Source organism: Pleurodeles waltl, chromosome 6, assembly GCF_031143425.1.
Source record: "Pleurodeles waltl isolate 20211129_DDA chromosome 6, aPleWal1.hap1.20221129, whole genome shotgun sequence".
Classification (NCBI taxonomy): Eukaryota; Metazoa; Chordata; class Amphibia; order Caudata; family Salamandridae; genus Pleurodeles; species Pleurodeles waltl.
The window spans coordinates 1,714,673,218-1,714,779,945 of NC_090445.1; the positions used below are offsets into that span (position 1 = coordinate 1,714,673,218).

Consider the following 106,728-nt stretch of genomic DNA (forward strand, 5'->3'; position numbering starts at 1 on the left):
CTAGCCAGGGCCCAGTGCTCATAGTGAAAACCCTATGTTTCCAGTATGTTTGTTATGTGTCACTGGGACCCTGCTAACCAGGACCCCAGTGCTCATAAGTTTGTGACCTATATCTATGTGTTCCCTGTATGATGCCTAACTGTCTCACTGAGGCTCTGCTAACCAGAACCTCAGTGGTTATACTTTCTCTTTACAAATTGTCACTAACAGGCTAGTGACCAATTTCACCAATTTATATTGGCATACCGGAACACCCTTATAATTCCCTAGTATATGGTACTGAGGTACCCAGGGTATTGGGGTTCCAGGAGATCCCTATGGGCTGCAGCATTTCTTTTGCCACCCATAGGGAGCTCTGACAATTCTTACACAGGCCTGCCCTTGCAGCCTGAGTGAAATAACGTCCACGTTATTTCACAGCCATTTACCACTGCACTTAAGTAACTTATAAGTCACCTATATATCTAACCTTTACCTGGTAAAGGTTGGCTGCTAAGTTACTTAGTGTGTGGGCCCCCTGGCACTAGCCAAGGTGCTCCCACATTGTTCAGGGCAAATTCTCCGAACTTTGTGAGTGCGGGGACACCATTACACGCATGCACTATACATATGTCACAACATATGTGTAGTGTCACAATGGTAACTCCGAACATGGCCATGTAACATGTCTAAGATCATGGAATTGTCACCCCAATGCCATTCTGGCATTGGGGAGACAATTCCATGATCCCCCGAGTCTCTAGCTCAGACCCGGGTACTGCCAAACTACCTTTCCCAGGGTTTCACTGCAGCTGCTGGTGCTGCTGCCAACCCCTCAGACAGGTTTCTGCCCTCCTGGGGTCCAGCCAGGCCTGGCCCAGGAAGGCAGAACAAAGGACTTTCTCAGAGAGAGGGTGTTACACTCTCTCCCTTTGGAAAAAGGTGTCAGGTCTGGGGAGGAGTAGCCTCCCCCAGCCTCTGGAAATGCTTTGGTGGGCACAGATGGTGCCCATCTCTGCATAAGCCAGTCTGCACCGGTTCAGGGATCCCTCAGCCCTGCTCTGGCGCGAAACTGGACAAAGGGAAGGGGAGTGACCACTCCCCTGACCTGCACCTCCCCTGGGAGGTGCCCAGAGCTCCTCCAGTGTGCCTCTGACCTCTGCCATCTTGGAAACAGAGGTGCTGCTGGCACACTGGACTGCTCTGAGTGGCCAGTGCCAGCAGCTGACGTCAGAGACTCCTTCTGATAGGCTCATCCACGTGTTGCTAGCCCATCCTCTCTCCTAAGTAGCCAAACCTCCTTTTCTGGCTATTTAGGGTCTCTGCTTTGGGGAATTCCTTAGATAACGAATGCAAGAGCTCATCCGAGTTCCTCTGCATCTCTCTCTTCACCTTCTGATAAGGAATCGACTGCCGACCGCGCTGGAAGCCTGCAAAACTGCAACAAAGAGGCTAAGACGACTACTGCAACTCTGTAACGCTGATCCTGCCGCCTTCTCGACTGTTTTCCTGTTTGTGCATGCTGTGGGGGTAGGCTGCCTCCTCTCTGCACCAGAAGCTCAGAAGAAATCTCCCGTGGGTCGACGGAATCTTCCCCCTGCAACCGCAGGCACCAAAAAGCTGCATTACCGGTCCCTTGGGTCTCCTCTCAGCACGACGAGCGAGGTCCCTTGAATCCAGCAACTCTGTCCAAGTAACTCCCACAGTCCAGTGACTCTTCAGTCCAAGTTTGGTGGAGGTAAGTCCTTGCCTCCCCACGCCAGACTGCATTGTTGGAAACCGCGCCTTTTGCAACTACTCCGGCCCCTGTGCACTTCCGGCGGAAATCCTTTGTGCACAGCCAAGCCTGGGTCCACGGCACTCTAACCTGCATTGCACGACTTTCTAAGTTGGTCTCCGGCGACGTGGGACTCCTTTGTGTAACTTCGGGTGAGCACCGTTTCACGCATCCTCGTAGTGCCTGTTTCTGGCCCTTCTCCGGGTGCTACCTGCTGCTGAGAGGGCTCCTTGTCTTGTTCGACGTCCCCTCTCTCTCCTGGTCCAATTTACGACCTCCTGGTCCCTCCTGGGCCGCAGCAGCGTCCAAAAACGCTAACCGCACGATTTGCAGCTAGCAAGGCTTGTTGGTGTTCTTTTGGCGGGAAAACACTTCTGCACGACTCTCCATGGCAAGAGGGATCCGTCCACCAAAGGGGAAGTCTCTAGCCCTTTTCGTTCCTGCAGAAACCTCAGCTTCTTCTGTCCAGTAGAAGCTTCTGTTTTCTAAGACTATACTGCATATTTTTGGTATTGTGTACATATAACTTGTGTATATTTGCTATCCTCTTGCTGAGGGTACACTCTAAGATACTTTGGCATATTGTCATAAAAATAAAGTCCCTTTATTTTTAGTATAACTGTGTATTGTGTTTTCTTATGATATTGTGCAAGTGACACTTGTGGTACTGTAGTAGCTTCACACGTCTCCTAGTTCAGCCTAAGCTGCTCTGCTAAGCTACCATTATCTATCAGCCTAAGCTGCTAGACACCCTATACACTAATAAGGGATAACTGGGCCTGGTGCAAGGTGCAAGTACCCCTTGGTACTCACTACAAGCCAGTCCAGCCTCCTACATTGGTTGTGCAGCGGTGGGATAAGTGCTTTGAGACTACTTACCACTCTTGTCATTGTACTTTTCATAAGAGAAAAATATACAAAACATGTTCAGTGTGTGTACACATTGCTAAAAAGTTTTGCATTTCCTCTTTTCACTCTTTTCTAAAGTGCTGAAAAGTACTTCTAAACTTTCAAAAAGTTCTTAAAAGTTTTAAAAGTTTTTTTCTGTCTTTCTAAAAAGTTCTGAAAACTTTTTTCTCTTTTTCTATCACTTTAACTCTCTCTAAAAATGTCTGGCACAGGCCAAAATGTTGATCTGTCCAAACTTGCATATGACCACCTTAGCTGGAAAGGAGCAAGGAGTCTCTGTGTAGAGAGAGGTTTGAGTGTAGGGAAGAATCCTTCCTTGGAATTATTGCTTAACATGCTTAGAGAACAAGATAAGGCCATAGGGGCCACATCTGTTGAAAAAGTAGCAAATGGTTCCCAATCTGATCCAGGGACTACCCCAGGAAAAGATGTAGGAAAGAAACTCCCTAGCCTGCCCATTACTAGACAGTCTAGCATAGTTGGTAATGATGGAGAGCCACACCATACAAATAGTGTTGTCTCACATCATAGCAAAAGCATTTATTCTCACCATACTGGTAGTGATGTTTCTGTTAGCCAAGCTGTTAGGGTGGCTTCTGTAAGGGACAGGTCTCCTTCTGTTCATTCTCATCACACCTCTGTGTCTAAGAATGTCCCTCCCACCAACCCTGATGACAGAATGTTAGAGAGGGAACTCAATAAGTTGAGAGTGGAACAAACCAGACTGAAGCTTAAGAAGCAACAGTTGGATTTGGATAGGCAGTCTTTAGAATTAGAGAAGGAAAGACAGAAGTTGGGTTTTGAAACCCATGGTGGCAGCAGCAGTATTCCCCATAGTCATCCTGTAAAAGAGCATGATTCCAGGAATCTGCACAAGATAGTTCCCCCTTATAAGGAGGGGGATAACATTAACAAGTGATTTGCTGCACTTGAGAGGGCCTGTGTTGTACAGGATGTCCCTCAAAGGCAGTGGGCTGCTATCCTATGGCTATCATTTAGTGGAAAAGGTAGGGATAGGCTCCTTACTGTGAAAGAAAGTGATGCCAATAATTTTACAGTTCTTAAGAATGCACTCCTGGATGGTTATGGCTTAACCACTGAACAATACAGGATAAAGTTCAGAGAGACCAAAAAGGAGTCTTCACAAGACTGGGTTGATTTAATTGACCATTCAGTGAAGGCCTTGGAGGGGTGGTTAAATGGCAGTAAGGTTACTGACTTTGAAAGCCTGTATAACTTGATCCTGAGAGAGCATTTTCTTAATAATTGTGTGTCTGATTTGTTGCACCAGTACTTGGTGGACTCTGATCTGACCTCTCCCCAAGAATTGGGAAAGAAGGCAGACAAATGGGTCAGAACAAGGGTAAACAGAAAAGTTCATACAGGGGGTCACAAAGATGGCAATAAGAAGAAAGATGGTGAAAAATCTCAAGATAAGCATGGGGATAAGGGTAAAACCAAAAATCCTTCTTCAAATCTTAAACACTCTTCAGAGGGTGGGGATAAAACAAATTCTTCCTCTTCTTCTCAACCCACACACATTAAAAAGCCTTGGTGCTTTGTGTGTAAAAACAAAGGCCATAGGCCAGGGGATAAGTCCTGTCCAGGTAAACCCCCTGAGCCTACCACCACTAATACATCAAGCTCTAGTGCCCCTAGCAGTAGTGGTACTAGTGGTGGGACTGCTGGCAACAGTCAAGTTAAGGGTGTAGTTGGGTTCACTTATGGGTCCATAGTAGAAACTGGGGTAGTCAGTCCCAAGACAGTTTCTGTCACACCTAGTGGCATTGGCCTTGCCACACTGGCTGCTTGTCCCCTTACAATGGATAAGTACAGGCAGACAGTTTCAATAAATGGTGTTGAGGCCTTGGCCTACAGGGACACATGTGCCAGTATCACTTTGGTGACTGAAAACCTAGTGCATCCTGAACAACACATAATTGGACAACAGTATAAGATTATTGATGTCCATAACTCCACTAAGTTTCTTCCCCTAGCTATAATTCAGTTTAGTTGGGGTGGAGTTACTGGCCCTAAGCAGGTGGTGGTATCACCTAGCTTACCTGTAGACTGTCTCTTAGGTAATGACCTAGAGGCCTCATGTTGGGCTGATGTAGAGTTTTATGCCCATGCAGCCATGCTGGGCATCCCTAAGGAATTGTTCCCTCTCATTTCTACTGAAATGAAAAAGCAAAGGAGAGAAGGCCTGAAAACTCAGGATCCCTCTCCATCAACAGGTAAAAAGGGTATCACAGTATCCCCTAACCACCCTACCATTCAGGATACCATTCCTGTGGTGGGAGAAACCTCTCCTGGGGTGGCACCTGTTCCAAGGGAAGCATCAGCTGGCAAAGCTGGACTCCCTGAGGTAGAAGTACCTCTCTGTGGGATAACTAACATTGGTGAGAAAAAGAGCACCATTTTAGTTAACATGGAGCATCCCTCCAACCCTCCCAGAGAAACTTTAGTGCAGAAACCCTGCACTACCTCACCACACTTAGGACAGCATCCCTGCCCTAGTGTGGAGCTCATAGGACAGCATCCCTGCCCTGCTCCAACTCAAGAGAAACAGCATCCCTGTTCTCTCTTCCAGCCATATGGACAAAGTTTTTGCCCAGCTATGGCTTTAATGAGACAGCATCCCTGTCTGGCATTTCCATCATTACAAATAGGTTCAGTGGATAATTCCCACTGCTCTAAACTAAAACTTACTGATAGAAACTCTGAAAATACATCTTCACATTGTTGGTTAGCTAAAAAACTTCAAACAGGGCGGTTTACATCCCCACAGGGAAGTAACCATATAGTGGATGATAAAGGGAGTAACCAGTCTATTGCAGAGCTACTCTCTACTTATCACCACTTAGACAATAAAGTCTCAACTGGCCAAGGTTAGCCTTATTGTCCTTTGTTTTGGGGGGGGGGGGGGGGGTTGTGTGAGAAAGTAGCCTCTTTCTAGCCTTGTTACCCCCACTTTTGGCCTGTTTGTGAGTGTATGTCAGGGTGTTTTCACTGTCTCACTGGGATCCTGCTAGCCAGGGCCCAGTGCTCATAGTGAAAACCCTATGTTTTCAGTATGTTTGTTATGTGTCACTGGGACCCTGCTAGTCAGGACCCCAGTGCTCATAAGTTTGTGGCCTATATGTATGTGTTCCCTGTGTGGTGCCTAACTGTCTCACTGAGGCTCTGCTAACCAGAACCTCAGTGGTTATGCTCTCTCTGTACAAATTGTCACTAACAGGCTAGTGACCAATTTACCAATTTACATTGGCTTACTGGAACACCCTTATAATTCCCTAGTATATGGTACTGAGGTACCCAGGGTATTGGGGTCCCAGGAGATCCCTATGGGCTGCAGCATTTCTTTTGCCACCCATAGGGAGCTCTGACAATTCTTACACAGGCCTGCCACTGCAGCCTGAGTGAAATAACGTCCACGTTATTTCACAGCCATTTTACACTGCACTTAAGTAACTTATAAGTCACCTATATGTCTAACCTTTACCTGGTAAAGGTTAGGTGCAAAGTTACTTAGTGTGAGGGCACCCTGGCACTAGCCAAGGTGCCCCCAAATTGTTCAGGGCCAATTCCCTGGACTTTGTGAGTGCGGGGACACCATTACACGCGTGCACTACATATAGGTCACTACCTATATGTAGCTTCACAATGGTAACTCCGAATATGGCCATGTAACATGTCTAAGATCATGGAATTGCCCCCTCTATGCCATCCTGGCATTGTTGGCACAATCCCATGATCCCAGTGGTCTGTAGCACAGACCCTGGTACTGCCAAACTGCCTTTTCAGGGGTTTCACTGCAGCTGCTGCTGCTGCCAACCCCTCAGACAGGTTTCTGCCCCCTGGGGTCAAGCCAAGCTTCTCCCAGGATGGCAGAACAAAGGACTTCCTCTGAGAGAGGGTGTTACACCCTCTCCCTTTGGAAAATGGTGTGAAGGCAGGGGAGGAGTAGCCTCCCCCAGCCTCTGGAAATGCTTTCATGGGCACAGATGTGCCCAATTCTGCATAAGACAGTCTACACCGGTTCAGGGGACCCCTTAGCCCTGCTCTGGCGCGAAACTGGACAAAGGAAAGGGGAGTGACCACTCCGCTGACCTGCACCTCCCCTGGGAGGTGTCCAGAGCTCCTCCAGTGTGCTCCAGACCTCTGCCATCTTGGAAACAGAGGTGCTTCTGGCACACTGGACTGCTCTGAGTGGCCAGTGCCACCAGGTGACATCAGAGACTCCTTCTGATAGGCTCCTTCAGGTGTTAGTAGCCTATCCTCTCTCCTAAGTAGCCAAACCCTCTTTTCTGGCTATTTAGGGTCTCTGTCTCTGGGGAAACTTTAGATAACGAATGCAAGAGCTCATCCGAGTTCCTCTGCATCTCTCTCTTCACCTTCTGATAAGGAATCGACTGCCGACCGCGCTGGAAGCCTGCAAAACTGCAACAAAGTAGCTAAGACGACTACTGCAACTCTGTAACGCTGATCCTGCCGCCTTCTCAACTGTTTTCCTGTTTGTGCATGCTGTGGGGGTAGTCTGCCTCCTCTCTGCACCAGAAGCTCCGAAGAAATCTCCTGTGGGTTGACGGAATCTTCCCCCTGCAACCGCAGGCACCAAAAAGCTGCATTACCGGTCCCTTGGGTCTCCTCTCAGCACGACGAGCGAGGTCCCTTGAATCCAGCAACTCTGTCCAAGTGACTCCCACAGTCCAGTGACTCTTCAGTCCAAGTTTGGTGGAGGTAAGTCCTTGCCTCCCCACGCCAGACTGCATTGTTGGAAACTGCGTCTTTTGCAACTACTCCGGCCCCTGTGCACTTCCGGCGGAAATCCTTTGTGCACAGCCAAGCCTGGGTCCACAGCACTCTAACCTGCATTGCACGACTTTCTAAGTTGGTCTCCGGCGACGTGGGACTCCTTTGTGTAACTTCGGGTGAGCACTGTTTCACGCATCCTCGTAGTGCCTGTTTCTGGCACTTTTCCGGGTGCTACCTGCTGCTGAGAGGGCTCCTTGTCTTGCTCGACGTCCCCTCTCTCTCCTGGTCCAATTTGCGACCTCCTGGTCCCTCCTGGGCCGCAGCAGCGTCCAAAAACGCTAACCACACTATTTGCAGCTAGCAAGGCTTGTTGGCGTTCTTTCGGCGGGAAAACACTTCTGCGCGACTCTCCACGGCGAGAGGGATCCGTCCATCAAAGGGGAAGTCTCTAGCCCTTTTTCGTTCCTGCAGAAACCTCAGCTTCTTCTGTCCAGTAGAAGCTTCTTTGCACCCACAGCTGGCATTTCCTGGGCATATGCCCATCTCCGACTTGCTTGTGACTTTTGGACTTGGTCCCCTTGTTCCACAGGTACCCTAGATTGGAAATCCACAGTTGTTGCATTGTTGGTTTGTGTCTTTCCTGCATTATTCCTCTATCACGACTTCTTTGTCTTTGGGGGAACTTTAGTGCACTTTGCACTCACTTTTCAGGGACTTGGGGAGGGCTAATTTTCTAACTCTCACTATTTTCTAATAGTCCCAGCGACCCTCTACAAGGTCACATAGGTTTGGGGTCCATTCGTGGTTCGCATTCCACTTTTGGAGTATATGGTTTGTGTTGCCCCTATCCCTATGTGTCCCCATTGCATCCTATTGTAACTATACATTGTTTGCACTGTTTTCTAAGACTATACTGCATATTTTTGGTATTGTGTACATATAACTTGTGTATATTTGCTATACTCTTGCTGAGGGTACACTCTAAGATACTTTGGCATATTGTCATAAAAATAAAGTCCCTTTATTTTTAGTATAACTGTGTATTGTGTTTTCTTATGATATTGTGCAAGTGACACTTGTGGTACTGTAGTAGCTTCACACGTCTCCTAGTTCAGCCTAAGCTGCTCTGCTAAGCTACCATTATCTATCAGCCTAAGCTGCTAGACACCCTATACACTAATAAGGGAAAACTGGGCCTGGCGCAAGGTGCAAGTACCCCTTGGTACTCACTACAAGCCAGTCCAGCCTCCTACAATATTGTCATAAAAATAAAGTACCTTTATTTTTAGTAACTCTGTGTATTGTGTTTTCTTATGATATTGTGCATATGACACCAGTGGTATAGTAGGAGCTTTACATGTCTCCTAGTTCATCCTAAGCTGCTTTGCCATAGCTACCTTCTATCAGCCTAAGCTGCTAGAAACACCTTTTCTACACTAATAAGGGATAACTGGACCTGGCACAATGTGTAAGTACCTCTGGTACCCACTACAAGCCAGGCCAGCCTCCTACATTGGTTGTGCAGCGGTGGGATAAGTACTTGTAACTGCTTACCACTTTCTCATTGTGTACTTTTCATAAGAGAATAATATACAAAACAGTTCAGTGTATGTACACCTAAACAGAAAGTTTTGCTTTTCTCCTCTTAAAATTTTTACAAAGTTCTGAAAAGATTTCTAAAAACTTCTAAAAGTTTTCTAAAGTTAGAAAAAGTTTTTTTCTCTGTTCTTTAAAAAGTTCTGAAACTTTTTCTTCCTTCTCACTATCTCTAAACCTCCTGTTATCATGTCTGTGGTAGATTCTCCACTTAAAATGGTCAATACAACTTATGACAATTTGAATTACAAGAGCCTAAGGAGTCTATGCTTAGGTAGAGGTTTAGTGATAGGAAAGAACCCTACAAAATAGTTTCTATTTAACATGCTTATTGTAAATGATGAGCTCCAAGCAGGCACATCAAATGAGAGGTTAATAGAAGGTTTCCATTCTGACTCAGGGGATCTCCTTGATGGAGGTGGGGAGGGTTCTGAACGGGATCTGCCCCCTAGCAGAACACCCACAAATGTTGGTAGTATTGGAGGTTCCCATCACAGTAGGGAAGTCTTTATTCCTAGAGGCCAAGTTGCTAGGGTTCAGTCAGTTAGGAACAGACCCCCCTCTGTTGTTTCCAATTTGTCTTTTGTGTCCAAGCATTCCCAACCCACCCACCCTGAGGATAACTTGTTAGAAAGGGAACTCAAAAAGTTGAGGGTTGAAGAGACCAGACTGAAGCTTAAACAGCTGGCCTTAGATAGGGAATACCTAGACCTGGAGAAGCAAAGACAGAGATTGTAGTTTGGACCCCATGGTGGCAGCAGCAGTATTCCTGATAGTAATCCTGTTAGAGAGAATGATTCCAGGAATCTGCACAAGATAGTCCCCCCTTACAAGGAGGGGGATGACATCAACAAGTGGTTTGCTGCACTTGACAGGGCCTGTATGGTACAGGGGGTCCCTGAAAGGCAGTGAGCTGCTATTTTGTGGCTATCTTTCACTGGAAAGGGTAGGGATAGGCTCCTTATTGTTAGAGAAAGTGAAGCTAACAATTTCACAGTATTGAAGGATGCACTCTTGGATGGATATGGCTTAACCATTGAACAATACAGGATTAAGTTCAGAGACACCAGAAAAGAGTCCTCACAACACTGGACAGATTTTTTAGACTGTTCAGTGAAGACCTTGGAGGGGTGGTTACATGGCAGTAAAGTATCTGACTATGAAAGCCTGTATAATCTTATTCTGAGGGAGCATATTCTGAATAACTGTGTGTCTGACTTGTAACACCAATATCTAGTGGACTCAGATCTGACGTCTCCGCAAGAATTGGGAAAGAAGGCAGACAAATGGGTCAGAACAAGAGTGAACAGAAAAGTTCATACAGGGGGTGACAAGGATGGCAAGAAGAAGGATGGTAAGCCTTCTGACAAGGGTGGGGACAAAAGTAAAAATGAGTCTTCATCAGGCCCACAAAAATCCTCTGGTGGGGGTGGTGGGTCCAAATCCTCTTCCAATAATCAACCTAAAAAGCCTTGGTGTTATTTGTGGAAAGTCATAGGCCATTGGACAACTGATGCCAGTTGTCCAAAGAGAAACACCAAACCTCCCACTACCACAACCCCTGCTGCAAATTCTAGTGCCCCTAGTAATAGCAGTGGTGGTGGTGGTAGAAAACCTACAAATAGCCACTCTAACGGAGTAGCTGGGCTCACTATTGGTAATGTAGTTGGGGCTGGTCTTGTTAGGGAGACCACAGAGGCTGTGTTAGTCTCTGAAGGTGCCATTGATTTGGCCACCTTGGGTTGCTTGTCCCCTTAATATGGATAAGTACAAGCACCTTCCCCTAATAAATGGTGTTGAGGTTCAGGTCTACAGGGACACAGGTGCCAGTGTTACCATGGTAATAGAGAGACTGGTCCACCCTGAACAACACCTACTTAGTCAGCAGTACCAAGTGACAGACGCACTCTTAGCCACTCCATGGCTGTTGTGAATCTCAATGGGGGGGTTACTAGTCCAAAGAAAGTTGTGGTTGCCTCAGATTTACCTGTAGACTATCTACTAGGGAACGATTTAGAGACATCAGCTTGGGCAGAAGTGGAGTTGGAGGCTCATGCAGCAATGCTGGGCATTCCTGGGCATATTTTTGCTTTGACAAGGGCTCAGGCCAAAAAGCAAAAAGGACATGGTAACTTGGATCCTGGAACAATGGACCAAGTGCTCCCTAAAGCTAGGTGTAGCAAAGGTAAATCCCTACCCACTATCCCTCCCTCTGCAGATGATTCTCCTTCTGAGGAAGACAAATTTCCTCCCTGTGCAGAACCTTCACCAGATGAGCTGGCAGCAGACACTGCTGAGCTTTTGGGTGGAGGGGGGCCTGCCAGGGAAGAGCTGAGTGTGGCACAGCAAACCTGTCCCACATTAGAGGGTCTCAGACAGCAAGCTGTCAAACAGCAAAATGGGGATGTCAGTGACTCACATAGAGTTTACTGGGAGGACAACCTTTTGTACACAGAGGCAAGGGACCCAAAACTTGGAGCAGCTAGGAGATTGGTCATTCCCCTGCAGTACAGAGAGTTCCTCCTAACTCTTGCACATGACATTCCTTTGGCTGGGCATTTGGGCCAGATCAAAACATAGGAAAGGCTTGTCCCCCTGTTTCACTGGCCTAGGATGCCAGAGGACACTAAAGATTTTTGCAAGTCTTGTGTGACCTGCCAAGCCAGTGGCAAGACTGGTGGAACTCCAAAGGCTCCCCTTATTCCACTACCTGTGGTTGGGGTTCCCTTTGAAAGGGTAGGGGTTGACATAGTTGGCCCCCTTGACCCCCTACTGCTTCAGGCAATAGGTTTATTTTGGTGGTTGTGGACCAAGCCACAAGATATCCTGAAGCAATTCCTCTAAGGACCACTACAGCTCCTGCAATGGCAAATGCCCTCCTGGGAATCTTTTCCAGGGTGGGTTTCCCTAAAGAGGTTGTATCAGACAGGGATAGCAACTTTATGTCTGCATACTTGAAAGCAATGTGGAAGGAATGTGGTGTAACCTACAAATTCACCACTCCTTATCATCCACAGACTAATGGACTGGTAGAGAGGTTTAATAAAACTCTCAAAAGTATGATAATGGGACTCCCTGAAAAATGCAGGAGGAGATGGGATGTCCTGTTACCTTGCCTCCTTTTTGCTTACAGGGAGGTACCTCAGAAAGGAGTGGGCTTCAGCCCCTTTGAACTCCTCTTTGGACACCCTGTAAGAGGTCCACTAACACTTGTGAAGGAGGGTTGGGAACAACCTTTAAAAGCTCCCAAACAGGACATAGTGGACTATGTACTTGGCCTAAGATCCAGAATGGCCGAGTACATGAAAGAGGCCAGTAAAAACCTTCAGACCAGCCAAGAGCTACAGAAGCAATGGCCTGACCAGAAGGCTGTTCTGATTCAGTATCAACCAGGACAGAAGGTGTGGGTATTGGAGCCTGTGGCCCCAAGAGCACTCCAGGACAAATGGAGTGGACCCCATCTCACTGTTGAAAAGAAGGGTGAGGTTACCTATCTGATAGACCTGGGCACTGCCAGGAGTCCCCTTAGGGTGATTCATGTCAACCGCCTAAAACCCTACTATGACAGGGCTGATCTCACCCTGGTCATGGCAACAGATGAGGGACAGGAAGAAGAGAGTGACCCTCTCCTTGATCTCTTTTCCACCACTGAACCTGATGCTTTAGTGGAGGGACTAGTTTTGGCAGACTGTCTTACTGCAGAACAGAAAGACAACTGTATGAATCTCCTTGGACAATTTGCTGACCTCTTTTCAATTGTGCCAGGTACCACATCCTGGTGTGAACACGCAATTGATACTGGAGACAGCTTGCCTGTCAAAAGTTAGATTTATAGGCAGCCTGACCATGTCAGGGACTGCATAAAACAAGAGGTGCAGAAAACGCTTGATCTAGGAGTGGTTGAACCTTCTGAAAGCCCATGGGCGAGTCCCGTGGTGCTTGTACCAAAGCTTCACTCAAAAGATGGAAAAAGGGAGATGAGGTTTTGTGTAGACTACAGAGGTCTCAATCAGGTAACAAAAACTGATGCTCACCCTATACTTAGGGCAGATGAGCTCATTGATACACTGGCATCAGCCAAGTATCTTAACACCTTTGATTTGACTGCAGGGTATTGGCAGATCAAACTGGCAGAGGATGCTAAACCTAAGACTGCATTTTCAACTATAGGAGGGCACTACCAATTTACAGTGATGTCCTTTGGTTTGAAAAATGCACCTGCTACTTTTCAGAGGTTGGTGAACACAGTCCTGCAAGGGTTGGAGGCTCTTAGTGCAGCATATCTAGATGATATAGCTGTCTTTAGCTCCATCTCGGATGAGCACCTGGTCCACCTTTGGAAAGTTTTGGAGGCCCTCCAAAAGGCAGGCCTCACTATCAAGGCCTCAAAGTGCCAGATAGGGCAGGGAAAAGTGGTTTATCTGGGACACCCGGTAGGGTAGGGTGCACCCCATTGCAGCACTTCAGGGGAAAATCCACATAATCATGGATTAGGTTCCTCCTACAACTCAGACCCAGGTGAGAGCCTTCTTAGGCCTCACAGGGTATTACAGGAGATTCATTAAAAACTATGGCTCTATAACAGCCCCTCTTAATGATCTCACAAGTAGGAAGATGCCTAAAAAGGTATTATGGACAGCTAGCTGTCAGAAAGCTTTTGAGGAGCTCAAACAGGCCATGTGCTCTGCACCTGTCTTAAAAAGCCCATATTACTCCAAGAAATTCCTTGTTCAAACTGATGCATCTGAATTAGGGGTAGGGGCAGTCTTATCACAACTGAATTCTGAGGGCCAGGATCAACCAGTTGCTTTTATCAGCAGAAGGCTGACCCCTAGAGAAAAGCGTTGGTCTGCCATAGAGAGGGAGGCCTTTGCTGTGGTCTGGGCACTGAAAAAGTTGAGGCCCTCAGTTTATTGTTCAGACAGACCACAAACCTCTGCTTTGGCTAAAACAAATGAAAGGTGAAAACCCTAAATTGTTGAGGTGGTCCATATTTCTACAGGGAATGGACTATACAGTGAACATAGACCTGGGAGTACCCACTGCAATGCAGATTGACTCTCCAGATATTTCCACTTAGACAATGAAGACTCATCAGGTCATGGCTAGTCTTATTGTCCTTTGTTTGGTGGGGGGTTGTGTAGGAAAGTACCATCTTGCCTGGCATGTTAACCCCATATTTCACTGTATATATGTTGTTTTAGTCTATGTGTCACTGGGACCCTGCCAGGCAGGGCCCCAGTGCTCATAAGTATGTGCCCTGTATGTGTTCCCTGTGTGATGCCTAACTGTCTCACTGAGGCTCTGCTAACCAGAACCTCAGTGGTTATGCTCTCTCTGCTTTCCAAATTTGTCACTAAAAGGCTAGTGACTATATTTACCAATTCACATACATCGTTCAGGGCAAAGTCCCCGGACTTTGTGAGTGCGGGGACATCATTACACGGGTGCACTATACATAGGTCACTACCTATGTATAGCGTCACCATGGTAACTCCGAACATGGCCATGTAACATGTCTAAGATCATGGAATTGTCACCCCAATGCCATTCTGGCATTGGGGTGACAATTCCATGATCCACGGGTCTCAAGCATAGTACCCGGGTACTGCCAAACTGCCTTTTCGGGGTCTCCACTGCAGCTGCTGCTGCTGCCAACCCCTCAGACAGGTTTCTGCCCCCCTGGGGTCCAGGCAGCCCTGGCCCAGGAAGGCAGAACAAAGGACTTCCACTGAGAGAGGGTGTAACACCCTCTCCCTTTGTAAATAGGTGTGAGGGCTGGGGAGGAGTAGCCTCCCCCAGCTTCTGGAAAAGCTTTGATGGGCACAGATGGTGCCCATCTCTGCATAAGCCAGTCTACACCAGTTCAGGGATCCCCCAGCCCTGCTCTGGAGTGAAACTGGACAAAGGAAAGGGGAGTGACCACTCCCCTGACCTGCACCTCCCATGGGAGGTGCCCGGAGCTCCTCCAGTGTGTCCCAGACCTCTGCCATCTTGGAAACAGAGGTGTTGCTGGCACACTGGACTGCTCTGAGTGGCCAGTGCCAGCAGGTGACGTCAGAGGCTCCTTCTGATAGGCTCTTACCTCTCTTGGTAGCCAATCCTCCTTCCTTGGTATCCAAACCTCCTTTTCTGGCTATTTAGGGTCTCTGCTTTGGGGAATTCTTCAAATAACGAATGCAAGAGCTCACCAGAGTTCCTCTGCATCTCCCTCTTCACCTTCTGCCAAAGGATCGACCGCTGACTGCTCAGGACGCCTGCAAAACCGCAACAAAGTAGCAAGACGACTACTAGCAACCTTGTATCGCTTCATCCTGCCGGCTTTCTCGACTGTTTCCAGGTGGTGCATGCTCTGGGGGTAACCTGCCTCCTCTCTGCACCAGGAGCTCTGAAGAAATCTCCCGTGGGTCGACGGAATCTTCCCCCTGCAACCGCAGGTACCAAAAGACTGCATCACTGGTCCTCTGGGTCCCCTCTCAGCACGACGAGCGTGGTCCCTGGAACTCAGCAACTCTGTCCAAGTGGCTCCCACAGTCCAATGACTCATCAGTCCAAGTTTGGTGGAGGTAAGTCCTTGCCTCCCCATGCTAGACTGCATTGCTGGGTACCGCATGATTTGCAGCTGCTCTGGCTCCTGTGCACTCTTCCAGGATTTCCTTTGTGCACAGCTAAGCCTGGTTCCCGACACTCTAACCTGCAGTGCACAACCTTCTGAGTTGTCCTCTGGCGTCGTGGGACTCCCTTTTGTGACTGGACTCCGATTCACTCTTCTTCCACATGCCTGTTCAGGTACTTCTGCGGGTGCTGCCTGCTTCTGTGAGGGCTCCCTGACTTTCTGGATGGTCCCTCTGTCTCCTCATCCAAGTGGCGACATCCTGGTCTCTCCTGGGCCACAGCAGTACCCAAAAACCTCAACCGCGACCCTTGCAGCTAGCAAGGCTTGTTTGCGGTCCTTCTGCGTGGGAAAACCTCTGCAATCTTCATCGCGACGTGCGACATCCATCATCTAAAGGAGGAGTTCCTAGTCCTCTTCGTTCTTGCAGAACTCCAAGCTTCTTCCAACTGGTGGCAGCTTCCTTGCACCCTCAGCTGGCATTTCCTGGGGTCCTGCCCACTCTCGACAACATTGTCGCGACTCTTGGACTTGGTCCCCTTGTTTCACAGGTACTCAGGTCTGGAAATCCACTGTTGTTGCATTGGATGTTATTTCACTCAGGCTGCAGTGGCAGGCCTGTGTAAGAATTGTCAGAGCTCCCTATGGGTGGCAAAAGAAATGCTGCAGCCCATAGGGATCTCCTGGAACCCCAATACCCTGGGTACCTCAGTACCATATACTAGGGAATTATAAGGGTGATCCAGTATGCCAATGTGAATTGGTGAAATTGGTCACTAGCCTGTTAGTGACAATTTGGAAAGAAATGAGAGAGCATAACCACTGAGGTTCTGGTTAGCAGAGCCTCAGTGAGACAGTTAGTCATATACACAGGTAACACATTCAGGCACACTTATGAGCACTGGGGCCCTGGTGAACAGGGTCCCAGTGACACATACAACTAAAACAACATATATACAGTGAAAAATGGGGGTGACATGCCAGGCAAGATGGTACTTTCCTACAGTGAGTCCCTCACAGGGAGGAGAGTACAGCACAGGCCTCACGGGTGGAGGATGAGTCCCTCACAGAGAGGGAGCACAGCCCTCACAGGCGGATGAATCTCTCACAGGGAGAGGATGCAGCACAGACCTCAGAGGTGGACGATGAATCCCTCAGGGGTGCAGCACTGCCCTCACAGGAGAAGGATGAGTCCCTCACAGGGAGAGGATGCAGCACAGCCCTCACACGGAGAAGATGATTCCCTCACAGGAAGAGGGCGCATCGGAGCCCTCACGGTTGGAGGATGAGTCCCTCACAGAGAGGGAGCACAGCCCTCACAGGCGGATGAATCTCTCACAGGGAGAGGATGCAGCACAGACCTCAGAGGTGGACGATGAATCCCTCACAGGGAGGGGGTGCAGCACTGCCCTCACAGGAGAAGGATGAGTCCCTCACAGGGAGAGGATGCAGCACAGCCCTCACAGGGAGAAGATGATTCCCTCACAGGGATAAGGCGCAGCGGAGCCCTCACAGGTGAAGGATGAGTCCCTCACAGGGAGAGGATGCAGCACAGCCCTCACAGGGAGAAGATGATTCCCTCACAGGGATAAGGCGCAGCGGAACCCTCACAGGTGAAGGATGAGTCCCTCACAGGGAGAGGATGCAGCACAGCCCTCACAGGGAGAAGATGATTCCCTCACAGGAAGAGGGCGCATCGGAGCCCTCACAGGTGGAGGATGAGACCCTCACAGAGAGGGAGCACAGCCCTCACAGGCGGATGAATCTCTCACAGGGAGAGGACGCAGCACAGACCTCAGATGTGGACCATGAGTCCCTCACAGGGAGGGGGTGCAGCACAGCCTCACAGGTGAAGGATGAGTCCCTCACAGGGAGAGGATGCAGCAGAGCCCTCACAGGGAGAAGATGATTCCCTCACAGGGAGAAGGCGCAGCGGAGCCCTCACAGGTGAAGGATGAGTCCCTCACAGGGAGAGGATGCAGCACAGCCCTCACAGGGAGAAGATGATTCCCTCACAGGGAGAGGCCGCAGCAGAGCCCTCACAGGTGGAAGATGAGTCCCTCACAGAGAGGGAGCACAGCCCTCACAGGCGGATGAATCTCTCACAGGGAGAGGACGCAGCACAGACCTCAGCGGTGGACGATGAGTCCCTCACAGGGAGAGGATGCAGCACAACCCTCACAGGGAGAAGATGATTCCCTCACAGGGATAAGGCGCAGCGGAGCCCTCACAGGTGAAGGATGAGTCCCTCACAGAGAGAGGATGCAGCACAGCCCTCACAGGGAGAAGATGATTCCCTCACAGGGAGAGGCCGCAGCAGAGCCCTCACAGGTGGAAGATGAGTCCCTCACAGAGAGGGAGCACAGCCCTCACAGGCGGATGAATCTCTCACAGGGAGAGGACGCAGCACAGACCTCAGCGGTGGACGATGAGTCCCTCACAGGGAGAGGATGCAGCACAACCCTCACAGGGAGAAGATGATTCCCTCACAGGGAGAGGCCGCAGCAGAGCCCTCACAGGTGGAAGATGAGTCCCTCACAGACAGGGAGCACAGCCCTCACAGGCGGATGAATCTCTCACAGGTAGAGGACGCAGCACAGACCTCAGATGTGGACGATGAGTCCCTCACAGGGAGGGGGTGCAGCACAGCCTCACAGGTGAAGGATGAGTCCCTCACAGGGAGAGGATTCAGCACAGCCCTCACAGGGAGAAGATGATTCCCTCAAAGGAAGAGGGCGCATCGGAGCCCTCACAGGTGGAGGATGAGACCCTCACAGAGAGGGAGCACAGCCCTCACAGGCGGATGAATCTCTCACAGGGAGAGGATGCAGCACAGACCTCAGAGGTGGACGATGAATCCCTCACGGGGAGGGGGTGCAGCACTGCCCTCACAGGAGAAGGATGAGTCCCTCACAGGGAGAGGATGCAGCACAGCCCTCACAGGGAGAAGATGATTCCCTCACAGGGATAAGGCGCAGCGGAGCCCTCACAGGTGAAGGATGAGTCCCTCACAGAGAGAGGATGCAGCACAGCCCTCACAGGGAGAAGATGATTCCCTCACAGGGAGAGGCCGCAGCAGAGCCCTCACAGGTGGAAGATGAGTCCCTCACAGAGAGGGAGCACAGCCCTCACAGGCGGATGAATCTCTCACAGGGAGAGGACGCAGCACAGACCTCAGCGGTGGACGATGAGTCCCTCACAGGGAGAGGATGCAGCACAACCCTCACAGGGAGAAGATGATTCCCTCACAGGGAGAGGCCGCAGCAGAGCCCTCACAGGTGGAAGATGAGTCCCTCACAGACAGGGAGCACAGCCCTCACAGGCGGATGAATCTCTCACAGGTAGAGGACGCAGCACAGACCTCAGATGTGGACGATGAGTCCCTCACAGGGAGGGGGTGCAGCACAGCCTCACAGGTGAAGGATGAGTCCCTCACAGGGAGAGGATTCAGCACAGCCCTCACAGGGAGAAGATGATTCCCTCACAGGAAGAGGGCGCATCGGAGCCCTCACAGGTGGAGGATGAGACCCTCACAGAGAGGGAGCACAGCCCTCACAGGCGGATGAATCTCTCACAGGGAGAGGATGCAGCATAGACCTCAGAGGTGGACGATGAATCCCTCACAGGGAGGGGGTGCAGCACTGCCCTCACAGGAGAAGGATGAGTCCCTCACAGGGAGAGGATGCAGCAGAGCCCTCACAGGGAGAAGATGATTCCCTCACAGGGATAAGGCGCAGCGGAGCCCTCACAGGTGAAGGATGAGTCCCTCACAGAGAGAGGATGCAGCACAGCCCTCACAGGGAGAAGATGATTCCCTCACAGGGAGAGGCCGCAGCAGAGCCCTCACAGGTGGAAGATGAGTCCCTCACAGAGAGGGAGCACAGCCCTCACAGGCGGATGAATCTCTCACAGGGAGAGGACGCAGCACAGACCTCAGCGGTGGACGATGAGTCCCTCACAGGGAGAGGATGCAGCACAGCCCTCACAGGGAGAAGATGATTCCCTCACAGGGAGAAGGCGCAGCGGAGCCCTCACAGGTGAAGGATGAGTCCCTCGCAGAGAGGGAGCACAGCCCTCACAGGCAGATGAATCTCTCACAGGGAGAGGACGCAGCACAGACCTCAGAGGTGGAGGGTGAGTCCCTCACAGGAAGGGAGTGCATCGCAGCCCTCACAGGGAGAGGATGAGTCCCTCACGGGAGGCGGGTGACAGGCGATACTTGATGTAACTTGTTCAGCAGCTTGAAGTACTCGAGGTGTCAGAGAACAGACTTACAACCCAAATTCAGCATCACGTAAACATTAACCCAGCAGCAAATTTCTGTGTGTGCGTTACCAGAGATATAATACTCCATGAAGTATGTATTATCCCCCTTGTTAAAGAAGTATATATCTAATGTCACCACTAATGTCACGTTTCATGCGTTATTTGGCCATGAATGGCTCTTCGAGTATAGATCAGCTATGGTACTGGGGAGCCGTCGGGTCAGCACCCTGTGATCCTGGGCAAATCAGGTAATCTGGTGACAAAACACGAGCAAGTCTTTGTATAAAGTAGCTGGTGCTCGTGTAAAGCGCCCTCCCTTCGGGTTGAGTTCGCTCTGTCTATGTAAACTCCCCCCACCCGCACACCCGCCCTCCCTGTTTTCAGTTTCCTCCTTCCACGTTGCGCTCCAGCGCCTTCACTTTCGCTTTCGGTTCTGCGGGAGGGTGAGGCTGGTGAGGCCGGGCACAGAGAGCACCCAGCCGGCTGCACAGACTCTCCATGGCGCTGCTAGACGTCCTCCAGGGGCCCCGGGACTGGACCCTGCCCCTGGACAGCACTGAGGGCGACGGGGGCCAGGGGCCCCGCGGGGAGCTGCTCGGGGGCCACATGGCGCTGCCCAGGGGGCTGGAGGTAAGGAGGGGCGGGGCAGGAGTGCCAGGGGGCACCGAGGGCACCGCCCGCAGGCCTGGCCGTGCCTCTCGGGCAGGATCACGTATGTACAATGTAGAAGTAAAGTCTGCGCCTCTGATGGACAGTGTACCACCGGCCCTGACTGCAGTCCCCCGGGACCCTTGTTACTCTCCAGACACTCTCCGCTCTCACAGGCGTGCCCGTGCCTCTGGAACTGCGTCATATATGTATTGTACATAGTAGAAATAACGTCTGCTACCGGCCCTGTCTGCTGTACCTCAGGCACCCTTGTTACTCTCCAGGCGGTCTTCCCTCCGCTCTCACAGGCCTGGCCGTGCCTCTGGGGCAGGATCATGTATGTACAATGTAGAAGTAAAGTCTGCGCCTCTGATGGACAATGTCCCACCGGCCCTGACTGCTGTCCGTCGGGGACCCTTGTTACTCTCCAGGCACTCTCCTCTCCGCTCTCACAGACCTGGCCGTGCCTCCGGGGCAGGATCACGTATGTACAATGTAGAAGTAAAGTCTGCGCCTCTGATGGACAGTGTACCACCGGCCCTGACTGCAGTCCCCCGGGACCCTTGTTACTCTCAGGCAGTCTTCTCTCCGCTCTCACAGGCGTGTCCCTGCCTCTGGAACTGCGTCATATATGTATTGTACATAGTAGAAATAACGTCTGCTACCGGCCCTGTCTGCTGTACCTCAGGCACCCTTGTTACTCTCCAGGCGGTCTTCCCTCCGCTCTCACAGGCCTGGCAGTGTCTCTGGGACAGGATCGTGTGTGTACAGTGTAGAAGTAACGTCTGTGCCCTCACAGGTGGAGGACGGACCCCTGAGGCATGGTCCACTCCCATTCGGATGGACAATGTATCAACGGCCCTGACTGCAGTCCCCCGGGACCCTTGTTACTCCCAGGCAGTCTTCTCTCCGCTCTCACAGGCGTGTCCCTGCCTCTGGAACTGCGTGATATATGTATAGTATATAGTAGAAATAACGCCTGCCACCGGCCCTGACTGCTGTCCTTCAGGCACCCTTGTTACTCTCCAGGCGGTCTTCTCTCCGCTCTCACAGGCCTGGCTGTGCCTCTGGGGCAGGATAATGTATGTACAGTGTAGAAGTAACGTCTGTGCCCTCACAGATGGAGGATGGACACCCGAGGCATGGTCTACTCTCCTTTTGATGGACAATGTACCACCACAATGTACCACCGGCCCTGACTGCTGACCGTCGGGAACCCTTGTTACTCTCCAGCTTTGTTTCTGCTCTCACAGGCGTGTCAGTGAGACGTGTTTAAATCCAGTAACTTAGCTTGTATCACCAACCCCTGCTGGACTATCAGGCCTCATTATTCATTTGAAACAATGCAGTATTTCCCCCCTTTGCGTAATACTTGTGTAGAAATACTTTGCACAGCTCTCGACAATTGTAGATGATTTCTTAATGTGTTTGCTGTTGTGGGGTTATAAATGGAATTCACTTCTTCCCCCAGTGTTTTTTATTGCCATGGATATAAAAATACAGGCCAGGCCGGTAAAATATTGGCCAGGATGGAGTCCTCCCTCCTGAGTTTAAAAGACTCACCCCTGGGGTAATAAGCGTCTCCTTACCCACAGTATTTAAAAGGCTCTGTGCTCCTAAAGCATGGGAATGTTTGTAGACCCCTCAAAGTGTACATGTCTCTCCACCCCCCTCCTGGGTGTCTCTCCTTAACAAATAATATAACCGTACAGCCCGCTGCCGAGGTCTATGCTGGTTGTTAAAGGCCCTTACCCCGAGTTATAGGCCCGAGCAGTAGCCGAGGGCCTATGACGAGAGAGAGGACCTTTAACATCTGGTACAGTTATAAGGCTATTAGAACATTCCACCCAATAAGGGTAGAATGTTCTAGATTAATAAAAGAGAAACAGAAAGATAAACATTGGAATGTTGGTGTCACGGTTTCGGCCGGGTCTAGTCAGGACTCTGTTAGGGGCACCCCTTGAGGTCACAGAATATCTCCCAAAGAGGTCGTGTACTGGGGCAGAAGAGCAGCTAAAGGCATGCACGGAAATGACAGCTATGGACAGGCACAGGAAACAGGAAAGTGAAGGCAGAGCAACCTTAGTGTGAACAGGAAAAGGATCAGTAATGGACAAACACGTTGGGGTTACCACTAAGGTTGTAAACAGGGTTGGGCTCAGAACCTCCCACAGCAACAGGGAATGTCAATGTGTGAGAAAGTAGCCTCTTTCTAGCCTTGTTACCCCCACTTTTGGCCTGTTTGTGAGTGTATGTCAGGGTGTTTTCACTGTCTCACTGAGATCCTGCTAGCCAGAGCCCAGTGCTCATAGTAAAAACCCTATGTTTCCAGTATGTTTGTTATGTGTCACTGGGACCCTGCTAGTCAGGACCCCAGTGCTCATAAGTTTGTGGCCTATATGTATGTGTTCCCTGTGTGGTGCCTAACTGTCTCACTGAGGCTCTGCTAACCAGAACCTCAGTGGTTATGCTCTCTCATTTCTTTCAAATTGTCACTAACAGGCTAGTGACCAATTTTACCAATTTACATTGGCTTACTGGAACACCCTTATAATTCCCTAGTATATGGTACTGAGGTACCCAGGGTATTGGGGTTCCAGGAGATCCCTATGGGCTGCAGCATTTCTTTTGGCACCCATAGGGAGCTCTGACAATTCTTACACAGGCCTGCCACTGCAGCCTGAGTGAAATAACGTCCACGTTATTTCACAGCCATTTACCACTGCACTTAAGTAACTTATAAGTCACCTATATGTCTAACCTTTACCTGGTAAAGGTTAGGTGCAAAGTTACTTAGTGTGAGGGCACCCTGGCACTAGCCAAGGTGCCCCTACATTGTTCAGGGCCAATTCCCCGGACTTTGTGAGTGCGGGGACACCATTACACGCGTGCACTACATATAGGTAACTACCTATATGTAGCTTCACAGTGGTAACTCCGAATATGGCCATGTAACATGTCTATGATCATGGAATTGCCCCCTCTATGTCATCCTGGCATAGTTGGCACAATCCCATTATCCCAGTGGTCTGTAGCACAGACCCTGGTACTGCCAAACTGCCTTTCCTGGGGTTTCACTGCAGCTGCTGCCAACCCCTCAGACAGGTTTCTGCCCTCCTGGGGTCAAGCCAGGCTTGTCCCAGGATGGCAGAACAAAGGACTTCCTCTGAGAGAGGGTGTTACACCCCCTCCCTTTGGAAAATGGTGTGAAGGCAGTGGAGGAGTAGCCTCCCCCAGCCTCTGGAAATGCTTTCATGGGCACATTTGGTGCCCATTTCTGCATAAGCCAGTCTACACCGGTTCAAGGACCCCTTAGCCCTGCTCTGGCGCGAAACTGGACAAAGGAAAGGGGAGTGACCACTCCCCTGACCTGCACCTCCCCTGGGAGGTGTCCAGAGCTCCTCCAGTGTGCTCCAGACCTCTGCCATCTTGGAAACAGAGGTGCTGCTGGCACACTGGACTGCTCTGAGTGGCCAGTGCCACCAGGTGACGTCAGAGACTCCTTCTGATAGGCTCCTTCAGGTGTCGCTAGCCTATCCTCTCTCCTAGGTAGCCAAACCCTCTTTTCTAGCTATTTAGGGTCTCTGTCTCTGGGGAAACTTTAGATAACGAATGCAAGAGCTCATCAGAGTTCCTCTGCATCTCTCTCTTCACCTTCTGCCAAGGAATTGACTGCTGACCGCGCTGGAAGCCTGCAAAACTGCAACATAGTACCAAAGACGACTACTGCAACTCTGTAACGCTGATCCTGCCGCCTTCTCGACTGTTTTCCTGGTGGTGCATGCTGTGGGGGTAGTCTGCCTCCTCTCTGCACTAGAAGCCCTGAAGAAATCTCCAGTGGGTCGACGGAATCTTCCCCCTGCAACCGCAGGCACCAAAGAACTGCATTACCGGTCCCTTGGGTCTCCTCTCAGCACGACGAGCGAGGTCCCTTGAATCCAGCAACTCTGTCCAAGTGACTCCCACAGTCCAGTGACTCTTCAGTCCAAGTTTGGTGGAGGTAAGTCCTTGCCTCCCCACGCCAGACTGCATTGCTGGTAACCGCGACTTTTGCAGCTACTCCGGCCCCTGTGCACTTCCGGTGGAAATCCTTTCTGCACAGCCAAGCCTGGGTCCACGGCACTCTAACCTGCATTGCACGACTTTCTAAGTTGGTCTCTGGCGACGTGGGACTCCTTTGTGTAACTTCGGGTGAGCACCGTTTCACACATCCTCGTAGTGCCTGTTTCTGGCACTTCTCCGGGTGCTACCTGCTGCTGAGAGGGCTCCTTGTCTTGCTCGACGTCCCCTCTGTCTCCTGGCGCAATTGGCGACATCCTGGTCCCTCCTGGGCCACAGCAGCATCCAAAAACGCTAACCGCACGATTTGCAGCTAGCAAGGCTTGTTGGCGTTCTTTCGGCAGGAAAACACTTCTGCACGACTCTCCACCGCGTGAGGGATCCGTCCTCCAAAGGGGAAGTCTCTAGCCCTTGTCGTTCCTGCAGAAACCTAAGCTTCTTCAGTCCAGTAGAAGCTTCTTTGCACCCACAGCTGGCATTTCCTGGGCATCTGCCCATCTCCGACTTGCTTGTGACTTTTGGACTTGGTCCCCTTGTTCCACAGGTACCCTCGACTGGAAATCCACCGTTGTTGCATTGCTGGTTTGTGTCTTTCCTGCAGAATTCCCCTATCACGACTTCTTTGTCCTTTGGGGAACTTTAGTGCACTTTGCACTCACTTTTCAGGGTCTTGGGGTGGGCTATTTTTCTAACCCTCACTATTTTCTAATAGTCCCAGCGACCCTCTACAAGGTCACATAGGTTTGGGGTCCATTCGTGGTTCGCATTCCACTTTTGGAGTATATGGTTTGTGTTGCCCCTATCCCTATGTGTTCCCATTGCATCCTATTGTAACTATACATTGTTTGCACTGTTTTCTAAGACTATACTGCATATTTTTGCTATTGTGTACATATAACTTGTGTATATTTCCTATCCTCTCACTGAGGGTACACTCTGAGATACTTTGGCATATTGTCATAAAAATAAAGTACCTTTATTTTTAGTATAACTGTGTATTGTGTTTTCTTATGATATTGTGCAAGTGACACTTGTGGTACTGTAGTAGCTTCACACGTCTCCTAGTTCAGCCTAAGCTGCTCTGCTAAGCTACCATTATCTATCAGCCTATGCTGCTAGACACCCTATACACTAATAAGGGATAACTGGGCCTGGTGCAAGGTGTAAGTACCCCTTGGTACTCACTACAAGCCAGTCCAGCCTCCTACACAATGCCTCTGTGCAGTTTGCACTTACAGATAGTCACCCCACAAACCCCATAGAAAGGAGGCAGCAGAAGTGATTCTGTCTCTGGATCCTAGAGCACAAACAAGGATAGTACTTACATACACAAGACAAGCTCTTGTGGGTCCAGCTGGAAACACAGTGGCGATTCCTGGAAAAACAGCAATAGCACACTGTCACTGTTAGGCACAAAAGACAATGTATAACTCTAGACAAAGGATGGGGGCTGGAATTGCCTCCTGGAAACCAGGAGCCAACCCCAGTATAAAGGAGAACACTTATACACTGGGGAAGACTGATAGTACACTTACCAGAAACAAATACCCAAGAGGAAATGGAAACAGAAGGAACAAACTAGGAGGCAGAGGCAGGAACAGAGAACAGGCTCAGGCTGCAGCAAAGGCAGCAACAGGACTGGGAAACAGAGAGCAAGCTCTGGCTGGAACAAGCAGGAACAAGACTGGGAAACAGAGAGCAGGCTCTGGCTGGAACAAGCAGGAACAGGTCTGGAATACAAGGAGCTGAAACAAGCAGGAACAGGGCTGAGAAACAGCAGGTTCAGGCTGGAACAAGCAGGAATAAGACTGGGAAACAGAGAGCAAGCTCTGGCTGGAACAAGCAGGAACAGGACTGGGAAACAGAGAGCAGGCTCTGGCTGGAACAAGTAAGAATAGGACTAGAACACAAGGAGCTGGAACAAGCAGGAACAGGGCTGGGAAACAGAGAGCAGCCTCTGGCTGGAACAAGCAGGAACAAGACTGGGAAACAGAGGGAAGGCTCTGGCTGGAACAAGCAGGAACAGGACTGGGAAACATAGAGCAAGGTCTGGCTGGAACAAGCATGAACAGGACTGGCAAACAGAGGGAAGGCTCTGGCTGGAACAAGCAAGAACAGGTCTGGAATACAAGGAGCTGAAACAAGCAGGAACAGGGCTGAGAAACAGAGAGCAGGTTCAGGCTGGAACAAACAGGACTGGGAAACAGAGAGCAGGCTCTGGCTGGAACAAGCAGGAACAGGACTGGGAAACAGAGAACAGGCTCTGGCGGGAACAAGCAAGAACAGGACAGGAACACAGGGAGCTGGAACAAGCAGCAACAGGACTGGGAAACAGAGAGCAGGCTCTGGCTGAAACAATGAGAAACAGGGCTAAGAAACAGGGAGCAGACTCTGGCTGGAAAAAGCAGGAACAAAACTGGGAAAACAGAGAGCAGGTTCAGGCTGAAGCAGAACTGGAACACAATCCAGCAAGGGGTCTGGAACACAAAGGAATCGAACTCCAATGCATGACGAGGAGCTTCAGGAAATGGCAGCTTATATGACGTTCCAGGCAGCAGCAAGCCCAGGGCAGAGTCACATGGCTGTGCTGCACAAGAGAGGTCACAGGTGTATGCAGTTTTAGTCTTTCACAAGTCCTGGAGGAGAGAATCCAGTATAAGGGAACAACCGGACTTTTCCCATAGGAAGCAATGGACAGAAGATTAAAGGTCTACCGGCTACCAGGCAGTGCATTATGGGACCTGAAGTCCATGGGAGCAAATGTAGTTCTTCCATAGCATACCATATCGAAAAGGGAAGCAAACAGAAGTTAAAAAGGGACTCTGGGTAAGTGTTAATGATGATTCCCATGCTACAGACAGTCCGTTTACAGCACCCCCTAGAGATGTGACGGCAGGGTCGAAACAGCTGGAGTTTATAGCAGCCATTATAAGCTGGGAACTACTCCACTGTCTTCAGTGGAGCTCTCAACATTCCAGTGTTCTAATCCCCACTAATGGAACAGAGAGAGGCGGTCTTCAGTACCATCACACCGCTGTCTTCAATGAAGCTCTCAACATTCCAGCATTTTAATCCCCCCTAATGGAACAGAGAGAGGCGGTCTTCAGTACCGTCACACCGCTGTCTTCAATGGAACTCTCAACATTTCAGCATTCTAGTACCCCTAATGGAACAGAGAGAGGATGTCTTCAGTACCGTCACACCGCTGTCTTCAATGGAACTCTCAACATTTCAGCATTCTAATACCCTCTAATGGAACAGAGAGAGGTTGTCTTCAGTACCGTCACACAGCTGTTTTAAATGGAGTTCTCAACATTCCAGCATTCTAATACCCCTAATGGGACAGAGAGAGGCTGTCTTCAGTACCGTCACACCGCTGTCTTCAATGAAGCTCTCAACATTCCAGCGTTCTAATCCCCCCTAATGGGACAGAGAGAGGCTGTCTTCAGTACCGTCACACCACTGTCTTCAATGGAGCTCTCAACATTCCAGCGTTCTAATCCTTCCTAATGGAACAGAGAGAGGGTGTCTTCAGTACTGTCTCACTGCTGTCTTCAATGGAGCTCTCAACATTCCAGCATTCTAATACCCCTAATGGAACAGAGAGAGGGTATCTTCTGCACCGTCACACCGCTGTCTTCAATGGAGCTTTCAACATTCCAGCATTCTAATCCCCCCTAATGGACTAGAGAGAGGCTGTCTTCAGTACCGTCACACCGCTGTCTTCAATGGAGCTCTCAACATTCCAGCATTCTAATACCCCTAATGGAACGGAGAGAGGGTGTCTTCAGTACCGTCACATTGCTGTCTTCAATGGAACTCTCAACATTCCAGCATTCTAATACCCCTAATGGAACAGAGAGAGGGTGTCTTCAGTGCCGTCACATCGCTGTCCTCAATGGAGCTCTCAACATTCCAGCATTCTAATACCCCTCATGGAACAGAGAGAGGGTGTCTTCAGTACCGTCACACCGCTCTCTTCAGTGAAGCTCTCAACGTTCCAGCATTCTAATACCCCTAATGGAATGGAGAGAGGGTGTCTTCAGTACCGTCACACCGCTGTCTTAAATGGAGCTCTCTACATTCCAGCATTCTAATACCCCTAGTGGAACAGAGAGAGAGGCTTTCTTCAGTACCATCACACCGCTGTCTTAAATGGAGCTCTCAACATTCCAGCATTCTAATACCCTCTAATGGAACAGAGAGAGGTTGTCTTCAGTACCGTCACACCGCTGTCTTAAATGAACTTCTCAACATTCCAGCGTTCTAATACTCCCTAATGGAACAGAGAGAGGCGGTCTTCAGTACCATCACACCGCTGTCTTCAATGAAGCTCTCAACATTCCAGCATTTTAATCCCCCCTAATGGAACAGAGAGAGGCGGTCTTCAGTACCGTCACACCGCTGTCTTCAATGGAACTCTCAACATTTCAGCATTCTAGTACCCCTAATGGAACAGAGAGAGGATGTCTTCAGTACCGTCACACCGCTGTCTTCAATGGAACTCTCAACATTTCAGCATTCTAATACCCTCTAATGGAACAGAGAGAGGTTGTGTTCAGGACCGTCACACAGCTGTTTTAAATGGAGTTCTCAACATTCCAGCATTCTAATACCCCTAATGGGACAGAGAGAGGCTGTCTTCAGTACCGTCACACCGCTGTCTTCAATGAAGCTCTCAACATTCCAGCGTTCTAATCCCCCCTAATGGGACAGAGAGAGGCTGTCTTCAGTACCGTCACACCACTGTCTTCAATGGAGCTCTCAACATTCCAGCGTTCTAATCCTTCCTAATGGAACAGAGAGAGGGTGTCTTCAGTACTGTCTCACTGCTGTCTTCAATGGAGCTCTCAACATTCCAGCATTCTAATACCCCTAATGGAACAGAGAGAGGGTATCTTCTGCACCGTCACACCGCTGTCTTCAATGGAGCTTTCAACATTCCAGCATTCTAATCCCCCCTAATGGACTAGAGAGAGGCTGTCTTCAGTACCGTCACACCGCTGTCTTCAATGGAGCTCTCAACATTCCAGCATTCTAATACCCCTAATGGAACGGAGAGAGGGTGTCTTCAGTACCGTCACATTGCTGTCTTCAATGGAACTCTCAACATTCCAGCATTCTAATACCCCTAATGGAACAGAGAGAGGGTGTCTTCAGTGCCGTCACATCGCTGTCCTCAATGGAGCTCTCAACATTCCAGCATTCTAATACCCCTCATGGAACAGAGAGAGGGTGTCTTCAGTACCGTCACACCGCTCTCTTCAGTGAAGCTCTCAACGTTCCAGCATTCTAATACCCCTAATGGAATGGAGAGAGGGTGTCTTCAGTACCGTCACACCGCTGTCTTAAATGGAGCTCTCTACATTCCAGCATTCTAATACCCCTAGTGGAACAGAGAGAGAGGCTTTCTTCAGTACCATCACACCGCTGTCTTAAATGGAGCTCTCAACATTCCAGCATTCTAATACCCTCTAATGGAACAGAGAGAGGTTGTCTTCAGTACCGTCACACCGCTGTCTTAAATGAACTTCTCAACATTCCAGCGTTCTAATACTCCCTAATGGAACAGAGAGAGGGTGTCTTCAGTACCGTAACAGCGGTGTCTTCAATGGTGCTCTCAACATTCCAGCATTCTAATACCCCTAATTGAACAGAGAGAGGGTGTCTTCAGTACCGTCACACCGCTGTCTTAAATGGAGCTCTCAACATTCCAGCATTCTAATACCCCTAGTGGAAGAGAGAGAGGCTTTCTTCAGTACCGTCAAACCCGTCTTCAATGGAGCTCTCAACATTCCAGCATTCTAATACCCTCTAATGGAACAGAGAGAGGTTGTCTTCAGTACCGTCACACCGCTGTCTTAAATGGACTTCTCAACATTCCAGAGTTCTAATACCCCCTAATGGAACAGAGAGAGGGTGTCTTCAGTACCGTCACACCGCTGTCTTCAATGGAGCTCTCAACATTCCAGCGTTCTAATCCCCCCTAATAGAACCGACAGAGGCTGTCTTCAGTACCGTCACACCACTGTCTTAAATGGAGCTCTCAACATTCCAGCGTTCTAATCCCCCCTAATGGGACAGAGAGAGGCTGTCTTCAGTACCGTCACACCGCTGTCTTCAATGGAGCTCTCAACATTCCACCATTCTAATACCCCTAATGGAACGGAGAGAGGGCGTCTTCAGTACCGTCACATCGCTGTCTTCAATGGAACTCTCAACATTCCAGCATTCTAATCCCCCCTAATGGAACAGAGAGAGGCTGTCTTCAGTACCCTCACATCGCTGTCTTCAATGGAGCTCTCAACATTCCAGCATTCTAATACCCCTAGTGGAACAGAGAGAGTATTTCTTCAGTACCGTCACACCGCTGTCTTCTATGGAGCTCTCAACATTCCAGCATTCTAATCCCCTCTAATGGAACAGAGAGAGGCGGTCTTCAGTACCGTCACACCGCTGTCTTTAATGGAGCTCTCAACATTCCAGCATTCTAGTACCCCTAATGGAACAGAGAGAGGGTGTCTTCAGTACTGTCACACCGCTGTCTTCAATGGAGCTCTCAACATTCCAGCATTCTAATACCCCTAATGGAACAGAGAGAGGGTGTATTCAGTACCGTCACACCGCTGTCTTCAATGGACTTCTCAACATTCCAGCATTCTAATACCCCTAATGGAACAGAGAGAAGCGTTCTTCAGTACCGTCACACCACTGTCTTCAATGGAGCTCTCAACATTCCAGCATTCTAATACCCCTAATGCAACAGAGAGAGGGTGTCTTCAGTACCGTCACACTGCTGTCTTCGATGGAGCTCTCAACATTCCAGCATTCTAATACCCCTAATGCAACAGAGAGAGGATGTCCTCAGTACCGTCACACCGCTGTCTTCAATGGAGCTCTCAATATTCCAGCGTTCTAATACCCCTACTGGAACAGAGAGAGGGTGTCTTCAGTACCGTCACACCGCTGTCTTCAATGGAGCTCTCAACATTCCTGCATTCTAATACCCTCTAATGGAACAGAGAGAGGGTGTCTTCAGTACCGTCACACCGCTGTCTTCAATGGAGCTCTCCACATTCCAGCATTCTAATACCACCTAATGGAACAGAGAAAGGGTGTTTTCAGTACAGTCACACCGCTGTCTTCAATGGAGCTCTCAGCATTCCGGCATTCTAATCCCCCCTAGTGGACTAAAGAGAGGCGGGCTTCAGTGCCGTCACACCGCTGTCTTCGATGGAGCTCTCAACATTCCAGTATTCTAATCCTGCCTAATGGAACAGCGATAGGGTGTCTTCAGTACCGTCACACCGCTGTCTTCAATGGAGCTCTCAACATTCCAGCATTCTAATACCCCTAGTGGAACAGAGAGAGGGTGTCTTCAATACCGTCACACCGCTGTCTTCAATGGAGCTCTCAACATTCCACCATTCTAATACCCTCTAATGGAACAGAGAGAGGATGTCTTCAGTACCGTCACACCGCTGTCTTCAATGGAGCTCTCAACATTCCAGCATTCTAATACCCCTAATGGAACAGAGAGAGGCTGTCTTCAGTACCGTCACACCGCTGTCTTCAATGGAGCTCTCAACATTCCATCATTCTAATACCCCTAATGAGACAGACAGAGGGTGTCTTCAGTACAGTCACACCTCTGTCTTCAATGGAGCACTCAACATTCCAGATTTCTAATCCCCCCTAATGGAACAGAGAGAGGGTGTCTTCAGTACTGTCACACCGCTGTCTTCAATGAAGCTCTCAACATTCCAGCATTCTAATCCACCCTAATGGAACAGAGAGAGGCGGTCTTCAGTACCGTCACACCGCTGTCTTCAATGGAGCTCTCAACATTCCAGCATTTTAATACCCCTAATGGAACAGAGAGAGGCTGTCTTCAGTACCGACACACCGCTGTCTTCAATGGAGCTCTCAACATTCCAGCATTCTAATACCCCTAATGGAACAGAAAGAGGCTGTCTTCAGTACCGTCACACCGCTGTCTTTAATGGGGCTCTCAACATTCCAGCATTCTAAAACCCCTAATGGAACAGAAAGAGGGGGTCTTCAGTACCGTCACACCGCTGTCTTCAATTGAGCTCTCAACATTCCAGCATTCTAAACCCCCCTAATGGAACAGAGAGAGGGTGTCTTCAGTACCGTCACATCGCTGTCTTCAATGGATTTCTCAACATTCCAGCATTCTAATACCCCCTAATGGAACAGAGAGAGGGTGTCTTCAGTACCGTCACACCGCTGTCTTCTATGAAGCTCTCAGCATTCCAGCATTCTAATACCCCTAATGGAACAGAGAGAGGCTGTCTTCAGTACCATCACACTGCTGTCTTCTATGGAGGTCTCAACATTCCAGCATTCTAATACCCCTAATGGAACGGAGAGAGGGTGTCTTCAGTACCGTCACATTGCTGTCTTCAATGGAACTCTCAACATTCCAGCATTCTAATACCCCTAATGGAACAGAGAGAGGGTGTCTTCAGTGCCGTCACATCGCTGTCCTCAATGGAGCTCTCAACATTCCAGCATTCTAATACCCCTCATGGAACAGAGAGAGGGTGTCTTCAGTACCGTCACACCGCTCTCTTCAGTGAAGCTCTCAACGTTCCAGCATTCTAATACCCCTAATGGAACGGAGAGAGGGCGTCTTCAGTACCGTCACACCGCTGTCTTCAATGGAACTCTCAACATTCCAGCATTCTAATCCCCCCTAATGGAACAGAGAGAGGCTGTCTTCAGTACCGTCACATCGCTGTCTTCAATGGAGCTCTCAACATTCCAGCATTCTAATACCCCTAGTGGAACAGAGAGAGTATTTCTTCAGTACCGTCACACCACTGTCTTCTATGGAGCTCTCAACATTCCAGCATTCTAATCCCCTCTAATGGAACAGAGAGAGGCGGTCTTCAGTACCGTCACACCGCTGTCTTTAATGGAGCTCTCAACATTCCAGCATTCTAGTACCCCTAATGGAACAGAGAGAGGGTGTCTTCAGTACTGTCACACCGCTGTCTTCAATGGAGCTCTCAACATTCCAGCATTCTAATACCCCTAATGGAACAGAGAGAGGGTGTATTCAGTACCGTCACACCGCTGTCTTCAATGGACTTCTGAACATTCCAGCATTCTAATACCCCTAATGGAACAGAGAGAGGCGTTCTTCAGTACCGTCACACCACTGTCTTCAGTGGAGCTCTCAACATTCCAGCATTCTAATACCCCTAATGCAACAGAGAGAGGGTGTCTTCAGTACCGTCACACTGCTGTCTTCGATGGAGCTCTCAACATTCCAGCATTCTAATACCCCTAATGCAACAGAGAGAGGATGTCCTCAGTACCGTCACACCGCTGTCTTCAATGGAGCTCTCAATATTCCAGCGTTCTAATACCCCTACTGGAACAGAGAGAGGGTGTCTTTAGTACTGTCACACCGCTGTCTTCAATGGAGCTCTCAACATTCCTGCATTCTAATACCCTCTAATGGAACAGAGAGAGGGTGTCTTCAGTACCGTCACACCGCTGTCTTCAATGGAGCGCTCCACATTCCAGCATTCTAATACCACCTAATGGAACAGAGAAAGGGTGTTTTCAGTACAGTCACACCGCTGTCTTCAATGGAGCTCTCAGCATTCCGGCATTCTAATCCCCCCTAATGGACTAAAGAGAGGCGGTCTTCAGTACCGTCACACCGCTGTCTTCAATGGAGCTCTCAACATTCCAGTTTTTTAATCCTGCCTAATGGAACAGCGATAGGGTGTCTTCAGTACCGTCATACCGCTGTCTTCAATGGAGCTCTCAACATTCCAGCATTCTAATACTCTAGTGGAACAGAGAGAGGGTGTCTTCAATACCGTCACACCGCTGTCTTCAATGGAGCTCTCAACATTCCACCATTCTAATACCCTCTAATGGAACAGAGAGAGGATGTCTTCAGTACCGTCACACCGCTGTCTTCAATGGAGCTCTCAACATTCCAGCATTCTAATACCCCTAATGGAACAGAGAGAGGCTGTCTTCAGTACCGTCACACCGCTGTCTTCAATGGAGCTCTCAACATTCCATCATTCTAATACCCCTAATGAGACAGACAGAGGGTGTCTTCAGTACAGTCACACCTCTGTCTTCAATGGAGCACTCAACATTCCAGATTTCTAATCCCCCCTAATGGAACAGAGAGAGGGTGTCTTCAGTACTGTCACACCGCTGTCTTCAATGAAGCTCTCAACATTCCAGCATTCTAATCCCCCCTAATGGAACAGAGAGAGGCGGTCTTCAGTACCGTCACACCGCTGTCTTTAATGGGGCTCTCAACATTCCAGCATTCTAATACCCCTAATGGAACAGAGAGAGGGTGTCTTCAGTACCGTCACACCGCTGTCTTCAATGGAGCTCTCAACATTCCAGCATTCTAATACCCCTAATGGAACAGAGAGAGGGTGTCATCAGTACCGTCACACCGCTGTCTTCAATGGAGCTCTCAACATTCCAGCATTTTAATACCCCTAATGGAACAGAGAGAGGCTGTCTTCAGTACCGACACACCGCTGTCTTCAATGGAGCTCTCAACATTCCAGCATTCTAATACCCCTAATGGAACAGAAAGAGGCTGTCTTCAGTACCGTCACACCGCTGTCTTTAATGGGGCTCTCAACATTCCAGCATTCTAAAACCCCTAATGGAACAGAAAGAGGGGTCTTCAGTACCGTCACACCGCTGTCTTCAATTGAGCTCTCAACATTCCAGCATTCTAATCCCCCCTAATGGAACAGAGAGAGGGTGTCTTCAGTACCGTCACATCGCTGTCTTCAATGGATTTCTCAACATTCCAGCATTCTAATACCCCATAATGGAACAGAGAGAGGGTGTCTTCAGTACCGGCACACCGCTGTCTTATATGAAGCTCTCAGCATTCCAGCATTCTAATACCCCTAATGGAACAGAGAGAGGCTGTCTTCAGTACCATCACACTGCTGTCTTCTATGGAGGTCTCAACATTCCAGCATTCTAATACCCCTAATGGAACAGAGAGAGGGTGTTGTCAGTACCGTCACACTACGGAGGTCCTATTTGTATTTCCTCAAGTTTAGACCATCACCTTGTTTAATCACTCAGTCAGCCATGCCTAGATTCTAGAGAATACTTAAGTTTAAATCTAACCTCATGTGTTTTTAACAACAGTATACCACAGATACCAATAATGTGATTCTTTTGTTATCTTTTATCCTAAAACATAAAGTATTTTAATGAAATAATGTAAAAGGTTTTACACTAAATAACACAATAATTAAACACAATATTGTAAATCACCATAAGGTTGATCCCTTTTGAGAATGAATTGCCACCTAATTTGAGGTGTAGGTACAATTTCAGTTTCAAGACTAGATTTCGGTTGCACAACTTTGATACATAATATACTGCTTTGGTATTGGAGGGGACGATTTGACCACAACCCTTCCAGATACTGAATCTGTCAGAAATGATGTTATTAGTTGAGAGGTGTGGGAAGCCAACTCAAATGTTAACCACAATCCTTGTCGGGGTGAACCACAAAACGCACTAAATAGTTCTGGGCTCAACCCCCTGGTACCTTTGGCACAGGGCAGACAGGCTTAACTTAGACGCAATGTGTAAAGAGTTTATTCTGTACTAAATTCAAAATGCAAAACAATAAACATCCTAAAATGAATTATTAAAAAAAGACTTACATTTAATAAAATAAGCAAAATGACAAAAAAATGATAACGGGAACTGAAGATATGAATTTTTAAAGTTTTGAGTATAAATAGCCCCATGAAGCACAATGTGCCGGTGATGGTCAGTGATCGCAGTAGAACAGGACGTAGACACAATCTGACGCTGACTGTGATGGAGTGCTTGTAGGAGACCCGAATCAGGTTTGTCCTGATCAATGATTTTACCTTCTGACTGTAGTCCTTTAAGCTCCAATCCACCACAGGAGTACAATTCTCCAGCCCCCCATGAGTTCAGGGGAGGCACGTAGAGGCTCAGAGGGTGGCAGGCTGAGGCCAAGAAGAGGGTCCAGGCCCAGCTGCCACTAGTCAGCCGAGCAGTTGCAGGAAAGGCCTCTTGTAGCTTAATGTGTCCTTATAGCTTGAAATTGATGTCAGCCCTATGACCCTTGGTTAAGCAGGATTAGTCCTCTTCTGATCGGAAATAGGTGCCTGGACATGCCCCATTTATGCCTGGCACAAGCTAGTGGGTGGTATTGACCCCTGAGGATGCCCTGACCAATGGGGTAATGGTTCCCCAGGGTAACCCCACCCACGTTGGGCATGTTCAAGATGCCGGAAGTCTTTGGCCACACTAATCTTGCGTTCTGAGGGCTAGCACTAAAATCCAGCTTTAGGCAGTCCCATATACAGGAGACTCCAATCAGGAATGTATACATTTTACCAAGTTGAACGGAGGAGCACAGGCATTTTACCCCTGGTTTACAGGGGTTAAGTGCACAGAGTTCTATAACTAGAAAAAATAGGGTTCAGCAAAAAGGCAAATAAATTGCTGCAGGAAGGGCAAATTTCCAAAAGTACCCATTTGGAATCCCATTTTAGGAGTCACGAAAATGTTTAAACTCCAAACATGAAACTAGTACATTTAGTCCAATGTACCTTTGGACCTGAGCACATTGCTGCTGAGAGGGCCCTCCTAGCAGGGCAGAAAATTCACAATTTGGCTCCAGATCTAGAGTAATACTTCTGCGATGGCATTCAGAGCTGGGCAGAATCTTCTGGATGTTGCCCCCAGATCGGAACCAATACATCTGAAGTAGCTTTTGGACCCGGGTGCAATACTCCTAAGGTACCCTTCAGACTTAGACATAATGAGCTGAAGGTGGCCTTCAAAATCTGAAACTGCTCTAAATATGACTTCCAGATCTGGGCCAGTACTGAAATGAGCTGGTAAAATTAGTCTAGATGTGGCTCCTAGAGCTGAACAATACTTCTAAGGTGTCCTCCAGACCTTGGCACAGTACTCCTAAGGCAGCCTTCAAATCTGGTCGCAATACTCCCGAGGTGTCTTTCAGACCTTGGGACAAGACTCCAGATGTCAACTTCAGACAGATACACTGTGCTATATACGTGGCCTTAAGAGAAACTGACTTGGTCTATAGATCTGGGCACAATAATCCTGAAATGACCTTTAGTCCTGGGCACAGTATTCCTGGTGTGGCCTCAATCAGGAGGTATCCTCCTGACCTCGTCACAATAGTCCTGAAGTAGCCTTCAGACCTGAGCACAATACTTCTGCGGGTCCTCCAGACCTGTGCACAATACTCCTGAGGTGGTCTTCAGACCATGGCATAACACTAATGAAGTGACCTTCAAAATGGGATAACGCGCCTCAGATGTGACTGCCAGATCTGGACTAACACTCCTGAGGTGGGCTTCAGACCTGGGCACAATATTCATGGGGTGGGCTTCAGAGCTGGGCACAATACACATGACATCCTTCAGACCTGAGTGTAGAACTTCTGGGGTGACCCACAGAATGGCACACTGTGTTCTAGATATAATCTACAACTCTGAACCAATACTTCAGCTGTGATCTCCAGACCTGGACACAGTACTACAGATGAGGTCCCCAGATCTGGACCATTAGTCCTGAGGTGTACTATAGATGTGGCCACAATACTCTGGAGGTGGCCTACAGACCAGGGAGCGCTACTCCAGATTTCTTCTTCAGAATGGTACACAGTGCTTTAGATGTAACCCCCAGATCTGAATCAGTACTTCTAAAGGCTGTCTCCAGATCTGGACCGGTACTTCTAAAGGCTGTCTCTAGATCTGGATCAGTACTCCTAAAGGCTGTCTCTAGATCTGGACCAGTACTTCTAAAGGCTGTCTCTAGATCTGGACCGGTACTCCTAAAGGCTGTCTTTAGATCTGGACCGGTACTTCTAAAGGCTGTCTCTATATCTGGACCGGTACTTCTAAAGGTTGTCTCTAGATCTGGACCGGTACTTCTAAAGGCTGTCTCTAGATCTGGACCGGTACTCCTAAAGGTTGTCTCTAGATCTGGACCGGTACTTCTAAAGGCTGTCTCTAGATCTGCACCGGTACTTCTAAAGGCTGTCTCTAGATCTGGACCGGTACTTCTAAAGGCTGTCTCTAGATCTGGACCGGTACTTCTAAAGGCTGTCTCTAGATCTGGACCGGTACTTCTAAAGGTTGTCTCTAGATCTGGACCGGTACTTCTAAAGGCTGTCTCTAGATCTGGACCGGTACTTCTAAAGGTTGTCTCTAGATCTGGACCGTTACTTCTAAAGGTTGTCTCTAGATCTGAATCAGTGCTTCTAAAGGCTGTCTCTAGATCTGGATCAGTACTTCTAAAGGCTGTCTCTAGATCTGGACCAGTACTTCTAAAGGCTGTCTCTAGATCTGTACCGGTACTTCTAAAGGCTGTCTCCAGATCTGGATCGGTACTTCTAAAGGCTGTCTCTAGATCTGGACCAGTACTTCTAAAGGCTGTCTCTAGAGCTGGACCAGTACTCCTAAAGGCTGTCTCTAGATCTGGACCAGTACTCCTAAAGGCTTTCTCCAGATCTGGACCAGTACCTCTAAAGGCTGTCTCTAGATCTGGACCGGTACTTCTAAAGGCTGTCTCCAGATCTGGATCAGTACTTCTAAAGGCTGTCTCTAGATCTGGACCAGTACTTCTAAAGGCTTTCTCCAGAGCTGGACCGGTACTCCTAAAGGCTGTCTCTAGATCTGGACCAGTACTTCTAAAGGCTGTCTCTAGATCTGGACCGGTACTCCTAAAGGCTGTCTCCAGATCTGGACCGGTACTTCTAAAGGCTGTCTCTAGATCTAGACCAGTACTTCTAAAGGCTGTCTCTAGATCTGGATCAGTACTTCTAAAGGCTGTCTCTAGATCTGGACCAGTACTTCTAAAGGCTGTCTCTAGAGCTGGACCGGTACTCCTAAAGGTTGTTTCTATACCTGGGCACAGTACTCCTGAGGTGACCTTCAGGATAGTATTTCAGATGTGGTCTGCAGAACAAAACACTGTGATTTAGATCTGACTCACACCGCCTCTATAGTTGAAACAATACTCTTGAGGTGACCTACTGACCTGGACACAATACTCCTGATGTAGCTTTCCGACTTGAACACAATGCGCCCGTCACCACAGAATTGTAGATCGAGGCACAATACTAATGAGGTGGCATTCTGAACAAAATACTCCAAGCTGTAGATGCAGCCTTCAGATTTGGACCAAAACGAATGAGCTGGCCCCCAGACATGAGTGCAGTACTCCTGAAGTGACCTGTTGACCTCAGCTCAATACTCCAAACGTGGTCCCCAAATCTGGACCAATAGTCGTGAGGTTTCCTCCAGACATCGGTACAATACTCCCGAGGCGTCCTTTAGGCTTCAGGTTTCCAGGGATGAAGTAATATACTTGAGGTGATCTTCAGACCTGGACACAATACGTCTGCAGGTCGTCCAGACCTGTGCACAATACTCTTGAGGTGGCCTACAGACCAGGACACAAGTTTCTAGCTGTAGATTTCAGAGTGGAAAACCTTGCTGTAGGTGTGATCTCCAGACCTGGACGAGTACTCCTGAGGTTTTCTCCACATCTGGGTACAATATTCCTGAGGCGTCCTTTAGACTTCAGGTTTTGAGACCTCAGCTCATACCCTTGAGGTGACCTTCAGGCCTGGACACAGTACTCCTGCTGTATGTTTCAAACGAGAGCCCAGTGGTCCTGTGGTGAATTTTAGACCTCAGCATAATACCCCAGATGTGGCTTTCCGAGTGAAACATTATGCTTTATGTGTGGCCTCTAGATCAGGATCAGTCCTCCTGCGGTATCTTCCAGATATGGACACAATGCTCCGGAGGTAGTACTTGGGTTGAAACTCCAGATGTGGCTTCAGAAAGACACACTATGCTCAAGATGTAGCGTCCACGTTTGGACCAACGCTTGTGAGATAACGCCCAGACCTTAGCACTTTACGCCTGAGGTAGTCATCAGAACTGGGCAAACTACTCCAGACCACTACTACCTCCAGCCCCATGGAGGCATTAAGAGAAAGATGGAAGTGAGAAATACGCCCCTGGAAGATGAGGATTGGGCGAAGGCAAAGAGGGCCCTTAGAGTGTTCGCGGTCTCTATGAAATTGAGGTTCATCCATCCTAAATACCTTCATGTGGTCTGCTACAGCCCCACCACAGTCAGCAGAATGAAACACAGCCTCGATCCCCCTGCGTGAGACGCGGAGTGGAGTTGGGAACATCCCTTTGCACAGTATTAGCAGCATATTTATGATGTTGTGACTTCAGTGGTAGGTCAGCCGGTTCTGCCACAGCCAAAAATGGTAATGCTGGGCTTGATGGATGAATGGTGTTTAGACAGAATATCAGAAAGACAAGGACAAAATATTGTGAAGGTAAATGTCTATGGGAAACTAAGTTTTTTATATATAACTTCACATATAGGCACCTTGACGATATGTATAACTTCAAGGTACGTAGACATAGAGTGAGCGAGAGTAAATCTACACGTATTTGCTCTCGGTGGTTTAATCCTCATTTTATTGACACAATATTCTGTCCACACAATATTTTTGTTTCCGATATTCTGTCAGTGATCCGCGTGAATAGGGGCAGCGAAGCTTTCGGCTGGCGGTGAACACTGCACATCACTGGAGGGCGCAAATAACTCCCTCTGTGCCAGAATGGACCCGCGGAGTGCAGTACTGAGCTAGAGAAGAGCAGTTTGTATATATGTCGGTGGGATACCCCGAAAAACATTGCAAAATATGGGACAAGTGGGGCCCAGACTCCTCTCATACCGATATACGACACTTTAAAAGGACACTGTATACTCTACGCACTGGAGAAGGCGTGGATACTTCAATTGCTTATATTCTCACGTTTGTTTGTGCTCATACATTTTAATAAAGACAGACATGTTTTATTAAAGAGTATTCACTGCCTGGTGCTCTTTCACTGCCTGCCTCTCCCTGTCTGCCTCTCCTTCACTGCCTGCTTCTCCTTCACTGCCTGCCTCTCCTTCTGCCTGCCTCTCCTTCACTGCCTGCCTCTCCTTCTGCCTGCCTCTCCTTCACTACCTGCCTCTCCTTCACTTCCTGCCTCTCCTTCACCGCCTGCCTCTCCTTCACCGCCTGCCTCTCCTTCACTGCCTGCCTCTCCTTCACTTCCTGCCTCTCCTTCACCGCCTGCCTCTCCTTCACCTCCTGCCTCTCCTTCACTGCCTGCCTCTCCTTCACCTCCTGCCTCTCCTTCACCGCCTGCTTCTCCTTCACTGCCTGCCTCTCCTTCTGCCTGCCTCTCCTTCACTGCCTGCCTCTCTTTTACCTCCTGCCTCTCCTTCACCGCCTGCTTCTCCTTCACTGCCTGCCTCTCCTTCACTGCCTGCCTCTCTTTTACCGTCTGCCTCTCCTTCACTGCCTGCCTCTCCTTCACCGCCTGCTTCTCCTTCACTGCCTGCCTCTCCTTCTGCCTGCCTCTCCTTCACTGCCTGCCTCTCTTTTACCGTCTGCCTCTCCTTCACTGCCTGCCTCTCCTTCACTTCCTGCCTCTCCTTCACCGCCTGCCTCTCCTTCACCGCCTGCCTCTCCTTCACTGCCTGCCTCTCCTTTACCGCCTGCCTCTCCTTCACCGCCTGCCTCTCCTTCACTTCCTGCCTCTCTTTCACTGTCTGCCTCTCCTTCACTGCCTGCTTCTCCTTCACTGGCTGCCTCTCCTTCACTGCCTGCCTCTCCTTCAACTGCCTGCTTCTCCTTCACTGCCTGCCTCTCTTTCACCGTCTGCCTCTACTTCACCGTCTGCCTCTCCTTCACTGCCTGCCTCTCCTTCACTGCCTGCCTCTCTTTCACCGTCTTCTTCTCCGTCACTGCCTGCCTCTCCTGCCTGCCTCACTGCCTGTCACTCCTTCACTGCCTGTCAGTCCTCCCCCTTCATCGTGACTCACTCCTTGACCCAGTACTGATAGTGTGCATCTCTCCCTGCAGCCTGCCCGCTTCCTTCAGTCGTGCACTGAGGGCCACAATGGTGCCAAGATCGAGCTCTGGCATGGGACGACCACCCTGGCCTTCAAGTTCCAGCATGGAGTGATCGTAGCTGTGGACTCACGCGCCTCCGCCGGGAGTTACATAAGTGAGTGATATCCTATTCACAAGAACAAGGTCACCACTCTCACCGACAGATCACAGGTTCAGGCCTTGGACAGCAGAGCTACCCCCCAGATCACAATGAGATGACGTGCAGACCTTGGACAGCAGAGCTACCCCCAGATTACACAGCTCTCTCAGATTCAGGCCTCAGGCAGCAGAGGTATACCTCAGGTCACAGATCCCAGCCTCGGCCATCAGACAGCAGAGCTACACCTCAGGTCACACAGGTCGCAGGTTCAGGCTTCAGACAGCAGAGCTGCACCTCAGGTCACACACCTCAGGTCACACAGATCACAGGCTCAGCCCTCAGACAGCAGAGCTACACCTCAGGTCACACAGATCACAGGCTCGACCCTCAGACAGCAGAGCTACACCTCAGGTCACACAGATCACAGGCTCGACCCTCAGACAGCAGAGCTGCACCTCAGGTCACACAGATCACAGGCTCAGCCCTCAGACAGCAGAGCTGCACCTCAGGTCACACAGATCACAGGCTCGACCCTCAGACAGCAGAGCTGCACCTCAGGTCACACAGATCACAACCTCAGCCCTCAGACAGCAGAGCTACACCTCAGGTCACACAGATCACAGGCTCGACCCTCAGACAGCAGAGCTGCACCTCAGGCCACAGATCCCAGCCTCGGCCATCAGACAGCAGAGCTACACCTCAGGTCACACAGATCACAGGCTCGACCCTCAGACAGCAGAGCTGCACCTCAGGTCACACAGATAACAGGCTCAGCCCTCAGACAGCAGAGCTACACCTCAGGTCACACAGATCACAGGCTCGACCCTCAGACAGCAGAGCTGCACCGCAGGCCACAGATCCCAGCCTCGGCCATCAGACAGCAGAGCTACACCTCAGGTCACACAGATCACAGGCTCAGCCCTCAGACAGCAGAGCTACACCTCAGGTCACACAGATCACAGGCTCGACCCTCAGACAGCAGAGCTGCACCTCAGCTCACACAGATCACAGGCTCAGCCCTCAGACAGCAGAGCTGCACCTCAGGTCACACAGATCACAGGCTCGACCCTCAGACAGCAGAGCTGCACCTCAGCTCACACAGATCACAGGCTCGACCCTCAGACAGCAGAGCTGCACCTCAGGTCACACAGATCACAGGCTCGACCCTCAGACAGCAGAGCTGCACCTCAGCTCACACAGATCACAGGCTCGACCCTCAGACAGCAGAGCTGCACCTCAGCTCACACAGATCACAGGCTCAGCCCTCAGACAGCAGAGCTGCACCTCAGCTCACACAGGTTCAGGCCTCAGACAGCAGAGCTACACCTCAGATCACACAGCTCTCTCAGATTCAGGCGTGAAGGAAAGAGCCCCTATTCTGTGATTCAGGAAGGTTTTGGGAGAACGAGAAAAAGGTGTCAGGCATAACCATAAAGATTTCCACAGTAGAGAGATTATAGCATACAGCTTCAGAGTCAAATGTCAGTGATCAATCAAAGCAGAACCCACAATAAAGAGATGTTCAGGAACCTCGGTAGTCTCAGAGCAGCACAGATCCGGGCAAAGTCTGTGCGTAAAGGAATGAGGCAACCTACCCGAGCATCACACATCTTCATTACCATAGCAACGCTTTTGCAACATGTTTCTTCATGCTTCAGTCAGTCAATCACCTTTCAGTGTCTTCATGGGAAGCAGAAACATGTCCTCGTCTTCTCAGTGAGAAACAAAAGTCCCTGAGAGTTCTCAAAATTTTACTCCCCTTAAGAAAACTGCAGTTTCATGGTTTCTACATCATTTTAGTAAAACACAACCTACCTACTGAGTGTCTGTGCTTAGGGCCTGATTGACATCTTCACGGACAAGTTACTCCGTTGCAACGATGACGGACGTCCCGTCCTCCGAAATCTAAATCTCATTATATGCAATACTCTCTAGCCCTCCCACCCTCTCTGCAACATTTATTCTCTTCCCTCCCACTCGCCTTGTTACTCCTGTTTCATCTACGTCTTCCCTTATCGTTCTTTTCTCTTATTGTTTCTTTCCTTTTTCCTTACCCTTGTCTTTGCTATGCTCATACTCTGCTCTAGTCACTTTCCATCTCTTATCTCTGAACCCCACCATCTTTATCCTTGCCAAGGTGTACAGTGTTTAATCATGCTTGTTACCCTTGGGAGCCACTTTTGTGAGTACCGTGGCCCTGAGATGTTTTCAGGACATCTGATGAAAGGACACCCCAGCAGCTGTGAGCTGACCTATAACTAATATCGTGGTGTGGACTCTATCTCTCAGTGCCTCAAACATCACATTTATTTGAGTCGCAAATCTGTGCATTGTTAACACCTAGCATCCTAAAATATGTCTGTTCGTGGCAGTCCCACTCTTGTATCAGAAGCAAGAAGGCTGAGAAGCAAGATTTGAGCTTGTGATGGCACAGATGGCAGAAGCATGCTGCGCGTTAGCTGAATGTCTATCTTCTTGGGGCATTAATAGAACATTTGCTGGGATGGAATAAAGGCGCAGTCACCGATGCTCCAAAGTCAGGCTTCTGTACCTTGAGAACCTTTTGGAAATATTAGCAGGCTCGGCCTGAGGAAGCTGGGGCTGGGCAGGACAGCGGCATAAGGTGTTGCCATTGGTGTCACAGGAGAAAGTGCCACCGCAATTCTTGGTAAAATGGGACTTTGCATCACTCCTGCAGACACTTGCTTGTGTAGCTTTTTTTCCAGTTTTTCCCCAAACGCCCCAAAATGTATTTAGCTGTATTTTGCCTATTTGTTTGGTCTCTTCCAAGGGAATCCACAAATACCGAGTACCCATGCATTCCCTATGATTTTGGGAAAAGGGACACATGTTTGGCAGGGATATGCAAAATAATATATGGAAGCATAAGCGCGAAGTACCCCAAATAGCCAAAAAACTGCTCCGCGCTGGGATGGAGAAGCCTCAGCATTTAAGGAGTTAAAAAGCTGTCAGTGACAACAGACACATTGGGCCCGCCCATACAAGTGGGGTAGCATTTTTATTGGACAAATGGGGGAAAGCTGGGTGGTAGCAATTTTGTAGATCCCTGCTGATTCTGGGCGTTTAGGTCACAGAAATGGGAGGAAAACGTATGATGTCTGACAATGTTGGAGATTTGCAGGGCATTTTGGGTAAGAAAACATGATGGGATCCACACAAGGAGCACCACCCTGGACTCCAACGGGGGTCTAGTGTTCAGAAATGTCTGGGTTTGGTAGGTTTCCTTGGGTGGCCGTCAAGCCCGGCCCAAATACCGAAGCTACCCGTTTAGCTGATTTCTCCACATTGCATTTGGGGCCTTTTGTGTTGCGTGTGGTCGGCGCTCCCACACAGGTGGGGTTGCATTTTCATTGGGCTAAGGGAGGGGGCGCACTGGGTGGTAGGAATTTGGTAGATCCCTGTGCATTCCATAAGTTCACAGAAATACAAGGAAAATGCTCAATTTTAGACAAAGTTTGAGTTTGAAGGGGGTTGTGGATATGAAAACATTAAGGGATCCACACAAGAAACACCACACTGAGCACCCGTTGGCGTCTAGTTTTATAAATGTCTGGATTCACTAGATTTCCCCGGGTGCGTCCAACCCGAGCCCGAAAAGTGCAGCCAACGCACCAGCCCATTGCTGGGGGGGAGGGCTGCCTTTTTTTTGGCACATATGTTTTGTAGGTGTCTAGTGGACTTACTCCCTTAGGGCATATTGGGAGTTAACCCCCATATTGATCCTCAGGGGAGCAGAAAGACTATTTTGGTCTTTTTTGAGGCAGGGTCTTAGCTTGATGTGCGGACCGGCCTCACCTCCTTTCATAATAAAATCACCCTGCTGTCTAGTGAGGGTCACTTTGGCTTCCTGCTTCCATCCGGGGGCTTGGAGGGGTAGAAAGCCTTGGGGAGAGGAGAAGCACTAGCCCATTGCCAGACGGCCCGCTTCCCCTCCAAAAAGTGAGGCCTGATGCTTAGTGGACTTTCTGTCCTGAGGGAGGGCAGATTGGAGGTGAAGACCCCCTGCTGCCGAACAAGAGGGTGGGGCAGAAAGAGGTTTATTGCCTAGGGAAGGGGGAAGTACTATCCCAGTGCCAGGAGGTCACCTCTCCTCAAAAAGTAAGGGCTGGCAATTAATAGTCTTTTTAACCTCCTCTGGGGACAGATTGAATGTAAAATCTACCTGCTGTCTTGTCAGGGTCAGAAAGGCTTTTGTTCGTAGGGGAGACCGGCGAGGGGGGGGGGGGAGGGGGGTCACAGCAATCATAAAAAGTAAAGCCTGATGTCTAGTTGGATTTCTGTCCCTCCACCCCAGGGGCAGATTGGAGGTAAACGTCTCCTAGCTGCCCCCCAGGGAGAAACGTGGATGGTGGAGACTTTTGTGGCTAGTAGGGGAAGCAATAGCTCATTTCCAGGAGGACGCCCTCCTTCTATTGGGCTTTCTGCCCCCCCCGCACCCATGGGTGCAGATTTGAGATCAATACTCCCATCTGCCCCCTACGGGTGGCAGAAAGACTTTTTTATTGGCTGGGGTGTGGAATATTATTAGGTTATTGCCAAGGAGGCGGCTTCCCCCTTAAACCTACTGCTTTCTTGGTTACTTGCTGGTGTCTAGCAGGTGGATCCCTGCTTGGAGATTGCCCTGCTGCAGGGAGCCACTAGGAAGAGATACCATTAGAAAGGGGGGGTTCTCCCCATTCCAACTGCACCTCCCCATGAAAATTAGTGCTCAGGGGCTGAGATATGCCCCCAGCACCGATAAAGTGAGAGTTAAATGAGCTGGGCTGACTTTACTTTCACCTTCAGTGAAATGACGTCAGCACGCCATGCGCTTTGATCGTTTTATCAAAAGAATGTAAAAAATCGCAGCCGAACCAGGAAATGAAAAAAAGGAATCACAGTTCCTTTACAGCGCTCCCCACCGTCGACCTATGACCGAGGGATGCACTGGGACGGGACTTCCGGTGTCGGCCACACCTGCCCTTAAGTGGTAATTAGCATCACAGCAGGAATTAATCAAAACAAACCCCGACTGAGACACATTTTCTATTACTTTTCTTGAGATCACAAAATCCACGACACTGCTTCTGCCTGTGACTGTGTGATGGGAGCCGCAGCCTCTTTTGTTATATTGGGAGCGTCTCTGGTACCCTTGCTGTTAAAATGTGCTTCATAAAATACCCCATCTGCAGAGACTTCCCACCCGGTGCCAGGCACTTCAAGGAGCCCAAGGCGTTGGTTTTACGAAAGTTAAACAATTGGCCTGAGGTCCTGGGCTGCAGGACGAGTTAATCCTTAGGAAAAAATGAAAAGATGATTTTCTATTTGTCAACGGACATGGGGTGGCCCCTAGAACATTCCCCTCCCCACACCTGCAGAACGAGGCCCACGTCGAGCCACATTGATCATAGACCGAGCCTCAAACAGTAGAGCTACACCTCAGAGAGACCACAGGCTCACCCCTCAAACAGCAGAGCTACACCTTCAGTTCGGAGAGATCACAGGCTCACCCCTGAAACAGCAGAGCCATACCTCAGAGAGACACACAGGCTCACCCCTGAAATAGCAGAGCCACACCTCAGTGGTCTCACCCCTGAAACAACAGAGTCACACCTCACTTCAGAGAGACCGCAGGCTCACCCCTGAAACAGCAGAGCCACACCTCAGAGAGACACACAGGCTCACCCCTGAAATAGCAGAGCCACACCTCAGAGAGACCACAGGCTCACCCCTGAAACAGCAGAGCCACACCTCATTGGTCTCACCCCTGAAACAACAGAGTCACACCTCAGTTCAGAGAGACCGCAGGCTCACCCCTGAAACAGCAGAGCCACACCTCAGTGGTCTCACCCCTGAAACAGCAGAGCCACACCTCAGTGGTCTCACCCCTGAAACAGCAGAGCCACACCTCAGTTCAGAGAGACCACAGGCTCGCCCCTGAAACAGCAGAGCTACACCTCAGCTAAGAGAGACTACAGGCTCACCCCTGAAACAGCAGAGCCACACCTCAGAGACCACAGGCTCACCCCTGAAACAGCAGAGCCACACCTCAGAGAGACCACAGGCTCACCCCTGAAACAGCAGAGCCACACCTCAGTGGTCTCACCCCTGAAACAACAGAGTCACACCTCAGTTCAGAGAGACCGCAGGCTCACCCCTGAAACAGCAGAGCCACACCTCAGTTCAGAGAGATCACAGGCTCACCCCTGAAACAGCAGAGCTACACCTCAGCTAAGAGAGACCACAGGCTCACCCCTGAAACAGCAGAGCCACACCTCAGTGGTCTCACCCCTGAAACAACAGAGCCACACCTCAGCTCAGAGAGACCACAGGCTCACCCTGAGGAGAGACCACAGGCTCACCCCTGAGACAGCAGAGCCACACCTCAGGTTACACATCACAGGCTCGGTCCTCAGCAGAGCCCCACCTCAGGTCACACAGATCGCATGCCCGGCCCTGAGACACCAGTGCCACACCTCAGGCCTCACAGCCCTCGGAAGGCAGAGTGGCACCCCCAGGAATCAGAGGCGCAGCCCTCCGACAGCGGCGCTACACTTCAGGTCACACAGATCACAGGCTGGGCTCTCAGAAAGCAGGGCTACACCTCAGGTTGCACACCAGAGAGCGCACTCTGGGGTTGCTGCTCCTGTCTCTGACATCTGTTTCTGGCTTTTCTTTCTTAGATTAACTTACTCAGCACAAACAAAAGTGCGCTCCCTAAACTAAAACAGTTCTCTGTATCTTCAGTGTTCTGTCTGTGCTCTCCCCATGCCCTCTGTCTACTCCCCATGCCCTCTGTGCTCTCCCCATGCCCTCTGTCTACTCCCCATGCCCTCTGTCCACTCACCATGCCCTCTGTGCTCTCCCGGAGCCCTCTGTCCACTCACCATGCCCTTAGTGGTCTCTCCATGCCCTCTGTCCACTCACCATGCCCTCTGTGCGCTCCCCATGCCCTCTGTACACTCGCCATGCCCTTAGTGGTCTCTCCATGCCCTCTGTCCACTCACCATGTCCTCTGTGCTCTCCCTGTGCCCTCTGTGCTCTCCCCATGCCCTCTGTCCACTCACCATGCCATCTGTGCTCTCCCCATGCCCTCTGTCAACTCACCATGTCCTCTGTGCGCTCCCCATCCCTCTCTCCACTCACCATGCCCTCTGTATACTCACCATGCCCTCTGTGCTCCCGCCATGCCCTCTGTGCGCTCCCCATGCCCTTAGTGGGCTCTCCATGCCCTCTGTCCACTCCCTATGCCCTATATGCTCTCCCCATCCCCTCTGTGCTCTCACCATGCCCTCTGTCCACTCACCATGCCCTCTGTGCTCTCACCATGCCCTCTGTCAGCTCACCATGCCCTTAGTGGTCTCTCCATGCCCTCTGTCCACTCACCATGCCCTCTGTCCACTCCCTATGCCCTATATGCTCTCCCCATGCCCTCTGTCTACTCACCATGCCCTCTGTCCGCTCCCCATGCCCTCTGTGCGCTCCCCATGCCCTCTGTCCACTCACCATGCCCTCTGTGCTCTCCCCGTGCCCTCTGTCCACTCACCATGCCCTCTGGGCGCTCCCCATGCCCTCTGTCCACTCACCATGCCCTCTGTCCACTCACCATGCCCTTAGTGGTCTCTCCATGCCCTCTGTCCACTCACCATGTCCTCTGTGCGCTCCCCATGCCCTCTGTGCGCTCCCCATGCCCTCTGTCCACTCACCATGCCCTCTGTCCACTCACCATGCCCTTAGTGGTCTCTCCATGCCCTCTGTCCACTCACCATGCCCTTAGTGGTCTCTCCATGCCCTCTGTCCACTCACCATGTCCTCTGTGCGCTCCCCATGCCCTCTGTCAGCTCACCATGCCCTCTGTGCTCCCCCATGCCCTCTGTCCACTCACCATGCCCTCTGTGCGCTCTCCATGCCCTCTGTCCACTCACCAGGCCCTCTGTCCACTCACCATGCCCTCTGTCAGCTCACCATGCCCTCTGTGCTCCCCCATGCCCTCTGTCCACTCACCATGCCCTCTGTGCGCTCTCCATGCCCTCTGTCCACTCACCAGGCCCTCTGTTCACTCACCATGCCCTCTGTCCGCTCACCATGCCCTCTGTGCTCTCCCCGTGCCCTCTGTCCACTCACCATGCCCTCTGTGCGCTCCCCATGCCCTCTGTCCACTCACCATGCCCTCTGTCCACTCACCATGCCCTTAGTGGTCTCTCCATGCCCTCTGTCCACTCACCATGTCCTCTGTGCGCTCCCCATGCCCTCTGTCAGCTCACCATGCCCTCTGTGCTCCCCCATGCCCTCTGTCCACTCACCATGCCCTCTGTGCGCTCTCCATGCCCTCTGTCCACTCACCATGCCCTCTGTCCACTCACCATGCCCTCTGTCCGCTCTCCATGCCCTCTGTGCGCTCCCCATGCCCTCTGTCCACTCACCATGCCCTCTGTCCACTCACCATGCCCTTAGTGGTCTCTCCATGCCCTCTGTCCACTCACCATGTCCTCTGTGCGCTCCCCATGCCCTCTGTCAGCTCACCATGCCCTCTGTGCTCCCCCATGCCCTCTGTCCACTCACCATGCCCTCTGTGCGCTCTCCATGCCCTCTGTCCACTCACCAGGCCCTCTGTCCACTCACCATGCCCTCTGTCCGCTCTCCATGCCCTCTGTGCGCTCCCCATGCCCTCTGTCCACTCACCATGCCCTCTGTCCACTCACCATGCCCTTAGTGGTCTCTCCATGCCCTCTGTCCACTCACCATGTCCTCTGTGCGCTCCCCATGCCCTCTGTCAGCTCACCATGCCCTCTGTGCTCCCCCATGCCCTCTGTCCACTCACCATGCCCTCTGTGCGCTCTCCATGCCCTCTGTCCACTCACCAGGCCCTCTGTCCACTCACCATGCCCTCTGTCCGCTCACCATGCCCTCTGTGCTCTCCCCATGCCCTCTGTCCACTCACCATGCCCTCTGTCCGCTCACCATGCCCTCTGTCCGCTCACCATGCCCTCTGTGCTCTCCCCATGCCCTCTGTCCACTCACCATGCCCTCTGTCCGCTCACCATGCCCTCTGTCCGCTCACCATGCCCTCTGTGCTCTCCCCATGCCCTCTGTCCACTCCCCATGCCCTCTGTCCACTCACCATGCCCTCTGTGCTCCCCCATGCCCTCTGTCAGCTCACCATGCCCTCTGTGCTCCCCCATGCCCTCTGTCCACTCACCAGGCCCTCTGTCCGCTCACCATGCCCTCTGTGCTCTCCCCATGCTGTCTGTCCACTCACCATGCCCTTAGTGGTCTCTACATTGCTACAATCTGTTCTCCGTTCCCTCAACGTGCTCTTTACGTCTTTGTTCTTCCTCGAGACCCTCTTTGCACTGTTCATACTTTAAGAGCATTCTCTGCAGCTGCGTGTGCTTCCTGTGCTCTCAGTGCACTTTACATTTGTAAGGAAACAGGCTCTTTTGCAGGTTTCACCCCAGGTTCGCCCCCATTGTAAGTACTACTGGTGTAATGGCCTTGAATTACCCTGAGCCCTGCTAAACAGTGCGTGCGCTCTGACCCTTATAATGTTGCATGTTCAATTGGCTTGTCCCCAATTGGCATAACTTAACTTACCTGTAAGTCCCTAGTATATGGTACGAGTGGTCGTCAGAGCTTGTAAGTTAAAGTGTCTCCCATGGAGTGCAGAAGTGGTTTTGCCACAACAGGTTCGATAAGGTAAAACATGTCTCTTAGACTACAACTGCAGACTGGCAGAACAGGTTTAAACTGCTAACTCGACTCTGCCATTTAAGGAAATAGCAAAACCCAAACCTCCCTTCTTAATGTATGTAAGTCACCCGTAAGGTAGAGTGCTGTATATTAAAAAGTGCAACATGTAACTTTACATGTTTCTGCAGTAAAAACTCTAAATTGTTGTTTTTACTGTGAAAAGGCTAGTAGCCCTCTTGGCAAGTACGAAGTTACAGGCTGCCACCCCAGTCCTGCCAACATCTGAATGGGACTACTAAGGTCGGTACTGTTTGATATCAAAAGATTCAGTGCATTAAATCCGCTTTTATGGTGAAGTCGAATTTAATGTCACTGGTGGGTAAAGTGCAACTTTAGAAGTTGCCACTTTAGTTGCCCAAGGTTTTCTATGCCCGTTCACTGATGTACTTGAGGGCTTGTCCTCCAGGTGGCATTGTGCTCTCCTGGAGAGACGTGCTAACAACTCCCAGGAAAGGACAAAATAGAAGCCTGGACAGAAGAGAGGTGTTACCTCCCTCCTGCCGGGAGCCACGTGGGTCGAGCTTCAAAGGAGAAGCTTTCTTTGATGGGCAAATGGGGATCACTTGGGAGAGGGGCTGCTCTATTGTTTAGGTAGACAGGCTGTCACTGGGGACAGGTGAGGAGAAACAAGTTGCCAAACCGTTTTTTGAGGGGCGTGTAACCCCCTTGGTAGCCACACCTCCGGGTTGGTCTTGGGAGCTCTTGACACCAAGAGAGGGGTTCTGCCATGTTGGAAGTGGGCAGAATGGTGCATTCTGGGATAGCTAGATGCCACACTTCACAGGAAGTGGTCATCAGAAAGGAGAGAACCTTGTAGCCCATAGGCTACCAACCGCATCCTACCCTCAGGGCACTGCCAGAGCATAAAAGGGCACCCCAAACTCAGATTTCAACTGGGCTTGAAGAAGGTTCAAAGAAGGCTGCCATGCTGCACCATGTTCTCGGTGAAGAGAGTCTACACCAACACGGACTGCACCTGCTGCACCTGGTGGCTAGCCAAGGAAAAGGGACTGAGCCTGCTGTGTCCTGTTCATGGATAAGTTGTTTCCTGTACCCAGCCAAAGCAAGAGACTCCAAGGGTCAGTTAGTTGACATCTTGTTCGCAGCACAGGACCACAACAGCTGAAGAAGTCTGCCAAGGGTGAGTGGTAGCCCAGATCAGATCACGAGATCGTCATTCCTTACTGCCAAGCAGCACCAGGGAACAAAACTTGATGCTCAGAAGTTGCAACCATTCTGCTGGACCTGGAAGTTATTGGAGTGCAGCTTGGTTGACCAGAAGGCAACATACTGGCCAAAGAAGGATTTTGCAGCGACTGCAACACCAGACGACTGGTAGCCCAGGGGGACTGGACTTCTGCCAGACTCGTGAGAACATCAAGGGACGTTGATCCCTGGCCATGAAGACCCCCTTTAACTGCGTCATATCCACAGCATCTTTGAGATACCTCAGCATGTTGTATCCCCTTCATCAGGGTCACGTCCATAGGAGTCTGCGGCAAAGATACAAAGTGCCTGGACTGTCTGGTCCCCCTGATTGGCTCCCTGCCGTAGTTGGTAACTCTAACCGACCACAATACAACTAGCCCACGCATGTTCATGATTGAGTAAAAAGCTGAAATTTACTGTGCCTTTTAAATCCTGTATCTTGGGAGCTCTCCGGTGAATCGTTTTTGTTTTGGTGTAAAAACATATAAAAAATTCTGCTTTATTTTTTATAAATTGGTGTCGGGTTTCTTAAGTGTCTCAATTATTTCCTCTTCAATTATTTTGGCGCTCTTTAAATGCTTTACATTTGCTCGTGTGTGTAAGCCTTGCTGCTCAGAGCCACAGCTATCCAGGGTTGAGCTCTAGGATTAATAAATGTAACCCACTGAACCTAAAGAGGCTTGCTAGTATATCACACGTGAAGTTCCACAACCACATCATGTCCTCGGTGCACTCTCCATAGCCTGTCCATACTTTCCGTGCAGCATGCCTCCCATGCCGAAGGGAGTACCCCTCACCGGAGCGCACTTTCAAGTCATCCATGCGCTCCCTTTACCTCAGTGCATTCTCTGTATTTTAGTGCACTTTCCCTGCCCTTAGAGTTAACTCAGTAACTTAAGTGCGTTGTGTATATCTTCAGTGCTTTCTCATGCCCCCAGCGTGCTCCCTGTGCCCTTCATGAATTCCCCATGCACGCTGCACTTCAGTGCGCACTTTATACCCTAGTGCATTTCCCATGCCCACTGTGCTCTGTGTGCAATCCGTGCGCTCTCTGTATCTTGGTGAACTTTTTATATCCTAGTGCATGCTTCATGCCCCCTGCAGTCCTAGTGTCCGCTGGGCACTCTCTGCACCTCAGTGTGCTCTTTATATCCTAGTGCGCGTTCCATGCCCTCTGCCCTCTCCTGCACTCTCTGCACCATAGTGCACAATCCATGCCCTCTGCGCTCTCTGTGCGCTCTCTGCACCACAGTGTGCTCTTTATATCCTAGTGTGCGTTCCATGCCCACTTTGCTCTCTGTGCGGTCTCTGCACCACGGTGTGCTCTTTATATCCTAGTGCATGTTCCATGCTCTCTGCACTCTCCTGCACTCTCTGCACCGTAGTGCACAATCCATGCCCTCTGCGCTCTCTGTGCGCTCTCTGCACCACAGTGTGCTCTTTATATCCTAGTGCGCGTTCCATGCCCTCTGCCCTCTCTGCACCATAGTGCACAATCCATGCCCTCTGCGCTCTCTGTGCGCTCTCTGCACCACAGTGTGCTCTTTATATCCCAGTGCGCGTTCCATGCCCTCTGCCCTCTCCTGCACTCTCTGCACCATAGTGCACAATCCATGCCCTCTGCGCTCTCTGTGCACCACAGTGTGCTCTTTATATCCTAGTGCGCGTTCCATGCCCTCTGCCCTCTCTGCACCATAGTGCACAATCCATGCCCTCTGCACTCTCTGTGCGCTCTCTGCACCACAGTGTGCTCTTTATATCCTAGTGCGCGTTCCATGCCCTCTGCCCTCTCCTGCACTCTCTGCACCATAGTGCACAATCCATGCCCTCTGCACTCTCTGTGCGCTCTCTGCACCACAATGTGCTCTTTATATCCTAGTGCGCGTTCCATGCCCACTGTGCTCTCTGTGCGCTCTCTGCACCACAGTGTGCTCTTTATATCCTAGTGCATGTTCCATGCTCTCTGCACTCTCCTGCACTCCCTGCACCGTAGTGCACAATCCATGCCCTCTGCGCTCTCTGTGCGCTCTCTGCACCACAGTGTGCTCTTTATATCCTAGTGCGCGTTCCATGCCCTCTGCCCTCTCTGCACCATTGTGCACAATCCATGCCCTCTGCGCTGTCTGTGCGCTCTCTGTACCCCAATGTGCTCTTTATATCCTAGTGCGCGTTCCATGCCCTCTGCCCTCTCCTGCACTCTCTGCACCATAGTGCACACTCCATGCCCTCTGCGCTCTCTGCACCACAGTGTGCTCTTTATATCCTAGTGCGCGTTCCATGCCCTCTGCCCTCTCTGCACCATAGTGCACAATCCATGCCCTCTGCGCTCTGTGTGCGCTCTCTGCACCACAGTGTGCTCTTTATATCCTAGTGCGCGTTCCATGCCCTCTGCCCTCTCTGCACCATAGTGCACAATCCATGCCCTCTGCGCTCTCTGTGCGCTCTCTGCACCTCAGTGTGCTCTTTATATCCTAGTGCGCGTTCCATGCCCTCTGCCCTCTCCTGCACTCTCTGCACCATAGTGCACAATCCATGCCCTCTGCACTCTCTGTGCGCTCTCTGCACCTCAGTGTGCTCTTTATATCCTAGTGCGCGTTCCATGCCCTCTGCCCTCTCCTGCACTCTCTGCACCATAGTGCACAATCCATGCCCTCTGCGCTCTGTGTGCGCTCTCTGCACCACAGTGTGTTCTTTATATCCTAGTGCGTGTTCCATGCCCTCTGCCCTCTCCTGCACTCTCTGCACCATAGTGCACAGTCCATGCCCTCTGCGCTCTCCGTGCACCACAGTGTGCTCTTTATATCCTAGTGCGCGTTCCATGCCCTCTGCCCTCTCCTGCACTCTCTGCACCATAGTGCACAATCCATGCCCTCTGCACTCTCTGTGCGCTCTCTGCACCTCAGTGTGCTCTTTATATCCTAGTGCGCGTTCCATGCCCTCTGCCCTCTCCTGCACTCTCTGCACCATAGTGCACAATCCATGCCCTCTGCACTCTCTGTGCGCTCTCTGCACCACAATGTGCTCTTTATATCCTAGTGCGCGTTCCATGCCCACTGTGCTCTCTGTGCGCTCTCTGCACCACAGTGTGCTCTTTATATCCTAGTGCATGTTCCATGCTCTCTGCACTCTCCTGCACTCTCTGCACCGTAGTGCACAATCCATGCCCTCTGCGCTCTCTGTGCGCTCTCTGCACCACAGTGTGCTCTTTATATCCTAGTGCGCGTTCCATGCCCTCTGCCCTCTCTGCACCATTGTGCACAATCCATGCCCTCTGCGCTCTCCGTGCACCACAGTGTGCTCTTTATATCCTAGTGCGCGTTCCATGCCCTCTGCCCTCTCCTGCACTCTCTGCACCATAGTGCACACTCCATGCCCTCTGCGCTCTCTGCACCACAGTGTGCTCTTTATATCCTAGTGCGCGTTCCATGCCCTCTGCCCTCTCCTGCACTCTCTGCACCATAGTGCACAGTCCATGCCCTCTGCGCTCTCTGTGCGCTCTGTGCACCACAGTGTGCTCTTTATATCCTAGTGCGCGTTCCATGCCCTCTGCCCTCTCTGTACCATAGTGCACAATCCATGCCCTCTGCGCGCGCTCTCTGCACCACAGTGTGCTCTTTATATCCTAGTGCGCATTCCATGCCCTCTGCCCTCTCTGCACCATAGTGCACAATCCATGCCCTCTGCGCTGTCTGCGCTCTCTGTACCCCAGTGTGCTCTTTATATCCTAGTGCGCGTTCCATGCCCTCTGCCCTCTCCTGCACTCTCTGCACCATAGTGCACACTCCATGCCCTCTGCGCTCTGTGCACCACAGTGTGCTCTTTATATCCTAGTGCGCGTTCCATGCCCTCTACCCTCTCTGCACCATAGTGCACAATCCATGCCCTCTGCGCTGTCTGTGCGCTCTCTGTACCCCAGTGTGCTCTTTATATCCTAGTGCGCGTTCCATGCCCTCTGCCCTCTCCTGCACTCTCTGCACCATAGTGCACACTCCATGCCCTCTGCGCTCTCTGCACCACAGTGTGCTCTTTATATCCTAGTGCGCGTTCCATGCCCTCTGCCCTCTTCTGCACTCTCTGCACCATAGTGCACAGTCCATGCCCTCTGCGCTCTCTGTGCGCTCTGTGCACCACAGTGTGCTCTTTATATCCTAGTGCGCGTTCCATGCCCTCTGCCCTCTCTGCACCATAGTGCACAATCCATGCCCTCTGCGCTCTGTGTGCGCTCTCTGCACCACAGTGTGCTCTTTATATCCTAGTGCGCGTTCCATGCCCTCTGCCCTCTCTGCACCATAGTGCACAATCCATGCCCTCTGCGCTCTCCGTGCACCACAGTGTGCTCTTTATATCCTAGTGCGCGTTCCATGCCCTCTGCCCTCTCCTGCACTCTCTGCACCATAGTGCACAATCCATGCCCTCTGCACTCTCTGTGCGCTCTCTGCACCTCAGTGTGCTCTTTATATCCTAGTGCGCGTTCCATGCCCTCTGCCCTCTCCTGCACTCTCTGCACCATAGTGCACAATCCATGCCCTCTGCGCTCTGTGTGCGCTCTCTGCACCACAGTGTGTTCTTTATATCCTAGTGCGTGTTCCATGCCCTCTGCCCTCTCCTGCACTCTCTGCACCATAGTGCACAGTCCATGCCCTCTGCGCTCTCCGTGCACCACAGTGTGCTCTTTATATCCTAGTGCGCGTTCCATGCCCTCTGCCCTCTCCTGCACTCTCTGCACCATAGTGCACAATCCATGCCCTCTGCACTCTCTGTGCGCTCTCTGCACCTCAGTGTGCTCTTTATATCCTAGTGCGCGTTCCATGCCCTCTGCCCTCTCCTGCACTCTCTGCACCATAGTGCACAATCCATGCCCTCTGCACTCTCTGTGCGCTCTCTGCACCACAATGTGCTCTTTATATCCTAGTGCGCGTTCCATGCCCACTGTGCTCTCTGTGCGCTCTCTGCACCACAGTGTGCTCTTTATATCCTAGTGCATGTTCCATGCTCTCTGCACTCTCCTGCACTCTCTGCACCGTAGTGCACAATCCATGCCCTCTGCGCTCTCTGTGCGCTCTCTGCACCACAGTGTGCTCTTTATATCCTAGTGCGTGTTCCATGCCCTCTGCCCTCTCTGCACCATAGTGCACAATCCATGCCCTCTGCGCTGTCTGTGCGCTCTCTGTACCCCAGTGTGCTCTTTATATCCTAGTGCGCGTTCCATGCCCTCTGCCCTCTCCTGCACTCTCTGCACCATAGTGCACACTCCATGCCCTCTGCGCTCTCTGCACCACAGTGTGCTCTTTATATCCTAGTGCGCGTTCCATGCCCTCTGCCCTCTCCTGCACTCTCTGCACCATAGTGCACAGTCCATGCCCTCTGCGCTCTCTGTGCGCTCTGTGCACCACAGTGTGCTCTTTATATCCTAGTGCGCGTTCCATGCCCTCTGCCCTCTCTGTACCATAGTGCACAATCCATGCCCTCTGCGCGCGCTCTCTGCACCACAGTGTGCTCTTTATATCCTAGTGCGCATTCCATGCCCTCTGCCCTCTCTGCACCATAGTGCACAATCCATGCCCTCTGCGCTGTCTGTGCGCTCTCTGTACCCCAGTGTGCTCTTTATATCCTAGTGCGCGTTCCATGCCCTCTGCCCTCTCCTGCACTCTCTGCACCATAGTGCACACTCCATGCCCTCTGCGCTCTCTGCACCACAGTGTGCTCTTTATATCCTAGTGCGCGTTCCATGCCCTCTGCCCTCTTCTGCACTCTCTGCACCATAGTGCACCGTCCATGCCCTCTGTGCTCTCTGTGCGCTCTGTGCACCACAGTGTGCTCTTTATATCCTAGTGCGCGTTCCATGCCCTCTGCCCTCTCTGCACCATAGTGCACAATCCATGCCCTCTGCGCTCTCTGTGCGCTCTCTGCACCTCAGTGTGCTCTTTATATCCTAGTGCGCGTTCCATGCCCTCTGCCCTCTCCTGCACTCTCTGCACCATAGTGCACAATCCATGCCCTCTGCACTCTCTGTGCGCTCTCTGCACCTCAGTGTGCTCTTTATATCCTAGTGCGCGTTCCATGCCCTCTGCCCTCTCCTGCACTTTCTGCACCATAGTGCACAATCCATGCCCTCTGCGCTCTGTGTGCGCTCTCTGCACCACAGTGTGTTCTTTATATCCTAGAGCGTGTTCCATGCCCTCTGCCCTCTCCTGCACTCTCTGCACCATAGTGCACAGTCCATGCCCTCTGCGCTCTCCGTGCACCACAGTGTGCTCTTTATATCCTAGTGCGCGTTCCATGCCCTCTGCCCTCTCCTGCACTCTCTGCACCATAGTGCACAATCCATGCCCTCTGCACTCTCTGTGCGCTCTCTGCACCTCAGTGTGCTCTTTATATCCTAGTGCGCGTTCCATGCCCTCTGCCCTCTCCTGCACTCTCTGCACCATAGTGCACAATCCATGCCCTCTGCACTCTCTGTGCGCTCTCTGCACCACAATGTGCTCTTTATATCCTAGTGCGCGTTCCATGCCCACTGTGCTCTCTGTGCGCTCTCTGCACCACAGTGTGCTCTTTATATCCTAGTGCATGTTCCATGCTCTCTGCACTCTCCTGCACTCTCTGCACCGTAGTGCACAATCCATGCCCTCTGCGCTCTCTGTGCGCTCTCTGCACCACAGTGTGCTCTTTATATCCTAGTGCGCGTTCCATGCCCTCTGCCCTCTCTGCACCATAGTGCACAATCCATGCCCTCTGCGCTGTCTGTGCGCTCTCTGTACCCCAGTGTGCTCTTTATATCCTAGTGCGCGTTCCATGCCCTCTGCCCTCTCCTGCACTCTCTGCACCATAGTGCACACTCCATGCCCTCTGCGCTCTCTGCACCACAGTGTGCTCTTTATATCCTAGTGCGCGTTCCATGCCCTCTGCCCTCTCCTGCACTCTCTGCACCATAGTGCACAGTCCATGCCCTCTGCGCTCTCTGTGCGCTCTGTGCACCACAGTGTGCTCTTTATATCCTAGTGCGCGTTCAATGCCCTCTGCCCTCTCTGTACCATAGTGCACAATCCATGCCCTCTGCGCGCGCTCTCTGCACCACAGTGTGCTCTTTATATCCTAGTGCGCATTCCATGCCCTCTGCCCTCTCTGCACCATAGTGCACAATCCATGCCCTCTGCGCTGTCTGTGCGCTCTCTGTACCCCAGTGTGCTCTTTATATCCTAGTGCGCGTTCCATGCCCTCTGCCCTCTCCTGCACTCTCTGCACCATAGTGCACACTCCATGCCCTCTGCGCTCTGTGCACCACAGTGTGCTCTTTATATCCTAGTGCGCGTTCCATGCCCTCTGCCCTCTCTGCACCATAGTGCACAATCCATGCCCTCTGCGCTGTCTGTGCGCTCTCTGTACCCCAGTGTGCTCTTTATATCCTAGTGCGCGTTCCATGCCCTCTGCCCTCTCCTGCACTCTCTGCACCATAGTGCACACTCCATGCCCTCTGCGCTCTCTGCACCACAGTGTGCTCTTTATATCCTAGTGCGCGTTCCATGCCCTCTGCCTTCTTCTGCACTCTCTGCACCATAGTGCACAGTCCATGCCCTCTGCGCTCTCTGTGCGCTCTGTGCACCACAGTGTGCTCTTTATATCCTAGTGCGCGTTCCATGCCCTCTGCCCTCTCTGCACCATAGTGCACAATCCATGCCCTCTGCGCTCTGTGTGCGCTCTCTGCACCACAGTGTGCTCTTTATATCCTAGTGCGCGTTCCATGCCCTCTGCCCTCTCTGCACCATAGTGCACAATCCATGCCCTCTGCGCTCTCCGTGCACCACAGTGTGCTCTTTATATCCTAGTGCGCGTTCCATGCCCTCTGCCCTCTCCTGCACTCTCTGCACCATAGTGCACAATCCATGCCCTCTGCACTCTCTGTGCGCTCTCTGCACCTCAGTGTGCTCTTTATATCCTAGTGCGCGTTCCATGCCCTCTGCCCTCTCCTGCACTCTCTGCACCATAGTGCACAATCCATGCCCTCTGCGCTCTGTGTGCGCTCTCTGCACCACAGTGTGTTCTTTATATCCTAGTGCGTGTTCCATGCCCTCTGCCCTCTCCTGCACTCTCTGCACCATAGTGCACAGTCCATGCCCTCTGCGCTCTCCGTGCACCACAGTGTGCTCTTTATATCCTAGTGCGCGTTCCATGCCCTCTGCCCTCTCCTGCACTCTCTGCACCATAGTGCACAATCCATGCCCTCTGCACTCTCTGTGCGCTCTCTGCACCTCAGTGTGCTCTTTATATCCTAGTGCGCGTTCCATGCCCTCTGCCCTCTCCTGCACTCTCTGCACCATAGTGCACAATCCATGCCCTCTGCACTCTCTGTGCGCTCTCTGCACCACAATGTGCTCTTTATATCCTAGTGCGCGTTCCATGCCCACTGTGCTCTCTGTGCGCTCTCTGCACCACAGTGTGCTCTTTATATCCTAGTGCATGTTCCATGCTCTCTGCACTCTCCTGCACTCTCTGCACCGTAGTGCACAATCCATGCCCTCTGCGCTCTCTGTGCGCTCTCTGCACCACAGTGTGCTCTTTATATCCTAGTGCGTGTTCCATGCCCTCTGCCCTCTCTGCACCATAGTGCACAATCCATGCCCTCTGCGCTGTCTGTGCGCTCTCTGTACCCCAGTGTGCTCTTTATATCCTAGTGCGCGTTCCATGCCCTCTGCCCTCTCCTGCACTCTCTGCACCATAGTGCACACTCCATGCCCTCTGCGCTCTCTGCACCACAGTGTGCTCTTTATATCCTAGTGCGCGTTCCATGCCCTCTGCCCTCTCCTGCACTCTCTGCACCATAGTGCACAGTCCATGCCCTCTGCGCTCTCTGTGCGCTCTGTGCACCACAGTGTGCTCTTTATATCCTAGTGCGCGTTCCATGCCCTCTGCCCTCTCTGTACCATAGTGCACAATCCATGCCCTCTGCGCGCGCTCTCTGCACCACAGTGTGCTCTTTATATCCTAGTGCGCATTCCATGCCCTCTGCCCTCTCTGCACCATAGTGCACAATCCATGCCCTCTGCGCTGTCTGTGCGCTCTCTGTACCCCAGTGTGCTCTTTATATCCTAGTGCGCGTTCCATGCCCTCTGCCCTCTCCTGCACTCTCTGCACCATAGTGCACACTCCATGCCCTCTGCGCTCTCTGCACCACAGTGTGCTCTTTATATCCTAGTGCGCGTTCCATGCCCTCTGCCCTCTCTGCACCATAGTGCACAATCCATGCCCTCTGCGCTGTCTGTGCGCTCTCTGTACCCCAGTGTGCTCTTTATATCCTAGTGCGCGTTCCATGCCCTCTGCCCTCTCCTGCACTCTCTGCACCATAGTGCACACTCCATGCCCTCTGCGCTCTCTGCACCACAGTGTGCTCTTTATATCCTAGTGCGCGTTCCATGCCCTCTGCCCTCTTCTGCACTCTCTGCACCATAGTGCACCGTCCATGCCCTCTGCGCTCTCTGTGCGCTCTGTGCACCACAGTGTGCTCTTTATATCCTAGTGCGCGTTCCATGCCCTCTGCCCTCTCTGCACCATAGTGCACAATCCATGCCCTCTGCGCTCTGTGTGCGCTCTCTGCACCACAGTGTGCTCTTTATATCCTAGTGCGCGTTCCATGCCCTCTGCCCTCTCTGCACCATAGTGCACAATCCATGCCCTCTGCGCTCTCTGTGCGCTCTCTGCACCTCAGTGTGCTCTTTATATCCTAGTGCGCGTTCCATGCCCTCTGCCCTCTCCTGCACTCTCTGCACCATAGTGCACAATCCATGCCCTCTGCACTCTCTGTGCGCTCTCTGCACCTCAGTGTGCTCTTTATATCCTAGTGCGTGTTCCATGCCCTCTGCCCTCTCCTGCACTCTCTGCACCATAGTGCACAGTCCATGCCCTCTGCGCTCTCCGTGCACCACAGTGTGCTCTTTATATCCTAGTGCGCGTTCCATGCCCTCTGCCCTCTCCTGCACTCTCTGCACCATAGTGCACAATCCATGCCCTCTGCACTCTCTGTGCGCTCTCTGCACCTCAGTGTGCTCTTTATATCCTAGTGCGCGTTCCATGCCCTCTGCCCTCTCCTGCACTCTCTGCACCATAGTGCACAATCCATGCCCTCTGCACTCTCTGTGCACTCTCTGCACCACAATGTGCTCTTTATATCCTAGTGCGCGTTCCATGCCCACTGTGCTCTCTGTGCGCTCTCTGCACCACAGTGTGCTCTTTATATCCTAGTGCATGTTCCATGCTCTCTGCACTCTCCTGCACTCTCTGCACCGTAGTGCACAATCCATGCCCTCTGCGCTCTCTGTGCGCTCTCTGCACCACAGTGTGCTCTTTATATCCTAGTGCGCGTTCCATGCCCTCTGCCCTCTCTGCACCATAGTGCACAATCCATGCCCTCTGTGCTCTCTGTGCGCTCTCTGCACCACAGTGTGCTCTTTATATCCTAGTGCATGTTCCATGCTCTCTGCACTCTCCTGCACTCTCTGCACCATAGTGCACAATCCATGCCCTCTGCGCTCTCTGTGCACCACAGTGTGCTCTTTATATCCTAGTGCACGTTCCATGCCCTCTGCCCTCTCTGTACCATAGTGCACAATCCATGCCCTCTGCGCTCTGTGTGCGCTCTCTGCACCTCAGTGTGCTCTTTATATCCCAGTGCGCGTTCCATGCCCTCTGCCCTCTCCTGCACTCTCTGCACCATAGTGCACAATCCATGCCCTCTGCGCTCTCTGTGCGCTCTCTGCACCACAGTGTGCTCTTTATATCCTAGTGCGCGTTCCATGCTCTCTGCCCTCTCCTGCACTCTCTGCACCATAGTGCACAATCCATGCCCTCTGCGCTCTCTGTGCGCTCTCTGCACCACAGTGTGCTCTTTATATCCTAGTGCGCGTTCCATGCTCTCTGCCCTCTCTGCACTCTCTGCACCATAGTGCACAATCCATGCCCTCTGCGCTCTGTGTGCGCTCTCCGTGCACCACAGTGTGCTCTTTATATCCTAGTGCGCGTTCCATGCCCTCTGCCCTCTCTGCACCATTGTGCACAATCCATGCCCTCTGCGCTGTCTGTGCGCTCTCTGTACCCCAGTGTGCTCTTTATATCCTAGTGCGCGTTCCATGCCCTCTGCCCTCTCCTGCACTCTCTGCACCATAGTGCACACTCCATGCCCTCTGCGCTCTCTGCACCACAGTGTGCTCTTTATATCCTAGTGCGCGTTCCATGCCCTCTGCCCTCTCTGCACCATTGTGCACAATCCATGCCCTCTGCGCTGTCTGTGCGCTCTCTGTACCCCAGTGTGCTCTTTATATCCTAGTGCGCGTTCCATGCCCTCTGCCCTCTCCTGCACTCTCTGCACCATAGTGCACACTCCATGCCCTCTGCGCTCTCTGCACCACAGTGTGCTCTTTATATCCTAGTGCGCGTTCCATGCCCTCTGCCCTCTCTGCACCATAGTGCACAATCCATGCCCTCTGCGCTCTGTGTGCGCTCTCTGCACCACAGTGTGCTCTTTATATCCTAGTGCGCGTTCCATGCCCTCTGCCCTCTCTGCACCATAGTGCACAATCCATGCCCTCTGCGCTCTCTGTGCGCTCTCTGCACCTCAGTGTGCTCTTTATATCCTAGTGCGCGTTCCATGCCCTCTGCCCTCTCCTGCACTCTCTGCACCATAGTGCACAATCCATGCCCTCTGCACTCTCTGTGCGCTCTCTGCACCTCAGTGTGCTCTTTATATCCTAGTGCGCGTTCCATGCCCTCTGCCCTCTCCTGCACTCTCTGCACCATAGTGCACAATCCATGCCCTCTGCGCTCTGTGTGCGCTCTCTGCACCACAGTGTGTTCTTTATATCCTAGTGCGTGTTCCATGCCCTCTGCCCTCTCCTGCACTCTCTGCACCATAGTGCACAGTCCATGCCCTCTGCGCTCTCCGTGCACCACAGTGTGCTCTTTATATCCTAGTGCGCGTTCCATGCCCTCTGCCCTCTCCTGCACTCTCTGCACCATAGTGCACAATCCATGCCCTCTGCACTCTCTGTGCGCTCTCTGCACCTCAGTGTGCTCTTTATATCCTAGTGCGCGTTCCATGCCCTCTGCCCTCTCCTGCACTCTCTGCACCATAGTGCACAATCCATGCCCTCTGCACTCTCTGTGCGCTCTCTGCACCACAATGTGCTCTTTATATCCTAGTGCGCGTTCCATGCCCACTGTGCTCTCTGTGCGCTCTCTGCACCACAGTGTGCTCTTTATATCCTAGTGCATGTTCCATGCTCTATGCACTCTCCTGCACTCTCTGCACCGTAGTGCACAATCCATGCCCTCTGCGCTCTCTGTGCGCTCTCTGCACCACAGTGTGCTCTTTATATCCTAGTGCGCGTTCCATGCCCTCTGCCCTCTCTGCACCATAGTGCACAATCCATGCCCTCTGCGCTGTCTGTGCGCTCTCTGTACCCCAGTGTGCTCTTTATATCCTAGTGCGCGTTCCATGCCCTCTGCCCTCTCCTGCACTCTCTGCACCATAGTGCACACTCCATGCCCTCTGCGCTCTCTGCACCACAGTGTGCTCTTTATATCCTAGTGCGCGTTCCATGCCCTCTGCCCTCTCCTGCACTCTCTGCACCATAGTGCACAGTCCATGCCCTCTGCGCTCTCTGTGCGCTCTGTGCACCACAGTGTGCTCTTTATATCCTAGTGCGCGTTCCATGCCCTCTGCCCTCTCTGTACCATAGTGCACAATCCATGCCCTCTGCGCGCGCTCTCTGCACCACAGTGTGCTCTTTATATCCTAGTGCGCATTCCATGCCCTCTGCCCTCTCTGCACCATAGTGCACAATCCATGCCCTCTGCGCTGTCTGTGCGCTCTCTGTACCCCAGTGTGCTCTTTATATCCTAGTGCGCGTTCCATGCCCTCTGCCCTCTCCTGCACTCTCTGCACCATAGTGCACACTCCATGCCCTCTGCGCTCTGTGCACCACAGTGTGCTCTTTATATCCTAGTGCGCGTTCCATGCCCTCTGCCCTCTCTGCACCATAGTGCACAATCCATGCCCTCTGCGCTGTCTGTGCGCTCTCTGTACCCCAGTGTGCTCTTTATATCCTAGTGCGCGTTCCATGCCCTCTGCCCTCTCCTGCACTCTCTGCACCATAGTGCACACTCCATGCCCTCTGCGCTCTCTGCACCACAGTGTGCTCTTTATATCCTAGTGCGCGTTCCATGCCCTCTGCCCTCTTCTGCACTCTCTGCACCATAGTGCACAGTCCATGCCCTCTGCGCTCTCTGTGCGCTCTGTGCACCACAGTGTGCTCTTTATATCCTAGTGCGCGTTCCATGCCCTCTGCCCTCTCTGCACCATAGTGCACAAACCATGCCCTCTGCGCTCTGTGTGCGCTCTCTGCACCACAGTGTGCTCTTTATATCCTAGTGCGCGTTCCATGCCCTCTGCCCTCTCTGCACCATAGTGCACAATCCATGCCCTCTGCGCTCTCCGTGCACCACAGTGTGCTCTTTATATCCTAGTGCGCGTTCCATGCCCTCTGCCCTCTCCTGCACTCTCTGCACCATAGTGCACAATCCATGCCCTCTGCACTCTCTGTGCGCTCTCTGCACCTCAGTGTGCTCTTTATATCCTAGTGCGCATTCCATGCCCTCTGCCCTCTCCTGCACTCTCTGCACCATAGTGCACAATCCATGCCCTCTGCGCTCTGTGTGCGCTCTCTGCACCACAGTGTGTTCTTTATATCCTAGTGCGTGTTCCATGCCCTCTGCCCTCTCCTGCACTCTCTGCACCATAGTGCACAGTCCATGCCCTCTGCGCTCTCCGTGCACCACAGTGTGCTCTTTATATCCTAGTGCGCGTTCCATGCCCTCTGCCCTCTCCTGCACTCTCTGCACCATAGTGCACAATCCATGCCCTCTGCACTCTCTGTGCGCTCTCTGCACCTCAGTGTGCTCTTTATATCCTAGTGCGCGTTCCATGCCCTCTGCCCTCTCCTGCACTCTCTGCACCATAGTGCACAATCCATGCCCTCTGCACTCTCTGTGCGCTCTCTGCACCACAATGTGCTCTTTATATCCTAGTGCGCGTTCCATGCCCACTGTGCTCTCTGTGCGCTCTCTGCACCACAGTGTGCTCTTTATATCCTAGTGCATGTTCCATGCTCTCTGCACTCTCCTGCACTCTCTGCACCGTAGTGCACAATCCATGCCCTCTGCGCTCTCTGTGCGCTCTCTGCACCACAGTGTGCTCTTTATATCCTAGTGCGTGTTCCATGCCCTCTGCCCTCTCTGCACCATAGTGCACAATCCATGCCCTCTGCGCTGTCTGTGCGCTCTCTGTACCCCAGTGTGCTCTTTATATCCTAGTGCGCGTTCCATGCCCTCTGCCCTCTCCTGCACTCTCTGCACCATAGTGCACACTCCATGCCCTCTGCGCTCTCTGCACCACAGTGTGCTCTTTATATCCTAGTGCGTGTTCCATGCCCTCTGCCCTCTCCTGCACTCTCTGCACCATAGTGCACAGTCCATGCCCTCTGCGCTCTCTGTGCGCTCTGTGCACCACAGTGTGCTCTTTATATCCTAGTGCGCGTTCCATGCCCTCTGCCCTCTCTGTACCATAGTGCACAATCCATGCCCTCTGCGCGCGCTCTCTGCACCACAGTGTGCTCTTTATATCCTAGTGCGCATTCCATGCCCTCTGCCCTCTCTGCACCATAGTGCACAATCCATGCCCTCTGCGCTGTCTGTGCGCTCTCTGTACCCCAGTGTGCTCTTTATATCCTAGTGCGCGTTCCATGCCCTCTGCCCTCTCCTGCACTCTCTGCACCATAGTGCACACTCCATGCCCTCTGCGCTCTCTGCACCACAGTGTGCTCTTTATATCCTAGTGCGCGTTCCATGCCCTCTGCCCTCTCTGCACCATAGTGCACAATCCATGCCCTCTGCGCTGTCTGTGCGCTCTCTGTACCCCAGTGTGCTCTTTATATCCTAGTGCGCGTTCCATGCCCTCTGCCCTCTCCTGCACTCTCTGCACCATAGTGCACACTCCATGCCCTCTGCGCTCTCTGCACCACAGTGTGCTCTTTATATCCTAGTGCGCGTTCCATGCCCTCTGCCCTCTTCTGCACTCTCTGCACCATAGTGCACCGTCCATGCCCTCTGCGCTCTCTGTGCGCTCTGTGCACCACAGTGTGCTCTTTATATCCTAGTGCGCGTTCCATGCCCTCTGCCCTCTCTGCACCATAGTGCACAATCCATGCCCTCTGCGCTCTGTGTGCGCTCTCTGCACCACAGTGTGCTCTTTATATCCTAGTGCGCGTTCCATGCCCTCTGCCCTCTCTGCACCATAGTGCACAATCCATGCCCTCTGCGCTCTCTGTGCGCTCTCTGCACCTCAGTGTGCTCTTTATATCCTAGTGCGCGTTCCATGCCCTCTGCCCTCTCCTGCACTCTCTGCACCATAGTGCACAATCCATGCCCTCTGCACTCTCTGTGCGCTCTCTGCACCTCAGTGTGCTCTTTATATCCTAGTGCGTGTTCCATGCCCTCTGCCCTCTCCTGCACTCTCTGCACCATAGTGCACAGTCCATGCCCTCTGCGCTCTCCGTGCACCACAGTGTGCTCTTTATATCCTAGTGCGCGTTCCATGCCCTCTGCCCTCTCCTGCACTCTCTGCACCATAGTGCACAATCCATGCCCTCTGCACTCTCTGTGCGCTCTCTGCACCTCAGTGTGCTCTTTATATCCTAGTGCGCGTTCCATGCCCTCTGCCCTCTCCTGCACTCTCTGCACCATAGTGCACAATCCATGCCCTCTGCACTCTCTGTGCACTCTCTGCACCACAATGTGCTCTTTATATCCTAGTGCGCGTTCCATGCCCACTGTGCTCTCTGTGCGCTCTCTGCACCACAGTGTGCTCTTTATATCCTAGTGCATGTTCCATGCTCTCTGCACTCTCCTGCACTCTCTGCACCGTAGTGCACAATCCATGCCCTCTGCACTCTCTGTGCGCTCTCTGCACCACAATGTGCTCTTTATATCCTAGTGCGCGTTCCATGCCCACTGTGCTCTCTGTGCGCTCTCTGCACCACAGTGTGCTCTTTATATCCTAGTGCATGTTCCATGCTCTCTGCACTCTCCTGCACTCTCTGCACCGTAGTGCACAATCCATGCCCTCTGCGCTCTCTGTGCGCTCTCTGCACCACAGTGTGCTCTTTATATCCTAGTGCGTGTTCCATGCCCTCTGCCCTCTCTGCACCATAGTGCACAATCCATGCCCTCTGCGCTGTCTGTGCGCTCTCTGTACCCCAGTGTGCTCTTTATATCCTAGTGCGCGTTCCATGCCCTCTGCCCTCTCCTGCACTCTCTGCACCATAGTGCACACTCCATGCCCTCTGCGCTCTCTGCACCACAGTGTGCTCTTTATATCCTAGTGCGCGTTCCATGCCCTCTGCCCTCTCCTGCACTCTCTGCACCATAGTGCACAGTCCATGCCCTCTGCGCTCTCTGTGCGCTCTGTGCACCACAGTGTGCTCTTTATATCCTAGTGCGCGTTCCATGCCCTCTGCCCTCTCTGTACCATAGTGCACAATCCATGCCCTCTGCGCGCGCTCTCTGCACCACAGTGTGCTCTTTATATCCTAGTGCGCATTCCATGCCCTCTGCCCTCTCTGCACCATAGTGCACAATCCATGCCCTCTGCGCTGTCTGTGCGCTCTCTGTACCCCAGTGTGCTCTTTATATCCTAGTGCGCGTTCCATGCCCTCTGCCCTCTCCTGCACTCTCTGCACCATAGTGCACACTCCATGCCCTCTGCGCTCTCTGCACCACAGTGTGCTCTTTATATCCTAGTGCGCGTTCCATGCCCTCTGCCCTCTCTGCACCATAGTGCACAATCCATGCCCTCTGCGCTGTCTGTGCGCTCTCTGTACCCCAGTGTGCTCTTTATATCCTAGTGCGCGTTCCATGCCCTCTGCCCTCTCCTGCACTCTCTGCACCATAGTGCACACTCCATGCCCTCTGCGCTCTCTGCACCACAGTGTGCTCTTTATATCCTAGTGCGCGTTCCATGCCCTCTGCCCTCTTCTGCACTCTCTGCACCATAGTGCACCGTCCATGCCCTCTGCGCTCTCTGTGCGCTCTGTGCACCACAGTGTGCTCTTTATATCCTAGTGCGCGTTCCATGCCCTCTGCCCTCTCTGCACCATAGTGCACAATCCATGCCCTCTGCGCTCTGTGTGCGCTCTCTGCACCACAGTGTGCTCTTTATATCCTAGTGCGCGTTCCATGCCCTCTGCCCTCTCTGCACCATAGTGCACAATCCATGCCCTCTGCGCTCTCTGTGCGCTCTCTGCACCTCAGTGTGCTCTTTATATCCTAGTGCGCGTTCCATGCCCTCTGCCCTCTCCTGCACTCTCTGCACCATAGTGCACAATCCATGCCCTCTGCACTCTCTGTGCGCTCTCTGCACCTCAGTGTGCTCTTTATATCCTAGTGCGTGTTCCATGCCCTCTGCCCTCTCCTGCACTCTCTGCACCATAGTGCACAGTCCATGCCCTCTGCGCTCTCCGTGCACCACAGTGTGCTCTTTATATCCTAGTGCGCGTTCCATGCCCTCTGCCCTCTCCTGCACTCTCTGCACCATAGTGCACAATCCATGCCCTCTGCACTCTCTGTGCGCTCTCTGCACCTCAGTGTGCTCTTTATATCCTAGTGCGCGTTCCATGCCCTCTGCCCTCTCCTGCACTCTCTGCACCATAGTGCACAATCCATGCCCTCTGCACTCTCTGTGCACTCTCTGCACCACAATGTGCTCTTTATATCCTAGTGCGCGTTCCATGCCCACTGTGCTCTCTGTGCGCTCTCTGCACCACAGTGTGCTCTTTATATCCTAGTGCATGTTCCATGCTCTCTGCACTCTCCTGCACTCTCTGCACCGTAGTGCACAATCCATGCCCTCTGCGCTCTCTGTGCGCTCTCTGCACCACAGTGTGCTCTTTATATCCTAGTGCGCGTTCCATGCCCTCTGCCCTCTCTGCACCATAGTGCACAATCCATGCCCTCTGTGCTCTCTGTGCGCTCTCTGCACCACAGTGTGCTCTTTATATCCTAGTGCATGTTCCATGCTCTCTGCACTCTCCTGCACTCTCTGCACCATAGTGCACAATCCATGCCCTCTGCGCTCTCTGTGCACCACAGTGTGCTCTTTATATCCTAGTGCACGTTCCATGCCCTCTGCCCTCTCTGTACCATAGTGCACAATCCATGCCCTCTGCGCTCTGTGTGCGCTCTCTGCACCTCAGTGTGCTCTTTATATCCCAGTGCGCGTTCCATGCCCTCTGCCCTCTCCTGCACTCTCTGCACCATAGTGCACAATCCATGCCCTCTGCGCTCTCTGTGCGCTCTCTGCACCACAGTGTGCTCTTTATATCCTAGTGCGCGTTCCATGCTCTCTGCCCTCTCTGCACTCTCTGCACCATAGTGCACAATCCATGCCCTCTGCGCTCTGTGTGCGCTCTCCGTGCACCACAGTGTGCTCTTTATATCCTAGTGCGCGTTCCATGCCCTCTGCCCTCTCTGCACCATAGTGCACAATCCATGCCCTCTGCGCTCTCTGTGCGCTCTCTGCACCACAGTGTGCTCTTTATATCCTAGTGCGCGTTCCATGCCCTCTGCACTCTCTGCACCATAGTGCACAATCCATGCCCTCTGCGCTCTCTGTGCGCTCTCTGCACCACAGTGTGCTCTTTATATCCTAGTGCATGTTCCATGCTCTCTGCACTCTCCTGCACTCCCTGCACCGTAGTGCACAATCCATGCCCTCTGCGCTCTCTGTGCGCTCTCTGCACCACAGTGTGCTCTTTATATCCTAGTGCGCGTTCCATGCCCTCTGCCCTCTTCTGCACTCTCTGCACCATAGTGCACAGTCCATGCCCTCTGTGCGCTCTGTGCACCACAGTGTGCTCTTTATATCCTAGTGCGCGTTCCATGCCCTCTGCCCTCTCTGCACCATAGTGCACAATCCATGCCCTCTGCGCTCTGTGTGCGCTCTCTGCACCACAGTGTGCTCTTTATATCCTAGTGCGCGTTCCATGCCCTCTGCCCTCTCTGCACCATAGTGCACAATCCATGCCCTCTGCGCTGTCTGTGCGCTCTCTGTACCCCAGTGTGCTCTTTATATCCTAGTGCGCGTTCCATGCCCTCTGCCCTCTCCTGCACTCTCTGCACCATAGTGCACACTCCATGCCCTCTGCGCTCTGTGCACCACAGTGTGCTCTTTATATCCTAGTGCGCGTTCCATGCCCTCTGCCCTCTTCTGCCCTCTCTGCACCATAGTGCACAGTCCATGCCCTCTGCGCTCTCTGTGCACCACAGTGTGCTCTTTATATCCTAGTGCGCGTTCCATGCCCTCTGCCCTCTCCTGCACTCTCTGCACCATAGTGCACACTCCATGCCCTCTGCGCTCTCTGCACCACAGTGTGCTCTTTATATCCTAGTGCGCGTTCCATGCCCTCTGCCCTCTCTGCACCATAGTGCACAATCCATGCCCTCTGCGCTGTCTGTGCGCTCTCTGTACCCCAGTGTGCTCTTTATATCCTAGTGCGCGTTCCATGCCCTCTGCCCTCTCCTGCACTCTCTGCACCATAGTGCACACTCCATGCCCTCTGCGCTCTGTGCACCACAGTGTGCTCTTTAAATCCTAGTGCGCGTTCCATGCCCTCTGCCCTCTTCTGCCCTCTCTGCATCATAGTGCACAATCCATGCCCTCTGCGCTGTCTGTGCGCTCTCTGCACCACAGTGTGCTCTTTATATCCTAGTGCGCGTTCCATGCTCTCTGCCCTCTCCTGCACTCTCTGCACCATAGTGCACAGTCCATGCCCTCTGCGCTCTCTGTGCGCTCTGTGCACCACAGTGTGCTCTTTATATCCTAGTGCGCGTTCCATGCCCTCTGCCCTCTCTGTACCATAGTGCACAATCCATGCCCTCTGCGCTCTGTGTGCGCTCTCTGCACCACAGTGTGCTCTTTATATCCTAGTGCGCATTCCATGCCCTCTGCCCTCTCTGCACCATAGTGCACAATCCATGCCCTCTGCGCTGTCTGTGCGCTCTCTGTACCCCAGTGTGCTCTTTATATCCTAGTGCGCGTTCCATGCCCTCTGCCCTCTCCTGCACTCTCTGCACCATAGTGCACACTCCATGCCCTCTGCGCTCTCTGCACCACAGTGTGCTCTTTATATCCTAGTGCGCGTTCCATGCCCTCTGCCCTCTCTGCACCATAGTGCACAATCCATGCCCTCTGCGCTGTCTGTGCGCTCTCTGTACCCCAGTGTGCTCTTTATATCCTAGTGAGCGTTCCATGCCCTCTGCCCTCTCCTGCACTCTCTGCACCATAGTGCACACTCCATGCCCTCTGCGCTCTCTGCACCACAGTGTGCTCTTTATATCCTAGTGCGCGTTCCATGCCCTCTGCCCTCTCCTGCACTCTCTGCACCATAGTGCACAATCCATGCCCTCTGCACTCTCTGTGCGCTCTCTGCACCTCAGTGTGCTCTTTATATCCTAGTGCGCGTTCCATGCCCTCTGCCCTCTTCTGCACTCTCTGCACCATAGTGCAGAGTCCATGCCCTCTGCGCTCTCTGTGCGCTCTGTGCACCACAGTGTGCTCTTTATATCCTAGTGCGCGTTCCATGCCCTCTGCCCTCTCTGCACCATAGTGCACAATCCATGCCCTCTGCGCTCTGTGTGCGCTCTCTGCACCACAGTGTGCTCTTTATATCCTAGTGCGCGTTCCATGCCCTCTGCCCTCTCTGCACCATAGTGCACAATCCATGCCCTCTGCGCTCTCTGTGCGCTCTCTGCACCTCAGTGTGCTCTTTATATCCTAGTGCGTGTTCCATGCCCTCTGCCCTCTCCTGCACTCTCTGCACCATAGTGCACAATCCATGCCCTCTGCACTCTCTGTGCGCTCTCTGCACCTCAGTGTGCTCTTTATATCCTAGTGCGCGTTCCATGCCCTCTGCCCTCTCCTGCACTCTCTGCACCATAGTGCACAATCCATGCCCTCTGCGCTCTGTGTGCGCTCTCTGCACCACAGTGTGTTCTTTATATCCTAGTGCGTGTTCCATGCCCTCTGCCCTCTCCTGCACTCTCTGCACCATAGTGCACAGTCCATGCCCTCTGCGCTCTCCGTGCACCACAGTGTGCTCTTTATATCCTAGTGCGCGTTCCATGCCCTCTGCCCTCTCCTGCACTCTCTGCACCATAGTGCACAATCCATGCCCTCTGCACTCTCTGTGCGCTCTCTGCACCTCAGTGTGCTCTTTATATCCTAGTGCGCGTTCCATGCCCTCTGCCCTCTCCTGCACTCTCTGCACCATAGTGCACAATCCATGCCCTCTGCACTCTCTGTGCGCTCTCTGCACCACAATGTGCTCTTTATATCCTAGTGCGCGTTCCATGCCCACTGTGCTCTCTGTGCGCTCTCTGCACCACAGTGTGCTCTTTATATCCTAGTGCATGTTCCATGCTCTCTGCACTCTCCTGCACTCTCTGCACCGTAGTGCACAATCCATGCCCTCTGCGCTTTCTGTGCGCTCTCTGCACCACAGTGTGCTCTTTATATCCTAGTGCGCGTTCCATGCCCTCTGCCCTCTCTGCACCATAGTGCACAATCCATGCCCTCTGCGCTGTCTGTGCGCTCTCTGTACCCCAGTGTGCTCTTTATATCCTAGTGCGCGTTCCATGCCCTCTGCCCTCTCCTGCACTCTCTGCACCATAGTGCACACTCCATGCCCTCTGCGCTCTCTGCACCACAGTGTGCTCTTTATATCCTAGTGCGCGTTCCATGCCCTCTGCCCTCTTCTGCACTCTCTGCACCATAGTGCACAGTCCATGCCCTCTGCGCTCTCTGTGCACCACAGTGTGCTCTTTATATCCTAGTGCGCGTTCCATGCCCTCTGCCCTCTCTGCACCATAGTGCACAATCCATGCCCTCTGCGCTCTCTGTGCGCTCTCTGCACCACAGTGTGCTCTTTATATCCTAGTGCGCGTTCCATGCCCTCTGCCCTCTCCTGCACTCTCTGCACCATAGTGCACAGTCCATGCCCTCTGCGCTCTCTGTGCGCTCTCCGTGCACCACAGTGTGCTCTTTATATCCTAGTGCGCGTTCCATGCCCACTGTGCTCTCTGTGCGCTCTCTGCACCACAGTGTGCTCTTTATATCCTAGTGCATGTTCCATGCTCTCTGCACTCTCCTGCACTCTCTGCACCGTAGTGCACAATCCATGCCCTCTGCGCTCTCTGTGCGCTCTCTGCACCACAGTGTGCTCTTTATATCCTAGTGCGCGTTCCATGCCCTCTGCCCTCTCTGCACCATAGTAAATACAATATACTTATATTCTATGTATCCTGATACACAATATACCAGTGTTCAGGCACACAATATACCTATATCCTGATCCTGGCACACAATATGCTTATATCACATACCCAAACACATAGTACACCTATATCCTGAGAAACAGCATACCTATATACTCATATCCTGACACACAGAATACTGCTATACTCATGTGCCATAACTTCACACAGACCATACCTATGTGCTGTACTTTGATACACAATATACATATATTTCATACTCAGACACACAATATATCTGTATAACCATATGCGTATATATAAAATACTTATGTACTAATATCCCACACCCTCGTACGCAGTATGGCTATGTCCAATACCCTGATACACAATATATCTTGTACCTTTTCACATAATATGACTATATACCTGCATCCAATATCCAGACACACTATATACCTTTATATCTGTGTCCTATACCCTGATAAACACTATACCTGTAACCTTCATCCAGACACACTATATACCTATATCCTTTACCATAACACACAATATATATCCTGTACCCTGACACAATATGTACCAGTATTGCATACCTTGACACGCACTATAGATATATCCTATAGCCTGACACCTGCATTTTGCATACCCTGATAATGCTGCTCTTTACTCTCCTGCCTATACTCTTTTCTCCCACGTCTGCTCCCTTGTTTCTCCTGCCTTCTTTTCTTTCTCTACCATCTGCCACCTTGTCTCGGTCACCTTAGCGTTTGCTGGCTGTGCTCCTCACTCCCTCATCTGCTCCCTTGTTTCTCTTGCTTGTTTTCTTGTCTCTTCTGCCTAATCTCTTGTTTTTCATGACTTTATTCTTGTATCTCCCACCTGTTCTCTTGCTTACTCTGCCTACTGTCTTGTCTCACATGCCTACCCCCCTCTGCGCCTGTCTCTTTTATATACCCCTTTGTTTCTCCCACATGCTCTCTTTTCTTCCACCTGCTTGTCTGCTTCTGCTCTCTGCTGCCTTATTTCTCCCACATGCTCTTTTGCTTCTGTCTCTTGCTTGTCTGTTTCTGCTGTCTGCCGCCTTGTTTCTCCCACCTGCGCTCATGTTTCTTCCACCTGCTTGTCTGGTTCTGCTGTCTTGTTTCTCCTACATGCTGTCCTGTTTCTTCCACCTGCTTGTCTGTTTCTGCTGTCTGCTGCCTTGTTTCTCCCACATGCTCTCTTGTTTCTTCCATCTGCTTGTCTGTTTCTGCTGCTTTGTTTCTCCCATGTGTTCTTTTGTTTCTGCCATCTGCTTGCCTGTTTCTGCTGCCTTGTTTCTCCCGCATGCTCTCTTGTTTCTTCAAACTGCTTGTCTGTTTCTGTCGCCTTGTTTCTCCCACATGTTCTTTTGTGTCTGCCACCTGCTTGTCTGTTTCTGCTGTCTTGTTTCTCCCACATGCTCCTTTTCTTCCACCTGCTTGTCTGTTTCTGCTGTCTGCTGCCTTGTTTCTCCCACATGCTCTTTTGTTTCTGCTACCTGCTTGTCTCTTTCTGTCGTCTATTGTCTTGTTTCTCCCACACGCTCTGTTTCTTCCACCTGCTTGTCTGTTTCTGCTCTCTGCTGCCTTGTTTCTCCCAGATGCTCTTTTGTTTCTTCCACCTGCTTGGCTGTTTCTGCTGTCTGTTGCCTTGTTTCTCTCACTTGCTCTCCTGTTTCTCCCACCTGCTTGCCTGTTTCTGCTGCCTTGTTTCTCCCACGTGCTCTCTTGTTTCTGCCACTTGCTTGTCGGTTTTTGCTCTCTGATGCCTTGTTTCTCTCATATGCACACGGGTCTCTCTCATCTGCTCCATGGCCCTCTTGTTTCTCTCTTCTGCAGGCACCATACACTTTAATAAGGTTATCGAGATTAACCCCTACCTTCTGGGCACCATGTCTGGGAGCGCCGCCGACTGCCAGTTCTGGGAGCGCGTACTGGCCAAGGAATGCAGGTAAGATTTGGAGCTAGTCTGGGCCATGGTCGCCTCTGACCGCAATAAAGTCTGCTAATTTATCCTTTCACGTGTGACTTCTAGAACTATTTCAGTCTGTGATCTTTTTGATCCCTCAAGTGCCCGTTACTGCTTCTAGCCTAAAGCTTCTATATGCATAAACCTGTCCCAAGCATTGTTTGTAATAAAGACCCTTGTACAATTGTAGAATACAAAAATGGAGAGCTACAAATGTCCCAGCAGAAGTGATATGATTTCCATTTAGATCAATTAGAAGTATTCAAATGTAGTGGTTAAAAAAGTCTAAAGTTACCTCTGACTGCAATTGACTACAATTTATCCCTTACACTGACCCCCTAACTTTATAGTCAATCACAGCCCAAACCTCAGAATTTACCCTAACCCTTACATAATTTATTAATCTAACCTTAATCCATTCCTTATCCTAAGCCTCAGGCTAACCCTGTTCGCACCGTAATTCTGAATCCTAGCCCTTCTCCAATCTTAACTCCATCACTGACTTTATCTCTAACCGTTATAATTAATACATAACTTAAAGCTCGCCCCTCACTCTGACACTTATATAAACCCTTATACAGTAATACCAGTGTATTCAAATATTTAAAGTTTTCATTTTTTCAAAATGTTCAAAAACTAGCAAAAAACATAAACATGCCATTAACAATTGTTTAAAAAAATCAAATTACCATTTTATAATTGTAAATATTAGTGTCCTACATGTATGCCTCAGTTTTTCTATAATGCTATTTTTATCACTATGTTTTTACTTCAAACCTTCAACATCTTTTCACCCTGGCCATTCACCCGTTTTTACACCTCCTGCCCGTGTCCTTTGACACCATAGAACTGCCCGATACTCCTGTAGCCCATGATCTCTGACCTTATTCAGTTTTCTAATATAACTTGTAGCCTATGAATTATTACTATACAATACCTGTTTTATCCCATGATCCCTGCCCCACCACCTGGTCTGATATCCCTTAAAGCAGAGCCGCTGACCACTGTGAGCTATCGAGTACCATCTCTAGCTCATGTCTTTAAGTTCTACAGAGCTATATAATGTTTTCAAGTCCTACAGAACTATCCAATGTCTTCAAATCCTACAGAACTAGCTGACGTCTTCAAGTCCTACAGAACTGTCTGAAGTCTTCAAGTTCTACAGAACTATCTAACGTATTCAAGTCCTACAGAACTGTCTGACGTCTTCAAGTCCTACAGAACTCTCTGACGTCTTCAAGTCCTACAGAACTGTCTTACGTCTTCAAGTTCTACAGAACTATCTGATATTTTCAAGTCTTACAGAACAATCTGACATCTCCAAGTCCTACAGAACTATCTGACGTCTTCAAGTCCTACAGACTTATCTGACATCTTTAAGCCCTACAGAATTATCTGATGTCTTCAAGACCTACAGAACTATCTGATATCTTCAAGTTCTACAGAACTAGCGGACGTCTTCAAGTCCTATATATCCTACAGAACTATGTAACGTCTTCAAGTCCTGCAGTACTATCTGACATCTTATAGTCCGACAGAACTCTCTAGCGTCTTCAAGTCCTACAGAACTATCTAACGTCTTCAAATCCTACAGAGCTATCTAACTTCTTTAAGTCCCCCAAAGCTATCTAACTCTTCAAGTCCTACAGAAATATCTGACATCTTCAAGTCACTGTCTGATATCTTCAAGTCCCTCAGAACTATCTGACATCTTTAAGTCTACAGAACTACCTGACGTCTTCAAGTCCTACAGAACTATCTGTGTCTTCAAGTCCTACAGAACTATCTGATGTGTTCAAGTCCTACATAACTATCTAACGTCTTCAAGTCCTACTGAACTATCTTTTGTCTTCAAGTCCTACAGGACTATCTGATGTGTTCAAATCCTACAGCACTATCTAACTTCTTCAAGTCCTACAGAAGTATCTAATGATTTCAAGTCCTACAGAACTATCTAACGTATTCAAGTCCTACATAAGTATCTAATGTCTTCAAGTCCTACAGAAGTATCTAATGTCTTCAAGTCCTACAGAACTATCTAACGTCTTCAAGTTCTACAGAAGTATATAAAGTCTTCAAGTCCTACAGAAGTATCTAATGTCATCAAGAACTATCTGATGTCTTCAAGTTCTACAGAACTATCTAATGTCTTTAAGTCCTACAGAACTATATAATGTCTTCAAGTCCTACAGAACTATCTAGCGTCTTCAAATCCTACAGAACTCTCTGACATCTTCAAGTCCTACAGAACTGTCTGACGTCTTCAAGTCCTACCGAACTATCTGATGTTTTCAAATCCTACAGAAATTTCTGACATCTTCAAGTCCTACAGACTTATCTGACATCTTTAAGTCCTAAAGAATTATCTGATATCTTCAATCCTACAGAACTAGCGGAAGTCTTCAACTCCTACAGAACTAGCGTACATCTTCAAGTCCTATAAGTCCTACAGAACTATGTAACGTCTTCATGTCCTGCAGCACTATCTGACATCTTAAAGTCCTACAGAACTATCTAACGTCTTCAAATCCTACAGAGCTATCTAACTTCTTCAAGTCCCCCAAAGCTATCTAACTCTTCAAGTCCTACAGAAATATCTGACATCTTCAAGTCCTACAGAACTATCTGACATCTTCAAGTCACTGTCTGATGCCTTCCAGTCCCTCAAAACTATCGGACATCTTTAAGTCTACAGAACTGTCTGACATCTTCAAGTCCTACATAATTATCTGTGTCTTCAAGTCCTACAGAACTATCCGATGTGTTCAAGTCCTACATAACTATCTAACGTCTTCAAGTCCTACGGAACTATCTTATGTCTTCAAGTCCTACAGGACTATCTGGTGTGTTTAAATCCTTCAGAACTATCTAACGTCTTCAAGTCCTACAGAAGTATCTAAGGTTTTCAAGTCCTACAGAGCTATCTAATGTATTCAAGTCCTACAGAAGTATCTAATGTCTTTAAGTCCTACAGAACTATCTAAAATCTTCAAGTCCTACAGAAGTATATAATGTCGTCAAGAACTCTCCGATGTCTTTAAGTTCTACAGAACTATCCAATGTCTTTAAGTGTTACAGAACTATTTAATGTCTTCAAGTCCTATAGAACTATCTGATGTGTTCAAGTCCTACAGATCCATCTGACGTCTTCAAGTACTACAGATCTATCTACTGTCTTCAAGCCTTACAGAACTATCTAAGACCTCATCCCCAAGACTTCGGAGCCCACTGAGTTGACCAGTATAATTTGTAACCCAATCATCTATGTCCTCACACATCTATCCACCATCTGTTACTACTCATGACCTCTGATCCCACAGAGCAGTCCAGTATATAGTCCAGCCCATGACCTCTGCCCCTAGAGAGTTCTTGATTACTCCCTTATACCCATATGTTATTTAACTATGACCCCATTTATTTGTCAATTACCTCTTCCAGTCCATGACCTCGGACCCCACTGAGATGTCAAATATTGTGTTTAGCCAATAAACCCTTGTTATAGAGAACTGCAAGAGCCTTCTATTGACCACAACTCCTGGCTGAGAGTACTGTCCAGTACCTCTTTGACCACAGATCTCTAGGCCTCTAGATAGGTTCAGTACTCCTCATCATATTACCTCTGACCTCCACAGAGATACCCAATAATGTTTGTACTCTGCACATTCTTGAGACCAAAAGAACTCACTCTTTGCCATCATTATCCTTACCCCACAGAACGGTGAGATATCTCCCATGAACTGCAGCCAATGATCTTTGAGTGCACTGAACTGATTACTTTAACATTCTGTTACCTCAGGTGCCACTGGCCAGCGCAGAGTGTCTTCACACTCATGACCTCCAATTCATTGAGTTGGCCAATACGTATGTTAGACCATAAACAAATCTGTCCAATACTGCTCCAGCCCATGCCCTCTGACCCCCTGGAACCTTCCACTGCCTGTTCCCGAACATGACCTCTGACCTTGGAGATCACTCCAGGAGCACCTGCAGCCTGTGACCTCAGACCCCATCGGGCGGTCCAGTGCGCCTTGTAACCCATATGATGTGAGCCCATGGAACCCTAACAGCTCTTCACTCCCAGGGTCTTTGACCCACAACCTCGTTGAGTGCCTCGTTCATTCTTTGGTAGAACAAATACATCTGTAGTCAGTTCAGTTACTCTCATAGGGGTACCGTAGTATAACATCCAGCGTACCACTGGGTCCAGCGCCATTAGAGATGGTGTGTGTTATTCAAACATCATAATACAGCATATGTTGTCCAGTACAGACTGTGCAAGGTGCAGAAGGATCTCAGTGCAGCCTGAAAGCATCGTACTTGTGACTCGAGGGTAAATGACAGTGCTGAGGGTATACCGACGTTTCGACCATAGTGGAATTCAGCCACGGATCTCTTCAGGACAACACTGTCAGTCTATTAACCTCGGTCAAGGACAATGTTCTTCGATCTTGAGTAACAAAATAGCCAACCCCGTCTACAAACATGGGCCCCTGGCACTGTAGATACATTGTATCCGAAATTGCTCCACCATGGTTTGCGCACACAAACGTCAACTTACTCTTAGGCTATCATTTACACTCACATCAAAACTATGAAGTTTTCAAATTTACTTTGAATAAACATTGGTGTAGAGCAGTGGTTCTTAAACTTTTGATTGCTGTGAACCCCCACTCAATCATTACAGGAACCTCGGGACCACCACTGGGTAATCACTAGAAGATGGGGACCCCAGCCTAAGCAGTTTTGATAATTTGAACCGAAGAACAATACAGAAACAAGCATTCATCAAAGAAATATACAAATGTTGAAATATTTTATTTATATCACAAACCAATATAAACAAATCAAAATTTTAATGGAAAGGTTGAACTTTTCTAAATTCAATCGAGGCTACTCATCGACCGTACAATATTCTGTTTGATGAGCTTTCATATCTCCCATAAATCAGTCTGAAGACACTAACTTAATTTTTACCCCTCAGGTTCGAATTCCTTCACATTTAAAGAATGTTTACAAATTTTGAAGCAAACATTTTGCTTTTTTATTTATGTACGGTTTATTCATCTCTTAATATCATTTTAATATTCTAAGCAGTTGCGGACCCCCTGACTAGGCTTCGCACACCCCAGGGGTCCCCGAACCACAGGTTAATAACTAATGGTGTAGAGCATCCCGAGACGCTGAGTTGGCATATATGTATGTATATAAAGATATATCAGGCACTGAGGACCGTATGTACCTCGCTTCATCTGCAGTAGGCTGTAACATCTGCCTTGTTACTGGCTGTTTCTGCCACTCCACCCTGACCGGTTGTTTCTTCTCTCCTGTCTCAGGCTGTACCGACTGCGGAACAAGGAGAGGATCTCGGTCTCCGCCGCCTCCAAGCTGCTGTCCAACATGATGTGTGAATACCGGGGCATGGGGCTGTCCATGGGCAGCATGGTCTGCGGCTGGGACAAAAAGGTGGGTGGTGGATCAGCCCCACTGTCCATCAATCAGTCGATCAATCAGTAGATTTGTAGAGCGCTTCTTGTCACCCGTGAGGGTATCCAGGCACTGGACAAACACAGGGATACTCCAGGCAGAGACCCCATGAAGAGCGTAACTGCAGGCTTGTGAGGAAAGTTTAAATAACACCCAGCCCAGTTTTATTTATGCTGAATGTCTTGGAATCTGGCTTTACACACAGCACCTAAATGAAAATGAAGTATGAGTTTCTTGGGACTGCATTATTTAGTTTGTAATCAGTCTATTTTTTTATTTTTTCACCAACACCTCAGTGCACTCTGGGTAATTTTCCATAAGGAAGATGGCTGACAGTAGTGGGAGACCTTTGCTTTGAGTTCGGGGGCAGTGCGTGGGTACTGGACGGTGTCTGTGGGGGTACTGCTGTTTACCGCCGGTGTCCTTGGGCCTCAGGTGGACTTACCCTCCTTTTGGAAAACCAAGTTACTGCCTTTTTGAACCACATGCTCCAAAGTCCCCAGAGGTGCGCACACTAGGCTTACTCTAGGGGGTAGTAGTGGGGTTAATACAGGCGTACTCTGTAACACCAGTGATTACAAAATACACTCAGAGCTCAGTAGGAACTATTTATTTGCTAAAGAACAGGCATTGTATTTACCTCTAGGAAAGTGGAGCAGGTAATATTTGTGATAGCACGGAACGTCAGAATCTTCTTACACCCTTCTGAGAAACACAAGTTCTTTCGTGTTAAGGTTCTGTTTTAATATAAACAAGAGTTGTCCCTGTGGCCAGTGCTCTCCTCTGAAGAAAGGTTTGAGAGAGTCTTGGCTCGGACCAGGAATGGGAACAGAGACTGATCACAGATATTCAGGAAGTTTTGAGTTCCCCTCTTAGCAGTGGCACACAAGAAGCTCCTACCATGCTCGGCCCACCGCCTTCTTATGACGGGTCCGCCAGCTGGGTGTCGACCACTCATATGGCCCGAGGACCTGAGGTCTGTTCCAGTGCCGGGCGAAATCCCTCTGCCCCCTTTATTCGTTAAGAGATTGGAGATATGGTTCTTTCTAACCTCGTGGATGATACTCCTGAACTACTAATGGAAGTTTCTCCAACCTTTGGTGGAAGATGAAAGAGGAATGAGGTGGAATCAAGACTGCTCGGCCTTGGGATCCAGCAACCACAGCATCAGTATTGAAAACACAGCAGCGGACCTTTGTGTGGCAAACGTCCATGGTACACTGACGTACAGGAAGGCAGGCCCATAGAATATGTAGGGCGCACTCAGTGCCACTTCTGCAGCTCAGTGACGAAGGAGTCAGGCGTGAAGTTCCAAGCTGCCGTGGTCTTCACGGACACTCCTTTTGAGGGGAGCGGTCTGCATGTTGGGCATGTTACAAACAAAGCGGCTTATTTATGAGAGGCTTGCGCCAGAGGAGCAGCACTTTTCTTGACGCTTCGGCAGCGCAAGCCTCCCACCCATATCTTTGAGGCGACGCACAGCCACTTTGCTTGGGTTTTATGGCCTCCTACATATGGAGTGAAGCAAGGCAGCACCAGTTGCCGTGTTGCCTTACTGTGCGTTAGGGAAGCACTCCATGGGCGTTGCAGTGGGTTTTCCCACGCAACACCCATGGTTTTTTACGCTGTCCCAGATTTACAAGACCTTGTAAACCTGGGGATGCGCCAAAACCTTACGCCTCCCAGAGCATGCTTAACAAGGAGAAATAATTGTATTTCTCCTTATTTTTCGTCTTTCCATGTGTACTGCATTTTGCAGCACACATAGAAAGAGGGAAACGCCTCTCTGAATTGTTTTTGTGCAGGAAGGTGCCCCTTCCTGCACAAAAACAATCCTGCATGCACCCTGGTGCAAGGGTGCCTGCGTTGGCGCTAAGCTGGCGAAATGGAGCCAGCAGAGGGGGAAAGGACAGGAATACACTGTATCTCATAAATACGGTTCACTCCTGCCTTTCACATTGGCATAGGGCAGAACAGCAAGAAGACTTGGGCACTGCCCTACGCCAATTCCCCATCAGTATAGGTCATAGTGCCTCAAGAATGGTTTGTGAGAGATCTACATGGGCGTCCGGCCAAACCTGAATAATACCAGTGGGTGGCACTCACCTGTACATATGCCTCTCGGGGTACTCCTGAGGTCATCTCATCTTGGCATGTGCCATCCCCTGAAGAAGTTATCACAGCTGCTGCCACTGGTAGCTTTCCAGTGGTACTGAATAATAAAAATGTGTCTTTAGCTAAAGCAAATTCCATGACCATTAATCGTCTCAGACCCACAGGCCTCCTGCATGTCTCATTGCCCTGCCCTGGGGAGCGAATTCGTTCAGGGGACCATTGGTGGTCCCATAACCTGTTCATCTCATTCACCTTGTGCCTGGGGCTCCACCCTCCCACTGACACCCACCTCTCTCCTTTCACCACTGGGCTGGCACTGACATATGTCTCTCTTCCTTCCTAGGGCCCCTGGGCTCCTACGCTCAGGTTGTATCCTGGCACTGACACACGTCACTCTTCCTTCCTGGGCCCCGAGCCCCACACTCAGGTTCTATCCTGGCACTGACACGCGTCTCTCTTCCTTCCTAGGGCCCCAGGCCCCCATGCTCAGGTTTTATCCTCACACTGACACGTGTCCCTATTCCTTCTTAGGGCCCCAGGCCCCCATGCTCAGGTTCTATCCTGGCACCGACACACGTCACTCTTCCTTCCTGGGCCCCGGGCCCCACACTCAGGTTCTATCCTGGCACTGACACACGTCTCTCTTCCTTCCTAGGGCCCCAGGCCCCCACGCTCAGGTTTTATCCTGACACTGACACGTGTCTCTCTTCCTTCTTAGGGCCCGGGCCCCCACGCTCAGGTTCTATCCTGGCACTGACACGCGTCTCTTTTCCTTCCTAGGGCCCGGGCCCCTATTCTGGCACTGACACACATCTCTCTTCCTTCCTAGGGCCCCAGGCCCCAAGCTCAGGTTCTATCCTGGCACTGACACACGTCTCTCTTCCTTCCTAGGGCCCCGGGCCCCCAAGCTCAGGTTCTGTCCTGGCACTGACACACGTCTCTCTTCCTTCCTAGGGTCCCGGGCCCCCACGCTCAGGTTCTGTCCTGGCACTGACACACATCTCTCTTCCTTCCTAGGGCCCCAGGCCCCCACGCTCAGGTTCTATCCTGGAACTGACACATGTCTCTCTTCCTTCCTAGGGCCCCTGGCCACCATGCTATGGTTCTATCCTGGCACTGAAAAACATCTCTCTTCCTTCCTAGGGCCCCGGGCCCCCACGCTCAGGTTCTATCCTGGTACTGACACACGTCTCTCTTCCTTCCTAGGCCCCGGGCCCCCACACTCAGGTTCTATCCTGGCACTGACATCTGTCTCCTTCCTTCCTAGGGCCCCGGGACCCCACGCTCAGGTTCTATCCTGGCACTGACACACATCTCTCTTCCTTCCTAGGGCCCGGGCTCCCACGCTATGGTTCTATCCTGGAACTGACACACGTCTCTCTTCCTTCCTAGGGCCCGGGCCCCTATTCTGGCACTGACACACGTCTTGCTTCCTTCTTAGGACCCCGGGCCCCCACGCTCAGGTTCTGTCCTGGCACTGACACCCCTCTCTCTTCCTTCTTAGGGGCCTGGGCCCCCACGATCAGGTTCTATCCTGGCACTGACACACATCTCTCTTCCTTCCTAGGGCCCTGGGCCCCCACGCTCAGGTTCTATCCTGGAACTGACACATGTCTCTCTTCCTTCCTAGGGCCCTGGGCCCCCACGCTCAGGTTCTATCCTGGCACTGACACACGTCTCTCTTCCTTCCTAGGGCCCCTGGCCACCATGCTATGGTTCTATCCTGGCACTGACACACATCTCTCTTCCTTCCTAGGGCCCCGGGCCACCATGCTATGGTTCTATCCTGGCACTGAAAAACATCTCTCTTCCTTCCTAGGGCCCCGGGCCCCCACGCTCAGGTTCTATCCTGGTACTGACACATGTCTCTCTTCCTTCCTAGGCCCCGGGCCCCCACACTCAGGTTCTATCCTGGCACTGACACACGTCTCTCTTCCTTCCTAGTGCCCCAGGCCCCCATGCTCAGCTTCTATCCTGACACTGACACGCGTCTCTCTTCCTTCTTAGGGCCCCAGGCCCCACGCTCAGGTTCTATCCTGGTACAGACACGTGTCTCTCTTCCTTCCTAGGCCCCGGGCCCCCACACTCAGGTTCTATCCTGGCACTGACACACGTCTCTCTTCCTTCCTAGTGCCCCAGGCCCCCATGCTCAGCTTCTATCCTGACACTGACACGCGTCTCTCTTCCTTCTTAGGGCCCCAGGCCCCACGCTCAGGTTCTATCCTGGTACAGAAACGTGTCTCTCTTCCTTCCTAGGCCCCGGGCCCCCACACTCAGGTTCTATCCTGGCACTGACACACGTCTCTCTTCCTTCCTAGTGCCCCAGGCCCCCATGCTCAGCTTCTATCCTGACACTGACACGCGTCTCTCTTCCTTCTTAGGGCCCCAGGCCCCACGCTCAGGTTCTATCCTGGTACAGACACGTCTCTCTTCCTTCCTAGGCCCTGGGCCCCCACGATCAGGTTCTAACCTGGCACTGACACGCCTCTTTCTTCCTTCTTAGGGGCCTGGGCCCCCACGATCAGGTTGTATCCTGGCACTGACACGTGTCTCTCTTCCTTCTTAGGGACCTGGGCCCCCCACGATCAGGTTCTATCCTGGCACTGACACGTGTCTCTCTTCCTTCCTAGGGCCCCGGGCTTTACTACGTGGATGACAATGGGACGCGTCTTGCTGGACCGCTGTTCTCCACTGGCTCTGGGAATAGCTACGCCTACGGGGTTCTGGACAGCGGCTACCGATATGACCTTACAGTGGAGGAGGCTTACGACCTGGGCCAGCGAGCCATCTGCCATGCCACGCACCGTGACGCCTACTCCGGCGGCTACGTTAACAGTGAGTTACATAGAACGGCTGCCACTGACGCTGTGTGACCTTGGGTCCCTGTGTGCTGGGAGGGTGTTCGACCAGAATATTGACTCAAGAATATGGTTGGTCGTTAATACTGTTGCCAAAATATTGTGAGAACTAGAATATCATAGGACATACCATCACGGGTTATAGTATTTTTTATCATTTGTGCGGGGAATAAGGTTTTTTGGGCTGTAGGGATAGGTAGTGATATGAGGTAAAAGATTTTTAGGGTTATTTTTGGGTCAGGAATTTTTTAAGTCTCCGATGTAGATATTGAATTTTGATTGCTAAGGTAATTTTTAGGATTCAGTGAAGATGTTAATATGGTAAGTGACTGTTAAGGTTCAGAGATGGTAGTGATTTTGGGGTGTTAGGTAAATATTTATATTTCAGAACTGGGCAGTAGTAGGGTGCAAGGGATTTTTTAGGGTTCAAGAGTGGGTCGTAATTCGGGTGCTAAGAGTTCTTTTAGGGTTAAGGTATGGGGTATGTGCTCATAGTTAAGGGGAATTTACAAGGGTTTTGGCTTGACAAATGAACACAATGAAACATTTACAAAATAATTGAATAACAAAAATAAAAAATTTAAAAGTTTATAAAAGAGGGTTGTAAATAGTTTTAAATTGTATTTAAATAACTACTTAAAAAAATAAGTTCAATAGAATGTAATATTAATATATATGAAATTCATACTGTAAATATAATGTAAAAATAGTGTATTTTTCAAAAAAAAGTTACTCAATTTTTTTAAAGTTATTATAAATGTAAATATTTTTTACTATATATTCTAATCAATGTGATATTTTGTCCAAGATATGTTTATAGTAGATATTTTAGTCCTTCAGTATGTAGAGTCAATGTAATTTGTTTTCGTCCTTGATATTTTTTTCCACAATATTTTTATTGTTGATATTATGTCATACAGTCAGTGGGAAGTGTGAGGGTTACAAACCCTTTTCTAACCCACACACGGTGGCACCCTCCATCACATGAGCATGCCTCACAAGTTACTTGGAATCTATTGGAAAGTCTCTTTTATAACATGCACCAATTTCTTAGCCATGGCCTATGAAGGGGCTCATCTCCAACACAGGATAACACTTTCTGGTCGGACTCCAGTCTCTCCTTCATGTCCTGAAAAGGGCTCATCTAAGACATGCCGTATCTCCCTCTGATGGAAGACCGCAGCTCTCCCAAGAGGTGTAGATGAGGAGAGCTCACATAAATCGAACACATGGGGCCTGATTTCGATCTTGGCGGATGGATTACTCTGTCGCAAACGTGATGGTTATTCCATCCTCATATGAGAACCTTATTGGTTATGATAGAATCGTAATATGGTGGACAAGATATTTGTCATGTTTGTGACACAGTAACCGAGTCTGCCAAGATCAAAATCAGCCGCCGGTAGTTTCTCTGCTCAGATGTCTGTCTCGGCACCAAGGTCTAGTGGGGTCCTATATTACACGTGTACAAGGCCCATCTGATCTTAGAACGCGCTGTCACCGTGTGTCCTTGTATGGCTCCTCATTTCCCTTGGATAAGTTCCCTATAATCTCCTGATGGCTCCTCTGTTACTGATATCTAAGCTGTCTCTTGTAACAAAGCCCACTTTTGCCTCTTGGTGTCTGACAGATCCTGTATACTCAATGCCCCTGTGATCGCAGAGTCCACTCTTTCCTCGTGTCCTGGAAGATGACATAGGAGGGTTCATCTGTAATCCAGGGCAAGCCCCCCTCTGATCTCTGAGCCTGCTCCTACCTTGGAGAACTCCCTTTGTACCCGGGTACAAGGTCCCCCCTGATCGTAGCCCACTCTCCTGGACTTGACAGGCTCCTCTGTTACCGTGCTTAACCTCTCTTGCGTCTTTCCGTTCGCAGTGTACCACATGAAGGAAGACGGCTGGATTAAAGTCTGCAGGGAAGACGTCAGTGAACTTATGCACCACTACCAATCGGAGAAACAATAGATGGGAAGGAGTCGCCAGCTTCATCCCTCTTCAAAGCCCGGATCCAGGGGAACGAGGGATATGTCCATCGGATATGTCCAGCCGCCTTTCCCTCCGTTCTCCGAATGCTGATCCATAAAGCAAATGAAATGCTTCCTAGTTTTACTTACTGCAAAATATCAATAAAGTTTATTCAAACCTCCCCATCTGTCACTGGTGATGACTATCTGTTTGCAATGTTTTGCATGAATTTTACGGTGCGCTACAATGCTTAGTCTTGGGAGTTGATTGAGAAGCATTGGCACAACCCAAGTGAATACCAACGTTGGCAGAGCCGGTGTATTATCTAAAGCCCCCTACAGTTCCTTAACCACCTCTTCTCACTCAGGAAGACCTGATCAGTTTCTTCTCAGCAGTATCTGGAGGACTTGTAAATGGGCTTTTACCATGTGGTCAAGGTTTGGTCATCACTGGAAGATGATGTAACACTGTGGGATCATCAGGTGATAATGTGAACCCTTCCTTTGGTGGGCACCCTTGGCATTCATTGGAGCGTGGGTACTGCTGCCTATTCTTAGCACTGTTGGGTCATCCTGGCATTGGTGGGTATCGATGGATACTTAGGACATTGAAGGTCATGCTCTCGAGAGTACCCTTGTCTTTAAAGGTCATCAAGGTATAAGTGGGTTCCCACTGCCTTTCTAAGGAAGAACCACGTCGGTTAAGACTCATTATTTGTTCTTAGAGTGGTGATTGGTACTAGAGGGATTTGTTGAGTATTCATAGCATTGGCAGATGATCATGGCATAGGCAGTGACTCATGACAGTGGTAGATGCTCTAACAGTGGTGGGTATGATTGACATTAATTAGTATTTTTTAAATTTATCTATAAAAAGGCATTTATAAAGTGCGCTGTCATCTTAATCCTGGCGCTCTACATTATTGCCTAATGATTTCTTTCTTCAGTCATACTTTGCTGTATTGACTGATTGTAAAAGTATTTACCTGCAAAAAGTAAACAGATTAGTTTTGAAAAGCTTTCTGAATTTTTGATGACTTGGTTCACCTGAAGATTAAGAGGAAGCCTTTGCTAGAGCAACAGAAAAGGCTTTATCGTCTAGCCAGACTGATATGGTCTTTGGAATACCAGGGCTGGATCTTATCTTACGAGTCGGGAGTACTATCTGAACTTGTCAGCTAGAAATTCTGGGCTACCTTCATACAATGCAGACAATTTTTTAAAAAATAAAGCAATCACCGCAGTGGAAACACCAGCACCAAGAGCGTGTTGGTTTGTCCCACAGTGAAATGTCTGCAAACCTTATTTAAAGCCAGATTGTTAGTCGTGCAGGGGAGAATTTGCACTGATGTGATCTTGGAAATGAGTGTATATTGCTGTTTCTATGATATTGTCTATGAAGGGTAGTTGACGTGATGGCCAGTTGTTGGCAAGCTCATCATGGTCTAGTGTAGACTTCTTTAGGAGTAGAGGATTTGGCCTCCATTGAGATCTTCTGGGAAATTATTTGATGTAGCGTGGTGCTGGCCATGGTGAGTACGGTTGTGGAGCCTCCCCAGAGAGAGCTTTGATGAAGGATAATCGTAAGACATCAACTACACAAAAAGTTTGAGGGAGTTGAGTATGTTGACGCGATCAGCAAGAGATGGGGCTTTGAAGAATGACCATTGCAGGATTCTGTGAGAAGGGTTGGGTGCAAGAGGAGAAGCTGGCTGTGTTTTGTCAATGTCAGGCACGGCCCGTCCTTTAGGGCGGAGGGGCCACGCCCCACCACCTTTTGTCGCTCATGAAGAGTGCCTGTGAGGCTGAGCAAAGGTCAGTCTGACAGACACTCTTCATGTTCAGCTCGGCAGCCTGGAGTGAGACATGCATGATTTGCACAGACTCCGGGCTGCCTGAGCTGAACTTTCCTTGGCTGAGGAGGTCACAGCTCCTATGGGCGTGACCTCCTCGGCTCAGCAAAGGTGCCTCGAGGCCCTCCCTTGGGTGACGATAAAAGCATCACCCATTGACTCCGACCTGGGCTCTTCAGGTTTAAGCCCTGAAGCGCCCTGGGCCAGTGTCAATCAGTGACACCTCGTGACAGAATGGGGAGGGTTCAGCAGTATCACTGACGAAGTTGGGACTGCTGCCTTCCCTCACTGGCTGACCTAAGGTACCAACCCTCCTGGGACCTCTGAGCTGAAGGTAAGTGTGTGTTTTTAAATGAATGTTTGGTGTGTGCGTGTATGTTTGAATGAGTGTGAGTTTGCTTCCCGCCCCCCCCCTCCTAATACTGCCGGCCATCTCTGGTCAATGTGCTGTCAGAACTGTATTTCAACACTAAAGAAGAGATTGATGGTATTGCACTTGACTATATTGGGTTGATACAATGCTTAATTGTCTTGAAAAGCCTTCTGCTTCTGTTGGTGGCTTCGTTGATGTTGATGGTGTAGTGCGTTGCTTTGGCTGATGTGATTATCTGTCTGTGTGATGCTTGGAGAGACTTAACTATCATGAGGTCAGCATTTCTGTTTCTCTTACATTTTGTTTCCTCCCAGTGGATGTAGTGTTTATTATCAGCAAAGGGTTTGGCGTCAACATTTGGCTCGCACTTGCGTGTTTCAGTTGGAGCATGGATGTTCACATGGTTTCCCAAAAAATTGTTGTTTAAAGTCATTTAAAAGGGTGTTGGTGTCAGATTGGCAGCTGATAGAGCAAATGATGAGTTCAATCATTAGGTTGTTACTAGAAAACTCTTTGAAGAATATGAAGGTTTTGGTCTTCACTTTTGGGTTTGCCTTAGTTTGTCAGTAGGACACTTAGCAGGGATATAGAGCCCGCTAAGTGGTTGTACGGGTTCAGGGTGCATGGATGGTTTGCATTGGATAGTTGGTGATGTTGAGAAAACAAAGTCAAAAATGTGGACTTTGGAGTGTGTTCGCTGTGTGACTGAAGTCACCCAAGAGTGTTAGCTGTGTGACTGAAGTCACCAAGAAGGAAGGGACGGCTGTCGGATGGACTTTGGAGTGTGTTAGCTGTGTGACTGAAGTCACCAAGAAGATATGAGGGTTGTCGGATGGACTTTGGAGTGTGTTAGCTGTGTGACTGAAGTCACCAAGAAGGTTTGAGGGTTGTCGGTTGGACTTTGGAGTGTGTTAGCTGTGTGACTGAAGTCACCAAGAAGATATGAGGGTTGTCGGATGGACTTTGGAGTGTGTTAGCTGTGTGACTGAAGTCACCAAGAAGGTTTGAGGGTTGTCGGTTGGACTTTGGAGTGTGTTAGCTGTGTGACTGAAGTCACCAAGCTGGTAGTGAGGGTTGTCGGATGGACTTTGGAGTGTGTTAGCTGTGTGACAGAAGTCACCAAGAAGGTATGAGGGTTGTCGGATGGACTTTGGGGTGTGTTAGCTGTGTGATTGAAGTCACCAAGAAGGTATGAGGGTTGTCGGATGGACTTTGGGGTGTGTTAGCTGAGTGACTGAAGTCACCAATAAGGTAGTGAGGGTTGTCGGATGGACTTTGGAGTGTTAGCTGTGTGACAGAAGTCACCAAGAAGGTAGTGAGGGCTGTCGGATGGACTTTGGAGTGTGTTAGCTGTGTGACTGAAGTCACCAAGAAGGTAGTGAGGGCTATCGGGAGAACTTTGGAGTCTCCGAGTCCATTTGACAGAATGCACGAGTGAGCCTGTTTCAGCCTCTCTTTGCATGTGGCATCTTGGACCGATATTTCATTCACTTCCCCAGCTGTACAGCACTGGTTTGCAGTGGGTGAGGGCGTCCGTGCCTGAGTGTTTCCTTCAAAGGGACTGACTCCCAGTGAACATCTGCAGCTGGGTGAGCGGTCCTGCTGACCATGGCGTTGCCATGCACTGATCATGCAGTAGCCACGCTGTATCTGATTGGAAGGGTCCCACAATTTTTTAACTCTGCCGCATGGCTGACTGATATGTCCTGAAGATTAGTATTAGCAAGTTGTACCTTGTCACTTTATTTTTTTACTGAGAAATAGCATATGCTTATTTTTAACACTTCTAATTGCATCCCTTCAAAGCTGAAGTTTCTTTCAGTGAAACAATGAATTGCAGCGTTACTGTGAAGAGCAACACTCCAAATGTTTTTCTCATGTAGGTAAAATAAAATTCTCTTTAATACTCATCAACACATCTCAAGTTACACACATTTTGGGAGGGAACACAGAACAAGTGTGCATTGTGGTTAACCGTGTATCTTTTACCGCTTAAGCACTGAGCCTTTTAGCCCTATTCCTTAACGCCTCCCCTAAAATATTAACCTAGTAGCCGAAACCCCTAGGGGCTCATTTACAAGCCCCCCAGCCCCACCGGAGCGCCACTTGTTATGACGCTCCAGAGGCGCGGTGCACTGAGCCGTATTTACAAGGCGGCGTTAAGCCAGTTTTTGTGGCGTTACGCTACCTAGTAAATACGCCCCGAGGCAGGTTTCTGCATCAGAGGGGCGTCCAATGGGTGTAGCTGTGGGCGTTCCACGCAACACCCATTGCTTTTGATGCTGACCCAGATTTACAAGGAATCGTAAATCTGTGGCAGCGCCAAAAACTAACGCCACCGCAGGGGTGGTGTCAGCATGGCCCAACGAGGAGGAATACTTTTATTTCTCCTCGTTTTTGCTTTTTCTATGTGTGCGGCAGAATGAAGGAGAAGCAACATGCCATTAACGATTGCCTATGTGCAGGAAGATGTCCCAATCATTAAATAATGACGATTTGCTACTTCTGTGTGTGTTGCATTCTGCAGCACACATAGAAGTGCCAAATCGCCATTATTGAATGTTTATATGCTGGAAGGGACACCTTGCACAGAAGCAATCATTCACTGTGACGCAGGCACCCTTGGTGTAAGGAAATGCCTCCTTGGCATGGTTACCCCCTGACCTTTTGCCTTTGCTGATGCCAAGTTATGATTTGAAAGTGTGCTGAGGCCTGCTAACCAGGCCCCAGCACTAGTGTTATTTCCCTAACCTGTACCTTTGTTTCCACAATTGGCACACCCTGGCATCCAGGTAAGTCCCTTGTAACTGGTACCCCTGGTACCAAGGGCCCTGATGCCAGGGAAGGTCTCTAAGGGCTGCAGCTTATCTTATGCCACCCTGGGGACCCCTCACTCAGCACAGACACACTGCTTGCCAGCTTGTGTGTGCTAGTGGGGATAAAAAGACTAAGTCGACATGGCACTCCCCTCAGAGTGCCATGCCAACCTCACACTGCCTGTGGCATAGGCAAGTCACCCCTCTAGCATGCCTTACATCCCTAAGGCAGGGTGCACTATACCATAGGTGAGGGCATAAGTGCATGAGCACTATGCCCCTACAGTGTCTATGCAAAACCTTAGACATTGTAAGTGCAGGGTAGCCATAAAAGTATATGGTCTGGGAGTCTGTCATACACAAACTCCACAGCACCATAATGGCTACACTGAAAACTGTGAAGTTTGGTATCAAACTTCTCAGCACAATAAATGCACACTGATGCCAGTGTACATTTTATTGTAAAATACACCCCAGAGGGCATCTTAGAGATGCCCCCTGAAACCATACCTACTACGAGTGTAGGCTGACTAGTTTTAGCAGCCTGCCACACACCAGACATGTTGCTGGCCACATGGGGAGAGTGCCTTTGTCACTCTGTGGCTGTACTGGGTGGAGGTGCTTCTCACCTCCCCCTGCAGGAACTGTAACACCTGGCGGTGAGCCTCAAAGGCTCACCCCCTTTGTTACAGCACCCCAGGGCACTCCAGCTAGTGGAGTTGCCAGCCCCCTCCGGACACAGCCCCACTTTTGGCGGCAAGGCCGGAGGAGATAACGAGAAAAACAAGGAGGAGTCACTGGCCAGTCAGGACAGCCCCTATGGTGTCCTGAGCTGAGGTGCCTCTGACTTTTAGAAATCCTCCATCTTCCAGATGGAGGATTCCCCCAATAGGGATAGGAATGTGCCCCCCTCTCCTCAGGGAGGAGGCACAAAGAGGGTGTAGCCTCCCTCAGGGCTAGTAGCCATTGGCTACTAACCCCCCAGACCTAAACACACCCCTAAATTGAGTATTTAGGGGCTCCCAGAACACAGCAAGATAGATTCCTGCAACCTAAGATGAAGAAGGACTGCTGAGCTGAAAACCTGCAGAGAATACGGAGACACCAACTGCTTTGGCCCCAGCTCTACCGGCCTGTCTCCCCACTTCTAAAGACACTGCTCCAGCGACGCGTTCCATAGGGTCCAGCGACCTCTGAAGCCTCAGAGGACTACCCTGCATCTAGAAGGACCAAGAACTCCCGAGGACAGCGGCTCTGTTCCACAAAGACTGCAACTTTGCAACAAAGAAGCAACTTTGAAACAACACACGTTTCCCGCCGGAAGCGTGAGACTTTGCACTCTGCACCCGACGCCCCCGGCTATACTTGTGGAGAACAAACACTACAGGGAGGACTACCCGGCGACTGCAAGACCGTGAGTAGCCAGAGTTGACACCCCTGAGCCCCCACAGCGACGCCTGCAGAGGGAATCCTGTGGCACCCCTGACCGCGACTGCCTGCTTCAAAGACCCGACGCCTGGTAAAGACACTGCACCCGCAGCCCCCAGGACCTGAAGGATCTGACCTCCAGTGCAGGAGCGACCCCCAGGTGGCCCTCTCCCTTGCCCAGGTGGTGGCTACCCTGAGGAGCCCCCCCCTTGCCTGCCTGCATCGCTGAAGAGACCCCTTGGTCTCCCATTGAAACCTATTGCAAACCTGACGCCTGTTTGCCCACTGCACCCGGCCGCCCCCGTGCCGCTGAGGGTGTACTTTTTGTGCTGACTGGTGTCCCCCCGGTGCCCTACAAAACCCCCCTGGTCTGCCCTCCGAAGACGCGGGTACTTACCTGCTGGCAGACTGGAACCGGGGCACCCCCTTCTCCATTGAAGCCTATGCGTTTTGGGCACCACTTTGACCTCTGCACCTGACCGGCCCTGAGCTGCTGGTGTGGTAACTTTGGGGTTGATCTGAACCCCCAACGGTGGGCTACCTTGAACCCAACTTTGAACCCTGTAGGTGGTTTACTTACCTGCAAAACTAACAAACACTTACCTCCCCCAGGAACTGTTGAAAATTGCACTGTGTCTAGTTTTAAAATAGCTTATTGCCAGTTGTGTGAAAACTGTGTATGCTATTTGCTAATTCAAAGTTCCTAAAGTTCCTAAGTGAAATACCTTTCATTTAAAGTATTGTTTGTAAATCTTGAACCTGTGGTTCTTAAAATAAACTAAGAAAATATATTTTTCATTTAAAAACCTATTAGCCTGGAATTGTCTTTGAGTGTGTGTTCCTCATTTATCGCCTGTGTGTATGTACAACAAATGCTTAACACTACCCTCTGATAAGCGTACTGCTCGACCACACTACCACAAAATAGAGCATTAGAATTATCTCTTTTTGCCACTATCTTACCTCTAAGGGGAACCCTTGGACTCTGTGCATGGTATTTCTTACTTTGAAATAGTGCATACAGAGCCAACTTCCTACACTTGCACTATAGGGCAAAGTTGCCTACATTGCCGCTAGGCCACTAAATGTAGCTGCAGCACTAGGGGAAACACAGGGGTGCGCTGTATTTTTGTAAATACAGGGCATCACTGCATTTCTGAAGTGACGCAGCGCTGCGCTGTACCACTCTGTTGTAAATATGCCCCTTAATTCTGTACCTTTAACCCTGTGACTTTAACTCTATACAGTATTTCCTTAAACTCCTAACCCAAAAATCTTATCCTGTATATCCCTTACCTCTAAACTTATGAATCTTAACTCTGCAGCTAACCCTTAATTCTATATCATTGATCTTTAAACCTTAAGCATATGTACTTAGCACTATACACTCATGCAGCCAAAACCTTAACCCAGTACCCTAAACCCTTAACAGTAGTGCTTAATTTGAGCCAGTGCTTTCCAGTGTGGGCACCTGCACTTATTTTTTAGGGCCTGAACTTATTTTTCTGACTCATGTATTTACTGTGAGCAAACGCCTCAGATGGGAAAGACGAGGAGGAGAAAAACAAAAAAGCGTCACAAAGTGAGAAAGCAGAAAGCTGTAAAAATAAACTGAAAGAGCAGGGAGTGGCTGTAAATGGATTAATGAGGCCCAAGATGGCTTCAGGATTACGCTGCCTCAGTGTTCTGCGCTCACACATTTAATTGCAGCAGCCGCGTGTTTCAAACGAGAGCTTTGGGCACCAACATGTTTTTATTTACAAATTAAGCACTGCTTAACAGTATTTTCTTTACCCATACCCCAAAACCTTAATCCTTTATCCCAAACCGTTAACTCCAACCTGTAATTACATACCCTTAAGCCCTTTCCCCTGTATCCTGGACCTGTAACCCTATAGCCAGAACCCCCATGCCCCAAAACATTAACCCTTAAACCATACACCCAAAACCCTATACCACCTCAAGACCCCCTTCAGTTTCATTTCTTAGCCTGGAAAAATTAGAAAGCTAATTAGGCGAGGCTGCGCTGAAGGTTGAGCAACAGCACACATATAGGTGAGGCTGTGCTGAAGGTTGAGCCACAGCACACATATGGGCGAGGCTGTGCTGAAGGTTGAGCCACAGCACACATCTAGGCCAGGCTGTGCTGGAGGTTCAGCCACAGCACACATCTAGGCGATGCTGCGCTGAAGATTGAGCCAAAGCACACATCTAGGCGAGGCTGCGCTGAAGGTTCAGCCACAGCACACATCTAGGAGAGGCTACGCTGAAGGTTGAGCCACAGCACACATCTAGGTGAGGCTGCGCTGAAGGTTGACCCACAGCACACATCTAGGTGAGGCTGCGCTGATGGTTCAGCCACAGCACACATCTAGTCGAGGCTGCGCTGACGGTTCAGTCACAGCACACATCTAGGCAAGGCTGTGCTGAAGGCTGAGCCACAGCACACATCTAGGCAAGGCTGCGCTGAAGGTTGAGCCACAGCACACATCTAGGCGAGGCCCTTCACACATCTAGGCGAGGCTGTGCTGAAGGTTGAGCCACAGCACACATCTAGGCGAGTCTGCGCTGAAGGCTGAGCAACAGCACACATCTAGGCGAGGCTGTGTTGAAGGTTAAGCCACAGCACACATCTAGGCGAGGCTGCGCTGACGGTCCAGCCACAGCACACATCTAGGTGAGGCTGCGCTGAAGGCTGAGCCACAGCACACATCTAGGCGAGCCTGCACCGAACGGTGACCCACAGCATACATCTAGACGAGGCTACGCTGACGGTTGAGCCACAGCACACATCTAGGCGAGGCTGCGCTGAAGGTTGAGCCACAGCACACATCTAGGCGAGACTGCGCTGAAGGTTGAGCCACAGCACACATCTTGGCCAGGCTGCACTGAAGGTTGAGCCACAGCACACATGTAGGCGAGGCTGCACTGAAGTTTGAGCAACAGCACACATCTACGCCAGGCTGTGCTGAAGGGTGAGCCACAGCACACATCTAGGCCAGGCTGCGCTGACGGTTGAGCCACAGCACACATCTAGACGAGGCTGGCTGAAGGTTGAGCCACAGCAAACATCTAGGCGAGGCTGTGCTGAAGGTTGAGCCACAGCACACATCTAGATGAGGCTGTGCTGAAGGTTGAGCCACAGCACACATCTAGGCGAGGCTGCACTGAAGATTGAGCCACAGCACACATCAAGGGTAGGCTGCGCTGACGGTTCAGCCACAGCACACATCTAGGCCAGGCTGCTCTGAAGGTTGAGCCCCTGCACACATCTAGGCGAGGCTGCGCTGACGGTTCAGCCACAGCACACATCTAGGCCAGGCTGTGCTGGAGGTTCAGCCACAGCACACATCTAGGTGTGGCTGCGCAGAAGGTAGAGCCACAGCACACATCTAGGCCAGGCTGCGCTGAAGGTTGAGCCACAGCACACATCTAGGCCAGGCTGTGCTGAAGGTTGAGCCACAGCACACATCTAGGCGAGGATGGCTGAAGGTTGAGCCACAGCACACATCTAGGTGAGGCTGTGCTGAAGGTTGAGCCACACCACACATCTAGGTGAGGCTGTGCTGAAGGTTGAGCCACAGACCACATCTAGGTGAGGCTGCGCTGAAGCCACAGCACACATCTAGGCGAGGTTGGCTGAAGGTTGAGCCACAGCACACATCTAGGCAAGGCTGCGCTGAAGGTTGAGCCACAGCACACATCTAGGCCAGGCTGCGCTGATGGTTGAGCCACAGCACACATCTAGGCCAGGCTGCGCTGAAGGTTGAGCCACAGCACACATCTAGGTGAGGCTGTGCTGAAGGTTGAGCCACAGCACACATCTAGGCGAGGCTGCGCTGAAGTTGAACCACAGCACACATCTAGGTGAGGCTGCGCTGAAGGTTGAGCCACAGCACACATCTAGGTGAGGCTGTGCTGAATGTTGAGCCACAGCACACATCTAGGTGAGGTTGCGCTGAAGCCACAGCACACATTTAGGTGAGTCTGCCTGAAGGTTGAGCCACAGCACACATCTAGGCCAGACTGCGCTGAAATTTGAGCCACAGCACACATCTAGGAGAGGCTGGCTGAAGGTTGAGCCACAGCACACATCTAGGCCAGGCTGCACTGAAGGTTGAGCCACAGCACACATCTAGGCCAGGCTGCGCTGAAGTTGAGCCACAGCACACATCTAGGCGAGGCTGTGCTGAAGGTTGAGTCACAGCACACATCTAGGTGAGGCTGTGCTGAAGGTTGAGCCACAGCACACATCTAAGTGAGACTGCGCTGAAGCCACAGCACACATCTAGGCGAGGCTGGCTGAAGGTTGAGCCACAGCACACATCTAGGCCAGGCTGCGCTGAAGGTTGAGCCACAGCACACATCTAGGTGAGGCTATGCTGAAGGTTGAGCCACAGCACACATCTAGACGAGGCTGCGCTGAAGCCACAGCACACATCTAGGAGAGGCTGGCTGAAGGTTGAGCCACAGCACACATCTAGGCCAGGCTGCACTGAAGGTTGAGCCACAGCACACATCTAGGCCAGGCTGGCTGAAGGTTGAGCCACAGCACACATCTAGGTGAGACTGCGCTGAAGCCACAGCACACATCTAGGCGAGGCTGGCTGAAGGTTGAGCCACAGCACACATCTAGGCCAGGCTGCACTGAAGGTTGAGCCACAGCACACATCTAGGTGAGGCTGTGCTGAAGGTTGAGCTACATACCACATCTAGGCGAGGCTGCGCTGAAACCACAGCACACATCTAGGCGAGGCTGGCTGAAGGTTGAGCCACAGCACACATCTAGGCGAGGCTGCGCTGAAGGTTGAGCCACAGCACACATCTAGGCCAGGCTGCGCTGAAGGTTGAGCCACAGCACACATCTAGGCCAGGCTGTGCTGAAGGTTGAGCCACAGCACACATCTAGGCGAGGCTGCGCTGAAATTGAGCCTCAGCACACATCTAGGTGAGGCTGCGCTGAAGGTTGAGCCACAGCACACATCTAGGTGATGCTGTGCTGAAGGTTGAGCTACAGCACACATCTAGGTGAGGCTGCGCTGAAGCCACAGCACACATCTAGGTGAGGCTGCCTGAAGGTTGAGCCACAGCACACATCTAGGCCAGACTGAGCTGAAGGTTGAGCCACAGCACACATCTAGGCCAGGCTGCGCTGAAGGTTGAGCCACAGCACACATCTAGGCAGGCTGTGCTGAAGGTTGAGTCACAGCACACATCTAGGCCAGGCTGCGCTGAAGGTTGAGCCACAGCACACATCTAGGCAGGCTGCGCTGAAGGTTGAGCCACAGCACACATCTAGGCGAGGCTGGCTGAAGGTTGAGACACAGCACACATCTAGGCCAGGCTGCACTGAAGGTTGAGCCACAGCACACATCTAGGCGAGGCTGCGCAGAAGTTGAGCCACAGCACACATCTAGGCGAGGCTATGCTTAATGTTGAGCCACAGCACACATCTAGGTGAGGCTGTGCTGAAGGTTGAGCCACAGCACACATCTAGGTGAGACTGCGCTGAAGCCACAGCACACATCTAGGCGAGGCTGGCTGAAGGTTGAGCCACAGCACACATCTAGGCCAGGCTGCGCTGAAGGTTGAGCCACAGCACACATCTAGGTGAGGCTATGCTGAAGGTTGAGCCACAGCACACATCTAGACAAGGCTGCGCTGAAGCCACAGCACACATCTAGGCGAGGCTGGCTGAAGGTTGAGCCACAGCACACATCTAGGTGAGACTGCGCTGAAGCCACAGCACACATCTAGGCGAGGCTGGCTGAAGGTTGAGCCACAGCACACATCTAGGCCAGGCTGCACTGAAGGTTGAGACACAGCACACATCTAGGTGAGGCTGTGCTGAAGGTTGAGCTACAGACCACATCTAGGAGAGGCTGCGCTGAAACCACAGCACACATCTAGGCGAGGCTGGCTGAAGGTTGAGCCACAGCACACATCTAGGCGAGGCTGCGCTGAAGGTTGAGCCACAGCACACATCTAGGCCAGGCTGCGCTGAAGGTTGAGCTATAGCACACATCTAGGCCAGGCTGTGCTGAAGGTTGAGCCACAGCACACATCTAGGCGAGGCTGCGCTGAAGTTGAGCCTCAGCACACATCTAGGTGAGGCTGCGCTGAAGGTTGAGCCACAGCACACATCTAGGTGACGCTGTGCGGAAGGTTGAGCTACAGCACACATCTAGGTGAGGCTGCGCTGAAGCCACAGCACACATCTAGGTGAGGCTGCCTGAAGGTTGAGCCACAGCACACATCTAGGCAGACTGAGCTGAAGGTTGAGCCACAGCACACATCTAGGCCAGGCTGCGCTGAAGGTTGAGCCACAGCACACATCTAGGCAGGCTGTGCTGAAGGTTGAGTCACAGCACACATCTAGGCCAGGCTGCGCTGAAGGTTGAGCCACAGCACACATGTAGGCAAGCTGCGCTGAAAGTTGAGCCACAGCAGACATCTAGGCGAGGCTGGCTGAAGGTTGAGACACAGCACACATCTAGGCCAGGCTGCACTGAAAGTTGAGCCACAGCACACATCTAGGCGAGGCTGCGCAGAAGTTGAGCCACAGCACACATCTAGGCGAGGCTATGCTTAATGTTGAGCCACAGCACACATCTAGGTGAGGCTGTGCTGAAGGTTGAGCCACAGCACACATCTAGGCAAGGCTGGCTGAAGGTTGAGCCACAGCACACATCTAGGCGAGGCTGGCTGAAGGTTGAGCCACAGCTCACATCTAGGCGAGGCTGTGCTGAAGGTTGAGCCACAGCACACATCTAGGCGAGGCTGGCTGAAGGTTGAGCCACAGCACACATCTAGGCGAGGCTGGCTGAAGGTTGAGCCACAGCACACATCTAGGTGAGACTGCGCTGAAGCCACAGCACACATCTAGGCGAGGCTGGCTGAAGGTTGAGCCACAGCACACATCTAGGCCAGGCTGCGCTGAAGGTTGAGCCACAGCACACATCTAGGTGAGGCTATGCTGAAGGTTGAGCCACAGCACACATCTAGACAAGGCTGCGCTGAAGCCACAGCACACATCTAGGCGAGGCTGGCTGAAGGTTGAGCCACAGCACACATCTAGGTGAGACTGCGCTGAAGCCACAGCACACATCTAGGCGAGGCTGGCTGAAGGTTGAGCCACAGCACACATCTAGGCCAGGCTGCACTGAAGGTTGAGACACAGCACACATCTAGGTGAGGCTGTGCTGAAGGTTGAGCTACAGACCACATCTAGGAGAGGCTGCGCTGAAACCACAGCACACATCTAGGCGAGGCTGGCTGAAGGTTGAGCCACAGCACACATCTAGGCGAGGCTGCGCTGAAGGTTGAGCCACAGCACACATCTAGGCCAGGCTGCGCTGAAGGTTGAGCTATAGCACACATCTAGGCCAGGCTGTGCTGAAGGTTGAGCCACAGCACACATCTAGGCGAGGCTGCGCTGAAGTTGAGCCTCAGCACACATCTAGGTGAGGCTGCGCTGAAGGTTGAGCCACAGCACACATCTAGGTGACGCTGTGCGGAAGGTTGAGCTACAGCACACATCTAGGTGAGGCTGCGCTGAAGCCACAGCACACATCTAGGTGAGGCTGCCTGAAGGTTGAGCCACAGCACACATCTAGGCAGACTGAGCTGAAGGTTGAGCCACAGCACACATCTAGGCCAGGCTGCGCTGAAGGTTGAGCCACAGCACACATCTAGGCAGGCTGTGCTGAAGGTTGAGTCACAGCACACATCTAGGCCAGGCTGCGCTGAAGGTTGAGCCACAGCACACATGTAGGCAAGCTGCGCTGAAAGTTGAGCCACAGCAGACATCTAGGCGAGGCTGGCTGAAGGTTGAGACACAGCACACATCTAGGCCAGGCTGCACTGAAAGTTGAGCCACAGCACACATCTAGGCGAGGCTGCGCAGAAGTTGAGCCACAGCACACATCTAGGCGAGGCTATGCTTAATGTTGAGCCACAGCACACATCTAGGTGAGGCTGTGCTGAAGGTTGAGCCACAGCACACATCTAGGCAAGGCTGGCTGAAGGTTGAGCCACAGCACACATCTAGGCGAGGCTGGCTGAAGGTTGAGCCACAGCTCACATCTAGGCGAGGCTGTGCTGAAGGTTGAGCCACAGCACACATCTAGGCGAGGCTGGCTGAAGGTTGAGCCACAGCACACATCTAGGCGAGGCTGGCTGAAGGTTGAGCCACAGCACACATCTAGGCGAGGCTGGCTGAAGGTTGAGCCACAGCACATATCTGCTCAGCATGGGATACTGGTGACAGGACACAAGGGCCCTCTCTGTTTATCGCCCAACATATTTGGTTCTCTAGCATGATTTGGACATGTTGGACTGATTGAATTGAATATTTGTATATCTGGGCATGAACGTATGCCATGAAGTTGAGGATGCCTGGCAGGGAAATATGGGGGGGCACACTGGGGGCACTAAATGGCAGTATCGACTTTTGAGGCTCATTGAACTATCCATAATGGCGAGGACTGCACTGTCCAAGATGTCCTGCGCCTACTGTATGAATTCATGAATTTACCTGTGAGGATCCTGCGCACCTGGTCCCGGGCGGTGGACACTGCCGAGGGAAGTCATTTGGAACGGGGGCAGGTATGGAGTATCGCTGCCCCCCTGAGGCTCCCGTGGATGAAGCAGGCCTTGGGCCCTCGAGTCCGAACTATTTTACTTGTCCCCACAGCTACAGTGGCTAGCTCGGCGGCAGTGGGAGGGGGGCGGTCGGGCACACACACAAACAAACACACACACCACACAGGCTCATTATTTCACACACAGACACGCACTCACGCACATCCATTAACAACACTCATAACACTCAAACATGCGCGCGCGCACCAAACATTCAATGTCAAACATAACACACATACATACACACACACACACACTTACCTTTAGCCTCCAGGTCCCAGGAGGGTTGGGACTGCTGCCTTCAGACCCCAGAAAAGCAGTTTGACAGTACCCGGGTTCTGTGCTAGAGACCCGGGGGACCATGTAACATGTCTAAGATCATGGAATTGCCACCCCAATGCCATCGTGGCATTGGGGAGACAATTCCATGATCCCCCGAGTCTCTAGCACAGACCCGGGTACTGCCAAACTACCTTTCCCGGGGTTTCACTGCTGCTGCTGCCAACCCCTCAGACAGGTTTCTGCCCTCCTGGGATCCAGCCAGACTTGGCCCAGGAAGGCAGAACAAAGGACTTCCTCAGAGAGAGGGTGTTACACCCTCTCCCTTTGGAAAAAGGTGTTAGGGCTGGGGAGGAGTAGCCTCCCCCAGCCTCTGGAAATGCTTTGATGGGCACAGATGGTGCCCATCTCAGCATAAGCCAGTCTACACCGGTTCAGGGATCCCCCAGCCCTGCTCTGGCGCGAAACTGGACAAAGGAAAGGGGAGTGACCACTCCCCTGACCTGCACCTCCCAGGGGAGGTGCCCAGAGCTCCTCCAGTGTGCTCCAGACCTCTGCCATCTTGGAAACAGAGGTGCTGCTGGCACAATGGACTGCTCTGAGTGGCCAGTGCCAGCAGGTGACGTCAGAGACTCCTCCTGATAGGCTCTTACCTGTGTTGCTAGCCTATCCTCCTTCCTAGGTAGCCAAACCTCTTTTTCTGGCTACTTAGGGTCTCTGCTTTGGGGAATTCTTTAGATAACGAATGCAAGAGCTCATCAGAGTTCCTCTGCATCTCTCTCTTCACCTTCTGCCAAAGGATCGACCGCTGACTGCTCAGGACGCCTGCAAAACCGCAACAAAGTAGCAAAGACGACTACTGCAACC

At 51.0% G+C, this 106,728-nt stretch overlaps 1 protein-coding gene across 1 annotated transcript; it reads left to right on the forward strand.

The window, feature by feature from the left end:
• Positions 1–20,303: 20,303 nt before the first annotated feature.
• Positions 20,304–90,651, forward strand: PSMB8 (proteasome 20S subunit beta 8). The gene is made up of 6 exons (XM_069241927.1): positions 20,304–20,528; positions 42,619–42,763; positions 77,920–78,031; positions 83,383–83,512; positions 88,279–88,483; positions 90,382–90,651. The coding sequence occupies exons 1-6, from the start codon at positions 20,397–20,399 to the stop codon at positions 90,468–90,470; spliced, it is 813 nt and encodes a 270-aa protein (XP_069098028.1). The 5' UTR covers positions 20,304–20,396; the 3' UTR covers positions 90,471–90,651.
• Positions 90,652–106,728: the final 16,077 nt, after the last annotated feature.

Excerpts from the sequence above, each read along its gene's own strand:
- PSMB8 (XM_069241927.1), top strand. The coding sequence starts at position 20,397 with ATGGCGCTGCTAGACGTCCTCCAGGGGCCCCGGGACTGGACCCTGCCC. Across the intron at positions 42,764-77,919 it reads CTCCGCCGGGAGTTACATAA|GCACCATACACTTTAATAAG; the intron begins GTGAGTGATATC and ends TCTCTTCTGCAG. Across the intron at positions 78,032-83,382 it reads GTACTGGCCAAGGAATGCAG|GCTGTACCGACTGCGGAACA; the intron begins GTAAGATTTGGA and ends CTCCTGTCTCAG.